Source organism: Trachinotus anak, unplaced genomic scaffold (genome assembly GCF_046630095.1).
Source record: "Trachinotus anak isolate AG129_WGS33_773 ecotype Australia unplaced genomic scaffold, CSIRO_AGI_Tana_v1 ptg000007l, whole genome shotgun sequence".
Lineage (NCBI taxonomy): Eukaryota > Metazoa > Chordata > Actinopteri > Carangiformes > Carangidae > Trachinotus > Trachinotus anak.
The window spans coordinates 21,717,594-21,828,322 of record NW_027273858.1 but is presented as its reverse complement, the minus strand read 5'-3'; the positions used below and the strand labels follow the sequence as shown (position 1 = coordinate 21,828,322).

Genomic DNA, 110,729 nt, shown 5'->3' with positions numbered 1-110,729 from the left:
ATCTTTGCTTTTCTAATCATCGTGATAATGATTATGATAATGCTAATTAATAATAATAATAGTAGTAAGAATGGAAGATTCTCCACTGGTAAGTGAATTACCAGATGAGTAAGATTTAACAAAGCACAGGCAGTAATTGACATTTGAACAAGCCAGAAATGTCAGCAGCAGGCCAAGATGCGATTACTTGGCCGGTGCTGTCGGTACCAACAGCCTTGTCAACCCCGCAGTGATGTGGGGGGGTTTAAAAGATATGATTACCCCTTAAAAGAGCATCAGTTATTCATGTAAAATGGGCCTGGTTCTACAAATTCCTTTAAAGGGCAGTGCACCCTCAGACTGCAGAATAATCCATTTCTCTTAGGTAGACGAAGCTGTCCCTTTTCCGTTCAGCTGCATGCAGTCGGACAAAGAGTTTAGGTTGACATCTCCTGTGAATTGAATAACATTATGACCTGATAATAAGATTAGAAACAGTGACATTCTCATTTTGGTTGCATGAAAATTTTTACTGTATCACCTTTAATGTGGACAGACAGCAGGACCAACAGCAAAGAGACAGCTGTAAAGTGTTAGACATTGACATGGCACAGGCAAGGTAGCAGGTATTCCTAAACAAAAACAACACAAACACAGAAATTAAAGAGGTTATTGGGAACACTGTTCAGTAGAATTCATTTAAAAAATTTATCATAACAATAAAAATTTTGACACTGAGAGAAAGTGTTAAAAGGAGAAAGTACAAATAATACAAAAAGTTAAAACAATTACAATAAATTAATATCAAATATATTTATACATATTTATATATAAGGTATGTACCACATTGCATGTAATTACATGTGATTGTACCAGATTAACTCAACTAAACCTAGTCATGAAACTCAGCTTTAGGTTAATAGAGCAGTTGGTAGCTTAGAAAAGTCATTTGACGAATCTCAAATGATAATATTGAGTAAGAAATTTTCAAACATACTAGTTCATACTTCATCTTTAAAGCAGATAGTTTCAACATACACACTATGATCCAAAACTAAAGCAGCTCCACTACATCAGAACAAGCATCTCAGACATAAAGTGACAGCAACATCAATGAAATTCATCTCACATACATAAAGATCCTTCACCTCTTAGTGGTCTTCACTTTACAGTATAACATCACAAGACTGAGTAAAGGAGCGGTCACATCACCAGTCGTTCCCTATGAATCTTAAATAATAGATCAAAAAAATAGGAAATATCACCACTGATCATTCAGCAATGTCAGCTGAAAAGTGGATGGACACAAAAGCTCACCCTCACTTTTTTTTAACTTCTGAACTTTCACATTAATTCCCATCACCACTAGAGGACAGCACAGGCTCATCCAGTCAGTCAAGTCCTGTATCCTAAAGGGAGACTTTCTGCTAAACCATTAGAAATTTGGCACAGCTTCCTTCATGTCAAAATCTATTCCATATTACATGGACATCATCTAAGACAGGGTCAAATCTGATCTTACAGTTTGTATCCCTACAGTAAGAAAAAGTACTTAGTAGTCACTTATTTGGAGTTATCTATGCTTAAAAAATCCCACCCAGTAAGGCATGAGCATGGTAATAACTAATGTTCCCTTTAAAATAATCTGGCAACCACAGCTAATAATTCATCCCACTGACTGAATAAAGATATGTCGACAGTGATCAGCCACTGTGCAAACTTCTGCCCTAAAATTTAGCTGGTAAGAGAGAAAGCATTTGAAATGCAATATAAATAAACTTTATTTAACTTCCATTGAAGGTTAATATGGACCATAAGAATCTATCACTGTAAACCACTGACCTTACATAAATCAAATGGGTCTTTTTAAGAAATGGGGGACTGGAGTGTTTCCATGCTGTCAAACATGTGGCTTTCACAATACTTGCAAACTAATGTTCAATCAATTGTAATTCTGGCCATGACTATGTCTTAAACAGTATCTTATAAGCTCATAAAGATGCTTCAAATAATGTACCCTTTGGCAGCCATGCTAGAGATCTTCAGCTTCTGGGAAAGAATGGCAGGTTGAGTTTCTCTGCTGTCTCCACAGGACCGGTCAGACTAGGTTAGTTTCTGCTCTGGATTTGATTGGGAGCTGTTTCTTTTCTCACCATAAATAAATCTAATAGCTTTTTGTTTAGTTAATTATTATTTCCAGCTAACACTATCAGGATAGCTTAAAAACATTAGCTAAACAAACACTAGCTAAGAAATAAGGGCATTAATCATTGCTAACTGATAGCTGCATGTTAACATTGCTTTAGCCAGCTAATTAGCAAACAAAGTAGATTGTTGTCAGAATGCTTGGTGCATAAATGCAGCTTTAGAGAGCTGGATGAGCCATTATTAGTACACAGACCCCAGGAGCAAATTTGTAAAGCTTGCTGGAAATGACGGCAGGTGACATTTTTACCTTATCCTGTTTGCATTTGGCATTTTATGAGGTCTTTTTCCATGACGGAGATTCAGAGAATCATGATTATGTAAATAACCCGATGTTCTGTTTACTTATGGATAAACAGGGTTAGATCATGATGGCTAAACATGCATATTAACGTGCTATTTCTAATGGTCCTGCGTTCAAAATCCTTTACCATACCAGGCCAGCTTGGTCATTAGGGACACTGGGTCACTGGGTTGTGGGGGGCTTGACCAACAAATAGGCCAAATTCCTGACCTTTCATTTGAAGGGTTAATGTTTGACACTGTCTGCTGATGGTCAGCAAACACAAGCCCAGACACATCCTGTAAACATCTCTCCAGATTGTGGCAACTATTAAACCTGGGAGCAAAAGTTCCTACTTCGATCTAACTAATAGAAAAACAGGATTTTGTTGAAGTGACTGAACAGGCTTCCTGGACATGTAATTATATGAGTGACCCTTGCAATCACTTGTTAGATGTTTTGACTGGTCAGAGTTTGGCAAATAGTTCTATAGTTAATGTTGGTCATTGTATTTGCTGTGTGAGGATAAAAACAAAGAAATGCACTTGATAATGTTCTAACGTACAAACTTATGGCCATGAGCATCTCATACGGTTCATGAGACAAACAGAACTATCACATTTATGGTAATTTTTTAGGGATATATCACAAAATGTTTTGAAAAAAATACAAAAAATGTGCCTTCAGTGAAAATTATTTTTAAAAACTTTTTGCAGTATTGAGGAAATGTTTTCAAAATTAATAATTTTCAAACCCATTATGTCCTAATCTGCATTGAAATACTCAGATGGAAACCCAACTATTAAGACATGAACCCAAGAGACCAAATTTCAAAACAGCAGCAGCATTGTGGACCGTCGATGCTCTAGACAGACTGTTACTATGGCACTTTTTTTTCCTCACAAGTGAAACCATTAGTGACCTTGTTTTGTTTTTTTTGAATGGACACTGAGTGAGAATGGTGTCCCATCAGCAGCAATGTCAGAAGTGTCGAAAGGTCGAAAGGCAAGAGAAAAAGTCTTGCTGAGTTCACAGGACAGACTCAATAGCTTCCGGCGTTGCCGCTAAAGCTTTGGTTTGGTGCATGACTAGTGGTGAGGTCTCCTCCTCCGCCTGGACGTTGGCCACCGCCTCCACCCGGACTTCTGCCAGCTCCCCGTCCTGCTGTTGCGCCTGCTCCTTCTTCATCTCCTGCTGGTTGATGTGGTGGAGGATTCCAGCGCCCAGAGCATCACCCTCCACATTCACCACAGTGGTCGTACGATCCCTGTACACAAGGTGGACATAAGAGTCAGACAGCAAAGGTCTGTTATAATCACTGGAGTAAACAGGTAAGGTAAGGTAAGGTAAGGTACAGTATACTTTATTGTCCCTCAGGGGAAAATTTTCTTCATCTCCAAGCCACTGCATCACATAACACAAGCCAATGCATGCAAGTATATTGTGTATATCATACAGACAAACCTATATAAAATGTGCTGCAGATTAACTTAACCTAACTCCAAGCTGATGGAAAAATGGCCTCAAATGGCACACACACAGGGCGGTGTATATAATTTATAAAATATATAAAAATTCACCCCTGTACAGTTGTCCTGAAGGGCAAAATTACCTATAAAGAGTCATATTTTCAGCCCTGGAGGTTGCTGCTTGGTTATAAAACAGTGATTACACAAATAAAACCAGGTATAATAATAAATTGTGATAGAAAACAATAGTTTGCCAAATAAAACCAGATATAAAAATAAGAATAAAAACCACAGTGGTTTCAGTAATGACCCGGATATACCAGGTATTGTAACTGTACTTTATTTATTGTCATTATTGGAATGATGGTGTAATAATGGGGGGAAATTATTTCTACCTCAGTTCATCTCTATTCATTCTTAGCTACTCCTATTCATGCCCCTATTATTTCCCCCCCTTTTTTATTGACAATGATGGCCTCTGAGTTAAATGTGCACCGTTTCCTCATTAAGAAAACTAAAAGAAAGGACTGAAGAGAGCAGAGTCCTCCTTATCAGCCCCCACAGCAAATACATGGAACAACAACAACACTGATAGAACTCTTGCTGCACAAAGCCCAGTGTCTTTTCTTCAAAACTGTGAGAACTCGTAGATACCCTGGATGGAATTTTGAAAGACAGTTTTTTTGCACCACTTGTGACCTGTGTTATGAAGCAGGACTGCCCTTTGAGATGGAAAACATTAACGTATCTCAGCAAGTTCATGTTTCACCTCATGTATGTTTGCTTTGTCACTACAAAACAGCAGAGCCTGGGGAAATTACAAAAGACTTATTGGGGAAATGACAACAGACTTATTTTTAACGGTTTCCCTTTACTTCCCGTCTGTGGACCTGCCTCTTGAGAAACCCTGATCTAGCTTTGCTTACTGTAATGTTGGCACAGTGTGCGCATACGTGATCAGGTATAGCTCTGTGTGTTTCCTAAAATGAGAGTCACTGGGTTCATGGGCTTTACTCACACAATCCAGTCAACAGCCAGCATGAGGGACAGGTCATTGGTTGGCAGGCCGATGGCCTCCAGGATGATGGCAATAGTGATGATGCCGCCGGCTGGGATGCCTGCTGCACCGACACTGGAGGCTGTGGCTGTCACCCTAGAAATGTAAATAAATAATGCCATGAACGAAAAAATACCTCTCATACCAATTATATAAGAAGCAACAGAGAAAGGGGAGTAAACTCACAGAATGGTGAAGATCTGTCCAGCGTTCAGCTCAGCATTGTTGAGCTGAGCGATGAAGACGGCAGCGATGCACTGGAAAATGGCCGCCCCATCCATGTTAACTGTGGCTCCGATGGGAAGGATGAAGCGGCTGATGCGTTTGTCCACACCGTTATTCTCCTCAACACACTTTATCATAGAGGGAAGAGTTGCTGAACTGGTGAGTGATAGGGAGAGATAAAGTGTATAGAGTGAATTTATTGTTCAACCATACGTTTGAAACTAATGCCAAACATTTTTATATATAAGCTTCTCAACCTTTACCCCAAAATCACTGCAAACCATATAATGTTCATTGTCAGGCTTGGATTGATATTCGATAATATTAAATATTGCTATATTTGCCACTATAAGCAATATTTTTCATTATACAGCTCAGCACAGAGACCACTGCAAAATTATCAGTTTCTCAGATTTTACTATTTATAGGTATTTGTTTGAGTAAAATGAACATATTTGTTTTATTCTATAAACTACTGACAACATTTCTCCCAAATAAAAATATTGTCATTTAGAGTATTTATGTGCAGAACATGACAAATGGTCAAAATAATAAAAAAGATGCAGTGTTTTCAGACCTCAAATAACACAAAGAAAACAAGTTCACATTCATTTTTAAACAACACAATACTCATGCTTTCATGAGTCTTGGCATACTCTCCACCAGTCTTTCACATTGCTGTTGGGTGACTTTATGCCACTCCCAGTGCAAAAATTCAAGCAGCTCAGCTATGTTTGATGGCTTGTGACCATCCATCTTCCTCTTGATCACGTTCCAATTGGGTTCAGGTCTGGAGATTGGGCTGGCCATGACAGGGTCTTGATCTGGTGATCTTTCATCCACACCTTGATTGACCTAGCTGTGTGGCATGGAGCATTGTCCCCCTATTTATTTAAAAAAAATGTATGTGCTGCTTCCTTGCAAAAACACTCCTGGATGACATTAAAGGCAGTCTATGGCCCCTTTAGATTATATTATGCTTCACACTGCAAAATAATGAACTTCATAAAATCATTTCATGTACTGCAGAGCCTTAAAATCTTAGAGTAAAAACAAAACAAAATGTTTAAAGCCCCACTAGAGGCCCTGAGAAGCTGCAGGTTTGTCTTTGGGGTGGTGCTACAACAAAGGTCATGTGTTCAATAAATCATGAGACATCATGTGCTCACTGTGGCACAAGAGTAAAGTTCATGCAGAGACAGGGGTTTGCCTTCTGCAGAGCATTAATACGCTCTGTAAATTTCATGACAACCCACCAAGATTTGGATCTTTCCTGTGCACAAAAGGAACTTTTCATCAGATAGCTGAGCGAGAGAGAAGGTCAGACTGCCAAGAGTAAATCCAAAGTTAAAGCTAAAAGACGACTGTGTGCCTTCTGAGTACTGTGCAGTGCTATTACTCTTCATTTAGGGAGATACACCCCTCTGACAACTTCCTTTTTACCTTTCTGTATAGTTCAGCAGGAACCCTCCGATGTGATAGTTTACCTGGAGCAGGTGGCGAAGGCCGTGGTGAAGGGCGTGATGAGGCCTGACAGGAAACTGAAGGGGTTCTTGCGTGTGAAGCCGAAGTAGATGAGAGGCAGGACGATGCCTCCGTGGATAATGTGGCCCAGGATCGAAGCAAAGATGTATTTTCCCAAACTAGTAACCAGAAGAACGACATCTTCCATCTCCACAATCTTACTGCCCACCAGGAACATGATGCCAAAGGGGATGTACCTGAGACACAACGAAACAAAGACAGGAAGTTTTTTTATATGAACGTTTACAACATGTTGTCACAAAATATCACGTGATGCAGTCCAAATATACCACAATCAATGCTGCTCTACGCACCACATGATCCAGGACACCAGCACCATGGTGGCCTCATTGAATGCATTGAAGAAGCGAATGAGCTCCTCCCCCTCGTCTCCCAGCTTTCTCAGCGCCACACCAAACACCATGGCAAATAAAACCAGACCCAGGATGTTCATGCCATCTGTTTCTGTACCAATAGGAACCTAAAAACACACAACAGAGGCACATTGCATGAGAACAGGCGTAAGGGAGTGTTGATATGTTAAGATTTGTTCACTGGCACTAAACACAGAGTTCAGCCAAGGCTAATTGGATTGTACTTTGTTGTTGTTTGTTTTGTAGTTTGTGCAAGAATAAGTCTTTTTTTTTTTTTTTTTTTAAATCAAGGGAAACTCAGTTCTAGCAATCTCTCCTGTATGGAGCATGAATGTCTGACAGTCAATGAGATGTTTCTCTATGAACCAGAAATGTCAACTTCATGGTGATGCTCAAGGAAAAGTCACAGGGTCACCAGAATCAAATGTCATCTAAGACCCGTGAATGTCTGTGCCAATCCTTCAAATAGTTGTCAACACATCAAACATAATTACACAATCTCAGCTGAAGACCAAAGGTGACCTCCCACTCAGGGGGCCCCCACTCTTTGGAACAACCTCTCTGAAGAGATCAGACTGATGAGCTCTGTGGCCTCCTTTAAATCTCTGTTAGACACATTTTTATAGGTGTGCTTTCTCAGCAAATTAACTTCCAACTTCTTAAATCTATTCTCTTGTTTCTTATTCTATTGATTCATTTAATCATTTTAGAAGATCTAATTTTCACTTCACCTCGTTGTCGCACTTTTTCTCTTATATCTCCTCCACAATGTTGTAAAACTTCTAAACCGTTGTTCATTTTTATCCTTCATCCTCAATTTTTATCTTGTTTTGTAGCTGAAAGGTGCCATATAAATAAGGCTTATAATAATAATAATAATTTCTCCTCTCTTTTTATTTATGGTGTGTTTGATGTTTGCCACATGCTTTTATACAACAAATGTAAAACAGAAATAATGACAGAATAAACGTGACTTATAAAGGGAACTTTAAACTGAAACAGTTTCCTGCACACTGGGCTTCATTTTCATATCACAACACTTGTGTGTATTTCATACATACAGTGTGAACGCAGCCTGCAGACAGTTAAACATGCAGATTTACTTCAAAGTGTATTCATCATCATTTTCAACACCACAGACAGCCGATGTTAAGAAGCTCTCAATGGTGTGTGAGTGTGCACTCACACTGAAAGGTTATTATTATTATTAATAGTATATGATTAATCCTCTGATGATTGTGAATGTCTGCACTGATGCACTAAGACATGAGCCAGACTGGTTTTCTCAGCTTGGACCTGGACCTCACTCTCTCATTATGGAGACATAAACCTGTTGAACAATAGTGCTGATATAATCTGTAGTAGCTTGTACGACGCCTGTTGCTACAGAGTGTGCATGTGTGGGTGCACAGGTCTGGGAGCAGTTGAAGCATTCAGTGAACTGGATGATGGGTAATGAATAAGGACAAGGACAAATCCTGGGCTCAATCCTCTGCCATTGTCCTGAGCTCTCCCACAGCTCCATCAGCTTCATCCCCTGGCACTCAGAGGGGACTGTCCACCACGACCCATGACAGACAAATACCATGGACCCATGCCAGGATCAGATCCCCCAACTGTCCCCCTATACTGGGTCGATGGGGACAAGCCATGGTCACTGGGGAAAAGTACCAGGATTTAGAAGATTATTACTGTTTGTCCAAAATGTAGGAAATTAGATCATCTTATATAGAAAGCCCCGACTGATTTAAAAACCTGTGACTGTAAATGTATCTGTTCTTTAAAGGCTCTTTAGTACGTGTGTATGATTTGAGTGCAGAGTGGCAGAGACCCTTTAAAACAGGCGGCTGCTAAAAATCCTGAAGTCTGAAAAGTCTTTTGTTCAACACTCTGAAGATCTTCATCCATCTGTTCCTCTGCTTCTGTCTCTCCCTCTGACAAACTAACAAACTCATCACAAACTCTGTAATGAGGACAGTGGCAGTCTGGAAATCTGCAACCGGCCCTCTGCCAGCCTGTGTTTGCTCCCCGTTCAGGCCAACACATCATCTCCCTCCCGGGGTCAAGATGACCTGTCACACTTGTGACCGACTGAGAGCTCATGTCACTACAAAAAACAGAAACCATTTTGACAGGGTTTATGCACTTGTTTTAAAGTTTTAAAAAGCCAGATCTGAATGTAAAAATAAACTTAATAGGTGAGCTACAGATCAGCGTCCGACCCTGTTAAACCCTGTTCGCTACAGATAATTTCCTGTTAGAGTCCAGTGAGAAAATTTAGAACAAAACCTGAATCTGTTTCCATAAAATCATTGACTCGTCCTGGATTTCATGATGTTGCATTCACTCAGAGTAAGACAGAGTAAGTTTTGTTGGGAACTGTGGGTTTCAGAAAGTTACAAATATTGTTAGACTAACTAAGACAGAGGATTGTGGATTTTGCTATATTGCTCCAGAGTCACTGTGAAGCGATCGTTTGATCAGCAAATACGGAGATGAGACATGCTTCAACGTACATATGACATGAATATTGTGTTGAGATAACTGCAGTGAATAAACCTAAAGTGTTTTTTGTGATAAAGACTAAATATAAACAAGGCTGTGTTTGACTAAGATGAACCTGAAGGTTACATCTCAGCCACTGGTATTTGCTCTTTGAATGTTTGCACAAGAAAGACTTTCTCTCTCCATTTGCACTTCAACGCTTCACTTTCACTGGAACAATGAATTATGAATCATTTTCTGATGATTCAGAAAGTCACAGCTAATGAAGCCCAAACATCTGCTCATGTTTGGACGGTTGGGTGAACATTTTTCTAATCTTTAAATGAAGAACAGCTTTATTTCTAATAACTACATAATCCTATTTTAAACAGCTCACATGACCAAGATCTCTCTTCCAAAAATGTCAGCATTTCACCATCAACCTTAAACCCATTCCCCCTAAAACAAGTCATCCATCCAAAGTGCTTATTCAGTGAGTTTGCACCCATGGGTGACTCACATACAGACACAGAAAACACTCAGAGAGCAAACAGTGATTTAACCATCTGCTTTTAATTTGACAGAGATAACTGACTCATGTAGGTGGGAGCACTGTCTGTGTGACAAACAGCATGTGTGTGCCTGTGTATGTAGTCGTGTGTTATATGTGTAACCGTGCACATGGGAGGTTTCCTGCTTGTACCTTTTGGTAGAGGGTGGTCCCGTTGGTGTCGTTCCCCACAGCAACCATCTTGTAGTCGGTGGCATACTGAAACACAAAGGGAAGGAAAACTTGTTTTAGCTCATTTTGGTTGATGCTGTTTGTTCATGTGTTTTTGTGTCAGCGTGGAAAATGACTGCAAATGTCTGTTGTGTATCCTGATACATGCTCATTTTGTAACAAGAGGCCGATGATGTTTCATCTCAAGTGCCTGTTAATGTGAACTGGAAGTAAATGAGTGTGTTTACATGTATATCAGTGTGCTCCTTTTGAAGTATCCCAGTTACCTGTTAGCGCCTGTCAATAAACTCATACACACACTGCCCGAATGATGTGCTGGCAGAGTGGCAGCAAGTCCTCCTAGCTGGTACTTTTGTTTTTGCAGAGTATTAGTGTGTTTTTGTCATTTGACGTCTTTAATCTGCTTTGTTGTTTCGTCTGAAGATGGAGAAAATAATGTCAGCTGGGGAGGACCGCTTCCACAGCCTATACGGTATGTTATTCTCCCAGACATGCTGTTTAACATCCCATACTGGCTGATCTGAAGGTGCCGTGCTGAGGATGCAGAGGCTAAGCTAAAGGCTAAGCTACAGGCTAGGAGATAGCGATGCAAGCCTTTTCTACTATCATTCTCATGGGAAATGTCATCTCCCTGGCTAACAAGTGTGATGAAGTGGAGTTTTATGGAGACCTGGTTAAACTACAACACTTCAACCGTTGTGTGGATGTGACTGGATTCACTACAGGGAGGGTGGACAGAGCAAGATAAGATAGATCTATGTATCTATCTAAAACACCCTGGTTTTTGAGAGCCAGATCAGTCCTCGTCTCCATTCATTCTGAGAGTCCAGGACTCCAGGTTTCTGCTCACTATCTGAAATCTGCCCACACACATCCTCAACTCACACCAGTGGTAGTTGGTCATGTAAAGAAAAGATACTGGATGGTGATGAATGATGCTGATGATGATCTGGGCACTGCAATGAAAGTCTGGCATTTTAGCACTTGTTACTGTTTGTTGACTTGTGATCAGATGGAGAGTCAGTAAAGCTTAGTGATAAATTCAGCGGTGTCCTGGTGTCTGATCAGAAACCTGGACCATGTTAACATCATGGCTACAAGGAGATAAATAACCAGGCTACTCTGTGTTCCCTGCAATTAGCCAAAAATGATCAAAAACATGGTAAAACACAAAACTGGGACAATCGTGTGCATATGGAGTGAGATGAAAAGGTCATTGTCAGATTTATGTCAGTGTGTTCAGTACAGAGCAGGAGCTGGGAGGTGGTTGGCTCGGCATAAAGACTGGAAGCAGGGAGAAACTACAGAACCACACTGAATTCATCAGAGAAAAAATGTTAGAGGCCTCAGGTATTATCTTATAATTATCTCATAAAATATGAAAACACTATCACAATTATGAGAAAGTGTTTCATATTTTATGAGATTGTGATCTCGCTCTCATGAGACAGGTTATGGTGGTTGTCAGTCATCACATGATGGCATTACCAGATTTAATTTTCTTTTATTTCTTCTATGGTTTGAGGAAGTGGGACACATTAATGTCACTGACTAACGTGGTAATATTATCATCAATATTATGATTATAAGCAGAAGTATCTCAGTGCTTCAGAGTTAATGTATCAGACACTGAGTGACAATAAAACAAGGAGAATAACACAGACATCTAACGTCCTTCAGATAGTTCAGGCAGAACTCAGATCTCTGTTTGTTGAGCAGCAGCTGAACAGCAGACGGTGCTTCAGGGACACATATAGTCATATATTTGAAACAAAAACCTGTGACCACATCGAAATCTATCAAAATAAAGCAATAAAGTACAATAAAATGTGTGGCAGTGACCATATCGCTTAACTTTGTGATCAGGTAACAGAATAACGAGAAACTACAGTATGAGGTCATTTCTCATGAGATCTTTTGTAGAAATAATGAGATAATGAGTCATAATTATCAGATAAGACATTTTGTTTTCTTTGGTAAATGCAATGCACTTCCAGCTGAAGTGAAATGTAGAAGAATTTGTGGTTTTAGAAGGTGTTAACATGGTGCAACTTTTTCTTGATGGCTTGCACTTCTGTTTTTCACCAAGAAATAGTTACACCACATAAGGATTACAAAGTCTGTACATGTGTTACTGAGCTTTAGAGATGTTAGTATACATATGTTTAACTTAGCTAGCTCTGCTTCCAGGTTTTATGCTAAGCTAAGCTTTTGCCTCAGAGCTCCAGCTTCATAATCAGCCCACAGTCATAAGAGAGACATCGATCTTCTCATCTGACTCTCAAAAGTCGCCCAAAAGTCAAACTACTCTTTTAATTTCAGTCATTTAATCAGAGCAACATTTCAATTTTGTCACTAAGTGAAAACCTGAAGTGAACGTTAAAGGTTAAAAAGGTTAAAAGTGTTTTTTTGATGTTTGAGAAAATTTTGTATATTATACACAAAAGTAGTTTTTGTGACAAACTTTTTCAGTGTTAACAAATGATCATGAGCTGAAACTGATGGAAAATAACATGACTTAAAGACAAAGTCTTTCCATTGTTCTTGTGAAGCAGCATGCAGGGAGTTGGGGCCCAGATTTTCGGCTTTGTCCCTCCCTCTGTGCTTCTCTTCAAACAGGCCTATAGGAAGACAGTTTCCAACATCTAAACAGACCTGCGTGGACTTTAAAACAGGCTCCAGACATGTGTTTAAACGTCCGTTTAAACATCTAGCTGCTTGTCTTTTTGTGTCAGGCTCCCCTCTCCTCTGCTGTCTTGGTTTAATCCACACTTGGACACTTTCCTCAGGGGCTCTACCACTGTATAGGCTGGGTGGGGGTGGGGGGTGAATATTGAACTCCGTGACCTGACTGCACTTTGAAGCTCCATTTACTCTCCCCATGAGAAGTCACCAGCTTGTTTGTGGGTTTATAATTCACTGGCCTGGTTTTAGGGAAATTTAAGGCAATCAGTTCAATTACATGAGTGTGTGTCGGTGTGTGTGTGCAAGTAAGTGCGTGCTATCTTCGGTGTGTGTGTGTGTGTGTGTGTGTGTGTGTGTGTGTGCACAGCCATTTTGTGTCCTCACATCCCCAAATATTGAACTTTCCTGGTTCCTTATTTTAGTCTTAACAGACACGATCATAATTCTAGGAAGTGGAGCGGGCCGTGTTCAAAAGCAGCGAGGCGAGGTGGGTTGCTAGGCTGGCTGGAATGGAATGGTCTCGCCATGGTAACGGCTGGTAAGGGACAAGGAAAAGAGGCACTGGGGCGAACAGCGGAGAGCAGCCGGTCTCTATTCTGAACGTCTCCTCATTAAGAAGCTCTCAGCGCTGCAGCCAGAGAATGAACACGGAGTGGCATCCGCGTGTTTGGTGAAATAAATTCTGACAAACAATCCACATTAGACACAGGTGGTAAAGAAAAACAGACAGGGAGTAGTGATGGAGCCCGTGGTGTGGTGAAGTGAGGAGCTGGCACTCACAGAACGGAAAGCAGCAGCCACCAAGTTTGCTGGGAATAGATTCCTGAAAAAGGAAAAGAAAAACAGGTTAGATCCACAGACAGTTGCAGTTTTCCTGTTTCATTTCATGTAATTCACCAAAGATTCAGGAAATATTTGCTCTTTGCGTGAACTGTTGCGTTTCTCTCTGTAACAAAGTAAGGTCTCAACCCTATCAAGTGCCTGGAGATAATGTATGTTATGATTTGGTGCTACACAAATAAAATTGAATTGAATTGAATATTCAAAACAGTGACAAAACAACAACTGAGTACCAGCCCCAGAACAACAAGTCTTTCAAAACCATGTGGTTGACCCATCTGAACAGTAAATTGTTCACAGGATTTGTTTGTCATCACACACTCTGCACTTTGGCTCTTTTCCCAGGGTCCACTGCTCCCTAAATTCCCTGACAGTGCAATTGTTCTAGCACTGATCTGCCGTCTGGTTCATCTTTTATTAAAACAAATCAGTAAGGTCTTTACTAAGATTAGATCTTAATGGAGGTTTCCCTGTGTTCATTTACACTTTACCTTTCCTTCATAGTCAAATTAAGATATTTCTTTTTCAAGAGACATTCAAGTAAATGACAGAAAGATTACGTCTGTACTGGTGTTGTGGGGCCGTATTTGGACTTTCTAAGCAGGTTTAGGGTATGCGGTGTGTTCACACTGGGAAACATAAAGTATCCTTGAAAAAGACTAACCTTGATTTTGATACTAATTGTGAATGGTGGTAAATCGGCTTCAGAAAACAAAACAAAAAACAAATATTATATCTTACTAAAGTAGCCTAATAGTTTGTTTAGTGTGTGTCAGTGCAAGTCATTTGTACAAAACAGTAAAGTATTTTGATTTTTGAAAAAAAAAACAAAAAACTGCACTTTGAACGGAACAGAAGCCACATTTCCATTGAGGTTTGGTGCAAAATAGAAGCAATTTGTTTTAGAAAAATCAACAAAACACAATTGCCAATATTCTGTGTTTCCATTGGGTGATGTTATCTATATCATTTTTTAACATGGTAACACAATTTATCATGATGACCTATTTCCAGCATCTCCTAACTGTTGGGATGATTGCATCCACCACAACATCTAATCCAAGGCGTCAAGGGCACGTGGTGCACGTAATAATGGAAAGGCAAACCTCTTATATCTGGCAGCAGACATGTATCAGGGATTTTTTGTAGATGATAGTCTGCAATGTTTTTGGATGTGACTAAAGTCATGTCATGTCATGTGACTTAAATGCAGAAAAAGTGTTTCAACACATTTGAGTTTGTTGAAATTCGTGTATTTCCATTTCTCGTTTTTTTAGTTGGCAATTTCAGATTGCACATTAAATGGGTTAATGGAAACGTGCCTGGAATTTCACTTTATTTTAATTTATTGTTTGTGAATTTAAATAAATTTACTGTTTGTGGCTACACAGGCATGAACAAACAAAAATGTTAGTAAGTTTGCATGGTATACAATGGTATAAAAATACCATTTCCTTCTTAAAACAACATGCAGTAAGGAGTAATCTAATCTTTGTAACTGACTTGTGAAGATGAAGGATATGGGCACATTTGGTGTAAATGTCTACGGCTACCACAGAGTGTCAATACTTACTGTATAATGACTGATAGACCATCCTAATATGCTGTCAAGACATTTGTGTATGCCATGTATGATGTACTATACATCATACATGGCAGGGTATGGAGTTCACCGTTACCACGACACTGGTAACAGTGAAGGTAACACTCCTTGCTTTCAGGCCAGGTGATAGATAAGGGTTAACCAAAGGTCAAGATTAACAAGGTGGGCTACATGTGTAAAACATTCGCCTGTGGAGTCCGCTCACACATGAGTCAGCACACTCTGGCTTCATGCTTCTGTCTCGAGTTGTTTATGTACTGGTCTCCTTATGAAAACCAGTTTGACATTTACACATTTAGAACTACAGGCATTTTGTCTCATCCTCACCTCACACAGGGAACTGGAATTCATAATTGAGTATGGGTTATTTTAGATTGAAGGATAAAGTCACCGCCTTGAGGTTTAAGGGTGTGGAGTGCATATTAATACAATAAAGTTCTGTAACAGCGGAGGTATTATTGGTCTGCAGAGGCGCAGGCTGCAGTTTCCATGGATGTTCTGTACAACATTTGGCACGTTGACAGCACAGATAGAGACAACACTCCAGGGCTGCAGAGACTGTGGAGTTTGTATCAAGGCTGATATTACAGGAGATTCATTTTTATATAAAACTAAAAGGTGTGTTATAGAGCAAATGTTGTTGCATTTTTAAAAATCAGTTCTTGTTAGAGCAGTAAAAGCCTCACCAATGAAATGATTCCTCTCACTAAAGAATGACTGAAATCCTTCCAGTCAGGCCAGTTTGCAGCATTTGACCTGGAAAACATCCAGTCAACTGGTGGCCAACTGGGAACTGCTTTAAAGCAGAAAATAAGTCAGTGCTTTTAGATTATTCAACATAAAATTTAACTATACCAATTTGCAAAATGAATAAATGTGGTTTATCATTGTGTTCGTTAGTGGAGCAATCAGTTGTTACAGCCATGCCACCAGCTCTGTGAGGCTGTTCCTAGGCACAGTGGTGCTTTAAGCTAAATGCTAACATGCGCACAATGCCAACATACTGATGTTTAGCAGGTTTAAGGCTCACCGTGTTAATCTCCTCGTTTGGTGCGTTATCACAGTAAAATTTATTAATTAGCACCATAGTTATAAAGACTTAGCACTAACAACCCAAAATGTCAACAGTTAGCATATCCAGCGTTCACTTAACATCAGCAGAATGGGAAAAATAATCATTATTGTTGGAAGTGTTCACATTATTCTAAGATGTTAGCACTAGAGCTAACCTTGTAGTCACACTGAAAAAAAAATCACCTGAATCAGCCACTTTTACTAAAATGATTGTGTTCATTGTAGCCTATTTTTGATGCCACCCACTTTAGTGCAGAGTTTGTCAACAAGTGTGAAATTCATTTCACAAAGTGGAAGTCGGTTTTTCCAAGCGATATGATATGCCTTAATCCTCTACAGACCATAAATGTCTGTACAAATTTTCATGGCAATACATCCAAAGTGGCAGACCAACCAACCAACCAACAGACAGACTGCTACAAATAATTTAAATGTTTTGATTTTGTTAAAGTCTCACTTGATCACAATTAGTTGTTTGTCTTTTTCCATCACTTCTGTTCTTTGTGTTCGCACATGACTTGTGTATTTTGAATTTGTCCATAGCATCAGGCAAACTAATTAACAGCAGACATTGCTCCACATTAAACAGTAGAGGTATGGACCTCAGATAAATGTTAATCCACAGTACACAGCAGGAGCATTTTGATAATTACTCAACTTTATAACCAAGAAACAAAATTAAACTGAAAAGAGGTGATGTGCAAAGCAAAGATAATTTTGAAAAAAAAAAAAACTATTGTAAGAATCTATAAAAAAGGGTACATCAGCAGTTTTTTGGCACAAATGGAACCACGTAATATTTGCAAAAGCTGAGTCTTAAAGGAAAATTATTTGTGACTTTTATGCATTTTGAAGTTAAAGAGATCAGTGTAAAAATGTCCTAATAGCTGTTTCTGCTCCTGTAGTCATGGAAGTGACACTATGATAATATTCAGCTTTGATGGAAGTTTATTATTCATCTTATAAATGGACAGTCTGCTTTGGTACATCGTCCTTTTTGTCACTTCTATATAACTCCATTATAACAGATTTTTCCTTAACAGTCTGTCTGTATAGGCACCATGCTGAGTTTATTTTCACCACCGTAAGTGAAGCACACAGGGATTACTGGAAGCCTGTAGGCCTGTTCCATGTATCGGTGTGTGTTTGTTGTAACTTTATCCTCTGGGGTCACACTGCATTGTACAAAGAAATACAGACTTTACACACATTTATTCCCATGGCCACACCACAGCCAAGCAATTCAGTCCATAACCCTTTGACCCCCTTCAACCTTGCCTTCAGGCCAGAGCCAAATGCTGCTTCAGCTGCTAAATATGTCGGCTCCACTGACCACACGGGCAGGTAGCCATGTTATCTTCACTTGCTTGTTTCTTCTCCTTCCTAATGCTGCTAAGAAATGAAGTTATTTAATAAAATTTTTGCTGCCACACACTCAGCTTACGCTCTTATTTTCTCGGAGAAGGTGTTCAGGTTTCCTGCTATCACATGGTCGAGGTGAGAATCTGGATTAACCCTGGGAAACCAGAGCTGAGAACTGGCATGCTTTTCCCACAGAGGCAGCCCAGAGCCCCACTGCCTCCTCTCTGTGGACTGATTTTTAAAGCTCTGTTACATAACGGCTTAATTTCTTAATTAACTGAAGCCACACATCATGTACAATCCTCGAAATTCAAGAAATCAGGGTTATTCAGACAATGTGGTCTGGAGTGGTTCTGTCTTTTTGTTGACTCTTGGCTTTTTAATGTCCTGTGTTAAACAGTTGTGGCTACTTTACTGCACAACAGCCAATTATGATTGATTCAACCAATGCAGAAATACTAGTTATGAAACAGTTATTGAATTTTATCCAAAATTATTTTAATAAGTACACAAAACTGTCTGCAAACTTTGGTATGATGAGAGTGGGAATATCAAAGCAATTTTTCTTTTTATCTTTGAAACAGAATCAGGAAATAAAGCCCTGTTCAAATTTTTAATTAACTTAATTTTTACAATCATGATTTTCAATAAGTCCTTGAAAAGATTTCATATGCTAAAGGATGGAAATATTTATGGAATTACATATTCAGTTGGTATAAAAAAATTAACTTACCCCATTATTGAATGTTATTAAAAAGTTGAATGTATTGTATGCTTTATGTATGACTTTATTTGGGAAGTTGCACGTGTTATTTGAAGCTTGTCTTTAATATACTGACAATAATAACTTACAATTTTATAGATTTGCATTCTGTGTGAATAAAGAATGGTAAGAGTTTTAAGTGAATGGAGTTTAGCTTGTGTCAAATATGTAAAGCAAACCTGTAACAAACTTGCGTAACTCTACAGCAGCATGCTGTTGTGCTCACAGTGACAATGCTAACATGTTTAGCAGGCACACTGGTCACCATGGTCACCATCTTAGATCAGCAGATTTGTTTTGCAGGAATTTAGTCATAAACTAAAGTGGGGCTGTCCTCCAGGAAGAATGATAGATCAACGACATGATCATTCCTGCCATGTATTTATTATTGTAACCATGACAACTAAGTTGCTCAACCTTAACGAAGTAAAAAGTTTTAACCCAAATGACAATCTTTGCCTAAACCTGGCCAACCTTTACCCAGAGCATTTCGTATGACAGATTCATATTGCTGTTTAATTTGATGGCCTTATGGACAAACATATTGGACCAATTCAACCTTGAACCTGAAGGTGGTGCAACATGAAAAGACAGAAGATCACCAAGGTTGCTACAATTCATCCTGTAGAGGACGTGAATGTGCAGGTACATATTCATGGCAATCCATGCAACAGCTACTGAGACAATTAACTTAAAACATGTCAACCTCACGGTGGCACCAGGGGAAAAATCAGGGGGTCACAAGAAAGAGCATCATCTACAAATCTGATGCCAACCCATCCAATAGTAGTTCAGATATTTTAGTCCGCACTAACTGGTGCACAGACCAGCTGACCAACCAACCAACAAATCAACTGACCCACCAACCAACAGAATAACTGACCCACCAAACAACAGATCAGCTGACCAACTAACAGGCCACCCACTGACCCTGATATTACCATGTTGCTAGCATGGCTAAAAACATGAATGAACTGTCTTTAGGTTGTCTTTCCACAGAAATAATTCCAGTGTGCTGTAGGAGAATTTGATTCATCAGTTAGTAACTTCTACCTGAAGTTACCAACATGGCTTAAGTATTACAAAACGAGGACAGTATTTCTCATAATCTCACTTTGAGAACATAAAATAAACAGGTAAAAAGCAGATACTGGCTCCACATGAAAAGAGGTAATGTTACATATTTTGAGGACACTAAAAGCCTCTTTTTGTGTTATATGATCCTTAAAGCTCAACATGGGACTCTGACGCCCTGTATGCCATGTAATGACAGTGGAAGGAGAAACCACACTAGTTCAGTCACCTCCTCACAGATCAAAGGAGAAGTTGATTGTGTCAATATTTGGATTTTAACATCATGTTAATCAGGCTGAAGTTACTTTTATGCCCTGAATGGTAAAAATCTCTGGGTAAATGCTGAGTAGTTGTAAACCCCGAATGAAAATGATCCTATTTAAATACTCCTGAAACTGTATAACCTATAGTCCAAATGTAGCAACAGAGGAATAAAAATAAGAGAAAGTGTTGGCTTTCAATCCTGTACTGGTCTAATCCTTCCTCAAATGTTATGAGCAGCTGCACCACTACAAAAATAGAGTTGGACTCTAGTGTAAGACTGAGAAATAAAAGCAGACTGTCCACCTGCTATCGTGATAAGGCTGAAATGCGAACAGCAGCAGACAGTGTTCAGTTTGTACAACACAGAGCTGCCTGGGTTTATTCCTTCGCCTTTTTTTCCCTTCCTCAAAATACACTGCACTCTTTCAACAGCTGTCAGCTTTCCCCCACACTGTGGGAACTTATTATTAGGACTCCTCCTGTCTGGGTGAGTGAAGGCCAGTGAGCATTCAGATATCTACAGCCTGAAGCTGCCAGTCGCTGGTATTTTTTTTACCTTTACACAAAACATTTTCACATTAAGAAAAAAAACTTCACAAACAGTTCCCCTAAGTCCTGCTTTTACTGTCCCACTCAAAGGGCAAGGCAAGAGGAGAAGCATCATAGAACTACTCTGTTGTAGGTAAAGGGGCTAAATTCAAAGGCACAGAAGTTTAATCAGTTAGTTTCAAGTGGTTTGTATTGTTCACCCACTGATAGGAACGTGAGCCAGGTTAGTTTTGCCCGATGGATGATATGTAGTTGCTATAGTAATTCTACAACAACAGAATTACTATATTCTAAATACATTAAGTATTTTAAGCAACACAAAAATAGACAAGTGTAATATATTATTAGAAAGTACACTTGAATAGTACAACTGACGCCATAACATTTAAGCAATATTTTAACGTTGTAGGTGGTGGAGTTGGAGCTAATTTCAACTACTCTATATACTTGTGTATAGTGTTTAATCTATAAAAATGCATCATATTTTATAAAATTGCCATGGGTCATCGTGTTCTGTGCCAGTGGCTACCTTCAGAAAGACACATCCGCTCCCTGAAAGCAAGAACTGAGAGGCTGAGGAGTTTCTTCCACCATACGGGCTTTAAACTCTTAACCACCGTCAGCTTTTGCTGCGCGGTTGTTAGGCTGCTCATCGGCTTGGTTTACTTTTTCCGCTTTTAGAGGTGTATTTTCTTTCTTATACATACATAATATATATAATTTAATACCTTTTGCAGTCTACTCTTAGATTCAGATTTTGTGTGTGTATTTATTAAAATGTTAATTATTCAGCACAGTTGGTGGATCAGGGCTTGTTGAATTTTCACCGGAGTTGTACCTGCTACATGTGACTGTAATGTTTCCTTGATCTTTGGGTTTTGTGTATTAATAATATAGTCAGGAAGGTAAAGCTGTCAAATAAATGTAGAGGAGCAAAAAAGAGAGTATTTTAGTTATAGTTTCTTCCCACTTTTGGTTGAGCTGCATCTGGAGCAAAGGGTGGAGGATGGGAGTAGTTTTTATTTTTCCATGTTAAGTTAAAGGAGAACTACTTCTGTAGGTCATGGATGCAGGACAGGATTGTGTAGTGATGCATTATCATCATTATTATCATTCATAGCAGAGCCTGTGTGCATGGCACTTAACCTGATGGGGCGAACCAGTTAATTCAACTGAGGACAAGAACATGAGCAGTTGATGGTCAACATGTTGTTAGGAGGGGGAATCACCTTCCATGTAATTCTCCACAAACTAACAGGGAGGAGACCTTCTGTTGTCAGTGGTCCAGACCCAGAAAAACCGACCTCTTAGAATTTAACAAACATGACCAATTGTGGTTTAAATCGCTCAGTACTGACATTTTCATCCTGTGATAGTCAAACAGGATAACCTGAGTGTTCTTTTTAAATAATACCACAGACTGTTCCACCATGTGCTAAGCTTACTACGTCTTTATGAGTGTGTGCGCCGCCCTCAGATCTCTCCATGCGTGGACCCACTCGTGTGTGTAACCAGTGTTACCATCGCGCCTGAAGCATGATGTGCCATAACCCCCCCTCAGAACCACAACCGCATCCCATCAGCCTGCTTCTCGTTCAGCGCTGACCTGTATGTCAGTGTGTCATGAGTCAGGTGGTTACAGATGGTCAGAGTGTTGCTTCGGTACCTGGCCAGGTCCAAAAAGGAGTCCGCGGTCTCCTTGTTGCTGCTGACACTCTCCAGCCCCAGGGTGTTGGTGTTCAGAGCTCCAGCGCCCACGCCGGGTTTGATGATGAAAGCCAGGGCCACCCCGATCCCCGAGGCGATCAGCGTGGTCACCAGAAAGTAGGCGACTGCGATGCCCCCCAGCTTGCCCAGGGAGCGTGTGTCCAGGCTGGCGGCGCCGGAGACCAGGCTGCAGACCACCAGGGGCAGGATGATCATCTTCAGCATCCGAAGCAGCATCTCTCCGGGGAAGGCGAAGTAGGTCATCTGCGCTTTGGTCAGGTTCATGTTGCGGACCATCATGCCGAGCCCGACGCCCACCAGCACCCCGGACACCGTCATGATCACCAGCAGGTTCTTCCTCAGAAACTCCGTCAGCTTCTCCAAGAAGCTCTTCTGCGCGCCCTTCTCCAGGATCCTGTCGGTGGAGGCCGAGCTGGGCATGGCGTGCCCGTTGATCTCGCTCTTTTTCTCCATCTCTCCGTCTCTTCAGAGCAGCGTGGGAAGCTCAGTCCGGTTACAAGCAGCGTGGGTTAGATGCACACACACTGCGCTGCGTGAAGGCTGGTCCGGTGTGAGGGCTGAGCGCAGGGCGCAGAGAGAGCCAATGGAGAAGGAGCGACGACACAAAAAGCTGTGGAACATGCGCACAAATGCCAGCACTTTATACTGAGAGCAAATGATGCAAGAGCAGGGGAGATTGCCAGGGTCTCTGGAAATGTGGCACATTTTCCTCTGCGGAATCAAAAACAGATGATTACAATAGCAGAGGAAGAAGGATTCCCGAATCCTCTGCTTTATTTCTTTTCTTTTCTCAGTATGTATAAGACAGACAAATATTCTCTCTCCTCCTGTGTCCCCTCTGCTCTTTGGCCCTGTTATAGAAGCATTAGTTACATAATGTACATGTAGCTTTTGGTTGAAAAGAGGAATCTGAGAGGTTCTTCCGTTTTTCAAGAGGAATGATCCATTATCGATTATATAACTTCTTCTTTATGAAAGGTATATCTGGGCTCCTCTTGCTTTCCTCTCCCTCTGAATCAACTAATAACATTCACCATGTCACATCCACCAACCGGCTAAAACATCCAATGCAGAGGCTGCTTCTTTCTCAAACCTACACAGAACAGAGGGCCAATTAAACTTATTATTTATCACGTTTAACTCATAGATCATTGTACAAATATTGTAATTTGCAATATTTCACAAGCATTTAATGCTCCATATCCGATGGGACTTGGACCTGAAGCAGGCGGCCCGTCAGACTGTCAGACTGGATGATGGATGGAGGCAGGGGGCTGTCAGGACCATGGTCAGCGCTCTGCGCCGCCTGTGGGGCGCTGTTGCTCTGAAGGAAGGAAGTTGACGGAAGTTCATTTGAAAGGAGCAACAACACTGATACACGGACAGACACGGTTCACTGAATAATGGTGATTTAAAAAAAGCAGAAGTTCAAATTCCTCTGAGGTCAGGACTGTCATCGCGCACCCTGGCCATTGGGTTTGTCCACCCTTGATTATGTGGCTCATCGTTGCACCTCTAGTAATTTACCACCAGATGGCACCATAATAAAGCTACTGTATAGGTTTTTACATCACAGCAGACAAAGGTAAACCATGGTTGTACAAGAGAGCAGAAAGACAGCTGAAAATAACTAAACTTTTAGCTCTGCTGGAAAGTGTTTTTAATGTTCCCATTTCTTGCTTCTACCTTTTATATTTGTTTTGGTTATTTTATTTTAATTTTTTTTATAAACCTATGAAATATGACATATAAATAAAGGTTTATTATTATTAGTAGTAGTAGTAGTAGTAACAGTAGTAGTAGTAGTAGTAGTATGATTTCAAGTGTTCCTAGGATTATATGATCATATGATGAAATAAAAAAAATATATAAATAACTACATTTGATATATAATAAAATAAATGAATAAAATAAATCTATGGAGGCCCTTAAGTGACAAAAGGCAGTAAAAGATTAACAGATGAGTCGGGATGTTAAATGGGAACTCAGGTTTTAAGCGGACTGTCAGTGGTAGAGTTGCATTCTGGGTAATGTAGGCTCTTGGTTTTGACATAAATTTTTGATTTTAAATGAATATTCTCTTTAAAAAAAAACACCCATTGTGAGTCCAACAGTATTACCTGTAGGAATGTAATCTTTTGAGTACACTTTTGAGGGGAAACTATACATCTCCTTCGCTCCATTTTAATTATTCAGCTGACAGTATTATTTATTTATTCTGATTCTGACGGTCTGATAACCTTTTACTGAATCTTGTTGTTTTTGGGGGTTTCCATACATTTCACCCACTTTCTAAGATTTTATTGTCATAAAAATACAAAAACATTAGTGGGCTTACTGAAATATAAAGTTTTAGGTATGTTAATACAGTAAAATGATAGAGGTACATAGACAACAGACAGAGAGAGAATCAGCCCTCTGTCTCATTGGCTCTGTTACTGACTGTCATCTGTGTTGTCCTCAGTGACCTTAGCTCTGCTGTTGCTAAGTTGAGCTAAACTTTCCCTCCCTCCACCAATAGAGACAGACTGTTCCCCTTCCCCTCACAGCTGTGTGGCCCGATTGCTGGAAATAACCCCGGCCTGCGGATCAGGAGTCATGGCTGTTTAACAGTGGCAAATGTTGGCCCTGTGCCGCTGTCCACTGGAAGAAAAAAACACACAGAAACAGTGGAAGACATAGGCTGAAATCTGTAACGGAGAACAGCCAGGGGATGAAGCTGGTCCCAACACTTTGGTAAAGAAGGTAAATCTGATCCAGTCATCACACCCATCCTGATGTGATGGATGACACTGTTTTCTACAGTAATAACTGAACTTGGACTGATTAGACTAAACAGTTTGATCAGATGCCACATGTGTCTGCACTTTACTCCTCTAGTTCTCAGGATGAACCCATGCACCTACACTGTGTGAGGATTTCAACATGACTCAAAGCTGTGAGCTGTGGAGACTAAAAATGGACAATAGGCAGGAAAAAATCATCAGATGAGTCTAAAATACAACTGATTCCCCCAATAAAAAGTACAGTTATTTGAATAATTAAAAGTTTATGTAAAAACAAATATTAGGTTTTATAACTATCCTTTTCAAGAAATAGCAAACTGGTAGCTTTAATCAGGGAGCTACTGCTTATTATAAGATTTTAGTTTAGTTAGTTTGACACTATGACAGACATTAAAATACACATTAGTACATAACACAAACATAACACACTAAAGTCTCCACCAACTCTACAGCAGCTGGTTGCCAACTTTTAATTAGCATCACCTAGCTAACTTCCTTATTGCTAGATTGCTGGCTGAAATGCTTTCATACAGCCAGCGTTCATACAGTGTGTGAATGATTAACATTAACTGCACTGGGTGGTGTGGTTTTATAAAGACAGTTAGCTGCAGCAGTGTTGCTCGCTGAAAGGGCTGGAGGCCAAACCTGTGGTCCTGCTGTAGAGGAAGCTGCAGTTTCAGGACCACTGTGCAGGTGTGCATTTCTAGGACCCAGTGTGTTTTTTGGTACCAGTGCCACCCAGTGAATTGGTGAGGGTTAGGCTTGTTTTCTGCACACAAATAAAACAAATTGGGTTTCCAGTACAGAATGGGCAACGACACCACCCAAATAGTCGGCTACTTTCTGTCCATCAATATTGTAGTGTCAGGTCTTAGAAACGGGGTCCTCAAACTGCAGCCGATGCAACATAGCCACCACACAATCCTCTCCTTTGGTGCACTGTTAAAAAATAAAATGACTTTGTCAAAGATAAATACAATAGTAAATATCCAAACTATTTTTATTAAGTGATAAAAAAAAGAGGGATTGAATGTAGAAAATAATTTAAAAAAGTATAAAGTTTTATATTTCTTTCTACACTCTTTTGTTTGAGTAATGATGTATTCATTTATATTTTTCAACACTGATAAGTGCATCCACAGACTACAGTATTAAAGTGTCATTCATTTGGCAGTTACAGAATAAGTACACTGTTACATCCCTCAGCCTGGAGACATTTCCTTCTAAAAGAACCTAGTGTACTGCGAACATGCCTTTTTGAAGGAGTCACTTATCTTTCTTAAAATAACCATAGAGTCTTGAATAGAATCGAATGATTTCATGTGTTTCCAATGCAAATCACTTTGTTCTAAGAACAATCAGACATTCAGGAAGGGAGTCATCTTATGTATGTTTGATGGTTAATGTACACAAGTGAGGCCTGTGTGTGGAGACAGGGCTGTAGCTAATATTGAGGACAATGGCGACATGTTTGTGTTTTCTCTGGGTTTATGGGGTTTTTTATACCTAGGATTTAACTTATGCAGACTGATGGCAGTATTTTTAGTCTCAGTATATTTAGAATTGACGTTTGTAGGCCAAAATAAAATGAACAAAATACTTTGGAACACATGTCTGTCTTCCAGTAGCTACAGGTTTTTGTCACAGGTCAGGTTTGAATTAACTGTGACAGGTTTTTGTTTTTCATAACAGAATTATAGCCATTACATTCATGCCACTCATCGAAATTGATGTTTTCTCACTCAAGGATGTTGGGTAATATGTGTGTTTTGCAGGGACTGTTCCATCACTTATCAGGCCAGTACGTCTACATCCAAATCATACAGGCCATCAACAACTGACAATTGTTATTTTGTGGCCAAATTAAACCAATACTAATTTCGAAGCCCTACATCTGTGTCACTGAGAGATGTACAAAATGTACCCGGTTACATAACAGAAGGTGAAAACTGAACGTTTACAGTAAAGTGCCACTGTTGCATTATCTGTTTATGTCTACATGTGTTGGGTACTGTAGGCTTATGGTTAGATCTATTTGTTTTCACTTAGAGTAATGTGAGATGGGAGTGCAGAAAATAAGTACTCAATCTCATGATAATAGAAAACACTTATGGACACACATTAAGTCCAAGGAACCTTAAGGTGCTCTTCTGGATTAAAAAAATTGGTTACCTAGTAACATGTTTTAAGAAACGTCTGATGAACATAAATAAAATAAAACTAAAAACCAATATTACCCTATGGCACAACAGTTTGCATTTCATTTTGAGAGTGGAGGAAATATAACTTATTATCAGAGGTGATGAACATTTGAAAAAAAACCTTTGCAGGGGGAAACTGAATGGATTTAAATATAACTACTTTGTTGTATCCATGTCTGAATGACAAAAAATATTTTTAAACTTACCTATTGATGCAACTGTGTGACTTTATGGTTATCATTTTGTTATATTCTCATGTTATCATTCTCAACACAATTCACTTTCTTTATGTTTCTGAAGCTTTCAGCCACATCTCTTGGTCTTCCTCAGCACATAATATGAATACTGTATACAACCATCTGTTATTATAGTGATTCCGGTGATTCCAGACTTACTGTGGGTCACATGATAACAATATAATCATCTCAATGAAACCAGAGAAACACCAACCACTAAGCACAGCCGCAAGATTTGGCTGAAATCTTTAGAAACACAGAGTCCATGTTCTGTTAATAATTTTTGCCAAACCACTTCCAAGGTCAAGAATGAAGCTTCAGCCTCAAGATGTAACTTCACTATCCACCATTTTTTCACACATTCACTGTGGGACAGAACCAATCAGTGGCTGTTTTCCCCTAAACCCTTGTTGCTTTTACGACACCCTGGCTTTAACAGTGCATCACGGAAGAATAGCTTTTAGGGCTTTTATATACCCTTCATTGTAGCAGTTGAAGGCTACGGAAAAAGCTAGTAAGTGGATCTTAAGTAAAGATTATTTTGTCAAACAAAATTTCAGCATTAATTATTAAAAGCACAAACTGGTCTTACCTCGGCTAATTACATAAATATGAACGTCAATGTGTTCATGTTCAAAAAAAAGACTGTAAAGACCATGAGAAAATGGGACACAAGACACAACAGACATCTGCTCTTTTTACAGTTTATTGTATATATATATATTTATATATATATATATAAAACTACAAAAGTAAGACTGTTTCAAATTCATAGACAGGAGTCCATTTATCTCATATATATATATGTATATATATATATGTGTGTGTGTATATATATATATATATATATATATATATACATATACATATACACATATACATATACATATATATTTTTTTATCTACAGTCCACATTTGGATCCCAATACAGTGATCAGCTGATAATTTCTCTCTCTGTGTTCTATTGCATAGAAAAAGGCACAGCTCTTAGGTCTGTGTAAAATACAGCCTTCGTAGAGGGAATCAGCCTCGACTGCAGTCAGCCAGCCTTTCCTGGTGAACTGCTGCTCGCTCAGACAGCGCTAAAACGGATTCGGTAACAAACACTGATCAAAAAAGTCTCAGGAGCTCGAATGTTGTTCATACTATGTACATTACTTTTGGCATTGAAGCGTCTATGACAGGCTTTGGAGTCTTGACATCTGAAGGTTGGAGACGGGTTTTTGAGTATTGCTGCATGAACTGTTCAACTGGAAAATGATGAACAAATGAGTACAAAAGATGTAAAACGTTGTGGCCGCTGACCCACAAAAATCAATAACATAGCAACAAACAAAAAAAAACATCAGATAATATAACTACCTATGTATATAAAAAATGGCTTCCACCCATTATTCCACACTCAGATACATTCCTATCTGAAGTACATTCCTACCACACATTCTGTACACGCATTTACAATCCAAATGTTCATTTCACATCCAAAATAAATATATTTACACAGAGAAGAAAAACAATATGAATAAATAACTTCATTGACAAAAAAGAAAAAAAAAACAAGCACTCCAAAATTCAAACATAGTGAAAGAAACAAGACACAGTCGTATACAAACAGTATTAGTTGGTGCTGCTATCTGCTCGGCTGACTCTGCTTTGAATTCTGTTGTGATGCAGTTTGTTTACGTACTAGCTGAGGTCAAATGCACTCTGGGAAACTAACGATCTTCCATTGGAACAAGTTTTAAAGCCACTCCTGCCTCACTGCTGTTGGCTAACGCAGTAAGATGAGTAAGACTGTAACGCAGATAACATAGTCTATTCCCAACAACTGAGCCCCACCAGCTGGGACCTCTGATAGAAATACCATTAATATAATTTTACACCATGGAAGGCTGTGTTGGTAGACACAGGTTTTTAGGGTTTCTTGTGTTATATGTTACTAGTTCTGACGGAAAAGTCCACCCTAAATTATTTCCAACACCTACTGGTGAAGTACCTTGTATTTCTGGATGATTGTGGCGTCTTTTTCTTATATTGCTGCGAATAGCCAGACAAATGTAGATGATATGCATAATGATAAGATTACAAGATTTAATGGCAGAAAAGGTTGAAGTGAACATTAAAGCTGCACTCATCCATATTTTATGTATCATTACTGGATCAAATTTCTGGTGCTGTTTGTAGTGATGAACTCACAGATAACTGTCACCAAACTTCCAGTTCCTCTTCACTCAGGTTCTCTTCGCACACCGTTCTGATTTTCTAGCTCACAACTCAACAACAAATTGCAGAGAAAGCTAGCCATTAGCTGGTGAGCATGGTGGAGCATTTATCTACCAGCTGAAGAGTTTCCCTCAGGAGATGTTGGATACCAAAACAGAGCAAAAAGGAGGGATTTGAATTTATCAGGTGGCCAGAAACACGATAACAAAAGAACACTAACGCTTATTACTGTTAACAAGCAATTTTTGGCCAGCAGCTTTATAAGGTGATAATATGCCCTATGTGATGTTTTGAGCTTGTTCTATTGCCCCCTAGTGGCAAAACAAATCAATGAATGCAGCTTTTGCACTAAAACCATTTTGCACTGATATTCAAGAATCCAATTTCATTAAAAGTAACCTCATGACAGCAACACTGAAGCAAGTGTGAAGGGAAAAGAAGTAAAGGTATCCTGGGGTAGATGTTTCTTTTAATATTTGAGCCTATTGGTTAAAATCTGATTGCACTGACTAACCACCTTAAAAGAGGCAAGGTGATGAGTGATGATGTTTGCTAACTCATTGATTTGTCTTTCTTAATACTGCAGCAACAAAAGGCATTTTACACCTTTTTGTATTATAGTATCAACTCTTATAACAAGCCAGGTGTCTGCACTTCAAAGAAGCTTAAATCTGTACTATCTGTGACTAGTTTGACTTTGAAAAGAAACAATGCTACGTCTGTGAATTGCAAAATGTGTCCACTGCAGGCCTTTTCAAAATACAGCTAATCATGTTGCCAGTGAGTTGGTCCATTTCAGAATGGGCTCTGTGCAAATTATGGCTAAATATGTGAGACATGAAATTTTCTTTCTTGCAAAAGCTTGTTGTGTGGCTGGAGATCTGTTCGTCCTAAATGAAGGTCAGCAGTCTGATAAGGTGACAGTTTTCAGTCTCCGTGTTTTCTTATTCCTTTTCAGGAGGAGCATCACAGTTAATAGCCAAATTTGTGATTTGAGTAAAGGGAAATTTGCGTGAAGAGAACTTTCAGTTTTAAAAGTTAGCATGCGTATTTAGCATTTAAAAGGCTTAACTTGGAGACGCAGCAGTGAGTGTCATCAGCTGGGATAAAAAAACATGCAGACCTTAGGATTCCTCATAAGACCCTTATCTTAGATGATGCACTTGCCATCACATTTTGTCTTTTTGTATCAAAAATCATGCATCGTGGGCCTGTGCAGGGGGGTAATGTTTTGGTGATGCAGTATGTTTGCAGTATCAGGTTTACATCAAGGTTTGGGTTTCCTTCCTCGGTGGCAATACATATTCAAATTATTTGAGAGACAGATTTAGCCTTCCTGCTGTCATATGTGAGATTTTGGGTCAACTTCAAATTGTACTGCACAATGTGCAGGAGTGAGCAGAGCTCTGAGATTTGGCATGTAGGGCTCCTATTCTAAACACAAGTAAACATTCTCATATGTAATACTGTGTGCCGTTCTTTAATTTGTCTGTCACTCATGTTGCTAATTCTGCATGAACCCAAACAGAAATGAGGCATTTCTACTAAAATATTTAATTTTCTTCGTGTGATTTTGAGAAATTCAACAGATGCCACGATGACGTCCCCTGCGAGCTGTAATAGCTGTTTTGTTTTGAGTCCAAATTTAACATGTTTAGAGCCTAAATTCTGTGTTAGTAAAGATAGGACTTTTCAGATCATCTACATCTGACTGGTAGGCAAGAGCTAGTGCTGGCACTGTAGCCACTTCCAATGTAAACACACCTAGCTTTCCTGTGGGAGCAACTCATTTGAATTCTGCTGTAATTGAAGCATGATAACCAGCCCGTATGACCAAGCTCATGTAAAATAGCATCCAGCACAGTTATATGTGCCTGCCAATAGGGAAGGGAAGGAAAAAATAACTCCTGAACTGAATTCATAAACAAGAACAGACATCTCCTTCTACCAGAAGAGTTTAACAAACAACCAGGTGATGTGTTTTAGAGCTATTCTCAAAGCATAATTATATAACCGAGCTAATATGTAATGTAGCACACTGGTAAAACAATGCATTTCTCATAAAACTTTTTATGCTTGCTTAACAAATAAAACATAGCATCTGAAATAAGATAAAGATTAAATAATTATTATTTGATCATGAGAAATTACCATACTTAATTATAGTTTTAATATAATAAATTAAAAAAAAACATTGAGGAGTGACCTCTCTAGGCTGTTAAAGTGAAAAGAACTAGAAAAAAAAACAAACAAATACTGTAAAAAAAAAACAGGAATTGAATAAGTGGTCATTTTGAAAGGCACTCATCTGCTAAAAGCCATGAATCATGTGTGTGCGTGTGTGTGTGTGTGTGTGTGTGTGTGTGTGTGTGTGTGTGTGTGCGTGTTGTGTCATGTTATGTTTATGTGTGTTCATTTGTATTTCTTTACCTGTGAGAAGTAGATGTCCTCACAAGGGTATAATGATAGCAAAATCCTCCAGAATGAGGACACTTTGCCGGTCCTCCTGTTTTCTATGTACAGTTACTCGTCAGGGTTAAGGCTTAGGTTCAGGTTAAGGTTTAGAACTAGGATTAGGTTTAAATTAGGATTAGGGAATGAATGGAGTCAATGGAGGTCCTCACAAGTATAGAAATACAAACTTATTTGTGTCTCTGTTTCCCAGTTACTTCATTTCCATATTTGGAAAGGCGAGCACAGTGCATGCACAGTGTTGTGTAGTAGTAGTAGTTGTCATAGTAGTACTAATTGACATCACCATCGATGTTTACAATTACCGACCTCTGAAGAAAGTTTTTTAAAAAAACATAAAAACAACAACCAAGAAAACCCCCAAAGCGTTCCCAAATTTTCATTCCAGTCTCTTCTCCGGGTTCAACTGTTTGTTTGTTTCTGAGGTGATGGCGTCCACAAATCACGACCCCACCAACACCTCCATGATGTGGTCCAGTTCTGTCAGATCAATTTTGAAAGGCTGATTGGCTGAAACCTGGGGGGCGGAGCCACTGTACGGCGACGCCAGCGATTTGAGGAGGTCGTCTGTCGTCACCACCGGTGACAGTTTGGCGAGGCCACCGCCCGCTGTCACGCCCACAGCCCCTGATGTAGTACAGGGGTCAAAGTCATACATGGACGTGTCGATGTCGGCGAACAGGACATCGTCCAGCGCCAAGTCTGAGAGAAACCCCGACGGTGAGGCAGAAGAAGGAGGGGAGGAAGGACAGGAGGAGATGTCTACTAAGCCACCGGGGGGCAGTGTGGGCAGAGTGTCCATTGGCCGGAGCTCGGCACAGCGAGATTCTGCTAGCAAGACGCCAGCTGCCTCTAGTTTAGCACCCATGGTCCTGCAGTCTCTGGGTGGGATCGAAGGTGTTGGAGAGAGGGGTGCTAACTGGGAGGGCCGGGTGAGTGGTGTGGGAGCTGGGGAGGTAGTCACGGTCATAGTATTAGCTGCTGCTGTCCTTGTTATGGCTGTGGGAGGACCCAACTCCATGTCACTCAGAGTGGAGGAGAAACCGTCAGTGGACAAGGCAGGCACAGGGACCCTGGGGGACGCCTGGCCGAGAAGTGCCGAAGGTAATGGGGGAGAATGCGCTGGGGGAGGCGACAGAGGAGGAGTGGGTGGGGATGGAGCACAGAAGGTTGAATCTCCACCGTCCTCCTCCAGTAAAGAGGCTGGGGTGAGGCAGGCTTCCAGAGGGGCGAGGCTGGCCTCCACACGGCCGGGGCAGGCCTGGGATGCCTGGCAGTTGGGAGGCACCATTGGGTGGGGTGAAGGCGGCGGACCAATCACCGGCATCAACTGTGCTGTCGCTGTCGCTGACAAAACACCAAAGGAGGGTGGCGCCTCACGGAAGCCCTCATCCATGGGGTCATCGGGTGGCGGCGACGGTGGCAGGAGCAGCGGCCGCATTGAGCCTTCCTGCTTGAGTTCGTCCTGGATGCGTCGCAGCATGTTGTTGATGAGGACGCGGCGCTCCAGGCTGGGCTCACCAAGCGGCCGCTGGCTGTACAACTTCATCAGGGAGATGTTGAAGATGGTCTGGCGCTGCAAGGTGTATGACACCTTGGACAGGCCCTCGGGACCGAGGCCTAGTCCCCCTCCCGCCACCGACGCCTCCAGCGTTTTGCCTTCCAGCCCCTCTTCATCCTCGTCCAGCTTCCGCTTCGCACCTTTACCGAACATATATCTGGAAACACAAAACCAGAAAGACAGGAGTTCATTTGCCACTGGACTTAGAACACAGCAACACAAAAACAGATATCAGATCACGCAGAATAGGGGTGGGCAAAAAAATCATACAACAATTTTTTGGTGTGGAATCGTAATCCATGTTCTGAATCACAATCTGCATCCAATTTTCACTCACATCTTATTGCCACTTTGGCCGTTCTTCTGGATGCTTGTCTGCTCGCCGCTATTCTTTGCCCACACACAATGGTGTATATTACACTTATTACTTAGTTCATATTGAGTATTTGTTTGGGCAGCAAACAAATGTTATTTATTTATAAGATGATTTGTGTAACTGATTTGAAAGTTCAGTCACTGCTCTGGTTTGACTGTTTGAGCTTCTTCTGGTACATGTGGCACTACGCCAAGGTCGCAGAGACTGCAGAGCAGAACAAGGACTGCCATCTCCAGCTTCAGTCAGCTGGCTAGCTGTTTAACATTGGACTGTGGGCTAGTTAGCAGCCACAATTATCTAAATATGGCACCTTTTAAAGACGCAATCTGACGAGATCGTCCACAATATCAGGTTCAGGTTGTCCACCCTAATCCAGAATGATGTGGTCCTGGTTTGACCCACTCAGTGACAATTATATGACCTCAAGTGGGTAGGAACCCACTTGGGCCAGTCTCCCCTCGAGGCCATAAGTGTTAAATGAACCCCTTCAGGGTTGATCAAAAAACACCAGAGGGCAGTGGTGAAAATTTAAATCCAAGCCTGACAACAAAGATATTCATTAGTTATTCATGTTTTGAATGCAATTTTCTGAACTAGTGAAATTTGACTCTTTGATCCTTGACAGCAGTAGCACCACTGGATCTCAGCACCAGAGATCACCTCACTGTGAAGTTTTCGGAGTGAAACCCAGCAGCTTAACCGTGGTGATTCAAGAAGCTGCTTAAACGCAACAAGCTTACTGCAACAGGGGATTTAAAACAACATACACTGAAACCAAGAGCAGCTGCAATGGGAGCCTCGCCACTACGTACTGTAGCTCAGCACACACATGCACACACTCTCAGAGACACAAAAACACACAACACACACAACACACACACACACTAAGTTACGTAATAGCAGCGTTCCCTGCTGTACCACAGGATCATAGGCCAGATTTAAAGCCCAACCCCCCTCCACCCCTCCCCTCTCCCTTCTCCTGCCATATTAGAATAGCACATTGAGTTACACAGTGAGGGGGTGGGGCAGGGGGAGAGAAAAGAGAGAGCTATAGTAGATTCCCTAAGCATACATGTTGCTGTAGTTAAACAGATCTCTCTAATCAAACTATCTGATGATGTCATTACTGGTCCTGTAAAAAAAAAAGAAAGAAAGAAAGAAAGAAAGAAAGAAAGAAAGCAGGCATCGCTGCAGTGTGTTTGACTCTAATCCAGGCTGACAGGCTCATGCAGCCAGTCGCTGTCTACACACACACACACATACTGCGCATGCGTCTCCTCACACACAGACAACCACACGCACACACACACACACACAGGAAGTGTGAGCTGCAGGCCCAGTCACCACGACTGGTTGGTTGCCATGACAAACAGAGTCAGCTGGGAATTCACCCAAAGAGATGACAAAGAATGGGATGGGGGAGGAGGGAGGAGGAGGAGGGAGGGGAGTCTGCTGGGGGGCAGGAAGGAAGAGGAGGAAGATGAAGAGGAGGAGGAGGAGAAGTGAGAGGAGGAAGTAAGTGAGAGATTGGTCTGGAAGAGGTGGGAGGGGAATGAGCAACCTTCTCTCCTCCCTCTGCTGAAACTACAGCTGAGCTGCTTCTGAGCAACGGACTCGACCACAACTCCTCTTTTACCTGAAGACTTAGAAACTGGCTGCTGGTGCAGGTCTGCTGGTTCACTGGCTGCACATTTACAGTGTCATATTAACAGTTTTCTGTTAATATGACACAAAAGTTGTGTCCAAGGCAGTGATTACAAACCAGATGTGATTATTTGTCTAAAGCAGATTATTGTGATACAGCAAACTGCCTCATCAAGTCAAATCAATTTTATTTGGATCTAAACAAATAACAAAAATACCTCAGACAGCTTCAGAATCTGTTTATCATACAACACTTTCTATCCTGAGACTGTCCTTTGTAGATCCCGTCTCTCTTCCAAAAGATACACAGATAAATCAGTACTGGCACAGATGTTGATTGATAAGAAGAAGATATTCCAGTGCAGAAATGTCAATGATATGTTTAAGGCAGTTTGGAAAAGGTCATGCTCTTGTCCACCAGGGAGCACTGACAAGTTTATTTTTTAATTTTTAAAATGTCCAGCTCAGGACATTCCAGTTTTTAAAAACTGAAATTTAAGGGATCCTGAAAAATATTTATGGCAAAGAAAATGCAAAACAAGCTTTTACGCAACATGTTTAAGATTTGGAAAGCATTCAAACGACAGAGTTTGGTGACATGACGACGCAGCATGGGATCATGGAAGTTGTCGTCTTCACCACCATTGCTGTCACCGTACCAGGAGCCATATTATCCGCAGAGGTCTCCTACTCTCCGAAATAAACAAACCCGGTGAGTAAACCTGTGAAAACACTGAATAAAGCAGTTTCATGTAAAAATCATCCCAAGGGCAGCGAGCCGAGCTGCTGCTAAAGTTTGCTCCGCTCATTTCTCTGATAACTTATGAACCAGACATCAAGGACATTTTTACTGGGACCTGAATTATCCACAGAGGTGTCGTCCTCTCAAAATCAAACAGACCCGATGGTAAAATCCAGGAAAATACTGAATAAAGCAGTTTCATGTTAAAAAAATCAATGTTTCTCCAATGATGTTCAGTGGATACAGGAGGTCTCGGAGTGGCTGGGTGCTGAGCTGCTGCTGACGTTTGCTCAACTTGTTTCTTTGATAACTAAGATCGAGATGTTCAATGACTAAAAAATATATAATTGAAAACAACTAAGCTCTAGAAAATGTGTCGTAAAATGTTGTTTAAAACTGGATGAAAAGTCAATTTTGACGTTTCTGGCAGATAATCGCAACACACATACGTGATATAAGGCCACAGGCAACCAAATGAAACAGACTGTTACCATGATTCAAATTGCGTTTTCTCTAGGTTTGAGTATTGACATATCAATATATACAACATGGGTCTAATTGTTTTTAGACATTTTAATAAGTCATATATTTTCACGCATATGCTTCAGTTTCAGTAAGACTTTCAGTTTCAGTTCCTTTACAGGAAATCAGGCAAATAATGTCTTAATGAGCAAATCCTGACATTGGTTACATTAAGTATTGATCAGTTTTTTTCTTATAACCAAAGAAGAGATGTCAGGATTGCCCACTTTGTTTGATTGACAGGTGATCTCTGGGAGGAGCAGAGCAGAAACACCACAGCAACAAAGATCAGTGCAAAACATATACAACTGCAGCCAACTGCAGGTTCTTGGCTTTTATTTTGGTGATTAAAAAGCAAATTTTCAGGTGTGTGTGTCCATGAATTTAAATCATGTATGATTTCTACACTTGCTGCAGCTGCTTATGGCGCTTCGAGGAAAATGGCGCATCAGAGAGAGAGACAGAAACAGAGAGAATCAAAGAGAGAGCAACTGAGTTAGTTTCAAAGCAGTTTGCGGGTGTGTGATCGAGAGCTGAAGCAGCTGCGCATGTCTGACTCACTGACTCATGGCAGGGTGTTTAGACTCTCACACACACACACACACACACACACACACACACACACAGTGCAGGGCTAACATACCAGAGGTGCCCCACCCCTTACATTCCACTTCATTATCCTCCTCCTCCCTTTCCTTCTCCTCCTCCTCTTCTCTTCTTCACTCACACTTTCTTTTACCTCTTTTCCATCTTTCTTTCTTTGTCATCCTCCCTCCAGTCTTTCTGTCACACCTCCCCCTCCCTCCACTGACTGTCTAAGTTCAGAGACCCAGAGCCATCCTACACCCGATGAGCCAAGTCTAGATATGAACACGCCACCAGCAGAAGAAGAGGAAGAAGAAGAAGAAGTCAAAGAAAGAATAATAGATGAGTGTAGAGCTGAGCAGATAAAGCACAGCGGTGGAGGAGCACCGCACTCCAAAATGGAGCCACTGTCTTCATTCAAGGTCACTGTGACTTCACGTGCCACTGTTAATTGTCTCGCAAAGTAGTTTCTTAAAACTACCTTTTTCAAAAGGTTTACATGTAGAAAAAGGCTCTTGAGACCTTCAAGGCAAAGAGGGAGTTAGCTGTGACTAGAAATCAACCAATCTGCAGTTTTGAAGGTCAGTGCTACTACTGATATCGGACTAAAGGTCATAATAGATATTTTTCAATAGTCAATACTTTAAAATTAGACAGAAATTTGCAAAAGATGATGAGTATTTGGTGTGTGCAACAAGAAATAGTACTTCTAGTGTGAGTAGGTGTCTCTAATGGTCCAACAGTGTGATCAATTTCAAAATAGGTGTGCAATCAAGCATATCAGTATGCATAATTTCCATCAGAGGCAGAGAAAAAATTACTTGAATGAAAGCCCAATATCTACCCATTATTTTATCAATATATGTGACGCACATATTGATAAAATATAAATTGCAGTATCATCATTTTTCTTATCCTAGATATTTTAACAAACAAAAAGCAAAACCAATGGATGAATGGTTGTTTCGAGCAGAGCAATCTGATCTGAGAGAAGAACATCAGGTAGGAGCATTTCTCAAAATACACACTTCTCTGGTTTTGCCTTCAGCCTAAAATATCACCAAATGTCCTGATACGAACCAAGGAACAACCGCACACTGGCCTAGTTTGGGAGAAATTTCCATTAATTTTACTCTGAAATGTCTTCACAACCAGGCCCACACACAGCTCGTCCCCTCTATGAGAGAACTGATGAGGATTGACTACGATTGATAAGGACGTAATAAAGTCAAACAGCATCAAGATCAAGATCTGAAATATAACCTCAGAAATCGAGGTTGACTTGTGGCTAAAGGTGTGTTGAGATAAGACTGCATGAAAAATTGATGGTGGCTTCAGGGAGGTGGGCCTTAAAACCAATAATAATATAAAGAAAATAGAAATAGAGCATGAAGAGTGAGTTTTAACATGTGTGAATGACTGAGGAGAATTAAAGTAAAACATAACCATGTACACGTTTTATACATTTAGCGATGAGGTCAAGTGTGTGTGTGCAAGCATGAGAGTGTGTGTTAGTCTACCAACACACATCAGACATGTGGGCTGAGCATATTATTCCTGGAGCAGGCTGTAGTGAGAGTGTGTGTGTGTGTGTGTGTGTGTGTGTGTGTGTGTGTGTGTGTGTGTGTTGTGTGATAGTGCAGTGCTAGAGGATGGACTCTGCAGTGATATTATGATCCTGTAACCGGATACGCTGGTTTCCATGCCTGAGCTGCACATCCACCCCTCCCCCTCACCTCTACATCGAGCTATTTCAGGTTCTCTGGATGCACAAAGTATGGACATACACTACACACTACACTGCTGCAGGTAGATGACTGTAACACTTTGTTGTGTGCCTCGTTCGGCACATATTAATCTCAGCATTCGCGCACAGTGGCTGACTTGCAGTTTGCAGTCATGACCATGCTTCCACGGCTCCTACTCTGTAATGCATCCAGCCCTGCACACGAGGACGACATTGTCAAACTCAGTCCTGTGTGTGTGTGTGTGTGTGTGTCTCTCACACACACACACACACACACGCAATGAGGAACTAGTAAACACATTCCAGACAAAACCCAGAGGAAGAAATGAGTTGTAGTGCTCTCCTGACCAGATCCACTACGCTCAATAGCAGCTACACTTCCACACACAACTCAAGATACAGTTACACCATGACGATAGCTGCTTCTACTGTTACTGCCACTGCTGCTGCCGCTGTGACTACTGCCACAGCCCCGTCTACTCATACATGAATCCTGGTTTTACAAGTCAGACATGCACAGAGGAATTCAAAGTGATACAACCAGACTTCGTCATAAAGAACATCATCAACACCTCACCTCAGCTGTTTTTACACAAAACATGTTCAACTTGCTCTGTAGCATGGGATCGAATAAAACATGCAAATATACAGGATGTGTGTCCACCAGACTGGGGCTCTCTGTGGGACTCAAACGTCTGAAACATGGAGGTGACACTGTTGAAACTGTTCAAGACAGGCTATAAATGAGGCAAATCAAGGGTGGGAAAACACATGTGGTTTAAAGGGTGAAATACTAATAGATCTGGTGATGGGGAATGAAGGGCAATTAAATATTAAAGGTCAATTTATTTGTTTTTTGACTTGAAGTGCCCTCAAGTGCAATGTTACAGCCAACTTTTAGTATCACAATAACAACTTATCATGAAAACTTTTATTTTGAAGAACAACGAGGGAGGACAGATGGTAGAGGAGAGTCCAAATCAAAAGAAATAAGCCAATCATGTGGCTGAAAACAATGTCTGTGTGTGTGCATACCACAAGTGTGTGTGTGTGTGTGTGTGTGTGTGTGTGTATGTGTGTTTTCCCCTGTAGTGATCATAAACACTCACATGACAAAGGTCAGTTGAGTATCAGACAGGGAATTCACTACGATCTCTTACATAATGACAGACCTGGTTACAAAACCCTACAGTTCCTACTGCGCAACATGTAATACGCCATTAATAAAGAGACACTGGTGGATTCAGCCACTTAAAACAAAGTTGTTGCTCTGCTGAAAGCCATCTTGAAGTGTAACAGATTTTCTTTCTCAGTTTTGTTGAAGAATAAATTAATTACAATTAAATTTTGAGAGCAATCCTGATTGTGTTGATGTGAATGAATGGACTTCTGTAGTTGATTTACAATATTTAAAGAGCAAGTCAACGTGTCTGTAGTTAGGAGATTCACCACACCCTCATCACGAACAGTGTAAATGCCTGACTACTTAATCTACACTCAATTCATTATGTACATATTATCTGTTGGGAGGTGGTAGTTAATATTTAGTCTAGTGCTGTGGATTAAATACTAGAAAACAGTTCCATTCAACAAAACCTTTAACTACAGAAAAGTGACCATTAGTTTTATAATCATTAAGTTAGGATTCATGACAGGGCTGTTAATTAGCTATGGGTGTAAATGGCCACTGAAGATGTATGTTCCACCATGGACCAAATTTCTGCAGTTTGTTAAACACAATGCTTTAGTCTTTGGGATTAAAGTTGGTATGATACATAAAAAGGAAAATCCACTGTTTTACAGAAAGTTAATATCATGTCTCGTCTTTACAGACATGTGCAGTAACTCACAATGACATACACATGCACAGTAAGTATGTGTGTGCATTTTTTCTGGTAATCAGTGTATTCGCACACAAACTCACTTACTCCCTCTCTCCCTCTCTCTCTCTCACACACACACACTTAAATCTATAAATAAAAGGCAGAAGAAGATAGCAGATTTAGGTCAGCAGACGTGTCCACATGCAGCTGAGCGCTCTGCTCTCTCCACTGAGCCTCTTGAGGGAGAGAAAACCCAGCTTGATGCTTACAGTGACAAAGCCTCAGCAGCTACAGAAACCTACACTGTCAATACCGGTGTACAGTCGTATCCACCTTATTCCTGCAGTATCTGCCTTATTACTGCAGCATGCACCGTACCACGGCGGCGTCGGCCTTATTACCACAGTGCCCATCTTGTTGCAGCAGCACCAGCTCCGTAGCTGCAAGTGTCATTATTCTTTCTGCAGGCAGCACCTTTATTACTTAAGTATAATCCTTATCATTGCAGTACAAGCCTTATTGCTGCACTTGAGGCCATACTGCTTCACTGGGAGCTTTACTACTAATGCTACTTATAGGTATGCAGCCTCTGAAGGTATGCAGTGCTACATCCATCCCTCATTGGGTAGCCGATGCATCAGAACTGACTGAGCTCAAACCTTAGAGATTGCCAGTAAAAGCCTGCAGCTGTCACCTCTCTCATGATGTCCAGTCCAATTTCATATAAAGGCCTTCTAACAAAGCCTACGAAAATAAGTGTTTAAGATGATATTGTTTTAGTGTCTCCAAATCCCCCAAAATTTCCTTCCAGCTCAATGTTGATTTATTGAGTCTGAAAATAACAGCTGCAAGCTAGGAGAAAATTTGGGGAATCTGGAGGGTCTACTGGGCTCTAAAACAAAATCACGGACTGCCTGCTATTTTTTTCCAATGAGTCTTGGCAGTGAAGTGTGTGTGAGTGAGTGAGTGAAAGCTCAAAATTTAGCCACTGCCATGTCTCCTATTAGAAATGTTCCAGGAAATGTATCTATGAAATTCAGAAATCAACCATTTTTTTTAAAAAACGTACTCTGACCCCACCTGCAGACTGGGTGCCTCCTGAGGGGTTCCCCACTCAGCAAAAGCCAGGCTTCCCCCTCCCCTCTGTGGTTATCTGCTCATCTACAGTATAGGCAGTTGTGTAACTCTGCATCACCTCCTCTCTATGCTCTGTGGTCTGATCTAGGTCTATATTATATTGCGGGTGCTGGTCCAGACTGAACCTCTGACTGTGACCCACATGCAGCTTGTGGGTCAGAGCACAGGGGCGACAGAGTGAAGGGGAGGTATGGTCACCGAGGGAGCAGACTGCTGTGTTGTGGTGCATGTTACGAAACAGAGGCCCCTCCACTCACCACGATGGCTGTACGACTGAGACGGTCCCAAACACTGGTGAGCAAATCACTTCACACTGCACACACACACTTCACCACCTCACAGCAGCTTATATGTGGACTAACTACACCGAGCTTCACTCATACACAATAATAATTAAGCACAGTTTGTGTGCTAGCAAATGGCATTCATGTAAATATGAAGTCCCTGTTATCTCTGTGCTGCGGTGGACACTTAGCGTCAAACATGTAGACTTCACCAACTCATTATATCTGGCCCCCATTACATTTTCAATGACTTTATTTGTAATAGTATTTATACAAATAAAGTCATTTTATGTAATTTAAGATTTACTTTTTTAACTTAGAATAACCGAATTGTTAACACAGCTAACGTTATTCATTATAATGGCATAGACCAGCGGCTGAGTGTATTTCGGAAGAGCACTCGGTGTATTTTGGTTTTTAAAAAAAGTTATCAGACACTTTTCTCCGTAGTGATAAAATGGAAAGTGGCGGCCACAGCCTCGGCTCTGTCGGCTGGGCTGAGTTTTCGGCAGACACAGTTACAGGGTCAGTGGAAGTACTGGCGGATATTATCCGTTTAACACGAAAACTTTTCCAACCAGACCCCAGTGCCCGCAGCGCCGCTGAAACACCAGCCTCCGCCGTGTCTATTATTCATTAGAAATAGGTTACACTGCCCCGTCGGAACGCAGCCTATCTGCTCGCCGTGTCCTACCTTCCTCTCTGAAAGACAGAAACAGGGTCTTACCACATCCAGGTCCGCCGGAGTTTGAAAGAGAAACATGGGGGTATTTAAACGGTCCTGTCAGCCGCAGAAACACCAGCCGTCCGAGCTCCCGGAGCCTGTGTAGCACAATGGCGCTGATAGGAGGAGAGCTGCCCCCGCGCACAGGGGCGGTGCTGCCTTCACGGCCCGCGGGACGCGCTCGCGAGGTGAGCCGCACGTGCGCTTCATCGTCGCGCGGTCGGTGTTGTTTCAGGCTGAAGGTGCTGGTTAGTGTGACGTCACACCAAGATACACGCAGGGGAAGTTAGGTGCTTCTAAGATTTTATTTATTTATTTATTTTTTAAATGTCAACTTCTGTTTGACACAACCTAATATTTAATTTAGATGGACTTTTATTTTAATTCTCAGCCTCACATAAACTTTTACGATGGTACAGCCATCTGAGCAAAAGTTGCACTTCCTTACTGCTTGAAGACAAAATAACATTTAACCAACAGTGAATTCATGGACACACAAACTCTTGCGACAATTAATCTGCTCGAAACATCAATTACACTCCAGAGGTCGTTATTCCTGTAACAGCGGTATAATTACTGAGGTGTCCGGGTCCATTTTCTGTTGGATTGAGAGTTTACGAGGAGCACATGAACGTAGCAGGAGAAGCTGAAACCGAGCAGCTGCCCCGAGAAGTGGCGTCGTCAACTTTGCTCCGCCCACACACACACACACACACACACACACACACACACACACACACACACACAGTGTGCTCTGTAACATTGTATCGCTCTTTCTCTCTTTCTCTCTCCCTCTATTGGATCATAAGATTAGTAAATTACACATTAACAAAAACTGTGGAGGAAAAGGAAGCAATGTTCATGTTGTCAAGACCTCATTTAGTACTTTTTTAATTCTGTCATTTTAATCTTTAATGTTCAAGTATCTCAGAGATTTTTCTATCTGCTGGTGATTCAGTGTTTTCGAACCTGCAATGGAAACTTGGAATCATGTTTTCTTTTAATGACACCAGAATAGTGGGTGGTCACAGAAATGAGCAGTGGGCTGATGGTGCCGTTTGACTAGTTAGTAATGCCCGTCCTACCCAGCAGCAGATGGCAGGGTGATGTCCGGTAAACTCAAACAAAACCCAGCAGAGTCTGCGACGTGCAGACAAAAACACCAGTGGAGCATCCCGGGGCAGAAAATGGGCATCTTAGACCGTTTGTGCCCCCGATGCCCCCTGCTGCACACTCACCCAGTTGTGCACTGATACGCTCACAGACACAATGCAAGTCTCCCTACTTTTTCCAGACGGGCTTTGATCAACCTGCTGTCACAAATATTTCCATCTACTGGAGAGCAGTGTTTACAGAGGACTTCAGCTTCTCCTCATGTCAGGGTGGAAAACTGCATTCAGGCCTTCACGGTGCACCAAAGCTCTGCACGGTGAAGGCCTGGTCCGAACAGAGAGTGGCACTTTGACATTTATGCTAGAGCTAGAAAATTTATTTTGCAGTGATTCCACTGATTTTGCCATTTAAAATACAGATGTGACCAGGATGTAAGTCATCACTGGCTGAAGGTTGCAAGACACAAAAACTCCTGTCACTGGACAGTATGACATGTATGACTCAGTATTACAGCTCAAGCTCACTCACTGGAGACAGTAGAGCTTGTGGAAACTGCTGGTCAGACAATAAAAGGCAGGTTAACTCCGTGCATGCATGCATGCATACGTAGCCTCTGTGGTGAATGGAGATCTGATTTTAGTCCTGTGTTCATCTCTCTGGACTCTGAGTTGACTCATGAATGCCGAGCAGCGAGGAGGGATGGCTCTAAATAAAGATTTCAGGTCAAAAACAGGAAATGGCTCAGTGAGCAGGGAGGGCAGGGCCATAGCAACACCAACTGGAGAGCTGCACCCACAACATCCCTCCCTCCCTCCCTCCATCTATCTTTATTTATTTCTCCCTCACGCTTCTTTTATTTCACTCTCTCTGTAAAATCTGCCTGTTCCTTGTCTTTCTCTCCTTTTTGCTGTTGCTTTATCTCTATTTTTCATTCTCTGCCTCTGTCTTCGTGTCTCCTTCTCTCTCTTCTTTCTTTCATTCTGTACATTTATTTGATTTTTTATCAGGTTCTTATTTCAATTCAGTGACTTTGCTAAAACAGAATTACAAAAGCACAATGCAAAAGGGCAGCAGTTTATGCATTCAAATCATATGGACATGAGAAATTATTGTTTTAAAACGTATACTATAAAATGTACCTGCATCTACAGTAACATAAACATGTAAGGATACAAGTCTGTCGAAATACAGTAAATGCTTTATTCTATTGTCGTTATGTTATGTCCTCTTTGTCTGCGTTTCTCTGTGCATGTATCAGGTTGTGTGTGTGTGTGTGTGTCATCATCAGTGTGAACCTGACTCATGGTGAGTTCACTGGTCTAACTCATCACCCAGTACATGAAGCTACATGTTGCTCCCGCCCGTCGCCATGTTGCACTGTTGGGTGGTAACTCGCAGGTTTACGACTGTCACCAGAATTAGTTTGCCGACCGTCATGTTCCATTTATACTCGCTGTGACTGTGTGTGAATTTTTACATCATTGAGGTTTGTAAATTCATATGAGCATAAAAATGTGAGGATGACACACACACACACACACACACACACACACACACACACACACAACTGGAATAAGTGATTCATATGCATGTCTCTGTGTTACTCATTAGTTTTGTTTACGTGAACAATGTATTGATTATGTCCTCTATTACACTGTCTCAGCAATAAAGGAATCACTACACACTAGTAACTGTAAGTAATTTATTCTATGAATGCTTTAAAGGTCCCATATTGTATAAAGGTAGATGTCCATGTGTTTTTTGATTATAAAGCAGGTCTAGGTTCTATATTAAGACTGTGAAAGTATCAAAGCCTCAGTCCACAGAGAAATGCACACAGCCTGTATTCAGAAACTGAGCCTTAAAACCAGCCGTCAGGACTTCTGGAACTTTGTGATGTCACAACAAATCAGTCTGTGCCCTCAGCCACGCCCCAAGCCCCACCCACCTGGACCCACCCTCCAACCTTGAAGGATTTAGATTTAGAGTGTTTACCTGAAATCTGCTATATTTTTATTAGAACACTCAGAAAACAGTCAGCCAATCAGAAGAGAGGCTCAGATCCTCCTTATCATCACTGTTGCGCCCACATCTTCATCTGTTACTAAAACTGTTGTTACCACGGCTGTTTGTCTGAACACAGTCTCCAAGCGGTTTCTCTCAACAGGGGCTTGAAGTAGCATCCAAATAAACAGACACACATACTATACAATACTACATTATTACACAATAAGGACAGTCAGAGAAGTTGGTTACTTCCTATCCCATACAACTAACCACCAGAACTACACGATTAGGCTCCATCTGACCGTACTACTCTGGAGTTTTTCAGACCCTTAAATGAAGACTTTTGGAAACACTGCTGGACCTTTGGAAGCGATGATGCAGAGACCAATGCTCACTTCCTGACTGGGTCCATCCCGTCAGGTGTGTTAGTATGGATTGAAATCAATTTGGATAGGGAGCTAAATCATTTGTCTGGACAGAGGTTGATTTCGTTTTAAAATGCATTTTAAAACAAAAACATATTATTGTGGACGTAGGTTTAGCCTTGTTGTCACCGGCCTCCAAAAAACATCCTGCAGATCTCTGAAAGAAGGAGGAGCAGCCAAAATGTTCTTACTTTATAGAAATATCTTTACTCTGAATGTACAGCATTTAAACTAGTCCTCAAAAAAGAAAATTCCATTTGTAGAATATTAAACAGCCGAGACAAGACAAACAGCACCTTTGGCTGTTGTGGCAAATGAAGCAATTTTCTAATCAGTTTACTCGACATGGGGAGCTCTATTCAGCTGATGAAAACAATCCTGACGCAGTTGTTCCCGATCTGGTGATCGTAGAGGAAAGAGAGAGAATGAAGAAGAAGAAATTCACATTTAAACTCTACAAATTAGTTTTCTTCTTATTTTTCTCTAATTAGTGCCTTTATTGTGAAATACCAGATGGTGCCACCTCTTCAGGCCTCTAACACGTATCCATAGGAATCAGTTTGAGAAGGGAACAGTACCTTTTGATTGCACTTCTTGCCACTCACAGATGCATACAACCTGTGTGAAGGGGTCACAAGCTGAGATTCCTTCACTGTTAGAGTAAAACAGGTCATCTTAGGTTTGGGGACGACAAATTTAAGCTTGTGGTGCAAAGGAGGCATGAAGTTTAAAACACAGGTAAGCAAGTGTGAAGGATCTAATGGAAAAATGTTTTCCATGGGAGAAAAGTTGTGGATCCAAGCGAGCTGAGGTGATACCAAAAGGTGACGTGAACACACTGCAGACGACTGATTGGTCAGAGAGAATCATCATTACTGGCCAGTGTACACCGCTGTACACCGCTCACTGTAGCCTGTGACATTTCTGTCAGTTACTGTTCTGTACTTTTACTATGGCAACCAGCAAAACCACGTGGTCAGTTGATGAGGTGCAGACGTTTCTCTGTTTGCTTTCCCCAATATTCTTCGTTGTTCAGGAATGTCGAGCTGATGATGACATCACGACAGCTTTGTGCACTGTCGCCATAGTAACAAGGCAACATTTTGGGGCTACTATCTGCAGTGGAAAAATATGTACCTGATCAAGTAGAGTTGGTAATGTGGGAAAACAGGACATCTGGGCGTCTGCGGCTTCATTTTAGACTTTTCTCTTTTTTTTTTATCTGTCTATTTGAAATCCTCTAACTTTGTGGAAGTGCAATACTGAATCAGCGACAGACGTAACCAAATGATGAGATCTTCTTTCTGACTCTATCCTTGGCTTGTGTTTATGAAAAAGCAGACGGCAGCACATAAAGATACTACTATATCTAACACAACAGCACCTTGGTTAAACTTTCATGTTCAGTTTTTGTTGAGACTGAGTCACGACTGAGCTGTTGATTCAACCATAGTTTGTGGTGTTGAAGTTATATCACGTTATTTCTCTATTGTACCCCACAAGTGGACAGACGACAGTTCTCTTGCATCACATTTGGAAACTATAAATCCTTAGATAAGTGCACAAGTAGAATAGTTTTACCTTTAATCTTACAGCTTTGAAATGATCCAAATTTAAGTATTAGTGATTTGTATTTTATGTGTTTTATGTGTGGTCATAAAAACTAAAAAAAAAAACAAATCTGGCTTGAAAAAGAAAAGAAAACACTGGCAGATTTGGGAAGGGTGTGTGAAGAGGACCAGAGAATATTAATAATACTATTAGACATGGGTGTGGCCCGCCAGCCCAACATGGAGAGAAAGAGGGAGGGAAAGAGGGAGGGGAAGGCTCCACACCAAAAACACCCATCTGCTTTCTTTCCCATTCTCTCTCCCTCTCTCTTTGTCTCTTCCTCCTCCTTTTCTCTCCCTTTGTCTCTTTACCAGTCTCTTTATTAGCATCCATCATTCCCCTTCTCAGCCTCCTGCCTCAGTCTCACACACACACACACACACACACACACACACACAGGATGGTTTATCCTTGATTCAGCTTGATATATATCCATGACTAGTAGCTGAAGTTGCTGTGAATGCAGACACCTGCTCAGAACAGCACATCAGCAGCAGTTTCCTTCTGCACAATTTGTTTGTTTCCCTGTCAGACTGAGATTTTTTTTGTTCTGCTGTGAACTGTGCTGGAACATCTTTTTTCCTATAAAAGCATCACCACTCCAGACCCATTTTAGAGAGGAGAGGTTCTCTACAGTGGTTCCAGGCTCTCTATGGCAGCTGGAAAGGGACATTTTAACAGAATAAACAAAGACACGCTCCAAACTCACACCAGCCTAATTAAAAAGACAAGTCTGCCATTATTGTATTATTTCTTATAATAACAGTGGACGCGTGCCACAGAGTAAGGAAGTCAGAAACTATTGAGAGGCGGCTTTTCATGAGATTTGATGACAGTGTGAAAAATAACACCTGCTTTATCTTTTTTTTTTTAAGTGTTTATATAAATATGGAGTTATTATTCCCTTAACCAAAGAGCCCCTCTGTGCATAGACTGAAGAATTTAGGAAGATAGATCTATAAATAGAAAATAGTTAAGGCGCCAAACCAAACTGTTCATCCTGCAAGAAGAGGGCCTTGACTAAGAACATGGGCGAGTGACCCAGACAGAAACACAGAGAGAGAGAGAGAGAGAGCGGGAGGGAGGTGTGTTTACTCATGGCTGTGTGACGCCTCCAGTGTCAGGTGACTTACAGGAAAGAAGTTGTTGTTCTCTTTCTCTCTCTCTCTCTCTGTCTCTTTCATTTGTGTCCTTTTCTCTCTTTTTCTCCTCATGTCATAACTTCTGAAATGAGTTGTTTTTCTTTGTATGTTAACGCACTTCCCCGGCTGATCAGACTACACGCTGTCAAAAACAAGCATCTGAATCATGTTAGACGGCAAATTATTTGATTTGAAGAAAATTAAAAGTTTAAAAGTTGAGTATGTGATGTTGTGGAACTCAGATGAGACATTATGAGACACTGTAATAACCATCTCAGACACACAGTACAGTACTCTGTTCTACGCTTTAATGGCTTTTGGCTCAGGGCTACGTGAAAAGGTTTACCGTAATGTGTGTGTGTGTGTGTGTGTGTGTGTGTGCGTGTGTGTGTGTACCCATCCATAGCAAACTGGTGAGTGTGACACATTCCAGTGAGACAACTCACCAATAGTCCAGCAGTAGAGAGAACACAGATACTTCTGTCCACTGGGTGAGAATTCATCTCTACAATTTAATGTGTTTTTTGTTTTGTTTTGTTTTGTTTTGTTTTGTTTTGTTTTGTTTTGTTTTGTTTTGTTTTGTTTTGTTTTGTTTTGTTTTGTTTTGTTTTGTTTTGTTTTGTTTTGTTTTGTTTTGTTTTGTTTTGTTTTGTTTTGTTTGATACACAGGTTACATGTAGCTGCATTATTGTGATTAGTCTGAATGGAAGAGGAAGCAGCAGTAGAGTTAATACTGGAGGCAATGTGATTGTGGTTGTGGTATTTAGAGCAGTAAAGGTGCTACTCAAAGCTGTAGAAGGAGTAATAATAGTAGTAGTAATAGTAAAAACCTCAGTGCAATTACTGCTTTTTACAAACAGAATAAAACAGAAACCTACGCTGTTTTGCCTTTAACAATAGATTCTAGGTTCTGCAGCATTTCTTTAAGTGTGCGTCTACTTGAACTGAGCCGCAGTGAAACTGTGGAGAGAGACACTGTAGCTGAAAACAGGAAGGTCATTAATCTTCGAGAGAAACCAGGCCGACTCACAAGTCACAGCACAAGGAAGCAGCTTTAGAGACTAGCAGCCAGCAACAATGGTTTAGCTGGTTATCCATCTTTCTTCTCTCAGTTTTTCCAGCCTCCCGCTCACAGCTTCATTTCACTAACCCCTCTCTCCCGTCCAGCCACAACGTCCCCACAGAGACAGTTCCCCCCTCTGCTGTTGCTTTTTATCAGTCTGAACGATGCAGAAATGAGAGTGTTCACCACCTTTTCATGTCCCCTAACCAAAACCATATTGGACCATAACACCAGACCCCATCTCTTACCTACGACCTCACTGTGTTACGACGTTCCACAGACACATGTGAAAATGTATTTTCTGTTTTACTTCTTCAATCAACCCCGTTTTTCTCAGTGGATCCACTTGAATGCACCATTATGTAAAACTGAGGTTAGTGTGTAAAGGAAGCTTTGTTGCTGCACTGATATATGTTGTTGGCCATACTCCACATACCTCTACAGTAAAGGTGGTGAGTGCAAAGTTGGCCTGACCCAATTATGAGAACAAGACTCAGATGTAAAAATACCAGGATATTCCTTCAAGATTTTATTTGACAGACCTCTTTTGTTGTTGTTGCTGCTGCAGCCGTACTTAGCGTGGTGGCTAATGTTAGCTAATGTTAGCAAACTTTGGATAGACAATCCTGTGAAACTGACATTTCTTCTCTATTCGTGCTTCCATTACACTGATTTAGCATTTATCATTATTCAGTCATTTTCAGTTATGGCTGCTGTGTGTTTTAAACACCATACTGCTGTTAGCCTCAGTTCATGCTGATTCTGGAATCACAGGCGTGACATGCATCTGTCCCGCCATGCCAGCTATCCCTTCTTCCACAGACGTCGACCCAGCTCTGTGCCAACCTCTGCTGCCGGCATAAAGGTGAAACAACGCTGCCCTCCTCTCCGGTGGCTCTGAGAGCTCAGCACACTGCAGCTTAAGAAAACACACAAAGAGACAAAACACAAACTAATTCAGAAAAAAATCTCCTTCAATTTGACCACATTGGCTGCAAACACACACTTGGAAACAACATGTTGTGTTTTGCAGCACATGTGGAGTCAAATTGATGCAGATGTTTTCTGAATTTGCTCGTGTTTTGTCTGTTTGCATTTCTAAGTTGCAGTATGTTGAGCTCTTAGGGCCACCGTTACCCCCCCTCCCCACTCATGTTTGTACCTTTTCTACAGAACAGCGAGGCGGACTGAAGGTGTGTGAGGCTGTGTAAGAGGGGCTAGAGTTACAGTATAATTGCACAGTTGCTGATGTGAGCAGGTTACATCTAAAAGCATAAACAGAACTGTTTTTCTACTTGTGTTTTAATCAGATCACTATAGACAAATAATAATAATAATTGTATTCACCATACTGTAATCAGATTACTCTACTCTACCCTACTTTATGTTTTAAAAAGTATATTTATCCATTTCTATCCATTTACTGCTATAATCCTTTTTTATGCAAATAGAGAACAGTAATCTGATTATAGTAACCCACTTACATGCACAGTAATCTATTACTCCGTCCCCTGCTGCTGCCCTCCTACGCCAGACCAGACTGGCTGAGTCAGCTCCGCTGCTCTATCACGATTCAGCCTGACACACTTTCCCTCCCTCACACCCCTCTCCTCACTTTCCTTCATGAAGCCCTTCATTCACTCTGAGCTGCGTTCAAACTTCCTCACCTCTCTGCTTCCACTGTCAGTTTCTGTCTGTTTTGCCTGATTGCAATCATCTCTCCGTCTCTATCTCTTTGCCATGAGAGATAAAACCACCCCCTCCACACACACTCCGCGCTTTTCTTTTTTCATTCTTTCGACCCCCTCTCTCCCTTCCTCCCTCCCTCCCTCCCTGCTGGCTGCCTTCAGGGTAGCAGAAGGGAAGTGAATGGCTTCAGCCCTCCCAGCTGGTCCCATCACCCAGCAACCCAGAGCAAAACAAAGGAACACACACACACACACACACACACACACACACAAGCCTACAAACAGGCAAGCAGTGCACACACACACACACACAGTCAGGTTCACCAGCAGATGACTCCATGCATGTTCTTATAGACATGCACACACATATGCAGATGAATGCTCACACACACATGCACACACACACACGCACCCGTACCCCCACCTTTTGCCCCCCCCCAAACTCACATTCATAAACACAGCCAGCCAGCCAGCCGTCCCCTGCAGACTCCCACCCATCATCCCTTCCTCCAGTCCCCCACCCATCATCCCCTTCTCCCCTCCCCAGCACCCTCTGCAGACACCCAGTCCTTTGTCCACACTCTGCTCTCCACACACACACAAAACATATTTGGGAGGAAAAACAGAAAAACATGTGTTGGTCCAAAAAAGAGAAGTCGGCACAAAGCGGGGAGAGTAAATGCACCGTTTGTGTTTGTGCTGCTCACGCACACTCATTCACATACATACGTAAAAAATGCAACACAGCACCAGAACAGAGCTCGATTGTCATCTTAAGTTCAGGCAGCCCGTGGCAAATCACAGCCCAGGAAACCTGCACAGTCGTATGTGCACTTAAAACCAAGCTCCCCCCTGAGATCCTCTCTTATATATCATCAGTGTGTGTGATGGCCGGTGCATTCCTGGAGTTATTTTGTGATGAAGTCCTCTGGCTGCTGTTAAGTGTTTTCTTTCCCTTCTGCTTCTTCTGGTTTGGACTGTACTGCAAAAAAGCCCCTTAGATAAAATGACTACAAATCACAGTCACTCTTAATTGGTAAATGATCAGGGCTGGATTAACACAGTCAGGGGTTCTGGGCCATTGACCCCCACCCCCACCCCTGCCTTCTTCCTCGCTGTATGCATTCTGTATGTAATAAGCACAGATTTTTTTCCTAACATGAACCAGTTAAGCACAGTATAAGCTGAAACTAGATCTGAAATCAGGGCCACTGTACAAGATCTTGCCTTCAGGTCCTTTCATTTAAGTCTATAATGTGCTTTGGTGATGCATTAAGTATTAACAAACAAATGTGCTGCTAATGAACTTATCAAATACTAATTGCTTCTTGATGATTCCGAAGCCTTACGCCCCCATGTGGATCTGGGGGCTGGGCCAGGATGGGCCTATAGAAGCTGGAATGCGCTGCTCTCACAATGCGATGGTTGTTTATGCTACAAGTGTTGCTGACAATTCAGTGTTTCCCTCAATGAAATTCATGAAATTGAGTCAGAAATCCCTACAGTTGCACACCTTACCTGGTTGGTCCAGTCTTCACCCTGACTGGGTGAAACGTTGCTTCTTCCTAAGCTTCAGACCTCGTTCAGCCCCCTCTGATGAAAATCAAGTGTTTGACCTTGTTAACATCCATACGGTGTTTTTTATATGATACAAGACATATCGTGAGTGAAATACTCAGACTGAGTATTTCCACCTTGGAATTGCAGTGAACCAATCACAGTCTCATAAAAACAGATTCAGACAGCCAGGGATTCAAAACTTAAGGAACCAGTCCAGTCAACTTGTGGGGATGGGGGGCGGGGCTATATAAACCTGAAACCTTGTCAGTACAGAGAGCGAGAGTTTCCATAAGCACAACCACTAACACTGTTTCAGCCACTGCCAGTTACAAGCTAACAAACAACATAAACAAAAATGACTGAGGTTCAAACATGTGGCTGAGTCTCTGATGTTTCCTCCTCAAACCATCTTGATCAGCCTGAGAGAGGAGATGTAAAACTACATTGAGATGGTTTTTGGTTCTTAAAACCACAAATACATCTTGTGATGGAGATCAACACTAAAAATAAAACTCACAAAAATATAAAAAATGAGACCTTTTAGACCAAGATGGTCACTACAAACTAAACAGGAACCAGTATGAGTATCTCAGTGGGACTATATGTGGCTGTACTGCCAGAACATCAGACTAAAGTCATCATATCAGTTGTAATCAGCACCTACCACAAACCAGTCAATACAGTGAGATCTTTTCTGGGTCACCCGAAAGACACGACACCCCCCGAGAGGCTGGACTGGACAGGTGTATGACATCAGATATGACAGCTGTGGGGGGGACACTACATCTGTGAAACAGCAAGGACCCGGGACAAGAGACTGAATGGATGGAAGCAGACAGCATCAGCTGTCTGTGAACACCACACCAAAACCAGTCACAGCCTCTGCAGGGAAGAGGTCAAAGGTCACCAACCAGGAGGAGTCAGTGGAAGGCCGGACAAAGATCAAGAAGGATATTTAAATTTGGCTGCTGAATGACGACCATGAGATGTAGTCAAAAGCTCTGTAGGCTGGGTTTTTTTAATGAACATAAATGGTAGTTTGATGAAAAAAAATCTAAGCTCAAGGTTCACTTATTTTTTCATTATCATTATCATCATCATTATCATCATCATCATCATCATCATCATCTCTTAGCTCCCTGCAATCACAAACAACAAGGCAGCAACCATCAACCATAAATGTAACAAAGGTACCAGATATTTCTGTGATACTAACATGTGAATATGCACACATCCTGTTCTACACATAGATCAATACATTGTTTCTATTTTCATTTGTTGCTGCGATGTCAGAGAACCAGCGACTGATTTCACCGCACAGCTTCAGCATAAAGAGTGAAATAGAGCAGCTATTGTGCAACAAAATAAAATTCCTCTTTATAAAATCAGAGGGAAAGCAGGGCAACGACTGCAGAGGAAAAAACAAACCGGACTACTAAATATTTGGTTTAACCTTCTCCTTCGGCACAGTGAATGTGAGCCAAACCAAACCTGTAAGAAAAATGCTTTGCTTCCAAGCTTTTTCAGCCCAAACCACTCGAACAAACAAATACGAAGTGAAATGGAGTGAGATTTTCTGGAAACAACACAATGTGGAAAACCTGAGAATGTGAGCCGCCTCTGCAGGCTCCAGGAACATAACAGCAAATAGGATGGAAAATTGGGGAATGAATGATCTGAAGTGAATCCAGTCCAGACTCATCAGGTCAGATCCACTCTAAACAAACTGCTCAAGCATCAGTCTACTTCCAGGCTAGACCAGTCACACCCTGTCCAGTCCATCTAAGCTCAGGCTAGTCCAGTTCAGTTCAAAGCTAAACCAGTGATGACCAATCCAAACCAGCACGTCCCAGTCGAATCACTTCAGTCTTAACCAAACTCCTCCAGGGCAGCCAGGCCCTGCAAACTGGCCCAACACCAGTCCCAGTAAGAAACACCATACAACCCAGAACAAACACACACACACACACACACACATACCTGAGGGGTCTGTACTGTCCTAATTATGCCTCGTGGCCAAAGGCATTATGGTTTCAGGTTGTCCGTCTGTCCATCCGACCCATTCTCGTGGACATCATATCTCAGTAGGACCTGGAGGGGATTTCTTCTAATTTGGCACTAACCTTCACTTGGGCTCAAGGATGAACTGATTAGTTTTTGGTGGTCAACGGTCAAAGGTCAAGGTCACTGTGACTTCACAAACCTTTTGTTTTTTTGGCCATAACCCAAGAACTCATCTCCTAATTACAGCAAAATACACTTACATTTACTGTATCAGTCTGGACAGACATGGATGTAAACTGCAACTTGACTGGTTGTCGGAGGCAGACAACCACCAGGCAGTAATTCTAGTTAATTATTGAACAGAAAAATCTGCCATAGAGCAGGCTAGCCAAGAGTCATGAGAGCTGGCCTCAGCTATCCAGACACACACACACACACACACACACACACACACACACACACACACACACACAAACACACACACACACGTATTTTATCATATATACTGTTTATGTGTCATTTATTTGCTGCGTCCAGCCCAATCTGCAAGCTCTGATAAATGTACTGTACAAACTTTTCTCTTCCAGGAATAATCAATAAGGATTCAAATAAACAAGAAACATAGAATTAAAGTGGAAAATTACATTATTTAACTGTAAGTGTGACAGACAGTATAAACCACTGTAATACTTACTCACTTCCCTTTTCACAGGTTGCATATGTCCACGAGTTGTGAGCAGGTCAATAAAAAGTGATTGGTCCCTTAAAGTTGACATAATGTCAATGAATTTAGAGGCTCAAAGAGATAAATACACCAGTATTTCACCAGAAAATGCACCAATGTGATAAAAAGCAACTTTATACAATGTTAATTCTCTCAGATTTCTCTTGAGACCTCTCTGGGAATCAAAACCCCCAGGTTGGGAACCACTGCATTGCACAGTCTGTCTCTATCCTCATGAGGGAGCAACACAGCAGAATCAAATCTCTTTCCTACCAGAGCAGAGATCCACCTGTCTCAGCTGTGTACTAAATGTGCACGCATGACCAGCTTAGTGAGTTCGGCACCCCAAAGTGCACACTTCCACACAAAGCCCAAATTATGGTGCTACACATATCATCGTTCAGTCAGAGACCAAAACAGTAATCTCCTCAAATGCTACTCTGCACCACTGACACAGATATCAGCCACTTGAATGGCGGCCAAGCTGACACAGCACTGTACAACAAAGTATATTAGGCCATAATCATACACTGACTGCAGGCCAAATATCCCAATATCAGGGCTGGCCTGTTAACAGTCCCTCACTCATTCATCGTTTGCCATGGCTGGATTTTTTCTACTGTCCCTAATGCAATTCTTCATGAGTGACAGCGCACTGCACTGTATTCACTACTGTACAGGCCAGTGGTCACACGGACTGTCCTGAACATAGACTTTTATATTCAGTATGTACACCACTCTTTCAGCATCTGCTATTTAAGCTACACCCTTTCAATAGCTCCTTATACACTTTCGGTACACACATAATAACTTGTGCAAATAGAGACTGAATGAGCAACAAAATGTTCTAAAGACTAATAAGTTTTGTTCTGCAGAGAAAGAGTTGATGGGAAGTCACCAAGATGAACTTATAGCCCAACTCAGCAGATATGACGCTGTTCAAAAAGTTCAGTTACTGACTCATAAAAAAGTACCACAAAGACGCTGTACAGTTACAGTAATGACAGTACATGTAAACGGTCCCTTGACTTGTTTAAACAACAGATGAAAAACTTTTTGTTTTGATTTTGTTTTGCTGCCTGGCTATTGAGACCTAAACTGTAGAATTGAAGGGACGGAGAGACGAAGACAGGAACTACATGAACATTATTTCCTTTATATATATTCATGCTTCCCGAAAATACTAGTAGTCCAACATCTATTCTATATAATTATATATAATATATACTGCTGTAGTATAATTGGATATTGCACCATCTCTACTTAAAAGCACATTTAGGTTCCCTGGAGGATAATGTTTTCTCCATCTTTCACTGATTTTCAATTTCAGTATCTTTTTAGGGGAATATTTACCATACATCAAAATTGAATTAAGCATGAAGAGGTTTTATTACATATACAGTAAATAATATTTGCAGCTCTTGCTCTCAGGCTGCATATGGCCTCCACCATTCAGAGGGTTGAGGAAGCCTGATTTTAAGGTGAAATCCAAGGTCATAAAGTCCACAGGGCTCTTGAAACTGCTTGTATAGCTTATTGTTGTGAGTGTACAGCTGAAACTGAAGGTGACTCAGATGGATGTCCATCCATCCATCATCTACACCCACATACAATATATTTATCAAACCAGAGCTTCTGTCAAGGGGATAATTAAAGGCAGCTTGACAGTAAAGTGACACATCAAACATCTGATTCATCCAGCACCATCATCAGGTCAAAGGTTTCATTTTAACATATCAACAGAGTAACATTGTCACTGTAAGCATGTTAGCACGCTGACGTCAGCATTTAGCTCAAATCACTGTGTGAGGACACACTCAAAGAGCTGCTACGGTAGCTGTGGACCCGTCTTGATGAGTGACATACTCCTTTCAACCAAGTTCCTGGATCAGCAGCAACATTTCAATGCATTGAAGAAGAGGTGATCCTACAGGATACAGGGTGTGGGATCTGTGGGACTGAACAACATAATCTGATCGGATTGATGGGTGAAACTTGACACTGTGAAGCCGTCAAGATTTGCTTTTTATAATAATTACTTATTGATTTTTTTCACACTCATCCTTTGAGTTAGTGAGAGGTTGAGTGAAGAGATATGATCAAAAGTGACTCATTTTGAAGCCCCGTACTTAAAATGAAAATGTCATTACGGACGCTTGACTAAACCTGCTAACATCAGAATTCAGGAGCCACTTTTCAAACACAGTGTTATAACATTTCACAGCTAAGACGAGGAGCTTTTTTAACTGGGACCCTCATTTCAACCATCTTTAAATTTGCATACAAGAAATGTTCATCAGATCTGAACTCTGTGTGAAACACAAAAATAATCCACATGTTGTTGGGTGCAAGAAACACACTGGCCTTTGTGCACATGTTCAAACGTTTAATGCTGAATCGCTCTCTCAATCTGCAAGGCTGCACCATTATGTTGGGCACTGAACACCACATTCTCACTGTCACACACACAGTGGGAGGAGAAGTGTGTGGGAGGGGGTATTCCAACGGAGTACATGATGTAACATGGACTACTATACAGGTAGTGGAGCTGTGAGTCACTGAGCTGAGGGAGGTAACATGATAAGATCTCAGCTACTTAACATCTGTGTGTGTGTTGCTATGGTTGTGAAGTCAAGTTTGGTTTGAAACCATCGTTGTGAGGACATTTTAGCCGGTCCTCACAAAGACAAAGGGTTGAGACTTGGTTTTAGGGTCAGGGGTTAGGCATTTAGTCGTGATGGTTAAGGTTAGGGTAAGGGGCTAGGGAATGGATTACATCAATGAGTGTCCTCACAGCAAACTTAAGACAAGAATAAGAATATGTGTGTGTGTGTATACATGTAATTCCAACTTTGTGAGGACCAATTATAGACCGTACATAGTGAGGACATTTTGTCCTCACAGACTTGGTTTTTACGGTCAGGTTCAGTTTAGGTTTAAGGTTGGGGTTAGGCATTTAGTTGTGAGGTTAGGGATTTGTTTGAGGGGCTAGGACATGCATTGTGTGAATGACTGTCCTCACAAAGATAGAAGGACAAATGTGTGTGCATGTGTGTGTTTTAGTTTCTGTACAAAGTGCTCAGAGGAGGTCATTTTCCCAACAGTCATTTCAAAATTGCCCATCTTAACAGCTCATTCAGACTCTGTGTTTAATTCTAAGGTAATAAACACATGGATTTCAGGAGCTTCATAGATGGAACTGAATAAAGCAGAATAAAACCAAACCAAAAACACTGCCATTTGAATTTGAATGTGGTCGAGTGTGGAAGCTCAGTGTTGGCGTTGGAAACAGCAGTTTGACAAAAAATCACAGTCCATGAGCTTTTTCCAGAGCTTTCAACTGCATTTCATCATCTTCCTCAGCAGATGAAGCTTGCTCATTTGCCATGGAGAAAGCTCAGTTGTCAGCAAAGTCCAGCCACTAAGGAAGACCATGACATGTGGTTGAAAACCCCAGAAAAATCATCATCTAATCTATCAATCTATCAACCAATCTATCAATCTATCTATCTATCTATCTATCTACCTACCTACCTACCTATCTATCCATCTTTCTATCTATCTTTTCTCTTTTTGAATGAGCCTTATCCATTATTAATTCTTTGTACTTTTGGCTCCTGTTAAGTGGCCTGCTTTGCAAACGCTGCTCCTCTGACATCCGATCCCCCGTCCATACGTGCTCCTCTGTGTGTTTGTACGTGTGTGTGTGTGTGTGTGTGTGTGTGTGTGTGTTCTGCATGTATGTGCCTACACTTGTTTAGTCTTGTCTTTTCTGGTTCTCTGAATGCAGCACAAGTCTTCCTCAGTCATTAGATACTAAGTGCATTGTGACGCACATCATAAAAATACTGTAGGTACAGCAGAAAACAGAATGTGTAATGGTGTAATTATTCATGCTCATATAAGGCCAGGCCTAAGAAAATGTTGCTTCTTGTGCATTTTAACAACAACAATTTAAATTCTGAAGCACCTGTATAAACTCTGTTGCTTGTTGGACAAACATATGTCAGAAATTAGTTTAAAGATTAAACACAAACTCTGGATAAACAGTTAAAGGTCCCATAAATGTATGGTTATTTGAAGGTCTGATATCCATAAAATTATATTTGTGATTTTTAGTACCAAAAAATATCTGTAGTTTTACATCTCCTCTCTCAGTCTTCTCTCTGGAGCTCTAGCAACAACAGGTCAGTGAGCCAATCAGAAGAGAGTCTCTGAGTCTGTTGTGACATCACAAAGTTCCAGTAGTCCCGACAGCTCGTTTTAAGGCTCAGTTTCTGAATACAGGCTGTGTGTATTTCTCTGTGGACTGAGGCTTTGATACTTTCACAGTATGAATATAGAACCTAGACCTGCTCTATAATCAAAAAAAGACATGGACATCGACCTTTATACAATATGGGGCCTTTAAATAAAAAAATGAACAATTAAAATTGACAAACTTATGAGCTGTGATAAACACTATCCCAAGGGTATTACAATTAAAAAATAAAGACAAAATATATTAATCTAGTAATTTAAAGAAATCAATACCAACTCAAGTTCCACTTTCTAGTGTTTTTTGGGCTTTCAATCATATCAGTGTAACTTTTATGAGAAGTCCTTAAAGTTTTAGGGACGACATCAGCTACTCAACAGATCCATCTCACAGCTGTGTGAACATCTGCTGATAAATTCCATGTGCTGAAAGCTCTAGGAAAAACTAGTAAGTGAACCTTGAGTTGGAATTTCTTTGTCAAATTACTATTCCCAAGGTCAAGTATGAACTTCCATGTCTAATTTTAAGTATTGTGCCAAAGTACAGCATATTTTGCTTAACATTAAATCATTATGATTATTTATTATTATCACTAATTATTATTATTAATTGCTGCCAGCCAGTATCTAGTCCAGTCCAGTCTGCCTTTCTAAATATTTTTAAGAGATAGGAAAGACTAGCTTTCATGCAATCATGTTGTGAAACACTTGTCACAGACATAACTGGTTCACATATTCATACTCTACATATTTACAGAATACATCCAAGCACACGTGAGGAATTACACATAAGGCCTATTGTGTGAAAATGTCACACAAAAACAAAATCATTATATCAGAGAGACAGAGAAGGAAAGAAGCAAGAAAAGGTGGTGCTTGTGTGAATAATGAAAAGGAGGTCAGTGCCTGAAGGGGTGGAGCAATGGTGAACACTCTGCTCAAAGTAAAGGCATTGAGAATATAGAGCTGCCACACACATACAAACACTAGATTGCCTGGTGTGACGGTGGATTGATGTGGGATACTAAATCTCCATGTCTCGTCTTTGCACTTCCACCCCCTGTAAACATTGCTGATACGATGCAAATGCTTCTGTAAATCATGTGCAATGTGGACTGTACATTTCAGTGTTATAAAAAACCCTCACATTCATTGCTGACTTATGACTTAATTGGTCTCAAATGGCACAAAAATCTACATAGAGAAGCAAAATGAAGAGTTGCTATGGCAGGAATTTGATCAAGTTGCCTCTCATGTTGAAACTGAAATCAAAAGGTTTGTTATCTTTATTTTATTTTTATTTTCTTTTTCTTTTTACAAGCTTCCCCTTGTGTTTTCCAAAAACACAGTTAGCCTGTCAAACTATAATATTAACTGGTTATTAATTCAAAAGTCAAGCAGCAATTATTAATTTAACCATATTACTTTAAAAGCATATAGGCTTACATATGTTACATAAAGCTCACTCAGTTTACAACTTGTACATCCATTGTGTATTATCTCCCCAGCGGAGGTCCTGGATGCCATCAAAATGTTAGTGGCTCTGTATCACTATTAGATTTGGTGAAATTTATGTTTCGGCAATTTATGCCATGTTACACAAGATAACATTAAAAGTGCTGAAAATATGAACAAGCAGCCTAACCTAGATAATTAAATGAGCTTAAATTCCTCCTCATTACCATGCTAGCACTAACTAGCTCTACACTGCAGTGTAAAAACAATGGACCTGTTAGCTTTAAGGACCTGTTAGCTTTAGCCTCAGTCCTTTAGCACAATGTAGCCATTGAATTTAGACCCTTTTACAGCATTGTTGTTTCATAATGCGTTGACTGGAAACTATAAAAAGTTAGGGTTTTTAATTAGTGTGTGGAGCTAATGTTAGCCGAATCAGCTAGCTAGATAAAATCTACGAGCGACAGTTGTCACTTCAGCAGGGGAAGTTGATGTTGACAGGCTAGAGGTGAGGCGCTGCTGTTTCTCTCCACGTTGTCATCATCTGGGGCTGAAGCTGATGGTGCTGCAGGAATGAGTCCTAAAACCTGGACCTTAGTTAGCATTTTAGCACTTCCGGTTCCTTCATCCTTAAGTCAATGAGTTTTTGATTGTGTTTTTGATGACTGAATTAAGGTTTGTGTATAACACAGGCTGAAATTATTCTCACAGAAAATACATCAGTAAATGCCTCAGTCCTGATTTCTTTAAGCTTTTATGGCTTTAAAAAAAGGTTGTTTGCTAACAAGTGGCAAAATGAGTCGACAGAGGTTGTCAGCGACGTTAAATGTCATCACGCCAAACACGAAAACTGATCTACTCATTACAGCCTTGTTGTGTTTATACTTGTGCTTTTGCAAACGGTTACTAACTCTGTAAAATGAAATGCTTTTGTAGAAAAGGTCGGAGCTGAATCAAACTACAAGTTGAAGGTTTAGTAGCGGTGAAATTGAAGTCATGCAACCATGATGTGGTTCATTTATAGCATAACTAGCTTTTTATTCCTGGCAATTGTATTGTGCTGAACAAAACGTGCAAGTATCATACATTTAACAAGTATCATACATTTTTGTTTGTCAAAGAGCTTTGTTTTTAGTAATTAAAAATCCAAAGCAAAAACCCCATTGGCTTTCTGTTGAGGGAACCAGGGTGATGCTAACTTCTGGGTTGGCCTACAAAAATACGTCATCCCTGCATCCCTCTATTTGCATGGTGAGTGATAGCTGATGGGAGCCACAGTGAGGGTCCAGCATGACATTCAACAAATGGTAGTCAAAGCCCACAGTACTGCAGGAACAAGATCAGCACCTCCGCCTGCTGTCGTACTGACCAGTTAGCCCCTGAACACTGCAAAATTAAAAGGATTATTCTGAACTTAGACTGTTTTGGCCTGAGTGAAATATGCCCCTCTGCCCACAGGTCCACATTAACAAGCTTAGAACAGTATCTACACACAGAGAAAGTGAAACTAAGACGAGGGTCAGGTCAGGTTCAACACATAACCCTGATTATAGGGGAAAGTAGAGGGGATACCTGTTCACTGTTAGGACTAGTGTAGTGCAGTGGAGTAACGCCAGTCCTGCTGAGGGATTATTGTGTGGTGATGCTATCATCACAACCACTCTCCCACTGTCTATTTATAGTTCACAGAGCGCTCCCTCTCTCTCTGTCTCTTCCAGTCTCTCTGTCACATTCTCCACACTGAATGCCAAATGCATTAAAAGGAGAAGGTCAGAAAAAACAGAACCACCAGTTAGTGGTTTCAAACTCGGAGAGAAATACAGCACCTGTCCCTTGCCTTACACAGAGCGCTATTGTGAAGTTGGTAAACTTTATATATCCCCCTATATCACATATAATTTTACCCACAGACGATGACATTAAAGTGTATTTGTTTATCAAGAATACAGTGGATATATGTATATATATATATATATATATATATATATATATGTATAACTTATGTACATTTTGAGCAGACACACGGCTGGAACAGAGCCTGACATTTTGGGGGATGATCGCTCCAAGCACTGGTCTCTTCTTCCCCACTGTCTACGGCCACAGGTGCTTATTAAGGTGTGTCATTCAGATTTTGACCTGCAGTCATTTGTGGAGTGATTTATTTTACTCCAAAGTATCTGGAGTTCAGTTCATTTGGTCAGGTGCGAACAAGCTCACCCACCCTTCACTTGGAGCACCACCTGCTCTGTCTTGTGGATTTTCTGTGGGAATCAGTTCAGTGTGGCTATGTAACAGTTTGCCAGTTTTAGGCCAAAGAGAGTCCAGATTTTATGTTTGAGTTTGTATCATCATAACTAAGGCAGGTGATAGTTTCCTCTGACCAGTTTTACTCTCTTTCAGATGTATTGTGGGGACCTGACCTTATTCTAGGGTCCTGACTGTATCATCCCAGTGTTCAGACAGACAGTTAGCACTGGATGGCTGCTGATTCTGTCTGCCAGACGGGCCGCAGCGTCTGAGCCCCAGGCTGGGAACACAGACGAACCACAGCACCTTAATCTGGATTAGCTGCTAAATTAGAAGCCTGGTTGCTTGTGTAATCCAGTCGACAAAGTTCCGGCAGCCCCCACGGCCATTTGATGGCAGCCAATTCATTCAGGCCAGGCCAGCGTGGGCCAGACAGAGTGACTAACTGATGCAGTACCCATACAGAAAGTACACACATATTTTAGATGGATGCTGTAAAAATATACATGTAAAAGCACGTATTTAAAGGTACCACACAAAACCCTGTAGTACTACCATCAGAAAAGAAATGGTGACCAGTGTGAGTACTGTTCTCTGAGGACAGTGGTGGAGGAAGTATTCAGACAAAAGTATCAGTACAACAATGTAGAAATACTCCATCACACATGAATGCATTCAAAGTTCTACTTCGGTGTAAGTACTAGAGTATTATCAGATATAATTACTAAAAGTATTAAAAGTAAAAGTACTTTACACTGATATATTATTGTACATGACATTATGGACTAATACTGATGCACATGTAGCATCTTTCTGGTGAGCTGGATCTTATTCTGATTGTCTTAAGGTTTAAGTAAAAACAAAAAAAAGTGTTAATTATTGGATAAACACTGGATCCAAGGTTTCTGCAGTATTCACCAAGTTAAATTTAAAACTTTTATTTACTTTTACTTTTTTTTTTTTTTTACAACAGATGCCCTTCCTAATGCAACCCTCATATTCATCCAGGCTTGGGACTGACACCACAACTGCACCGGCTTGTGCATCCCCACTGGTTGAGTTTGAGGAATCAGGGATCAAAGCGCCAAACCAGAGATCAGCAGACAACCTGCTGCAACCTCCTAATAATATAATTAACTAATCATTAAACAGGAACAAACTTGATAAGCAGCAAAAAATGGATGGATGGATTAATCAATTAAAAAAACAACTATTTACTATAAATTCTGTGTATGATTTTTAGATCAGGTCAGAGTTCTGGGAATGTCCAGCCCTTTTTTAAATAGCCAGTCTAAGATGGAGAAAATAAACTTAATTTAAAGTTTTTCAAGACTTTTCAAGACCAGGAGGAAGCATGTGGATAATTTCACCTCTTTGGGCCTCAAACACATACTTAAAGGAGACAATCTGAGTAGTTTAGAGGGGACATCACTGTTTGGTGGAACTGATAACAATTCATAGAGCTCTTAAACAAGACAAGAGACCTCAGATAGACCCTGTTTTATTTTCAGATGTCACAAGTCAAAAAGGTTGGGAACCACAGGTTTAATATTTAGGTAGGCTATGTAGTGTATGTATAAGAAAATTACTAATTATAGCTGTCAAATAAATGGAGAGGGGAAGACAATACAAATTTCCCTCCAAAATATTGTGGCATATAGACACAGTAGTTTTAAAAAAAAATATCCAGGTTAAGTACCTAAAGATGGTACTTAAGCTCAGTCCTAGAGTAAAAGTGTTTAGTTACTTTCAAACACTGCAAGATACAACTAACACAAGGTGAACCTCTATAGGAATATTATATAATAAAGTGATAGGAGAGAAGATAAAAAGATGTAGGCTTATTGTAAAGTATGACAACAACCCCTGTAGAAACATTATAGCAGCTTTCCTAAAGACAGTCTGTGTGAGAATACTACACCAGCTACTAATAGCAATCCTGAGAGCCTCCACCCAGCCCACTGTCAAACAACATACACCAGACTTCAGAGAACAAAAATCTAATTCATAGTAAATGAATGATGATCTGCCACAAATTTTGATGGGTTCTTCCCTGGCCCATGATCCATCACTTCATCAAGTTCGGTGCAAATCGGTTCAGTGCCTTTTGCGTAATCCTCCTGACAAATACACAGACACGGGTGAAAACCACATAATCTATTTGGCGGAGATAATAATATAAAATACACTGTTTATCAAAGCAATGATCTTAGGATCCCACAATTTTCTCTTCTGTTTGAACTTGATGACACCACACGCACGTACCCATGCGCGCACACACACACACACACACACACACAGCCGTGTTACACTTTTGTGTAGAGCAGGCCCAAGCAGAGAAGGCTGTGCTGCACTGGAGCAGCGCAGCAGCAGATCAGGATATGTCTGTCAGTCACTGCTGTCGGTGTGAGCTTAAAGACAACTCGGTTATATAATGCTGGCAGCAGCAGCGGCAAATGCGCACTGCTTTCCCCGGAGCGACGACAGGGAACACCATGGCAGTTCACCCTGCCCCTCAAGGTTCAGGTCTCTCTGGTACGAAAACCTTTTTACACTGGACTGCGTTAAAAACCTAGTTATTCCTTCGGGATACAAGCTAAAAGAAAATTGATAACAAATGAATATTTGGAATCCTGCAAGTGTGCAAAACAGAACATGTTTTCGTACAATTCCAACTTTTAGAATTGATTCACTCAGTTACAGCAGTCCCACTGTTTCTTAGAGCAGCCGAAGAATGTAGGCTACATGCGAGGGGCACCATTAGGCAACCACATTTTAATTTTTCATTATATGATATTTCGTGTACGCCGTTTTGAATTGCAGCTTCAGGAAATATGAAAAACAATATCACAAGCCGTGTTCATTTGTATATAACCTTTAAAAAATAAGAAAGATTCAAAAAACAACAATTTTTCCAATGTAGTTTGGCGGTAGACTGTCATGCGCGATACAATGGTGCGTAACGGGAATTCCACGCTGCGCTTTTCCTCTGGTGAAGCGCTGACCGATGTGGACAGGCAAGAGCGCCTGTCCATTCATTGGACGGGTACAGAGCCTATGTTTACCATACAGGAGCTACTTTTTGAAAATGTTTGGGGCGCTTCAAGTGAGGAGGCAACATGCGGACGCATAAAACCGCACGTACGGATAGAGAGGTGCAGAGAAACCACATTTACCATCACAGCCGAGAACACCAGACACCAGTCCACCGCACAAGAGTTCAGGATGCAGTTTGAGACACTCACCCTCTATGGCAGATCCGTCCAGCACGGTGCTAAAGTAGAAAAGAGGTCTGAAAGAAATGGCTCTCGGGATGTTGTTGTGGTAGAAAGCTCACTCCGCGGATGTTGGGATGTCAAATTTCTGTTTTGCCAAAAAACTGATGGACCAGGTCCGGGCTCAGTCTAGCGTCTCCAATGTCACAGATCGCGGCCAATGCGAAGTCATGTAAGATCAGCCTGTCTGGTGCTGCATTCACTTGTCATGGGGCAGATGGTAACTATGATCACCTCCTGCTCTGTCCGTAGGCGGTCAATACCTCACACGAATGTGACTCAATTTAGATTTCAGATGTTTGAACACGATGAGAAATTACAGCTTGTCCTAGATTTCTGGTAGGCCTAATTTAGCCACCATTTAAATATAGGTCACTTATTACGTTAAGATTTCAATACAAAACGTGTTAAATTAACAATACATAGGCCTATAATATATATTAGCCAATAAATGAACATGAGCATATAGCTAGGTCAACCCTGCTAAATTACCTTGTACATTTCTACACGCTGGGAAGACGTCGGTTTATTCTGTGACTTATTTCCCCTCCCCGTAGGAATATATGACACGAGTTTTTAAAAAATAATTCACTCGTATGGTCCGTGAACGCATCAGCAGCAGGCCGTGTGTGACAGACGTGTCGTGCGGTGACTCAGAGCTGAGTCACCGCGTCGTGTCCCGCCCACTCCGCGGCGGCGGCCAATAGCGCCCGTGAGGAAACGGGCACAGTGGCGAGCAGTCACGCAACCCTCCACAGCTTCTCCGTGGAGGGTTTAAAGGGACGCCGGCTGCCGGTCCACGCACGGAAATCATTCCCACTGACCATTAAAGGCAGGTGGGCGGGTAGGCTTATACATGTTACATATTCATACATGACATTAATATTCATAGCTTGTATATTTATACACAAGTACAATATAAATATTGGATCACATTCACAATGATCATGGGAAATAAACAATAAATTGTTTCTTTATCCCATACTTCATTCAGTCACCTAACATGACCTTTAAATACCATCGAAAATATCTATTTCCTAGAGTTCACACTGCAAACACAAAGACACACACCTCTTAATGTGTGTCCTCTGTCCTCCTGGCTACTTTGGAGAGCAGACACAATGGCCCGTAGCTTATTGGTCCAAAGGAAACTGGTGCTGATGATGGCTCACAAGTCTGAAAAAGCTCAGTGATTAATGTTAAATGTGCCTTGTGGAGTTTTTGACCACTGGTTGCACTGTGGAACAATGTTTTAATCCAATTGTTCACATCTTAACGCTAGTCCACTGTTGGACAGTGGTTGGTTGTAACAGGTTAAGGAAACATAGCAATGGCCTGTGAAGAGGAAGAGGAAAACTGCAAGCTAACAAACAAGCAGGTTTCAAATAAATAAATAAATAAAATATCTGCTTTATATTTTTGAGGAAAGAAATGTCTCAATCACACGTGACAGGCTTTAAAAATGAGTTTTCTCAAGACACAATGTGAATGTAAAACTTCGCAGGGCACCGTAAGGCCCACACGTAAAGAAATGTTATCCACAATCTTCAAAAGCTAACATTTACACCCCATTCAAAACGACACAGTAACATCTGTAACATCTGTATGGGTCAGCCCGCTCAACCGATCCTCCTCCATGACCTTCCTCTGGACCAGGGTTGGACGTGGGTTGGACGTGGGTCAGACGCTGTCAGGCGATGTTATGAAAAAGGGAGAGAGAGAGAGAGAGAGAAACAGAAAGCATACAGAGAGTGACCAAGTGAGAGGGTGTGTGCAGATGAACAGACAGGTGAAACTGAAACTTAACTTTGACCTGGATAATAATTCTCCATGTGTCAGTGTAATTCTCAGGTTTGCCGCTGATGTGTTTGACTGTACACTGCAGACCGGAGTCTCTGCTGACACCGAGGAGCTGGGTCACCACCGTCTCATATGAATGGATCTTAGACCCGTCTCTGCTCTCTGAAAGTGTTGTTGGTCTTTTACAGCCACAAGCTGAATTGTATGAGTTATATTTTTTACATTAACATCCGCTGGATGCTAGTGTTGCACAGTGATATTTTATTTTGATTATTATTTTAGCCATCAGGTGGTATAATGTAACGAGAAGAGACCAGCATCTTTAAGCAGTGAATACACTGAATCCGTACAGTTAAAATCCTGAAGCTGTGAGATGTGAGGAGATGCAGGTGCAGGATCGTTGACACAAACCACTGTTAATACTGATCACACCCAGTTCAAAATGGTAAGATTAGAAATTACACTTATTTTGTAGAGTTCAGTGTGGGTGAACTTTGACCTCTGAATCTGCAGTGTTGACCAATAGGAAGCCGTCTTGACAATATTGACTTTTATGTATCGGTAAAAACGGTTTCACCACAGAGGGACAGTTTATTGACAGATGTGAGACAGGACTCATTGGTACAAATATCCTGAATAAACCATGTGAACGTATTGCTGTATTAGTGCCTGAGCTAAGCTAAGCTAATGAGTTGAAGATGAACTATTTCCCCTCTTCAGTATCTTTGTATTAAATGAAATGATGTGTAGAAATGGACAAAATGACTGGCTGGCTAGCAACAGTTAGCTTTCCAGTTACATCAGTTCACCAGCTGACCCTGCAAGTACATCACCAAGCTTCAAGCCCCACCTGTTTCAGGTGGAGGAGTGAATGCCACTTTGAGGCGTGACCACAGTTTTACAGGTGGAGTAGGTTCTCAGGTGCAGGACTGCTCAGACACCGAGTGAGTAACAACCCAGTCACGTGAGATGCTTGGTCTCTGAAACAGAACAGACTCAACGTTCAGTCCTACAGACACACTGTCTCCATGTCTACATGCTGTAGTTGTTAGGTAATATAACTCACTGTAGAGTCATAAGCTCATATGATTATGGTTTTTCATCTTACCAGTCAGCCATACACACACACACACACAGTTATATACACATGCAGGATACTTCCTGAGGGTCAGCTGACTTCTGAGCAGGCTGACATGGGGAAGCAGGACTCTGCCTCCGTCCTGTTTTCTTCCGATCCTGCACCTGCATCTCCTCACATCTCACAGATTCATTACCACCCAAAGGACTGCACAGTATTTGCCTCGGACAGTGTACAGTGACACACAAGGAAGATTAGATAACCCTTGATTTGCATCAACCTCTACTGGCAGTCAGAGGGAACTACAAGTCAAATTCCTTCACAAATTCTCAGGAGCAGCCACTGCTCCATGAGCGCCTGAAGGATATGAATGATTAACATGCTGGTACTGGCCCTGGAATCAATGAGAGCATTGATCCAACAGAAACCATCAATGTCAGTGCCTTTATTGTGTGTATTTTTCCAGTGGTACATGAAAGAGAGAGGCTGCACAGAATCTCTGTGAACAATCTTCCATCATGGCCACATTTTCTTTGCCTCCAGGAAAACGGGGAATGACAGGAATTCAGGGCCTAACTGAATTCATTCAGCACTTCCTGAGTCTGCAGTAAAACATGTGACTGTAAGAAGCGGAGTCATGTCCATGTTAATCTCATGGAGGACAGACAAGGGCAGCCTGAGCATCCACCAGCACATTCTGGCACATAGCTGTAGCCCAAACCTCCATGCACAGTCTCCCCCAGTTCCTGGCTGCAGCCCTGACCTCCAACTGCTACAACTGATTCTGGTGAACAGATGCAGACTGAACCTCCACATACAGCCACTTCCAGCTCCTGCCTCAAGCCTCCTCCAGCTAACTGCAGCACCAGCATCTACTGTTGTGCTGCCATCCTCCACCTGGTAGCGCATTTTCAGCTTCTCAGAAAAACAGATGACAGCAGTCATCTATGGGAAAATGCACCAAATTAACATTGTGGACCCAATTTTCATGGCAATGCAAAGACCAGTTTGTTTCCTGACCCTGAAATTCACTTTGCATTTGTGTGTTGTATTTTGGTGGACAGTGGTGCACAGCTGGGAGGAGATGTGCAAACGGGTGGGAGGAGCATTCTGCATCCAACTGAAGATGGACGTCTCAGAACCACATCCATTTCTGGTGCAGCGTCAATCTGCTGCCTCTTTGCGTCAGATTGCTGCGTTCAATTAAATGACCTCATCAATATTTTCTTTATGATAATAAAATCCCTTGCCATCTGCCTCTGGCTGCAGATTTGAGGGCTTGTGTGTTTTGCGTCGTGCTTTTCTGCACCATCTAGACAACAACATGATGTCCTGGAGAAGCGTCTTTTCATTTGTTGAGCTGTTGTTGACATGCTTCACTGTGATTGGCACAGCTGAGTCACAGCGATGGGACCTCACTCAGCCCTTTGTCACTGCTGCACCTACATGAACCTAAACAGCAGGAGCACCTGGAGACGCCCACACAGTCTGTGCACCAAACAGCCACCAGCTTGTGGTTATGTGGCTGAAATAAAGGCCACAAAAAGACAACAGACACAAAACAACTACAAAAAGATAGTAAACTCCCACAAAGATGACCACACAGAGACATAAAGTGAACACAAAATGACTCCTACGTAGACAGGACAGGGGGCCTTGAACATGCCTGTGTCTCGTAATCCACCCAGGAGCACGGCTCTACACCACAGCCTGTGGCATGGTGTGGCCAACAGGGAAGCTCCTCCGCTCCTGGCCAGCAGGAGTTTATTGGCACCTTTGAACAATCATGTGTAATGATTTTTAAAAAGATGTGGTGGACTATATATTAGAACCAGGTCTGAGGAACCTTGTCCATCCTGCTGCAGCAGCTTTACATCAGTGAGGGGTTCTTGGAGGATGAGATGGAGCCAGGGGTGACCACACCTCAGTGTATGCTCAGTGGGGTCTAACGTCCTCCCCAACCCAAAGGACATGTACCAGTGTCAGACAGGAGCTGCCTGATGTGTGTTATATATGCCGAAAAAAGTCAAGTCAGTTTTATTTGTAGCATCAGATCACAGCAGAAGTTCCCTCAGGGCACTTTTCATACAGAGCAGCTCCAGACCGCACTCTTTATAATATCACTTACAGGAACCAACGCTTCCCACCCTGAGCAGCACTTGGCAAAAGTGGCAAAGAAAAACCTAGAGCAGAACCTGGCTCAGGGTGGGCGGCCGTCTGCCTCGACCAGTCGGCTTGAGGGAGGGAGAGAGAGAGCGAGAGAGAGAGAGCAGGAGGAGGGAGCACAAATGTCCATATTTACATTCAGCAAGTTACATTAATTCTGGACTAATTTTGTACTGAAAAGGTTTTAAAGATCTCAGGAAGACAAATGAATGAGTTAAATGTGATAGTTGATGTCTTTCCATCTCTGACCCACAGTCTGACTCTGGCTGGTGCTCCTCCATGGGGGTGGGGGGGTGGGGGGGGGGGGCTCATTAAAAGCCATGTTTTTCTGCAAGACATCGTTTTTACAGTGAAGTTTTTCCTCTGTGTTTGTCTTTGGTCGGTATCTAACAGTTGGCTCTGAGGCAGCAGTTAGAGTTCTGCTTCCAGCAGACAGGTTTGGCATCAGGTCAACTCCAGTCGAGTCCAACTGCAAAGGATCATTTTCAGTGTTTTGCAGCTCTTAAATACCCTATCACCTCACCCCATGTGACCAATATGTTTCCATGACTTTTACTGATGCACGTGCCTGCGTGTCCGTGAGAGCGTGAGCGACATGATTTGCACTAAATAAATGACCTAATTTCTAGACTTGTGTGTGAACAGTGGGTACTATGTGTGTGTCTTTATTTCTGTAGACTGTCACAGTCCTGCTGCACCTGACCGCGTCCAGTTTTAAAAACTACTTGTTTATGAACTCATGATACTCTGCTGAGGTGAACATATTCTGTATATTTGCGGTTCCATCTGCTCAGACAACGATATTTTTGGCCGAGGCCCACACTCAAGACCTCAGCTCCTCAGAAGTAAAAAGCCTGATGTGCATCTGACTGACTCTGACTTACTGTATGTGAAATGTACAATTTCATCTTTACAGTACTATACAGTACATATAGCATCAGCAGCAGGAATATGGTTGTTGCATCTGCATCTCAGAGATGCACACGTATGAAATCAAGGGTCCTTTTTTGTTTCTGTTTTCTTGTGATTTTACTTTTGCTATGGCCTTTGAAATAGAAAATAAAAATCTAACTGCTTTTAAATTTAGCTCAACACTTTTTGACAATGAAAAAGAAAAACACCTTGTATTTCACTTTTAATCTTTGTAGGCTATTTTAAAATGAAAATCAAATGACCAAAACATACAATCATAACACATTGTTGGTTTCACGGGATTTTTTAACATGAACAAAAAGATTCACCCACCTTCAAAAACACCTGACTTAGGTGACAAGTCAGGTGTCATGACTTCCATTATTTCAGTTGGTAGTGGTGCAAAGAGTATCAGTGTAAACAAATTTACAATTTACTTTTGGGCCCCCTAAAGGATCTGGGGCCCTTGGACAGTGACCCACTTGCCTCCAGTCTTTGATGTGGTTTGTGGCGCAGAGGAGAAAAATGCAGAGGAAATTATGTTTGCCTTACATATGTTCCTTCCTCCAAAACCACAAATGTAGAGTGTTATGAGACACTGGGTCGCTCTCACTGGACGGTTCAGGCCTCAGTTTAATTCACACTGACTGGGATCTCCCTCAGCCACACGGCTGTGTCTGCTGGTGTGAGAGGTGAGGAGCATGACGCACGTAGTCCAGAGGAGTGATGCTGCTGCGTGGACGGTTCCATCGTTTTACAAACACGAGATGAAGCCGAGACATGAACCATATCTGGGGAAATTAAACGTCAGTGTTTGTTTTGGTCTCTGTAAACAGCAAAGCCTCATTCGACGTCCTCACTCCACCGCCGCACCAATATTATGCAGTCGTGTGGCCGTGCGTAAAATGGTTCGCTCTGCCTGCAGCTCGCTGTCTATAAGCTGCTGCAAAGCTCTCTAAGTCGCTCACTTTTATCTCTGACTCACGACAAAGATGAGCTACGGAGACCGCTACACCTCGTCATCCTACCGGAAGATTTTCGGGGATTCTCCCAGGTTCCCCGTCTCCTCCGGTCGCATGAGCGGCACCTCCTCTCGGTTCTCCTCTGGGTTCAGGTCCATGGCTGCGTCCCGCAACAGCGCGTCCTCCCTCAGCTTGTACCGACGGGTGGGACGGTCCTCCAGCTCCTTCTCTCCGGTGCCCAGCGACTCTCTGGACTTGACCCAGACCTCCGTTGTCAACAATGAATTCAAAGTCATCAGAACTAACGAGAAGGAGCAGCTGCAGGTAGGTGTTCAGGGCCGACACACTGATGAACTCATGCAGAGATTTATTCAAAAGTATTTAAAAAATGTAAACTTCCATGTTGGATATGCCTTGTAGGCATTAATCCATGAAGTAGCATTAACGGGTACAACATGAACATGAACGTGAACTCAGCCTATAGTGAATAAAATAACCAGATTCAACTGCTTCAAACAGGAGATTTGCGTTTACATAACACTTCCCAAAACAGCTCCACATTTCATGATCAATTAGCTTCAGTTCTGGTGTCTCAGTATAAGGTGCTAGCATTTTCCTATAGGTATAAATCAGTTCATATTAGCTGAAAACTATATAACACAAACAATATATATATATATATATATATATATATAGAGAGAGAGAGAGAGAGAGAGAGAGAGAGAGAGAGAGAGCGAGACATATTTACCATAATAAAACACCAGTTATTGTTTATTTACTTACAACTGGCCTTTTGACAACTTCCTTAACTATTATTTAATCTGATGCTCCCCTTTTTTACTGCCCTCACATCCCCATTATAAACACTGTAGTCTAATGGTAGATGCCATACCAAGCTTTTATTAAATCACACCAGTAACTGACAAAACAATCTCAACTCATGAGCGACTGACTCTGTTCTTGACCTTTTGATCATATGGCAGCAGATGGCATTGCTCTGTTGGAAGTTCAAATTTTCCATAATTCTGAGGGTTTTTAAGATTCTCATCTGCTGACAGGACAGCATCTACTGTGTAACACAGTCGAATGCTCCAGAACCCAAAGATATTTTTAGTTTACTATCACACAAGACTGAGAAAAGAGACAAATTCTCACAATTAAGAGGCAGGAACCATTCAATTTTTGGCATGGACGTTGCTTGAAAAATGATTTTAACAATTTCAACTCTATTCCAGAATAAGCAAGTAAGTAGACCCTTGAGTTGAGGTTGTTTTGGTAACTCCTGTCTTCAAGGTTAATAAAGAACTGTGTTGGTGTCATTGTAGGTCTGTGTTCAAGACACACAACCATACAATGTCCCTGGTGCCACTCTCCTCCCAGGATCTGTGTTGCCTCTCTACTGTCCATACCTGAATGAAGGAAAAATGAACCAAAAAAGAATGAACACATGTCAAGTTTAACACAGTCCATTCGTTCATTCAGGACCAAGGTTCTCTCTACTACTCTGCTGATCCCCTAATATCTGACTTGGGTGCATTATGTCCTGAGAAACCAAATGGCAGGAAGACATGTGTGTGTTTTTAGTGTCCGTGCACGGTGCCGTCAGCTATATTTGATGTTTCACACCAAAGAGATGAGAGAGGTGAAGAAGATCAGATGTTGGTGTGAGCCATCTGTCTGCTGCTAATGGTTCAGATTAACTCCGCAGGTTTGATTTCCCACTTTAGAAACCTGCCCACAATCATCTCAACAGACAGAGAAATCATCAATGCACTACTCAGTCGTAACTGTTCTCTAACATGTTAGCTATATTGACTTTTTAAGGTGGTAATATGTCAATGTTGTGTTTATAGATTGTTCTGCTGCCCTCAAGTGGTTAAAAAACCAATTAATGCAACTTTAAGTTTATCTACTGCAGCTTTAATACATTATCATTTATTCATGGATAAGCTATTAAACTAACTGGATTTGTACATTTGGATGGCAAATGATAGTGCCTGGTATTGACTGATGTAAGATATTGTGCGTGCATCCTGTAGGGTCTGAACGACCGCTTCGCCATGTTCATCGACAAAGTGCGGAACCTGGAGCAGCAGAACAAAGTGCTGGAGTCGGAGCTGGTGACCCTGCGGCAGAAGCAAAGTGAGCCGTCCCGCATCGCTCACCTCTACCAGCAGGAGATGAGGGAGCTGCGGTCCCAGCTGGAGGAGCTGAGCAGGGACAAGAACCGCCTGCTGATCGAGAGGAACAACATGGAGGACGAGCTGCAGGTAAAACCTCTGGGTAGTTCTGGAAAGGATGAGGAGTTTTCTTTGTTCTATTATGTTTTTATTTGCTGCATCCTGTATTTAAAACCTGTTTTATTTATTTTTTTTTACCTTTTCTTATCTTTTCTCATTTCTCAAATCAAAAAGGGAGCTGTGAATTTAGTGTGCAGGAACTCTTTGTATTGTATTTCACATCTTACTTGCCCATTAACTCACCTCTCTCGTTATCTCATCTCCGAACTCTCCCTTCCTTTCACATTTCAGAAGCTGAATGTAAAGTATGATGAGGAGGTGAGGGCACGGGAGGAAGCTGAACAGACCTTGAAGTCTTTCAGGAAGGACGTGGACGATGCTGCAGCTGTTCGCCTGGACCTGGAGCGCCGGTTGGAGTCGCTGATGGATGAAATCACCTTCCTGAAGAAGGTCCATGACGAGGAGATCCAGGAGCTGAGCAGCTTGATGGAGGCTCAGCAGGTCTCCGTGGAGCTTGAGCTCGCCAAACCGGACCTCACCTCGGCTCTGAAGGAGATCCGCAACCAGTACGAGTCCATCGCCTCCAAAAACCTGCAGTCGGCCGAGGAGTGGTACAAGAGCAAGTTCGCCAGCCTCAGCGAGCAGGCGACCAAGAGCAACGAGGCCATGAGGGCCAGCAGGGAGGAGATCAATGAGTTCAGGAGGCAGCTGCAGTCCAAGACCATCGAGATGGAGACCCTGAGGGGCACCAGCGAGTCTCTGGAGAGGCAGATCACAGAGATGGAGGATGCACACAACACTGAAGTCACAGCCCTGCAGGCAAGAAAACATAGTCATTGTAAAGTACAGTGAGCTTCTTCTCCTGACAGTGTAAGTGTTGGTCAAGGTACTGGGAAAATGTAGAGAGCTAGGCTAATAGTATCTTATAATACTACCATGGATGTATTATAAGATCTTATAATTATTATGAGATTAAGATATCTTCTTATATAAGATATATATATCTATATATCTATATATATAGATATATATAGATATATAGATATATAGATATAGATATAGATATATAGATATATAGATATAGATATAGATATATAGATATATAGATATATAAGATATATAGATATATAAGATATATGGATATAGATATATAGATATATAAGATATATCTTATAAGATTATAAGGTCTTATAATACATCCATGGCCAGGCGAGCAACTCGTATTGCACTGAATGGGTGCCATTTTTAGATCCGGCGTCCAGGTCTTATAATACCTCCATGTCTCCTACGCCCAGAGAAATGTGGCAAGCTCAGCTACACCAACAAGGCAACGGTGGTTTACTGCTCCAGAAGCAGATTTTTTTTTCTTTTTTTTTTTTTCTGAACCAACTTCCTGCCAAGTCAGTGCCATCAGAGTGATCAGTGTAACTGTCAAACAGATACACAGGTAGAAACATCTTCAGTTCAGCTGTTTATTATACAATAACCTGCGATTGTTGATCTCACTGCTCCAACACCAGTTTGGCAACAAAAACTAAACTAAACCAAAAACATGCTCCACATAATAACAAAATACAGCTGCTAAAAGTGTATGAATGTGTGTGTGCATGTGTGTGTGTGTGGCCTTGTTTTTCTGTATTTGTGGAGTCCGACGGTATTTGTGTGAACTGAAATGTTTAAATGGCTGTTTGAGGATTAATATTTGGTTTCAGGGTAAGGAGCTAGGGAATGCCAGGATGTGTATATGTCTGTGTATATATCTGTGTGTGTGTGTGTGTGCGTGTGTGTGTGTTACAGCTTCCCTCTGCCATCTTTCCATCAAGCAAACTCAAGCTTGTATCTGTACTTTCTTACTCCCTTGTTGTAGCCATCAGCCTCTGGCACATGATGTCACCGTCATGCAGAAGTGTGTCTCTGGCTACACATATACATTAGTTTTGTTCCAGAGTGCAGCAGAAAGAGCCACTGTGAGCTTTAGCTTCTGATCACTACTTGATTAATAAAAGAGCGTCACTGCTGTAAAGCTTTTTGATCCACGAGGCTACTGAGAAATGTAGTTAAACTAGTAACGCCATTACTTATAGAAATGCTACTGCCCAACACTGTACAACTGCTTCATGTCACACAACTAACTCTCACGACAATGACTGTCTCATGACGTTTTCTCTGTTGTCCTACAGTTATTACCAGATTAAATGGTTCTTTCCAAGAAACATCTTTATCATTAGTTATATATTATTTGCTCAGACTAAAAGACAATAAAGCCTTGGAGAAAAAAAAGACAGTCATGTGCTGTCAGGTCTCAGTCCCCTGCTGCAGCTCTCCTGCTACAGTCTGCAGCTCTGTGCAGTAATAGGATTGGAAGTGAGCAGATCTCACAGTCAAGTTCGTCATGAAGTATGTCACCACTTGAATAAAGCTGTTAACTAATTGCACACAGCAGGAAGTCCCCAACTTTTATATGTCAGGAAGTGAGGAAAGGAATCCATCAGACCAGCGATCTTATTATTGAAACCAATCAATGTGCACCCTCTGATTTAAATTCTCCTGCTAACCTGAAAGAAAATTGCATGAAAAGCTGCTCATTAAATAACTGCTGGGTCTCAAAAATGAGCCAGGAGAAACACTGGAATGACTCATACCTGCACTGTAGCACAATAGCATAATAATTCAACACTTAGTGCTCTGATTATTTTATTCATTCATTTATTTTTTTTACATGAATATTCTAATACTTGTTAATTGATTAATCAATTCAGATGAATGGTTTGCCTCTTAATTGATCAAAGCACGTATTCACTTTCTCAGCTAACAATAGATGAAGATCAATACCACTCTCTATGCTGTATGCTAAATAATGAAGCTACAGAGAGGAGACAGTTACCTTATCTTAGCTTAGCTTAGCTTAGCTTAGCTTAGCATGAAGGCTGGAAATGGGGGGAAACAGCTAGCCTGACTCTGTTCAAGGTTTAAAAAAAATCTACCTACTAGAACCTCTTAGCTTCTCTATCTGCACAGTGGCTTCACAACTAATGACTTCCTGTCTTTATGCTAGGCTAAGCTAACTGACTGCTGGCTGTAGTTAGATAAGAACAAAGACACTCTAACATAACGCCTTACAAGCAGCGGCAGCGGTATGAAATGGTATACACTTCCTGTCTCCTAAGTGGGCGTGGCTTGTTCATGTAAAAACATCACAACAATACAATAGTAGACACAGTTTGAATTTGCCGCTCATTTTTATCCACTAGCTTAATATGTGATCAGTCCACTACAAGATCATATCAGTCTAATAATGAACTCTGTTTTCCCTCCAAAAACAGTTAAATGACAATAATAATTTTATTAAGCAAAGAAATACACGTTTTATTTCACATATAAGTCCTTCTAAACTTCTGTGGTTGGAAAGTGGCGACTGCAGAACTGCAGCAGTGAAACCAGAACCGACAGAGAGAAGACATCTGTGTTGCTGAGACAGAGACAGGTCGAAGAAGAAGAAGAATTTATTATTATTATCTATTATTATTAGTTCTGTCAGCAAGAGAGTAAATAAACACTTTCCCAAAATGTGAATTATTCCTTTAGCAGCAAATGGGAGAAACAGGAAATTCACATAAAAAAAAAAAACACTGAGGCCAACCACTAAAATGTGATAAAACATGTAAAATTGGAGGAAATTAGAATTAAATGTGTCTGTAATAAAAACCTGTTAAGTTATGGCTCCCCAGTTCAGTGATACAGGTTCAAGGTCTGAAGTCAAGACACTCAGTGTGTGGTAGTCACTTTAACAGCCTCTGTAACTTACTGAAACTCTTCTTAGTGAATTAACCCTGCATGTCTATTAGATTAACCTCCGAACTGCTAAATCGGATACAGGAAGTCCATCTGCTCTCACTGGCTTCTTAGAGAAGGTAAAGCTCTGACAGGTTATTTTATTCCTCCACAGGAAAAAGGAAATTACGCCACAGAGAAACCAGCTGTGTGTAGATCACTAACAGTCTATATATATATATATATATGTATAGAATCGGTAAGTGGATGTATTAAGAAAACTATGTTAGACACGATTCCTTCCTTATCTCCAATGTAACAGGACACTATTGGCCACCTGGATACTGAGCTGAGGAACCTGAAGGGTGAGATGGCCCAGCACCTGAGAGAGTACCAGGACCTGCTCAATGTCAAGATGGCCCTGGACATAGAGATCGCTGCCTACAGGTGCTGACTGGATTAAAGGGCAAACCTAACAAAAGATTCTTATTTCCTGACTCATTTAAAGTCTTTTAAGCATTGTGAGGTATATTAAGTCTGTATGACATTTGTTTCTTTTGGTCCTATAAGGAAACTGCTGGAGGGGGAGGAGACTCATTTTAATTCAGGGATGTCTTTCGGGACTGCCAGTTACAGCTACCAGCCTCGAGGCTCAGTCAGCTCCTCCAGGAGCAGCCAGAGGGAGAAAGAAGGAGCCAAGAAGGAAAGCTTCAAGGAGATGAGTGAGGATAAAGATGAGGCAGACATCAACTCCAACTGAAGACATGCAGACAGGGCTATCTGGAAAGATACTATATGTATAGTGAGTTCATAGTGACATACTGTTTGTTAAGGATATTAATTAAGTGTTTTGCAGTTAGAGCTGAAATTCAGTATTTTGGTGATAATATCTTGTAGTAAAAAGGTCTCAGTATTTACATGATCTCTGGACTCAAAAACAATCACACTTTGGTTTGTCACTATTATTAAATTGAAAAGTTTCAACATTAAACAAAGTAAGCCAACCTGTAAATCAAGACCAAATGTACTGCACAATAACATGTGACCAAGTACTGACTGTTCCTGGATGAATTCCTATTTTGCTGCTGTGTAAAACTGCACTGACACCTGTGTTCCAGGTGATAATAAAATCCCAGACAGAGACTTTCTCAGGAGGAAGACACAAATGTTATTGTAGGTCCACTTCTCTGTTGTTGTCAGTTTAAAGCACTTTGGGCACTGTGTTTGGAAGATGACAGTGTCTGCTGGCATTTTGTTTTATGAAATATAAAGTGTAGATCTTATCCCTCCCGACACAATCAGTGTTGCAGATACTGTAAGTTCAGTAGTAAAAATATTCAAGGCATCAAACAGTACATGCAGTCAGTCTAACTGTCCAACGTGTACATCTACTGGAAATTTCAATTGCACTGAATGATGCAACAAATAAAACAACATGACTGACAAACTGCTCTCTGTGCTTTTATATCCAAGTCTGCATATTCACAAACACAGGAAGATGTTCATTCACTCTACCCACAGTCTGTTTTCCTGACTTCTGCACCCAATTCTTATGATCTGCTAAATCCTGAGTGGGTCACTAACCAAATCTACAGAGTGGTAGGAGAAACTCAGTCACATATCAGCTATAAAGTGAAGAATTCATTCAGCATTGCAAGTCATCAAACAACTCAATGATAAACGCTGGTAGACTTTTATCAAGGGAAGTCAATCAAATGGCCACAAAGTGACAGAAAACAACCACAAATACCTTGGAGGGGTTGGGGGTCATTTAGCATGTCTGTGTCCAGTGATTAAAATATTCAGCTGTTTATTTAGCATTTATTAAAGTTCCCATATTTTACACTTTTCCTGTGTTTTATTTGAAGTGTTGATATCCATAAGATATATTTGTGGTTTTAAGAACCAAAAACCATCTCAGTGCAGTTTTACATCTCCTCTCTCAGGCTTCTCTCTGGAGCTCTAGTATTAGGTCAGAAGAGAGACTCCGAGCCTCTCTTCTGATTGGCTGACTGTTTTCTGAGTGATCAAATTAAAATATAGCAGATTTCAGGTAAACACTCAGAGAAACCAAATCCTACAAGGTTGGATGGTGGGTCCAGGTGGGTGGGGCTTGGGTCATGGCTGAGAGCAGTGACTGCTTTGTTGTGACATCACAAAGTTCCAGAAGTCCTGACGGCTGGTTTTAAGGCTCAGTTTCTGAATACAGGCTGTGTGCATTTCTCTGTGGACTGAGGCTTTGATACTTTCACAGTATTAATATGGAACCTAGACCTGCTTTATAATCAGAAACACATGGACATCTACCTTTAGACAATATGGGACCTTTAAATAAACAATGTAACTATTAATAATGGACACATCATTACTACCAAGCATCAGGGCTTTGAATTTAAATTTGAGTCTTAACACATTTTTATTCTTTTCCCAAATGTGCCCCCAGCCCCCCTTATTCCAAAGTTTCCAACCCCACCCCTGCAAAACAGGAAACATGGCTGAATTAGGAAACACTTCTCAGTTGTGCATTTATTTATTAATTCAAACTGACAAAACAAGTAGGAAAACAATTTTCAACAAACCCTACCACAAGACTTCCTGATACAAACACCCTTTAAATAACTGTTTTTGTCTCTGATGAGTTAAAGCTAAGAAAGTTAATATTTATCATATCAGTCGTATTAAATTACATCAGCAGACACTCTCTATATAAATGTTAATAGCCCTTAAATTAAGTGTGTAGATCATCAAAAAGCAAGCTGGAATTAAAGATACCATGTAGATCTAAGCTCTCTCTCTCTCAGCACACGTACGCACGCGCACGCGCACGCGCACGCGCACACGCACACACACACACACACACACACCTTTGGTAGTGGTAGTCATTTTGTTTCAAGCCCTTTAAATCAGAGGCATTTATCTGAAATCACAGTCAACCCCTGAAATGATAAATACAAAGACAATGAGGCAACGATACTTAAACTAGACTGATGAAGCTCATGTTGCCTTCACAGACATTTTCAAACACACTAACAGTAAAGTCCAGTTTAAGGAACAACAGAAGTCACATTCTTGTGTGGAGTGGACACACACAGATCATGGCAGTATAAACAGGACATTTCCACTCATCAGGTAAAATTCGTTTTTACACGCTGGCACTTCGGTAAATCAAATCTATGTACCTGTCGTCTTCAGAGTTGAACATTTGATGCTACAGTGTGAAATCTTACCAAGTTTAGAGCTCTTGGACGTCATCTATCAACACATCCAAGACAGTCAGGAAGCAGTTTTAATGCAAATGTAGACAGTTTACTCCACACATGAGTCTGATGAAGAGAGTCAAAGTCTAAAAGGACAGTTCATCCCCTCAGGAAGTAACTCAGTGCTCAAGACTCGGAGGGCAGGACCAGGCCAAAGTGCAGCACCAACAGACCGTCCTGGAGCAAAAAGGAAACAGGACCAACAGGATCAGTGTTCCTGGCTTTCTATGAAATTTCCATTATGATTGTTTCTGTGTGTGACTGTGGCTCTCACCTGCACCGCCTCTTCGCCCACAGAGTTCTGTATGTCTTTGAGTGACTGGTAGTGATCGAGGAGGTGATCTCCACACACCACATCCACCTGCAGGACACACACAAACACTTCAATCAGAAAGTCCACTTTAACCTTCTGATGGGACAAATTGTGAGAGCTTGAGAATTTCAGACTGGATTACATCTACAGTGCCCACTGCCACATCAGAAATACAGGGAAACATTTAACTGACCACTGAACACACAGGAAATGACTCGGATATTTATGATAAACTGGATGGAGATGAAAATTCAACAGCCACTAGTCAATTACAATTATAATGAAAGTGTTATAGCAATGCATGAATTTAAAGGTAAGAGTTATATAACTGTTGTGACCTCTGCTACAATGAATAGTGCCCCATGGTTCTCCAGGTTTGTCCAGACAGGACAGCACCATGAGGCACCGAAGACAGGACATCAGTGTAAGCTGCTAATCCTCATCCACGTGTTACTAAATACAAAATACTCCAACTCCGGAACTGTCTCTGTCAAACTGATCTCCATTTCTATTTGTCTGTGCCCTGAGGAAAGGAGAAAACTGCTGCTCCTGATATTAATAGTTGTGATCATCACCTCCTCTTCAGCTGTCAGACAGACATGTGGTATCACTGCACTACTAATTTGATTGTAATCAGATTATGGTCGTCCTCACTAAGTGTCCGCTGTCCTTTAGATGTTGGCGGCATGCTGAGTTTTGACCTGAGTGGTTCTATGTTGGGCTCCCTTTGTATTCAGCAGTTTTGTCTCCCCACTGTCCACGTGTGTATTTATGTTTGTTCTCATTTTCCCACAAATAAACCCCTTCTCCACCACCAAGATTAGAGAGTATGAGCGGGTTTTTTTAAACGCAGGTAACCCTGCTAATAAAAGCCGATTGACCCCATTCCGCTGCCAGTCAAGTTTGCCTTTCTGTTCGGACTGAGGATGCACACAACTGCAAGGAGCGAGGTCATCACATGCACTTAGAGCACACACACAGTCGCGGTGTTTCTGGTTTAACAGCACCTGCACAGGTGACAGGTCTGTCTACAGTCACTGCTCCAAAAGACGTTACAGAGGCGAACGGGTGAAAATTAACCAGCGTTGTTTTTACATCAATGCTGATTGGAGCCGGAGCTCATAAATACTTGCGTCTACTGCAGAGCCATTTGACCATAGTGTGAATGCTGATTAAACCCTTTTCCATTACCAGAAAAAGCCAGATGTTAGAGAGTGTTAGCTGGTTTTTTGACCAGTGGAAAAGGGGCTTTAGACACTTTCTGTTTCCATCTCTGTCTCACTTTCTCTCAGTTAAAAAACTTTTGAACATTAGAGTCACTGAGTTTATGACTCGTAGCAACACCAGTTCACCAGCCTCCAACCACATCTAACGCTGGTCAGGAGGATCATGAGGGAGGGTCAGCTGACACATGTTAACCCTTACAGGTTGTAATGTCTGACATCATGCTGCATCCCTCAATAAGATCATGACAATGTCCAGAGCTGCTATAATTTACTAACAAACTAGTAAAGGAGTTAATCAAATCAAATCCATCGCACACCTTCAGTTGTATCTCCAGTACACCCTGCTTGATTTCTCTGATGTTTTCAGCTATCCTGTCTTTATCAGGACGATACCTTAGTCCAACAAATAGTCATGTCACTAAAGATGAACCCTTTTGCTACCATACAAGGTACAATGATTACATTAATCTTAATTAATCTTTTCAAATACTTTTTAAAATCTGTCAAACTATTGCACCTCCTGTCTGTTGAGCAAAATAGTGACTTTGTCCATTTAAAATTGAATCTACAACACAATAATGTACAAAGAGTGAAGGGATCAGAGCACTTCTCAGAGGCACCGTACTAGTCTGATCCTGGTCACTGTGCACGCCTACGCTACACTGTAATGCCGACTGCCTTTTGCCGTCCCGCTTCCAAGTTTGTCTAAATCAACAACCAGGATCAGGACTGTGGTCATGTCACTTTGTTAACTGATTAGCTGTAAGCCCGGCAGACTCACCTGGCAGGTTGGACTAAGCTCCATCTTCCTCCTGATGAACAACTCCACGTGGCGGATAGTGGCCTCACCAGACACACGGACATACCGCCTCTCCAGTGGCTACACAGGAACAGGGTGGTCAGAAGAGTGATATTCATAAAAAACAACAGAGATAAAATCAGAGCTATGTCATTTAAAACTGTGTAAGCTTGAAAAAAATAAGGCAGCGTCACAACTTCACACCCTGAAGTTGGGTCTGTCATTACACAGCACATGTGTTTGGTCTACAAGCTTATTTAATCCACCACAATCATTCAAATCCTAATTTACTGTGTTTAAAATTTTTCACTTACATCTGAATTAACAGATTGTATCAAATAACAACTAACTCACAACACCTTTACAGAGGTTCCAGCCCATTCCAGCCCGCACACACAGATTATATGGTTCAACGGTCACTGACCTGCCCAACAGTAAACTGCTTCTTACAGCAAATAAGCAAATAGCTGCTGAATAAAGTATCAGCGGACCAGGGATAAATTGTCAGAAAAAAACGTACATTTAAAGTGCAAGTGAAGTTAATTTGAGAGACACAGTCCCTGATAAATAATGCAATGCAACATCCAACAGACTGTGTAATAACAGAATAACCTGAGCAGAGAAATCCTATTGGATAAGCAGACCAGGGTGCAGCTTTATCAAGTTATCATCCATTTTGTCCTCATACTTTCTGTTACAGTGTATTATTATAATCTAATAAAACCTCATTAATATTTAAGACTAAAGATTTAGGCCATTACCTTATAGTTGCTAATGCCTTCTTCAGCCCTGAAAACAAAACAAGAGTCAATTAAAGTACATTGTTTAGTACTGAGCGGGACAGCAGGACCATCTGGTGACATGTTTGAGTAACTGCATGGTAGTTTCATTCATCTTCTACAAACCGGTCTTTTCCTTTTACTGGAAGCAGAGGATGTGTTCGTCAGGAGCCAAACTCAGGTGAGTCTACAGTCTGATTTACATCTGCAGGCCAGGAGCAAAGCACCAGGCCGTGGGACAGGAATTTGTTACCTCTTTTATTTTGACTCCAACCAATGAGAGACAACAATAGACAGTGGTTGACTAATTGCTAATTACATAATTATTTACACCTGTGACAAATTAACAATAGATTAACAACAACAGATTAACAATGATGAACTAGCAGGTTTTGTTTCACGCTGGCTGTGATGGTCCTGACTTCACTTAGAGCCAGTGAATTTGTATTTTCTAATGGGACAAAGTACACAAGTACCCACAATATGAATGACACTTGGGCTTTTTTATGACAAAATGTAACCAGGTCATAGCAGTAAAAGTACAGGTGTACTTAAAAACAGCTGCTGATTATCAGTGGCAGCGTTCAAATTGCTGGTTTCCTGTGTGCTGACTCATTTACATGTCTTACTGCCAGCACAGCCATTGTTAGTGTTATTAGTTACACCTGTGGTTTTCCTACTACAAGTCCAATGACGGCTGAGAAAAAGCCTTGTTTTTTGCATTTCAGCATAATGCGAAAAGAAAAGAAAACCTTGTCTCAAAGTACTTGAGGCTGAACTTTCTCTGTATCATCCCGACCCAACATATGGATTAATACAAATGTAATCTACTTTGTCTTTTCATCTCAGTTGTGTCAGGCCTTTAAATTAAACATAAATGTCTTAGAGGCTGATCACCTTTTATAGCCAGTGTAGCTGTAATCAATCCTTACCCCACAAACTCCAGCAGCAGAGACACGTCCAGCTCAGGGGGGATGGTGAACACAGACTGGGGACTGTTGTCTTTTTTCTGCCTCTTCGACACAACAGGACCAGGAGAGGTGATGAGCACTGCAAAGAAGGAGAGAGTATTTTTCATATAGAGCAGGTCTAGATGAGATTCTTTACATTGTTTACAGAGACCCAACATTGCCCCCTGAGTGAGCAATTGGTGACAGCGGTAAGGAATTCAGATTCCAGATCAGATTCAGACAGGGTCAACATTCATACTTATAACTTCAGTGTCACACACAGTGTGGGAGGTTTGAGTGCTGAGTTTTACAGTTTTCTGCTTCGTTTCTGTACACACATGTTCACAGTCTCTTTGTGTGACCTAATCACTGATGATTTGTTCAGATTTTGCTCACAGTTACTTTTTTTTTTTACAGTCAATTACAATACAAATATTTTCTGAACACGGACAAACTTGAATTTCTCATGTAGATTCATTTTATAGGTTCACAAAGGTTGATTTACAACAATAAATCACTTTACAAATTCAAAATCTTCCTGACCATAATTTACTATTAGAAATTGTGCCCCTTCTATGAGGACCTTTGTTCTTTTGCTTACACTTCCTGTGCAGACACCACTGGATTATTTTCCCATATTATTTAGGAGCTTTTCTGCAGTATATGAAGTGACAGTGCAATTAATTCCACCAAGTACTTCAATAACCCACTTACTTTACTTTACTTTACACAGCTAACATCGGCCCAAACCTGTTTACATAAACATTTAATGCAGAACAGAATTACCTGGTTTTGGCACCTCCATCCCTCTCTCTTTGTAGAAGTTACACATTTGTTCTCGTTCCACTGAAGAAAAAAGAAAAAAAAAAACATCACTAATATTAAATACATCTAATGATATTTATTTATATATATATATATATATATATATATATATATATATATATATATATATATATATATATATATATATATATATATATATATAATAAATAATGGCACTATTTTTATTACAAAACAAACAGTAACTAATAGACTACACTGAAAATACAGGCCCCAAAGTGCAACTTCAGTGCAGAAAAACTGATACAAATGATGATGCCACAGCTTCCTTGGTTCTGACCCGGGTTGTGTCTAATGAAACATGGCTCCACATGGTGAGGAACACGTAAGGAGCCAGACTAAGATTTTGTTCAGATGTGAGAGAGTACAAGAGCATCAGCAGATGAACATAAACTGAAACACAGCTGCGGCAGTGGATAGGAGGTACAGGAAGAGCTGTTCTACCAATAACAGGAGGCCGTCCACAAAAAAATGACGCCAGACACGGTTCACTGTTTACACAACCTTGGATTAAAACAGACAGATAAGTGCTTCTGACTCAGCACAATGGTTGTCTGTGGAAGCTGGTGTTTCAGCGACTGATCAGACAGTGTGAAGGACACTGCAGGGAGGTTTAACTTTGAAAAGAAGCCTGAGGCAGGACATTCTCTAGTCAGATGAAACCAAAATAAATGTGTTGGGATCAGATGGAGTCCAGCGTGTTTGGTGTGACCCTGGCCAGGACACCACAGTGACTGCATGGTGCTGTTTTTCAAATTAATTGGCTTAAATTTTTTGGATGTGCTCTAAAAACATAAGTGTATTAAATGGACAGGACTTGCAAGTATTTAACACCTTCGTGATACTGACCATGGGTGTAATCATTTTTTTTTGTACATTGTACACATACTTACACTCCTCCAGGAAAGGAACCATTTTGTAAACAATGTCCTGCAGTTGTCTGTCAGGCCTGCAGGAAGCAAGACTGTTTTATTAGAGATCTGAGCAACAGCAGATTTCAAATTCAACATCATACATTTCAAACACTTTTTTTTTTATTTTCAGCTCAAAATTTCTGACTTCTAACAATAAACTTCACACAACAAAACTAATGCATTTCAATTTCCAGAACTATTCTTTCTTTAGTTTTCTCTCTGACTAACGTCAAACTGTCAAAAACATGGCTGAGAGCCATCTGGTCATTTAACAGGTACAGAAGGTGAAACAAATCACCAAATACATAAAGAGTGAGCGGACAGACCTGATGTTGTAAAGGGGCTGTGTCTGGTGGACAACAATGCTGCATGTTGGACACCTGTTGCTGTAGAAGAAGTGTTTCACGATGCAGCTTTTGCAAACTGGGAGAAGGTAAAGCACATCACATCATAAGTCACACAGTTGGGAGTCAGGACATCAAGTACGTTACATAACCAGACTTATGTGGAGTTCTGAGGCCGATATAGATTTATATTTGAAAGTTTTCATAATACTATGACTATATGTATATCAGCTGATATTTTATGTTAACATTTGATCATGATCCCTTAAATGTGTTTGTTAAACAACTGTGATCAAAACATTCAGTGAGTAGGATGTTTTGCAATAGAAAAAGAAACTTGTCATCTGCCTCTGCTGGACGAACTATGTAATGGAGACGCAGTTTAATTTAACACGTTTGACTTCATGATACTCAAATTTATTGTTAATTACTGGCAAATAAATATGCCAATACTTATTTATCAGCAAATAGTGTATGATACATTGGGTCAACTGGTTTATGAGCTGGTCTAATTAGCATGATTTTGTTTAACTCTGGTGTATGTGGACATCATGCCAGAGGATAAATGCATCCCAAGTTCAGACAAGGGAAGGGAAACAAGGGAAAGACAGTAGATTAGCTCATGCTGGTCTTTGTTCAGACCTTCAGATCGTACATCAGTCCTCATGTTGTCTGTCTCCTTACTGTATCCCAGAGAGTTAGATTAAAGTGCCCATTTTATGCTTTTTGGGTTTTTCCCTTTGCTTTAGAGCATTATATGCTTTTGTGCACATAAAAGATCTGCAAAGTTACAAAGCCTGACGTTGACATCAAACGGAGTTAGTCTCTCCCACAGAAAATACAGAAAATTAACAAATATTAGCAAAATGATCAATGGCAAAACACATTAAGAACTGATTTATGTTATTAGACTGGCTCTTTCAGAAAACACTGGTGGCAACAACCTGATTGTGTAGTAAGCATTAAAATGTCCACTGAATCACCGCATTTTCATATACATCACACAGATGTTTATGAGCTTCACTGACTGAATGTCTTATTTTACATTGCACTTTTCACAGCAGAAGCCTCTCTAAGGCTCACTGCAAACACATACCAAAGTAGGCAATGTTATCAAATTAACAGGCTTTATCTCATATGAGATAAATGTAGCTTTGCCTCAGCCCCACACTGTAATTTTGCAGTTTACAATGTCACAAGCCCCAAATCATATTTTAAAAATAAAATATGAGGCAATGGAACTTCCTGCAGTAACATATACAATCAGTATGTTTGTCAAACACATACATGATATCCATGGTTTATATTTTTCCAATCAATGTGTATGGTGGAGTAGTGGCATTAAAATGTGCCAGCAAATGTCAGCTTTTATGCCCCAGACCTCCTCTAATTAGCTACTCAATATCCTTGTGGACAGTCCAGGATTAACATCAGGACACAGGTGTTGTAACTTACATGTGTGCAGGCACTCTGTGATGGTGGTGGCATCGATGAGGAAGCCGCAGCACAGGGCGCAGCGGATGTATGGGAAGAACTGGTTGAGGGGGAGCTGGGGCTGTGGAGACGTAAACAAATCATAGTCAAGATTTACAGCTTTACACTGTCTATGCGCCTGCATTGACTTCGCCTGCCTCAAAAGCAATACTTTCTACAGTCAGGGTTACTTTCTCATAGTTTCGGTTCAGTAAACAGTCTTTGTTATGAATGGAGGAGAATAAGGACTAAACGCACCTCGTCCTCTGCATCGCTGTCTGATGTGTGCGCTGACCCTTCATGACTCCTGCGACCATATGGAGGCGATGACATTCCCGGCGGCTGCCCACAACACTTCAGCGAACTTCCCTTTCCTCTTTCAGTTACGAAAACAACACGACAAATTAAATACTGTACAACTTAGCTCCAAACGTCCAAGACATTTTTAGTTGCAGGTGTCTTCCAGTGAGTTAGCCTCGCCTGACTTCCTGATTAAGGTTAGCTTACTTACGATATACGAGACTAAAAATATAAACTTATGCACGTATAGCTAGCGCTTTAGCTCAGTTGACTAATCTGCCTGTGTTAAAATGTGAGAAGTCTTCGTGCTAATACCAAAAGTACAGTTCAACACGGAACAAAGTGACTTCTGCCTTCTCTTGGTTGCTTCTTCACTCACGTTAGCGACTCAATTTCCCTCGCTCGTCTTACGCGAGCGGCAACAACAATGTAACTTCCGGTCTGGCTCCTTCAGAATAAATGTGACATGACCAAGAAAAAATACATTTTATGTCTAAATCTAAATAAACCGATACTTTATCCTCAGATTGTCATTCAATTTGTAGCCTGTGTAAAATACAGGCCTTAAACCCCCAGATCTTCCAGATAAGAATAAAATAGAGAAATAAATAAAATATCGTTTAGCTCTATGGCGGATTGAATTTGACAGGTTTGTATAGAAGAATGAGGGGATTCAAGAGACCTGCTGCTGAACATATAAAAAACAAAAACATACTAAGTCAGTAATTATAAACTCGATTAACAATTTCCATACATTTATTTTGATGACACAATGACGTGTTTTCCGGGAGTAGCAACGCGTGGAAATTAAAGGTTCTACTTTCATTTTGCCAACAGGAGGCGCTCGAGGTATATGATAACATCAATGCGAGATTTACACAAAGTCACCTGCCTTTACTCCTGTATTTGATACTACTTTGTTAATTTGATTTATTTATGTTGGTGTTATAATGGGGAGATATTGCTTTGACTTATAGTTAGGCTAATATAGTGATTAACCCCTGAGATGCTTATGAGCGACCTCTGGTCACATTTTGTGTGTGAAATTTTTTCCCATGATAATAAAAAAAAATTGGAAAACACCATCTGTAGATACACCAAATACATTTATTTTCATTACGGAAGGACAAATCATGTGTATGCCACAATCCACCAATCATCTACATCATAAAGATGTTTCCCACAAGTGCAGCAATCCATAAGAATAACGTAAAAGTAAAAAACATAGGCTGTTTCCCACTGTGTATTACAAGATACTTCACTATGTCAAGGGGGCTCTGTATTGCAGCTTACATATTTTGGGCAGAGGCCCTGAGCAACCAAACAAAAAAGAATTATAATAATAATGCTATTATAATAAAGTCTATGTAGTAAAAGGATTTAGAGCTGCAAAGCCAATCCCCCTTTGTTCCTGTGGTATCATTATAGGAAGAACCACACTGAATTGGTGTTACATGTTGCAGTGGCATGCCCACCACAGTCGGGACATCCCCATGCATAGCATGTCATAGCAGCTCAGACATTCCTTCAGGACACAGGTACTCATAATTTACATCATATTAAACATGGAAGATGGGAAACCCATCATTATCTCAAGCATTACAGTTGGGTTTAATACTTCAGCTGATGAAACTAATCCTCTTGCATTGGCAATCCAAGTGCCCAAGTATGGTGACGACTATGTTTATGGCCAGGACAGCACAGTTTTCTATGGATGTAAGGCTGTGAGTACATACAGAGGTTACAGGTGCTGTGAACTGACACAGTTGAGCTGGCTGATTGTTGTGATAAGCCATTCTCTAACTCCTGTGGAGTATTGGTATTATCCTGTTATATTTGGTTGAAATCCTGGCAGAAGTGTTTGACTACTTTCATGGCCAATTTTACTGTAGTATCTCAAGTTTTAAAAAGAGACAGAGTTTGCAACATGTTTAGGGGGCAGATTTTGTGTATCTATATTGGCAAGACTGATGCTGAGTTGTTGTATTTTCATCCTTTTTTAGTCGGAGAAAACCTCACCTCCACCTTCTACAAAGCATCTTTAAGAGCTGTTTAAATGCATTCTAATGGAGTGGCATGAAATCAACTACTCTTCACCGTACTCTTAACCGTAATACAAACCAAGATGGTTATTTATCAAGCCTACTAACCTACTTATCCAACTAGAGTTTTTAGATAGACTGAGTCCACCAATTTCACTTAAACTCTTTTAGTGTATCCAGATGTAATCATATTTATCATGAACTCCCCTTTTTACTCTTTTTAGCGCCAGCAGCATCACACCGTCACCTCTGTCTGCTTTGCATGTGGTGTCACTGAGCCAGCCTGTGTGTGTGAAGCTAATGCAGCTTTCCTGTTTGGCAGCGGCATCTCACATCTTTGCGCCTTATCCTCCGAGGAGCAGCTGAATCTGACACACCGCAGAGTTATTACCACACGTCTGTGGTGTGTAGAACTGGAGAAAACGTTGTGTGGTGTTGAGTGTCAGAGAAGGCGGTGTTCAAGGAAGAAAAATTTTAGTCTAATCTAGTCAACAACAAGGTTTAGGGCTTTTTATGACAATAGAGAGATGGTGAATTACATGCAACAAAGGTCCCTTGCTTGACTTGAACCAGGCACAATGGGGTTCATATAGACACCAAACCCCCAGGCTACCAGAGCACCACTAGTTATACACATGTTACATGAAGTTTGTCGGCAGTTGTGTCTCTTGTGAAAAAAAACCCCCAAAGATTTGGTTTATTAACTTGTATTTTTTACATTTAACAGTAAGAATTTAAAATTAGTCAGCCGCCCATTTCAGAAACACTGTGGACATGAGTCCAAACACCAGCATATATGTATGTATGTATATATATATGTAAAATATTTTTTACTCTCTTTTTTATCCTAGTTTAGCTGTTTTGTATTTTCTGCAAATTGTATATTGGTTGTCTAAATGAACTTAAGTTCTCTCTGCTCTCTACGATGGTAGGACAAATACCAAATACCTTTATTTTAATCTTTTTTTTTTTTTTTTTTTTGCCAGAATAAACAGTCAAATGTCAGACTGCTGGTGACTCTAAAGAAGACAAGAAGTGACCTTTAAAAACGCAGCAACTGTGCTTTATGTGTAATTGTAAAATACATACTCCTTCTCAGTTGTTTAAACCCCAAAGCCCAGAAGAAAATATGGAAGACATTACCTCTGTGTGCTTTGTGTCCTATCATACAAGGCTGCAAGTCAGCTTTTAGTTTAAAAACCGGTCTAAAGTTGTAAGTGCTTCCTTGTTTTTTAACAAACAGTAATGATCTTTTCAATAGACAGTTTTTGCTGTTTCAGTTTTTCAAAAAAAAAAAAAAAAAAACACACCAGGTTTGTGACGGTTGATATTCTGCATCATCACATCTGAACCTGAAACAAAAGAGATGAGATCATTGTCTATCTCAGGATTTTACTCAGGAGTCATTTAATTGTGATGCATTTTAAATTCCTGAGAAAGCGTCTGGACACTGGTGGTGGTAGGAATGGACTCCAATGAGCTCAATCTGGCACTGGATCTGAAGACTGGAGGTGGATGGGGTGGAGGAGGGTCGCAGCAATACTCACTTTAATGACAGCTGACAGCAGAGGAGAGGACAACAGATTTTAAAGTTTGATTCGCTGGTTGAGATCGTGGCAAAGTCTGATTGGTTTGCTGAAAATACCTGAAGTCAGCTGATTACAAGAAGTGGGGTGAGAGAGGGAGAGAGAGGGAGAGAGAACTGTGAATGAAGGAGGCATACAGATAGTCTTCCTGATTGAATTTAGGCTGAGCTTCATTTCCTGGGACGGGGACCTTTGTCTTTAACTTTCTGAATGGAGGCCAGGTTTGCTTTCTGTTGATGCTGTCACCTGACTGAATCCATTCATCATAGTTCTCTTTATCTGGAGTTTCCTGTGGTTAAATATTTACTTTTGAGAGATTTCCCTGTGAAGAAGTGTGGACTACTTTGTGTCTGCCAAAAGACATCCGTAGGAATATGCACAACTTCTCATATTTGTAGACCTCTGTGCTCTTCAAGTCATGTGGTTAGCCAGTGTCAATAACGTAACATTGGCATACTTGAAAACCTTTTGCAACACACTTGTGTTTTTGCAAATATTCTGATGTCATGATTGCACAGGAAATTTCCAGACATCTGCTCACTGTGTGTCATGGTTTTGTGTTGTCTGTTTGTGTGTGGTGCACATTTTTGCAGTCATGTGCATCTTCATACCTGCATGATCAATTTGTATTTACATGTTCTGATGGCACAATGAAGGATTCCACAGTACACCACAGGTCACCTTTCAGAATAATTAACTGCTCCGGATGTTCTCAGCACCTGTTGTTGAACTTTGCTTGTAGTAATGGGGGACGCCTAAGTGAGAATTAGGTGGAATCACCTGTGAATTCACAGCTTAGTTAAGTAGTAAATACAGCAAAGTGTCTTTTCGTGTGACTTGATTTAGTCTCACGTTTCCCTCTGGTTTCTCCCAGAACCTGGACCGGACATCTCTTTAGAGAGAGTCTATACAGGTTCTCACGAATGGGTCATTAGGATCCAGTCACGAGAAGAACAGCATTTGAGATGAATCCTGTACTGACCTTCAGATCCAGCAGTGGATCCACTCACCTGACACTGTGTCTGTGTTTACTGATGACCTGCTGGCAATTTTATAGGCTGGTCGGTGAACTGAAGTAGTTAAACTTCCTAAAAGATAATTTGTTATATGCTCCTTGCTCCAAATTTAGAATATAGACAGTCTTATTAGATTTTTGTGGGACAAGATACTCAGGAGTTGATGGAAGTATTAGTATTTGTGAGGAAAAATTAGATAGTTGCAGGAAGAGTGTAAAGAATAAAAGAGGTGACCGTTTAAAGGAAAAGGGTTTATGTGAGTTCTGTAAGGAAGATTGAGGTTGTCTGCGTTGTGGTTTGACCAGTTACATAAAAATTAAATGCAAACACCCTGCAGTGTGACAATGCTGAAGCAGTTCACCATGTCAAGGAATGGCAGTATGAATTTAAATTTAGATTGAAGACTGTTTTTGTTTTCTTATAAAACTTCTTCTAAAGATAATTTCAGCTGGTTACAAAAGCACATTTAAGTTGCTTACAGTTCACTGACATTTATCCAACAAGACAGTCTACAGCCATGCCCACAGCTGAATGGGGATCCAGTGCTTTGAGCTAAATGCTAATGTCAACACTAACATGCTTTTAATGACAATGCTAATGTTTAGCAGGTATAATGTTTAACATGTTTGTCGTCTTAGCTTGTTAGCATGTTAACAACAGCTAATTAGCACGAAACACAAAGTGCAGCTGAGGCTGAAGGGAATGTCATTAGTTTTGCAGGTATTGGGTCAAAAACCAAAGAAGATTTTGACCAGATGATGATGGTGCTAGATAACCAGTCAGAGGATCGAAAGAGTGATGAGGACACATCCTGGGAACAATGTCTGTACAAGATTTATGCCAATCCATCTGGTAGATATTTCACTGGATAAAGATTTTGACCTGCTGTCATGATTGTATTACAACATGTCTTCCCAATAAGTGGAGGACCAACAAACTGGTCAAGTCAGACCAACCTAAAAACTGCCAAATGAATGTGAAAGAAATGTGAAATGTTAATGAGGACAGCACATTGGTATAACTTCTTCATATATAATAATGCCAATAAACAAATAAACAGCTTCAGGTATCAACATGTAGCAAATCTATAAAAAAAGTTAACTTAGATCCAAATGACCATATCAGAACACTGGTTATATATATGTTTTAAAATTCACAGGACTCTGTGACATGGTACACACTGATGACGGATGTTTTAATCGTCGCCTCACACAGACAAGAAACCAGCTGAAACAGGTTCTTCTTATCAGTGCAATGTGTCTATTTATATACAGAGCAGCTCTCAGACACTGGGAGCTCAGATTGGTTCAGTTCTGTCGATGACATCCAACTCTACGACAAATGACAGTCAAAGTGTTATAGCGGACATACTACACCCTTTATTGAAAGCCAATGATACAAAACAGTTCCTTAAAAATAACTTAAAAACCATTTGTGTTGTTTCAGTGGTTGAGCCACTTCAGACCCTCAGTTGTAGCTCAACAGGCGTGTGACAGCATGTAGTTGTCTTCTATCAGATCCCATGTGACTCAACGGTCTCACCATTTAGGGCTTCGCTACCTTCATTCAGCTTGGCAACACACTGTGGGATGGGGCTGATTGAGTGTGAGACAATGGAAGATTACAGCCAAAATACACAGAACCCTGTATCTTGTTAGTTTGACCTGTTGTGTTCAATTAAACAGGACTCTGGTTATTTTGATTGTAAAAGTCCTCTTCTCCACATCTTTCATCACAGTCTTTGCATTTGCCATCAATTCTGGGGCATTGAGAGCCAAAGGAGGTTCTTATATCTTCAAAGCTGGTGTTTTCTGGTGGTTGAAGCTCCAGGTTCTTAAGTTGTGTTTAAGTCCAGGACACATCGTATTCATGTGGAGCTGCATATAATCAAGGGGAAAACTGACAAACAAGCTGCCGTACAAACATTTCTCAGAGGCAGAGCTGCTCTGAAGGCAGAAATAATCCCATTAGTTGAGTTACAGATGTGAAACTACACATCAACATCCCCCAAATACTAAGGGCCCAAAATAACTGTACCGAAGTAAGTGTATCATCTGACTCTATTTGCCCCTTGAATACAAGAAAAAGTAAGTGAACCCTTGGAAATTATCTGCATTTATGAAGAAATTGTATTAAAGTATAATCAGATCTTCATCTAAGTTGTGACACACAAATCATTTTTTTGTTCTTGTCCATACTGAAAACATCATTCAGACATTCACAATGTAGGTGAACTCCTCAGCTAATGGCATTAAAAAAGCTAACTGGAGTCAGGAGTCATCAAACCAGAATGAGACCAGATTGGAGGAGAGGAGGAGAAACATCCGCTGATGTGAACTATGCAAAAAAAAAAAACAGATCTCAGAAGTCGCTGATGTGCATAAAGCTGTTAGAAGAGTTACAAAGAGTTTAGATATTCATCAGTCCACAGTTTCACAAACTGTCTATTGTCTAAAACAACATCCCAGAGGTGAAGTAAGGTGGAGGGAGCATCATGATTATGGGCTTTGCTGCCTCTGGGCCTGGACCGCTTGCCATCATCGAGGGGCAAATTGATTTTCAGGTTTATCAAGGTATCTTACAGGATAATGTCAGGGTGTCTGTCCGCCTGCTGAAGCTCAGGAGAACATCAAAGTAAATCTACTACAAAATGACTGAAATGAAGAAAATCCACCTTCTGGAGTGATCTCGTCAGAGCCCAGACTTTAACCGAATACATAAACCTGACATCCTGAGAATATGTCTGAGCTGAAGCAGCTCTGTTAGAAAAACAATCCAAAACTCATGAACATTGTGCGGGTCTGATCAGCATCAGCTGGTTTGAGGTTATTGCTGCCAAAGGAGGACTGATCACTCGTTACAGTCCTTTTCCCACCAGCACTGTGAATGTTTAATGGGTGTGGTTCAATAATGACATAAAATTGTAATTGAGTGTTATTATCTTAGGCATGTTGTGTTTGTCTCCACTTGTGACTCAGATGAAGATCAGATCACATTTTAAGAGGAAAACCAGGTCATTCCAAAGGGTTCAGGGACAGTCAGCTGGTTTCTCCTGGTTTCCATCTGATGATGATATAAAATATACTGCTGATGATGATGCTTTGATTTTGATGATGATGATGATTAATGCTAAAGCCTTGATGGTTATGTTGACATCAAAAACGTATTAAATTGCACCAACATTTCTGCATGATGGATGATCAAAGCACAACAAAGACAAGCAGAGGTGTAGTTGCTACAAAAAAGAAGAGGACAAGAACAATATTTACATCTAATCTGGACTGAGTGGGAGCCTTTTTCCCAACATGGTATTAACTCATCTATAATGAGGCATAAACTGGGATTTCAAACACTGAATCATCATCATCACAGCCAATACTGACAGGTGCAGTCGGGTGTAGACAGGTGTGTTTACATTCAGCAAAGCTAAAAGTCATGTACAGGATATAGACTATATTTGTCATTCCATTGTGAAAATTGCTGAGGGCAGTGTATAGTTTAATTTAATTTACACTTTTTTCAATTCAGTTCCTGTAAATATTCTTTTGCTTTGTTCTCCTTTGATATTAAAACAAAAGTTAAGTCAGACAAACAAATAAAATGACAGAACCTGCCAGTTGACTACACACAGCCCTCTCTAATAAAACAGGTTGAAATACACACATAGGAAGAGGAATGAACAGGCTGACAACCAGCTTTGATAAACCAGTCTGAATTTGATTTGAGTGGCCTTCAGGGGAGCTGCAGCTTTAAGGCACTTGTGCATCAGCATCACCCAGCTATGTACTGTTTGTAGCCATTATTATGAAATCCATGTCAAGTATCAGTGAAAAGTCACCACCTACATATAGTTTGCCAGGTCGGCTCTTTGGCTCAGTACTTAAGGTTTATAACATTTATCTTTCCAGAGTAGCTCTGCCTCAAAACATGTTAGTGAAACTACAGTCTGTTGAACAGTGTAACAGGAGCCTCTATAGTGACAGGTGTCGACTGAGTGCTGGACGTACGTTCCCAGCTCAGACCTCCAGAAGACTCTGCGGCCTCACGGATGCTTGTGGGGGGTCAGGCTGGAGGCGACAGATGGGTTTGTTGCACATGGGGCACACACTGCGGATTTCTAACCATTTCAGCAGACACCTGGGAAAAAAGGAGATAGATGAGTGAGTTATTTCAAAGGAAGACAAAGTACACAAAGTTACATCCAGGAAGACAAGAAACAGAAGTTCACACAGCTTAATTAACAGTTGTCAATCGGGATATTTACACAGTTCACAGGTGCTGATGATACATGCAGAGAAATCAGTCAGAAAGAAAAGCAAACCAGCCTGAAAGCCCTGCTGTCAATGTCACACCTATGCTGCAGAGCAGAAACAGCCCTCAGCTGCATAAAGCATGCTCATGTCCACACATGCAGGGACATTATGTTGTCAGGAATTTGCTGGTTATTTTCTGAAGGACAGCCAGAAAAACTTGCTTTTCTCAATGTCGCTGCCTCTTTGCTTCAGCTGTTGACTCGAAGGCAGAAATCCACCATAAACTGGGACTGATGAGTCATTGCTCTGAGCTGGTCAGGGAAGGTTTGAGGTCTTCACCAAATGTTTAAGAAATCAAGGCCAGAATAATATACTGTGGGTTTAGTCCTATGGATTTGCAGACACGCTTGCTGCTCCATGTGGTTTAGTTGAAGATAGTTTGCATCCTCAGTCTCAAATACATTGTATGAGTCAGTGAAATTAGCTGCATGGTTACCAGTTTGTGAAGCAGCTAAACAACCTCTGGATGTTTTTCATTTGACTGTGACTCTTAAATACAGCTGTGCATGTTCACAAACATGAAGTCAGCTGTTCAACCTCATGAAAGTTTTTATCACCACGGAAAGGCTAAGGAACTTACTTCTTGTGAAAAGCGTGGGAACATGGGCAAACTCCAAGCTCGTCCCTGCTGCGAAACTCCTCTAAACACACTGCACACATTTGCTGAAAAGAGGAAACAGCAGGTTATGAAATCAGATAAAACCAGTCACTTTAACTGTTCTCACTGAGAAGCTACTACTGTATGAATCTATGTTGAAACAATCACCAATGTAAATGTCCCTGACTGCACTGCAAGAATTAAATCACTGCCATTAGTCCTTACTCATACTAATGAGCTTCAGCATGTATCACCAGTCCTAACAATATTCTGCTTTTGCACTCACAAGGAATAAAAGAGCCCCTCTTAACATCCAGGTAATGAGAACATTTACACTAAACAGGCCTACTGCCAATTTCAAATATGATAGTTAGTAACAAAAACAAAGGAATTAAAACTTGCACTGGAGACCTTCTTGAAGCAGCCACTCCTTACAGTGAGCAGCTTCCTTGTTTCTGTTGTGCACAGTGTGGGACAACAACGCACTCTAATATTAAGCTAAGACTGATATATATAGATATATATAGATATAAATGTGTTTTGTTTTGTTTTGTTTTTTGGTTCTGTATCTTACACCTGCTTTTTCTTACTTTTGCAAAACCTAAAAGGTCAAAATTAGTATAGAAAGATATTATATTATTCTGACTCTTTATAACTGAAAAATGTGGTTTTCTACGGTGGCCCTGATGGCTCAACACATGCAAATAGACAAAACACAAACAAATTCAGAAAACATTTTCATCAACTTGACAACACACGTGCTGCAAATACTTTCATAATACAATTGAATTATATGTAGATCAATGCTTTTAACTTTAAAACTCACTAAACACACTGAACAACAAGTGCATCACTTTTTAGTGTCCCCTGGAAACACTTCCTTTGCATCATAAAGAGTCAGGATAATATTTTCAGTGAATCACATTTTCAGCGTGTTAATTGTCAGATTGAACTCTGGTGAAATGCTGGTGAAATAACCTAATACCCATTGGCTCCTACTTTGTGACGTGGATTAGCTAGCTACAACAGCTAGCTACGCCTGATATGGTTCTCTCTATAATAATTTCGTTTTCTCAAAGTGTGGACTTCCTGCATAGAGCCGCCTTTAAAAATAGACAAAATGAAGTAAAGGTAACATCATCCACATCTCTTCCTGTCAGATTTGGGGAAGGCTTCTGTGGATCTAGAGTATTTGGTTGTGTGATTATCCTCCTTCTGTGAAATTTTGACTGGGACAGCAGTGATCACACATCAATTGCATGTGCATCACTTGAACACTATAACTGGAATTTTGCCAATAGAAATAATGATATATGCACGCCACCATGTTTTTAAAGAAAATTACAGATTAACTGTAACTTGTTATGGCTGTAAATTTGTTGCTGATGTGTTTTGTACATTCATTTTCTCCCATTAGCCAGTTAACATGGCTCAGTTATATTTCGGTTTTCAGTTGTTTTATAGAAGTGTTCATCCCATCACATTCACTCTGTATTCAACTTACCCCAAGAAGGCTCAGTTTCTTCCCTGCCCCTTTCAAGACAACCTGTTGACAAGAATGAATTTGTCACAAGATGTTCAAGAAGAAGATGTTCATGAAGTTCAAGAGACAGATAATCAAATGATAGAGTCTGAACAACAGTTACTGGTCAAACTGGAAATGGCTTTAACATATTACCTCGTTGTATCCGTACTGTTCTCTTGCACCTTGTCGCCTCAGTCTGTAAAGCACAAAACAAACCAAACTTGTCATGAAAACATTCTATAATGTGCCTGGTGGCTCCATATCTGTCTCCATCGGGACATGTCCCGTCATGCTGTCTGAATCAGCTGAGGGCCTGGAATTCACAGAACGCCAAAGTCATGTAACAGCCTGTGCATCTACGCTGAGCAGATCTATAACACCTTCAGGAATACGTCCGTGAAATTCTTGTTGATCATTGTTGTTGAAAGCATAAATAACCATTATTCTGGGTTCAGTGACCACTGAACCTAATCGAGATATGCAGCATTTGAGAAGTTTGTAACATCCTTGAAAGTGATTGAATTACACGTGTTCAAGGTATCTTTGTCTTCAGGTTTGAACTGCTCCTCTGCCAGCAGTGGTGAGTCTAGATTCTGCTGGGGCCCTAGGCAAACATCTGCCAGGGGGCCCTACAGGCAAATAATTGGCAACACTGCTTCTGAGGTGTCATTGCAAATCGTCCAGGGAATTATATGAGGCTCCTTTAGTGAGGGTTTCTACTGAGATGTCGTTTCAAGTCTTAGATTTGTTGTTTCAAGGTAAGGAAGCCGTATTTTGAGAAATTGGTGTGGAGTAAAGTTTTATCAGCCCTCAGGGGTCCACTAACAGCCTGGGGCCCCGAGCAGTTGCCTGCCTTGCCTGCACCTCTGTCTGCCAGCACCGAAAAACACCAACAACTGATGAAACACCATCATCAGTCCATTCAGACTTTTTCATTCTGCTAGCATAGCCTTAGTTTTTGTCCTTTGCTATAAGCTAATTAAAATCCATCATAACAAATCAATCAAACCAAAACAAATCAAACTCCAGACTCAGATCACCACCACAGTCTGTAAACCTATGCAACCTTACACACTGTACTTTCACAGTCCAGGTGTAGATTACTAAATTATCACAGCACAAAATCACCTGTAAGGGTTAAACAGGCTTTTCAGGAGTCAGCAGCAGAACACTGACCCAATCCCAGCCTGTCTGCCTTAAGCAGAGCTCACTTGAACCTTTGTGATTTGTCAAACAGCAGACAATGCACTACTGTATGTTATTTCCATGTAATACAATGAGAGGATTCTGCATTGACAGATGACCTGAATCAACTGAGTGCACTTCCTTCCAATATTTTATAAAACCCAGTCTGTTTTAAGAGTTTTAAGAAGATTTCTCAGAGCACATAAGATGCCATCTGCTAATGCATTCAGTTGGCTAATAAGGTTTGTAAATGTGAAACTGGCCCAGGATACAACGAAGGTAGTTTCGCCTGGACTGCAACTGATACCAACTATCCCATGTGAAAGCCAAATGACACCAAATGAAGCCAACTGGTGAGTCTGGTAGAAAATATAGACCAGCAGTGACTGGAGGGTGTAAACTTCCTTTGGTTGACTACTTATGGCCACTAAAACTCAGGTGCAGTTAAAAATGCTGGGAAAAGGTTAACATATAAATGAAAAAGGCATAAATATGAATGATAATTGTAGATCAACGTAATGTAGATCTGTTCCTCTCCACAGTCTCTGTTCACCTTTATTGTAAAAAATCTTTTTGTCTGTTTGGTTTTGGTAGTAACTAGCCATCCGATTTCAATACCAATATGTGTCAAGCTGGTGGGATGAATAATATTGTATCTTACAAGTATTTTTTTTAATACTGCTTTTTAATTCTTCATCAGAACTCTTTATATTTGAGAAAACCATTTTATATTTTGATTGACCTCCTTTTTCTGTCTTGGGGTTGGATGGGAAACTGGGGAGTTGTTAGCATGGAAATTCAATTTTCTGATTTACAGTGTTGATGTTCTAGTTAAATACCAAAATAAAAATAAAACTCAGATCCCGTTATAGGTTGAAGTCAATTTAAAATCACACAGCCTATTGATACTTCAGGTCTGAAGGTGTTGTTTAATTATAAGTATTTTAGCTAAAAGCAATAGCTATATTGAAAAGAAGAAGGTCAGGAATGCTCTCTCAGGGTTACAGAAAGAAAAATGAAAAGTAGAGGCAGGGCAGAGAAGAAGGAAGAGCACATTAGAAGACTTCATTAGGAAATAACTCCTGTGTGCACTGCAGGTTACAGGTTAATGATAGGTGACACACAAAGAGTTTCTCCACAAGAAAGAATTTCACTTTAAGGCAGGGTGAGGCAGACCTCACTGCATGTTTGACAAGACTGGAGTTAAACTAGAACCATGTCTCCAGTCAGAAGTGGACAAATTTGTCTGAATGAGGTTTGACTATAAGGAACATGCTGATACTGGTCCAGTGCAGCGGTCTGAGACATCCTGTACGGGAACTCCACCTCAGCCCTGTCTGTGGTCTTGTACCTGAACAGGTAGCAGCAGAAGATGAGGCTGAGCATGAGGATGAAAAGGCCAATGCCCAGGATGATGATGTAGATGTTGAGCGGCAGCTGGAAGAGCTCTTCAGATGTCATCTTGCAGTAAGGGCTGGAGTTCTGGAGGTCACACATGCACCCTGACGGGATGGGACACATGGAAAAGATGATACACAATGGAAACATCAGCTGTTTGAATACAGGAAAAACTGTTTGGCTGCAGGACGGAAAAAAGTACTTCCATGTATTATGGTTACAACACCCCCACCACAGCATCACAGCTATCACAGATTATTTTCATAATAAGAAAATTGAATGCTTTTAGAAGAGCATTTAGAAAAGACCATTCTGAACTATGCTTTGTTCACCTCAAGCATTGCATTTTTAAACTGCTTCATATTCATCATGTAATGTAATGTAATTTTCATGAAAGGTTGGTATTGGCCAGTGTGTGAGTTTAATCCAACTCTGTACTGAATCAACCTTGTTTTCACACAAAGAACAAGGCAGTCATGAATATAACCCACTGTCTCTAACACACTCAGGCTTTTCAGTGCATGTTGAAAATGTATGAAAAATGTCATTTTCATGTATGCAAAGCAACAGCAAACAAAACCACAGTCAGATCATTTTACATTGTGTGGCATTTAGATTCTCAGCAGAAATCATGTATGAATGTATGAATGTGTGCGTCTTCACACATTGTGTAGTCCACAGACAGCAGATGTTAGCATAAATAGTTTGAAAAATTTATAGTGATGTGGGTGAGCTTCCATGTTTTGTCTTTCTGAATCATCTGATTATTGAACTGTGGTTTTTCTGTCTTGGGTTTTCAGATATCGGCTCACACTGAGGAGACAGACTTAGAAAACAAAAAGCTAGCTGCCCGCAACATTTCATTTTAGGCTCACAACTTAACTTATGATGTTAGAACTAGCTTTAGGTTTAGGTTAGAGTGGGGATTAAAGCTGCACTGATCACTGATGATTTTTTATATCAACAAAAAATTGATGACATGAGTAATGTGACAGAACACAACATAACATATAAAGAATTATCAGGCAGTTCTGCAGAGCATCTTAAAGCCCATTGTTTTGGTTTGGTTACTGTTTTAATTAATTCTGTTTTAATTAAGTCTCACTGCTCTCGTCGACCTTGGCTCCAGTTGCAGAAGGCAGCTGTTTCCAGCCAAAAAGCTCCGACAGAGCCACTGTGTGCCTCCGTACACCTGTCCAGCACCAACGTTAGCAACCAGCTGGTAAACATCATGGAGTATATAGCAGCTAAAGAGACACATATTTCACTCAGGAGTTGGTTGAGACTAGAAAAACTGGCACATTCATTGGTGCTAAAGCTAATACTTCTGTATTTACATGTGTATATCTTCATATAACAGTAAACCCTTAAACTCTCAGTGGAGAGTAGGTCGTCCATAATGGCCTTTCATCGTAGGTACATTGTGGATATTCTCTGTATTATTTGTGTCACAGTGGTGGGATATTAGCTCACTCAGCTCCATTAGAGCCTTTCCACTGTGTTTCCATGGCCCACACAGGTCATGACAAACTTATCCCATCATACATCACCCTGTCTTGCAATCCCAGACTTTGCCTGTGTCCACCTCCCGTGGTGAGGATGTGGAGTCAGTGCATGTGTGTGGACGTATCTGTGTAACTTGTAAGGCCTGGCACACAGGCCCCACACTGCATCTGTTAAGCCTCTTGTTTCAAACTGCAATGTAATACTGTTCACACTGTAGAGATTCCTGAGCTGCAGAAAAGTTTTTGAACTGGGGTGAAAGTTGAGATATAAGTGCATGTGTAGAGGTGGTGTGTAATAACAGTTATGGACGCAACTTTTAATTTATTTTAACTGAGAGGTGAGTGATAAATAGGAAAAAACTGTTCAGGAAATAACTTTTGACTATTTATTTTCTTTTTAAAATACAATGTTTTTAAGGGTTTGCCAAATCTTTATGGCATAAATCTCACTACAGAAAAACAGAGTCTATTAAGGGCAGAATTTTGTTTCTACTTGTGTTCACTGTCCTCAAGGTGCTCATTGGGTTTACCACAAGAGTGTCCTTACACATATTTATAAGATTCATGTCACACAGTACTTCTCAAAAGCACCTCTCCACACTGCGAAGTACTTTCATGTGAACTTTTACAAGCATCTTTGCGTCACACAGGAATGTGTTCCACTTGCCTCTTGGCCTAAGACTAGTTACTCACTGGAGTTTGGCCTTGGAGAGAAAGAAGTGCATTCAGCCCGAGGGGCTTTAACATGGCACTTATCATTCCATACGACGCATGTCAGCCTGGAACTGCAGCAGTTCACTCTTTCTTGAGGTCAAGTGCTGCAGCTTATATTGTGATGGTGACCTCAAAGGTGATTCTGTAATGGACAAGGTTCACGGCAGTAGGGTGTAGTATCGGTGCACAGCGGGGGATTTGGGGAGGGTTTGACAGGACATTTGGCTAAAGAAGCAGGCAGCTGTAATCTTAGCACGATGTTAGTGAATCATTGATAGTGGAGCACTAAAAGGTAGGCCACTGTGCAAATGCATGCAGCGTGTACAGGATTGAACCTGAACACTGTTTAACAGGAAAGGTAGCTTTGGTGTTGTGTGTTTTGTCTGGAAAAAGATGGCCCTCCCTTCAGAGGATATTGGTAATGAGTTTATAATGAAATATGTTTGAGGTTCAGTTTATTTGTTTATTAAAGCAAATAATAAACCCATGAGATGTGATATATAATAATGCTTCTTAAAGCCTCTCATATCCCATAAAGATTCACAGATTGAGTTGTGCCTGCTGTTCATAAATCCCTTTATAAGTTTGTGTGTAGGCTCCTGGAGTTTTTAGTAGCTAGCTATTTTCAAACTGGTGCTTTACCAAACTTAGAGATTAAGAAACTTTAGCCAGTAAAGACTGTTCATTTGTAAATCAGTTGTTAGGAAACTGGTATTACTGATATCACTTTTTAAATATATGCATACATTTAGAAATATGTGTATTCATGCCGAGAGTGGGAAATATCTGATTATGCTAAGCTAACCAATGTCATTTAGTCATTTACCTAATGCTAGTGTAATGTTATGTAGCTTCACACTTTATAATCTCATATACAGATACATGTATGTAATATGCATATACAGCATTTTGATCCAGTTACTTCCTTTACTCCAATATTTCAACAGGTTGTATTTAGCAAGCTAAATTTAGTTTTGTCAGTTAGCTTAGCATCAGTTCTGTTAGCATAGTGACAGTGGGTGTAAATATTAATATTAAGTAACAACTAATCTCAATGTTAGAACTAGTCAGAGCTAGTTCCTGTATTTTATTTTAATTTTGTGTTGTGAGTTATGTAAAATTTAACTTAGTAAACACTTAAGTTGTAACTTGGCTTAGTTTAAACCTAAAAAACATCTGTGAAAATGTTACTTACCGTAACACCATTGGATGGAATGCATCAAATGTGCAGATGTTCGGATGGCAAAGCCAGAAAGTAGTAGAGGCCGTGACCTCTCCAATATCACAAACTCTGGTTTCCACAGCTTTTCTGGGAATGAAAAGGGTCAGCTGTGGCTTTTATGAGCTCTGCCTTTTAATTCAGACCAGTCCAACCTGATAGTTGATAGAGAGGATGTGCACTGAGTTAAATCCTTGTGGTCTGGAGTGAGCAGACCTGATGAGAGACTCCCAGTTCCTCAAGAAGACATGAGCCCAGTAAGCAGCTGCTCAGCTGAACAGTGATTATTAAAGTCGGCAGCGATGATTTGACATCAAAAAATATGACACAAACATCCACTTTAAATGAGATTTAGACTCCAGAAGACATGTGAATGTGTCTGAGAAATAAATCTAAGTATTCCTCCGTGTCTTCCCTCTGCATGACAAAGGAAACAGTCTTGGAGATAAACCTGCGAGCGTTGGGGATAAAAAGACCGATGTCACTGACAATATCAGGAAATATACTCCCATCCAGCACTCTGGTTATGAACCTCTAGCCAAGCACGCTCCCTGCTCTTTTGCTTTGTCTCCTCTTCAAAACATTGTCACAAGGCTCTCCCTTCCTTCCCTCTCTTCTTTCCTCTTCTGTCTTCCTTTCTTCTCTCTCCTCTTTCCTCTTTTTTTTTTTTAGATCTCCACGTCGCTTTCCTCCTCTCTGGCTGTGAAAACCTGCCGTGGCCAATTATGGAGAGACAAAGGGAAGGACATGGATGGGTTCCCCGGCAGCACAGGCAGCCAACCAGGCAGCCTCAGTAGTGCTCCTGAGGAAAGCAGCTCCTCATCTCTTCCCCAGCCTTCCTGCTCTGAGCACAGAACACAGGGAGGTATAAAATACAGGAGGACAATGCAGCCAATGTTAACTCAGACCCAGGCTCTCCTCTCTTCTCCTCTTATTTTCTTCTCACATTCACTCGCCTCCTCTCTCCTTCCTCGTCTCTCTTCTCCACTTCTCGTCTTCAGCTCTCAGTTTGTAAACAGATCCCTGCTCATGTGATTCGCTGTCTGCATCACAGCTCTGTTTTCACCGCCCCCTCCTTCCTTCTTCCTCCCCCCCGCCTGCCTGCCTGCCTGCCTGCCTGCCTGCCTGCCTGCCTGCCTGACTGACTGACTGAATGACTGCCCTCCCCTTACCCCTCGCCTCTCTGGGTTTTTCCTTCCACACAAGCGCCCCCCTGCACCCCCCTCCTCCTGTCTTTGCAGCTGCAAGCTATTATTGAAGTAGCTGCAGAGCAGATGGTAGACAGGCAGATGTGGAAACAGGCGTGGGGAGAAGCCATGAGGTGATAGTTTGAAGGTAGTTTGATTGCTTGCGTGATATCTGTCGACCTGATCAAAACTAACTCTTGTTTATGGAAACTTTGTTTATCTGATCCAGACCCTCAGAGGTCCCATTGGCTCATTGCTGATGATGTGTCAATTCACTTGTGCTAATTTAAGTAACTGCAGATGTTTGTTGATGCTGTATTCACATCATAAATTGAAATAACAGGGACCCAAAGACAATACTTGCATCCTACAGAGAAATGTGATGTACATGTTCTA

General features: G+C 40.9%; 5 protein-coding genes across 6 annotated transcripts; 1 reads left to right on the top strand and 4 right to left on the bottom strand.

Annotated features, from left to right (window-relative positions):
* Positions 1–1,321: 1,321 nt before the first annotated feature.
* On the bottom strand, positions 1,322–22,864 carry slc1a4 (solute carrier family 1 member 4). Its single transcript, XM_071481435.1, has 8 exons — positions 22,223–22,864; positions 13,808–13,850; positions 10,304–10,369; positions 7,057–7,223; positions 6,706–6,939; positions 5,180–5,374; positions 4,955–5,089; positions 1,322–3,734 (listed from the first exon to the last, which is right to left on the bottom strand). The coding sequence occupies exons 1-8, from the start codon at positions 22,735–22,737 to the stop codon at positions 3,497–3,499; spliced, it is 1,593 nt and encodes a 530-aa protein (XP_071337536.1). The 5' UTR covers positions 22,738–22,864; the 3' UTR covers positions 1,322–3,496.
* A 5,335-nt stretch (positions 22,865–28,199) lies between these two features.
* On the bottom strand, positions 28,200–68,640 carry sertad2b (SERTA domain containing 2b). Of its 2 annotated transcripts, none has more exons than XM_071481434.1 (2): positions 67,889–68,640; positions 28,200–33,920 (listed from the first exon to the last, which is right to left on the bottom strand). In XM_071481434.1, exon 2 carries the CDS (start codon positions 33,914–33,916, stop codon positions 32,645–32,647), a length of 1,272 nt encoding a protein of 423 aa, XP_071337535.1. In that variant the 5' UTR covers positions 33,917–33,920; positions 67,889–68,640; the 3' UTR covers positions 28,200–32,644. The 2 variants fall into 2 exon arrangements, with proteins under 2 accessions (XP_071337535.1, XP_071337534.1); XM_071481433.1 differs by lacking the exon at positions 67,889–68,640 and adding an exon at positions 43,351–43,617.
* A 5,992-nt stretch (positions 68,641–74,632) lies between these two features.
* Positions 74,633–82,294, top strand: inaa (internexin neuronal intermediate filament protein, alpha a). The gene is made up of 5 exons (XM_071481432.1): positions 74,633–75,160; positions 76,876–77,106; positions 77,368–77,895; positions 81,170–81,294; positions 81,418–82,294. The coding sequence occupies exons 1-5, from the start codon at positions 74,867–74,869 to the stop codon at positions 81,605–81,607; spliced, it is 1,368 nt and encodes a 455-aa protein (XP_071337533.1). The 5' UTR covers positions 74,633–74,866; the 3' UTR covers positions 81,608–82,294.
* A 1,064-nt stretch (positions 82,295–83,358) lies between these two features.
* On the bottom strand, positions 83,359–92,511 carry pcgf6 (polycomb group ring finger 6). The gene is made up of 11 exons (XM_071481431.1): positions 92,399–92,511; positions 92,004–92,121; positions 91,728–91,827; positions 90,255–90,351; positions 89,908–89,963; positions 88,958–89,017; positions 88,154–88,271; positions 87,204–87,231; positions 86,425–86,523; positions 84,379–84,465; positions 83,359–84,281 (listed from the first exon to the last, which is right to left on the bottom strand). The coding sequence occupies exons 2-11, from the start codon at positions 92,076–92,078 to the stop codon at positions 84,231–84,233; spliced, it is 771 nt and encodes a 256-aa protein (XP_071337532.1). The 5' UTR covers positions 92,079–92,121; positions 92,399–92,511; the 3' UTR covers positions 83,359–84,230.
* Positions 92,512–98,045: 5,534 nt separating this feature from the next.
* LOC139623303 (RING finger protein 122-like) lies at positions 98,046–110,139 on the bottom strand. Its single transcript, XM_071481430.1, has 6 exons — positions 109,123–110,139; positions 105,662–105,812; positions 103,279–103,321; positions 103,105–103,146; positions 101,583–101,665; positions 98,046–100,826 (listed from the first exon to the last, which is right to left on the bottom strand). The coding sequence occupies exons 1-6, from the start codon at positions 109,145–109,147 to the stop codon at positions 100,706–100,708; spliced, it is 465 nt and encodes a 154-aa protein (XP_071337531.1). The 5' UTR covers positions 109,148–110,139; the 3' UTR covers positions 98,046–100,705.
* Between the last annotated feature and the right edge of the window lie 590 nt (positions 110,140–110,729).

Bases quoted from the DNA above. Each gene is read 5' to 3' on its own strand.
- sertad2b (XM_071481434.1), bottom strand. From the start codon at position 33,916: ATGTTCGGTAAAGGTGCGAAGCGGAAGCTGGACGAGGATGAAGAGGGG.
- slc1a4 (XM_071481435.1), bottom strand. From the start codon at position 22,737: ATGGAGAAAAAGAGCGAGATCAACGGGCACGCCATGCCCAGCTCGGCC. The intron at 7,224-10,303 runs GTACAAGCAGGA...GTGTGTTTTTAG, and splicing joins GGACCACCCTCTACCAAAAG to GTTCCTATTGGTACAGAAAC. The intron at 5,090-5,179 runs GTGAGTTTACTC...TTACATTTCTAG, and splicing joins GGACAGATCTTCACCATTCT to GGTGACAGCCACAGCCTCCA.
- pcgf6 (XM_071481431.1), bottom strand. From the start codon at position 92,078: ATGTCATCGCCTCCATATGGTCGCAGGAGTCATGAAGGGTCAGCGCAC. The intron at 87,232-88,153 runs GTAAGGATTGAT...TTTTGTTTTCAG, and splicing joins CTGCTGCTGGAGTTTGTGGG to GGCTGAAGAAGGCATTAGCA. The intron at 84,282-84,378 runs GTGAGAGCCACA...TTTTTGCTCCAG, and splicing joins TGGGCGAAGAGGCGGTGCAG to GACGGTCTGTTGGTGCTGCA.
- LOC139623303 (XM_071481430.1), bottom strand. From the start codon at position 109,147: ATGCATTCCATCCAATGGTGTTACG. The intron at 103,147-103,278 runs GTAATATGTTAA...TCTTGTCAACAG, and splicing joins AACAGTACGGATACAACGAG to GTTGTCTTGAAAGGGGCAGG. The intron at 100,827-101,582 runs GTAAGTTCCTTA...CTTTTTTCCCAG, and splicing joins TCCCACGCTTTTCACAAGAA to GTGTCTGCTGAAATGGTTAG.
- inaa (XM_071481432.1), top strand. From the start codon at position 74,867: ATGAGCTACGGAGACCGCTACACCTCGTCATCCTACCGGAAGATTTTC. The intron at 75,161-76,875 runs GTAGGTGTTCAG...TGCATCCTGTAG, and splicing joins ACGAGAAGGAGCAGCTGCAG to GGTCTGAACGACCGCTTCGC. The intron at 77,896-81,169 runs GCAAGAAAACAT...CCAATGTAACAG, and splicing joins CTGAAGTCACAGCCCTGCAG to GACACTATTGGCCACCTGGA.